The sequence below is a fragment of the Myiozetetes cayanensis genome, unplaced genomic scaffold (genome assembly GCF_022539395.1).
Source record: "Myiozetetes cayanensis isolate MyiCay16 unplaced genomic scaffold, myiCay2020 scf1, whole genome shotgun sequence".
Taxonomy (NCBI): domain Eukaryota; kingdom Metazoa; phylum Chordata; class Aves; order Passeriformes; family Tyrannidae; genus Myiozetetes; species Myiozetetes cayanensis.
Window position 1 is genome coordinate 44,568,459 of NW_026086604.1, and position 144,179 is coordinate 44,712,637.

General features: G+C 42.9%; 1 protein-coding gene across 6 annotated transcripts; it reads left to right on the forward strand.

The window, feature by feature from the left end:
- Positions 1-14,545: 14,545 nt before the first annotated feature.
- Positions 14,546-119,031, forward strand: KCTD1 (potassium channel tetramerization domain containing 1). 6 transcript variants are annotated; one of them, XM_050323023.1, is made up of 6 exons: positions 78,330-78,497; positions 79,284-79,446; positions 84,912-85,090; positions 112,435-112,579; positions 114,882-115,187; positions 118,041-119,031. In XM_050323023.1, exons 2-6 carry the CDS (start codon positions 79,441-79,443, stop codon positions 118,197-118,199), a joined length of 795 nt encoding a protein of 264 aa, XP_050178980.1. In that variant the 5' UTR covers positions 78,330-78,497; positions 79,284-79,440; the 3' UTR covers positions 118,200-119,031. The 6 variants fall into 6 exon arrangements, with proteins under 6 accessions (XP_050179067.1, XP_050178809.1, XP_050179162.1 ...); XM_050323110.1 differs by lacking the exons at positions 78,330-78,497; positions 79,284-79,446 and adding an exon at positions 14,546-14,577; XM_050322852.1 differs by lacking the exons at positions 78,330-78,497; positions 79,284-79,446 and adding an exon at positions 50,256-50,414.
- The last annotated feature ends 25,148 nt before the right edge of the window (positions 119,032-144,179 follow it).

Below are 144,179 nucleotides of genomic sequence, written 5' to 3' on the forward strand. Positions count from 1 at the left end.
GCGAATGTTAAACTTCCTGACACTGTGAGGGAGCAGCTAAACCCTGATGTCTTTTCATTGGGGAAAAAAACCAGCTTCATTGCCACAAAAGCAGTGCTTTCCCATGATATGAAATTGAGGAAGGTCCATTATTGTTTGTTTAAACCCAACAGTATGATTTGTCAGGCTCTAGCCAGACATCGAAGTGATTGCAGTTTATTTAAGTGCAAGCAGTCTGCTCAGTGCTGAATAAGATGTACAAGGAGTCAGGAGCCTTGCCTTAGGGTGACTGCAACCCAAGGGCAGTCGTGCAAAGCACTGCTGGTGCCAAGGGTCTAGCACAGCTCCCCTTCACGGCAACATTGTGAGGTGGCAAGCAATCCAGGCTTAGCCCTATGAACCTAAAGTTTTTGTCTATTGCAAGTTCATATCTTACACTTACGGACTAAATCCTGCATATTGTCTCTGTTTTCTTTTTTCTTTTTTCTTTTTTTTTTTTTTTTAAATCCCTCCCAACCTTCAAGAACAATCAGATTTACAAATGGTTGTCCTGTACATTTTTTTAAAGACACCTACATCCTTTCCAGCTTGTGCCGCACCAGGACACCTCCATCCTAGTGACATAGGTGTCTGACAATTTGTCAGGGAGATAGCCATAAGTTAGGCAGAAAACTGGACTCCATTAAAAAAACATAAAAGCTGGGAGGAGGCAACTTGATGTGGCATGGCTCCTGGCAATGAGGAAGCATGAGTGCATACTGAAGCTTAGAAATAGAAAGTGATGTCCTCATAAAAATATGGCTTTAGGCTGGTGTGCCACTAGAAATTCTTCTGTCAGTTTAGAATATTTAGCTCTAAGGGATCTCTACTTTCAAATGGATCTTTTGATGCAAAATAGGCTGCACAGACGGAGATAGTGTTGAAGAAGCAAGAGTTGCATTTGCTCGCAGTTATGCTTCGTAAAGTGAAGATTTTCAGATAGGTTTTTTGATCCCAAAGTACGGAGAGGGCAGGTGGGTTACCTTACCAGTGTGTTAGGTCTCCGGATTCTTCTAACTGAAAACTATTACTGATGCCCGGGCAGCTAAATAATACGGAAAGTTTCAACACTGCTGGTTATCAGGGGAACCTCTTTAGCCTAATTTGAAAGCTCAAAGCTCCAGGCGACTGATTTTTTTTTGCATTACAGGCTCTTTTGTGTGATGTTCCAATGCAGTATATCCAATCGATGCAGCCATATCACGCATGGTACCATCATGTGGATGTTTATTCCCCCTGTGTTTTGTATTTGACTTGTTAAACTGCAAGAAGAGTTCAGGGAACAAACAGGGGAAAAAAATAAAAAGCAAACTCCTCAGTTCCCTTCCTGCAGAAATTTAAAACTAGTGAATACACAAGCCTCAGCGCTGCAAGAGAAATGAAAAGGAGCAGAAAGTGAAAATATATACATATGTATACACATGAACAAAACATGAGCTATAGTCATGGCAATCTGGGCTCCAATGTGCCAAACAAAAGGGGTTATTCCTCCAAGCAATCTTCGTGTTGTAAAATTTAGGACATAGCAAGGCTGGTTTATGATCACACTGTAGATTCCACTATAAAACTATATCGTTTCAGTACAGTAAATTTCACTGGACAATTAGGGCAGTCTGGTTTGGAGGATTTTAAAATTGCATCTTCTAAAAAAAGTAATGTTAAGGATAGTCTGGTTGGAGAGAAGGGGACCAGACTAATTATCAAAATACTCATTCTTCCTTTCTTCTGCAATTCCTTTCACACACACCCTTCATAATTTAAGTTCATTTGGGGAAATTACAAGAATTGTGAGGATTCTTTCCACACAGATTTTTTTAACATAACTCAGAATCAGCAGATCTTCAGATGAAATAAATCACTCTAGACCATTTAATTTACAGTTGCCTGTGTAAACAATGTTAAATTGATTTTATTAGGATGCCAAAAAATAAAAGTAAAAGCAAGGCCCATGATGAAAATTCATTTACAGAGGGTGCTGATGCCTTCTGAGGTTTTGGCCCAGAAGAGCAGAAGCAGCTTATAAAAACTCCATCATTTTATAACACTTTTGATTTAATTTCTTGTGAGCTACTTCACTTTGGAAAAAAGAGCTCAGCTCAACTCAAACCACTGTTTACATTTACTGCATTTTTTTCTGTGTTTACAAGATTTTACTTGCAATCTGGTTTCTCTTGCCACTCTGTTCTGAAGCAAGCCATAAACCTGCACTTCAGATGCTGCAGTCCCTGGTCAGTGAGATAACTGTGACACAGTCATTTTCTCCTTGTCTTTTCACACAATCTCTCTCAATTAAGAACTCATGTTTGTATCTTAATATCTGTGACAATGGGGCATCCTAAAAAATAAAATTGTCTTACCACTATTTATACATTTCCACAGAAGCAAAGTGTCTCTGGATACACAACTGGCCTCAACTGATGTCCCTTTCTTGCATTAGCGTCCTGCAATGTGAAACTTCACACACGATAATTTTCTTGATTCCTGGAAGATGTCATCAGTGCAGCTGTGACAGTGAGGGATGAAGCAACACTTAGACATTCACATTGGGTGTATTAATCTCATTTACAAGGGAAGTGTTATCCAAAATTAAAGGTATTGTCAACTTAGTATATAAATCACTGCTGGAGTCATCTGGGTGTAATCAGATGAGACCTCTTTTCTCTCTTAAAGGCTTTGGTGTCAGAGCAACAAATCAAAAGGCACACCAAGAGGTGTTGATTAAATTCATTCAAGACAAGCAAAATTTTCCTTCTTACATCTAGACTTCTTACTCTCTGTATCTGCATGGTTCAGATCTATTTGTCCACATTTCAGCTATTTTCAACTCATGTCATTTGTAAGCAGGAGGTAAGAAGGTAAACCTAAGGAGACAACGACTGCCATTCAGGATACTCAGTTAAATAGCGAAAAAGCAGCACTCTCCAGATAGCAAGACAGCAGAAAAGCAAAGAAATGCATGATTAGGAAACAAGGTGAGCCAGCTAACCTCCCATCCCAGTGAAGCAGAAACAATGGAAAGGCCTGCCCAGGTCTGCAGGGAAACTGCAGTCCCCAGGAGTCCTGGAAATTGTGCCAACATCTGACAAAATGTGCCAGGGGCAGCAGAGCATCGCTCACCTTTTGGAGTCCTCTCAAATCTGAAATGAAGCTCAGCACAATCATAACTAAATAAAACTGCAAGATTTAGGCATTCACCCCATGAATGCACAGGGCATAACCAGGCACTAAGAAACTGGAAAAATAATAATACTTTTAAAAAAACAACCAAAAAAACTATGTAGGGACTGTGTTTATATAAGCATCATAGCTAAGAGATTTATGAATCTAGGTGTGTTAAAAACCCTATGCTCAAATACTGTAGCAACTCACATTAGGAAGAATGTTTTCCATACAGGCAAAGGTAAACTGGCATAGAATTACTTACAGAATTCAGTATGGCAATGACAGCAAATATTTTACCTACTCCCAGTTTATTTAGCATGTTCTTTCATGACCAGTTGGAAGCCTATTTTTCTGAAATATCATGCTCCAGACATTCTGGAAGCCCAAGCATTCCCACAAGCAAGGGTTTTCCCTTTTGCTGCTGTTTATTTGTGCTGGGGGAACATAACATGCATTTCTGTCAAGTCATTATGTAGCAAGTATGCTCAAATGAATGGCCATACTAACAATAATGTCAGAAATAACTGATTTTTCCAAACAGCAAATTTTACTTGCCACCTTAATCTGTGTCATAACAATATGGAGGCTTTAGGCTTCGGTTTCAAGCATTTAAATGTGTGCCAAGTATCATTGCACTTCATGAGAGTTTAGTCTCCACCTAAGTGTTTAGCTAGTTCAGTGATGATACAGTAACTGAGACGTAAATGCACACTGATTAAGTTAGGCCACTGATAACAAGATTTCAGAAAATAGTGACTGAGTAAAAACTTCTGAGTGTAAAGTTTACAAGTGCAAAGAGTGCAAAGGAATAAGCGGGCTGAAGGGCAGAATAAAACTCTTAAAACCAGTGAATGACCTTGTTGCTATTATAGAATCATGGAATAGAATCATTTCAGTTGGAAAAGACCTTTAAGATCATCGAGTACAACCAATAATCCAACACTAAACCGTGTCCAGAAGTGCCACAGCTATACGTCCCTTAAATATCTCCAAGGATGGTGGCCCAACTACTTCCCTGGACAACCTGTTACAATGCTTGGCATTATCCTTTCAGTGAAGAAATTTTTCCTAATGTCAAATCTAAACCTCCTCTGGCACAACTTGAGGCCATTTCCTCTCATCCTGTCCCTGTTACTGGGAGTGCAGACTGACCCCCACCTCACTACAACTTCCTTTCAGGAAGAGAGCAATTGCAGAGAGCAATAAGGTCTCCCTTGAGCTTTCTTTTCTCCAGACACTCTCAGTTCCCTCAGCAATTCCACATCAGACTGGTGCTCTAAATCAGATTTGTTGCCCTTCTCTGGACATGCTCCAGCACCTCAAAGTCTTTCTTGTAGGGAGGGGCCCAAAACTGAGCACAATACTCAAGTATTGTGAGCTGTCTCTCAAAGGAGGAGCTGATTGGCATCTCTAGGCAAAAAAAGAAACAGTAGAAAGTCATCAAATACCATTGCACTGCAGAATCCAGCAGATCAAATTAAGAAAACACCCTTTGAAAAGATGAGATCATCTCCAGGTAGTTATCAGGAAACAGGTCACATCCCACACTGGAGATCCCACTGCATACAGGGATGGCTGCCATCTGTAGTCACCCAGAAACATCCAGTGGCTGAGCAGCGTGATGGGCACCTGGACCTCAAGGGAGCCTTCAGGCAGACTGTGATCCAACTCAGAAATTCAATATTATGGTGTTTACATATCTTCCTGCAATTCTCTCCACAGTCTGCCCAGCAGTCTTCCTGATTTTCTCAGTTTTCTTTAAAAAATAAATTATTTTTGGAAACTCAGTGTTGGAGAAAGCCATTTGGAATAGAGTATTGATTGTATAGTTCATAATTTTAAAATTAGGAAATGCAGAAGCAAGGGGTTCATGCATACCTTTGACTCTGCTGCTCACAGGTAGATATGTGTTTAAATAGGCATACAGATATATACAGAAGAGTATTCAGCACTACTGCTCCTGTAAAGGAGTTCTTGTAAAGCCAAGTAATATTTAAAACCTCAGAAAAAAAGGTAACATAACATATTTTTTTCCAGTATTAAAAGTAATATGAGATTTCAGTATGTTTGTTTCCACAAGCTTACACTTTGGATCTGTGATATGATCCCCCCAGTAAAATTAATTTAGAGATCAAAATAGAAAGGAGAAGTACAAACCCGGGGTATTTAAATCTATAGGAGCATTGTTATTGACTTCAGTTTGACAAGCAGTACAATTGTCCAGATAATTATTTTTCTTGGGATATACAAATCACTGAAGTACAACAAATAACTCTGAAAAATCCAGAAGGGTGGTGCGTGGTACACATCTATTTTTAAGTTCCTCATTCCCTGAAGTGCTATGATACAAAAAAGCCAAGAATTTATTACAAGGAAGTTTGCAACTTAAATCTTTCAGTTAGTAAAGTTTTGCAACAAAGTTAGTCAAGAATAGAAGATTTAAAACACATACATAAAAAGAAATCCTGCAGCTGTATAGCTAAGACTATAGAGGGAAGTTATTGTATCAACTTTATTTCAGAAAGAGATTGTGCCTTTGTGATCTTACAACATAATTTCTCCCTGCAATCTGGCAAGCATGCAAGTTCCTTTCACAAACCTAAGTCATCTGCACCAATATTGTATAGTTAAGATGATTTATTTGGATTTCCTTCAAGCTTTTGACAAGATCCCTTACTAAAAAGTCCTGTAAATGCTATACAGTAGAAAAGTAGTGTTGTTCTCTGTTGTAAAAAGCAGACTGGGAGACAGGAACTCCTGAGTTCTCATTGTATTTCCTTTGATCTATATGCCCTGTTCATAATATGCCTGACACTTATTCCTTCTGTGGCTTTGGGCAAGTCATATAATCTCTCTGCCTCGTTTTCCTATCTTGAGGGGTACTGCATGGATTAACTAGTCAATGTTTGTAAAGCAGGTGAAAGAGTATTGACCCAATTCTCCCAGGGAAGCAGGGATACTCAGCTTCTTGGGAAATCATGACCAATAAATTCTAAGGCGTGCTACAGAAAATAAATACCAGAAGAAAAATCAACCCAGGCTTGACACAGGCTCCATCGAGTTTAATTCAGCTTGTTTCTGAAAAAGGCTGAACACACCAACTCTCCTCCCACAATTATTAAAGGATCCCAGGATATGCCCGGGGGTGTTTGACATCCTTCAGGTTTTAGGCATGGCTGCTGCTGAGAAAGAAGGAGAATGGGGTGCTCCTGAAGGGGACACTGAAACCTCTCTCCACAAGTGTTTGCACTAGTGAGCTGCCAGAGGAAAATAAACAATGAGTGAGTGACACTTGCTGATGGTACTCATTGTCCCATGCAGTTGAAGAGGACTATGAGAAGCCTGAGATTAATTGAAAAGCACTGGTGTATCCTGAATTTGGGGATGACTGATGATCAAATGAAATTTATCTTGGACGAATATAAGGGAATAAACATTGGCAGGGTTTCTCTCTGACCTCATTGCTTTTCCTTTGAATTAAGTTTGGCTTGAATTTGCTGCACAGTCACAACCAGTATGCTTTCATGTCTATCTGTATTATAGCATAGGGAAATAACTGAGGATCACTTCGAAGCATCAGTGTGGGTGGTTTAGCTGACCACTGAGTTAAAAAGGCAAATTGAGAACAAGATTCTTTAAAACTAGGAGAGAAATAAAACCAGACAATATCACGGCCAAGTCACTCATAAGTGGCAGAAAATCGGTAGGCAAAGGAATATTTTCTCAGCATCTGTGACCTTTCCCAATCACACTTTTCTCTGTTGAACAATGTCATAAGAGTCAAGGTGGCTGCTGCTGCATTACCAGCGTTTTCTCCCAGGGAAGAGAAGGGCAGGATACAGAGGGATATGCCAGCTTTGCCAGTGTGAATGAATCTGCAGTAGTTGTTTTTCAATTTGGAGTAATTATTTGTGCACACAAGTATTGTAGTTGTAGAGGGAGGAGAAGGCTGTCAACTGCATCAGCAACTATGCCAGTGACATCAAGCTACTAACTCTCTGCCAGTACTGTTTGCTGTTTGTATCTGTCAGGGGTTTCTAGCACAGACGTGGCCTTGGCAGCAATGCTTCCTTGCTGATGTGTGCTTACTTGTGAGTTTCCTCTTTTATGCTACTTTCTTGGATTAATATTTGGTGATCATCATGTCCTTTCTTTTCTAGGAGCTCCCCATCACTATGTGTACTCCATGGGTTTGTTGCCCACGAGAAGACTGAAGACAGGGAGAAATATCACAACAAAACTCACAACAGTCTAGCAGGAGGGACTTCTCTCAACATCTGTCTTCACTGGTCAGGATGGAGAAAGGTTGCCTGGAGGTATGTATAGCACTATTGCCTTTGCATGAACTAGCACAGCAATTTTCAGTGACTGTGGCATGAGAGGGAGAGTTTTGCCAGATGAGTGTTTTTCCCTGGCAGACATTTTCAGCCTCTGCCTTAGGAGATGACTGTGTTTACTTTCACAGGCAGTCAACTAAAATCCTCTTTAACTTGTAGGTCTCTTCATGTCCCCCTAGCAGCTGTGACAGGACCAGCAGGGCATGGATTAAAATATCAACGAGCTTCTGGTAAGCCACCATTTTTGACCAAGAAATTAATAAATAAGGATTGTGATGAGGCCACAAGGTTCATACCCCCAACTGCCATCATTACCCAAAAAACTACTGTTGTCTATCACTATCCTGTGTCTACAGGTTTCTTACATGAAAAAGGGTACTGGGACCTTACTAAAACATTACTAAAAAATTACCCTTATAACTGCAGCTGGGATATACATGCTATATATGGAACCAAGAAGGAAACACATAGTACTTTAACATTTATGCACCTTTCCTCCCTTGCATGAACTCATCCATCAAGTATGACCACAGTAGCCCAGCTCCTATAACTCCCTGCAAACCCAGGAAATGACAATGATGTAAAATCGGTATGAGGTGAAAAACTGCTGCTTTTCAGGAAGTGGCTGGGAGAAAAATATTATTGATTTAAAAGTGGATTTCTCCAAATTATTCTAAACAGAAAAGTACCACTGCTTTCCATGTATTCCAGTTTCTACAAAGAAAGAACAAGGAGATGCTAGCAACACCAGTTTTTCAAAGCTCACGTATAGTGTTGAAAGCATAAGGTAATTTCTGTCAGACAGACATATAGTATATATATTTAATAATAATAATAATTTAATAATAATAATATAACATGCTTTTTTTTGGAAAGGGGTTGTTTCAGATAGTTGCTGCTTCTTTAGAAGGTATCTCCTTCAAATATCCTTTTGACAAGATAAACTTGCTCTACAATGAGTCTAGAAAATTAGTCTGGTTCTAAACTCTGCAGATCACTCATTACAATCAGTATTTGTAAGTCTAAAATCTTGGAACATACTGTTTCTGAAGGGTGGAGGAACTAACAGCATTGTTCAAATTCTGTGATCTGCCCCTCTCTTTATCCAGATCAGCTACAGACCAATATATGCACTCCCAGACTCTGGGCTATTCAAAACATAGACACAAATCCAGATTTCACAGCCCGAGTTTCTCCTGAAGCTGTATTATTTATCCCTCTGAAATATTTCCTCAGTTCAAAAGGATGGTTTATTGGGTAGAAATTCATACTTCAAATAATGATCTCATATGTATGTCATATGATCACACATTTTCTGGAGAAGTGTTTAGAAATACATCTCTATTGAAAGAGAGTGTTGTAACATCAGTGTCAATTTTCTTTCTAAAATCTCATGGTACAGCTGAGTAACACTTCTGAGAATGGTAGTTTTAATGTTAAAAATCCAGGAGGGAAGGTTGTTGGTGTGTTTTATTATTTAACAACACCAAATACCTCTGCTCATTGTCTCTGTGTATATAGGTGTGCTCGGGGAATCATTTTTATAGGTAGGAATGCGGAGAGATTCTGACACCCAAAGGATGCACAAAGAGATACACTAACATAAATTTCTATGGTGCCCTGAAGGTACTTCTCTTGTATTATAGGGCTTCTCATGAGAAGCTTTGGCTCTGGCAGCAGGACCATGAAGCAAAACTGAGTGTTTCTGGACTAGATGAAGTGAGAATGAGGCAGATTATACTACCTCTAGAAACCCTGCTTTCTGTTATAGGCTACTGAAATATAAAATGTCAAAACTAAGTTAATCAAACACTTATTTTTTTTTCACACTGATCTCCCTTCTCCCCCAACACACACACACATGCACACACAAGCACACTTTGCCCGCTTTTCCTCAGTGTAGTCTTTGATTAGAATGAGTTGAGCAGTTAAATTGGAACCATCTTAGAGCAATTTGTACAATCTCATGAGATACATTATCAGTTATGCCCTGAATTCTGCATGCTCTGTGAGAACGCTTAGACCAGCTGAAGTTCCTTCCATATTCAGCTCTGCCGGTATTTCACGTGATCCAGCCCAGAAGAGCTTACTGTGACCATAAGAGTGCATTAATCCTTTTGTATTGACTAATCTGAATAAAACATCTGGCTTGGAGTGAGGAGAGAGGTTTCTAATGTGCGTTGGGGGAATCCAGTCAAAATAAAAGGTAGTAGGAGCAGAGATTAACTCTGACTTGCCTCTGCCCTCACTGATTGTACAGAAGGGGTCCTTTCTCACCTATTTTGCAGCAAAGGCAGGTTTTCTGTACAGAAATGTCTGAAGGCAGGAAACAAAGCCAGTTTGGCACTATCCTGCTGTGCCCCCGGGAGGCGTCTGCAATCACCAAGCAAGCAGAAGAGCTGCTTCTCAGGGGAAAGAGTAACTGTGGAGGGAAGAGAAAAGCAGAGAACATCAGAAAAATGCAGAGAATTTCCCAAAGTTCATTATAAATGCATATGCACATAGGAGGCAATGACACCAGGGTTCACATTTTCAATCCTACACGCTCAAAGGCAATATTCTAACCTTTTTAACCTATCCACAAGTGTCATGATTTGTTAGAGATCTTAGCATCTCTAGCTCCCATCGCTGGCAGAGGAATTTAGGAGTGCTGAAGGCTTCTGAAAGACACCCCAGAAGAGCCCTAAAAACCAGAAGAGGCTTTCTGTGAGACTACTCTGTGATCCCTTGACTACCCATACAGCCTGTAAGACTATCCACAGCTTCACAAGGGAGCAAGAAACTCCTGGGAGATTTCTGCACACTAAAAATTTATGTGTCTGGAGAAGGGAGTTCACTCTGGGAGTTTTCATACCAATGATAAAATTACATAAATGAGCTGTTTCTCCTTAAAATAGCTACTCAGACTCTGGTGTTACTCTCTGAAGCAGGCAACTGAATGAGCTTGGAGTACAAGAGATTTTGGTGTTGTGATGCAGATAGAGACATCACTTCTTCTTACAGTGACTGGTAGGCACAACTGTCATATCTGGGCATCTGAGGCCAGAGCTAAGGGATGCGCATTGAAATCCATCACTCCTGTTTCTGTATGCATTTGCACTGCCTAACACAGGGATAACCACACAACCAGGAATTATAGTAGGATGTGGAAATAGTTTTGTTCTGCTTCTTTTTGTTTGTTTGTTTGTTTGTTTAAGTAACAGTAAAAGGACATAAGTCCAAACAGTACACAAAGACTACTTAGAAACAGGGTAGAAGCACTTGCTGCTGCCTAGTTTGCCTTCCTATGGCAGACCTGATTCCCTGTTATTCTCATAAATGCAGAAGAGATGCTGTTGCTTAGGCTACTTCACTGTTTGGTATGGTTCACACTGTTCAATCCATTTCACAGCTAAATAACAAAATCTATTTCTTCAAATACTGCATCAAAATGTTACTGGTAATAAAGAAAAAATACATTCTTTTTAACACTCCTTGGGGAAAACAAATCTGGAGAAACTGTGCTCATAAATCTCTCCCTTCAAATGCAATGTAAAATCCTTTCTATTTTTCTAGAAGAAAAAAGAGCCACTGACAAAATATAGGCAACTGTTGCTAGCTTTTTATTTCCACGCTGAGCTGCTCTTCTTCATATTTTTGAAAAAAGACTGGTGTACATATGAATTCCATGGACTGCAGAAGGGAACTTTTAAAAGAAGGTTAAGCTGACACAGGGGCCTTCCTGAGAAGAGCCCCTGTGCTTGTTTCCAGACAGGATTACAGCTAAATCAGAAATAATGCCCTTTAGCAAGTGAACACATATGATCTGCAGCCGTTGCAAAACCTACCTCTTCAAAAGCTGCAGTTTTCCAAATTGTTAACATTGACAATAATATGTAAAAGCTACTATAGTTTTCTGGAGGATAATTATGAACAGGTGATGATTTGAGGAAAAATTCAAAAGTCAAATATTGAGCTCAGTTTGAGCTCATTAAGGTTGCTATTCAGCATCAGTAAAATATTCATAATGTACAAACACGGTGTAGTTTATATAAAACTGTTTAAAAAAAGATAACTCCAAGAAAAATGGAACAGATTTTGATTTAATGTGTTCTTTGTATGCAAATTACCTCCAAGCTGTTAATAAAGGTAAATGCTACTAACTTATTTAGATATATGTGGTAGCCTGTATGGGTTGTATTTATATCTTGTGAACTCCACCAATATCAAAAATACATCCATAGATCAGAGCTTGACCACATCAGCAGTAAATTCAGGCCTGAGTTTAGGCAGGAAAGGCTGAGGATACTGCAGACTTTGAGAAGAAAGAATAAGCAAAGCCAGGGTCTCTCTCCTCTTCTGGGGAAGTACTATGGAAATGTTTACTTTACATGTGAAAAGAGATGCAGATAGCACTTCAGTTTCTTTAAGAAAATCTCCATTTTATTCATGTGCCTGTGTATTTTGGACCCCCTTGTAGAGGAAAGAACCAGGCTGCAGTACTATCTTGATATAACAGTGGACAAGAGGAGACAAAAATATATACCCAAAAGATCTTGCAACTGCCCAGTGGGCACTTACCTGTCACACGAATGTGATGCAAGATTTCAGCCATGACTTTCTGACTTGGTGATGAAAGTTTTACCAAATGAGCATTCTCGAGATAACATTTAGTTTTTTCACTTTGTCAGAAAATACATCTTTTCTTATCTAGTGCTGACATAATTTGATAAACTCTTTGCTACAGGTAAAAATAACAGCACAAGGATGGTTTTCACATTTTTCAAGGGTACTACATTGCTATTTTTCTCCACCATTCAGCATAATAGCCATTTGCTAGTTTGAAAGTAAAATTTGTTCATTTACTGATTATTTTTCTCTGTATTATGCAGCTTGCTAATGAGTGCCAGGCTGCTGGCATGACTTTATTTATTTATTAGAAAGAGAAGAGCAATGAAGCATTTAAAAATCACACACACAGAGCCATAAAATTATTTTTTTTTTTTTTGTGGTGACACACTGTAAGACAGAAATAAAGTTAGGTCAAGGTACAGGTATACTGAACTTTGCAAACTGTTTATTTCATCTGAGTGGAAAACCGAGAATTTTCTTTACTGTGTTGGAACCGACAAACCATGAGAATCTTTAAGTTGTTAAACCAGCTCTAAGTAGTTTTAAATGACTGTGCTAAAGCTGCATAACATTAGTAAGGGTTGCAATGATCCTGTTTCACACAAACCCAGTTGGGGAAGGCACATATGGTTTTCCTGTTGTGTGCTACTAGTTTTTGGAAGAATATTAAAAACAAAATTTGAAGACCAAACCACGTTGACTGTTTCTTCGGGCATGTAAGTGTGTGATTAGTTAGTTTTTCCTTTTAATTTCTGTCAGCCATTCCTGGTTAATTAACCTATTTGTGCTCGTATAACAGAATGACAAAGCATTTGCGAATGGTGCGATTCCTACGTGAGAAGTCCTACCACGTTATTAGGCTTACCACTTAAATAGAAAAGACAAAAAGAATGTATTAGGTTGGATGTGTTTTAAGCAAGAGAATTAGTCATTCCTTAGGCTGCAGCAGCTGCCTTAGGAGAAAAAGGCGATTGTTATATTTTGCATTACTTTCTTTAAAATACCAAAAACATACCATAAAAAGCTAATTGCAGATATTCTCTGGACACATCTGGTTCTATTCAGGGGCTTTATTGGGCAGTTTTGGCCTCACTGCCTGGTCTTTCTCCTAAGAAATGTCAGTAAAGTCCCTGAATTAATGGACTGTGAAGTGCTTAGAAACATACCGTTTCACAAAAGTATACAGGCGGGGATGTGACACTAATGGGAGGTGACCCGTGGGTTTATGACAAAATAGTCCACTCTAACAACAACAATAACAAATTAATACGGCTCCTACGCACAGTAGCTTTGAACAAAGCAATATACAGTGGAGTGGGAGGTGAAGTAGAATAAGGAAAAACTGATCAAGAATAAGATTTGTAAATTATCTGGTTATCCCCGGGTTTGTTATCTTCAGGATAAGGAAGCTGCAAACTCTTAGGGTTAAGAAAATTAAAAGGACAAGGCTCCATTGTAATTGGGTAATTGGAGAAGGAAAGTTAGTAGCATTTGGAGCGATGTTACATGAACCTAAGTGGTAAATTCTCGGATTTGGTTACACAGATTTATTTTCTTTTAATTTTGCTGCTTAAAAAAAATAATACGTATAGAAAAAATTTTAAAAATGCAGTGCAACTCCTTCAATCTTTTTGCAATTCTGCATGGTTGAACATTTGAAATGAGTTTGTGTATCACCCCCAGGCATTGATTCAGACTTGATTGGGGCAAAGCAGACTCCATGTGCTTATTTTTATACACGTCATTTGGGAAGTTATATAGCCAAGGGAACAGAAAATGTGTTGCTCCACTGCCAAATTATCCCATATCCCTCGATCAAAACGGGAGGTGATCCTAATCAACAAGTTGTGCGACCTTAGTGCAATGGCAATGTCAGGTCAGCTCGGGAAAGTGAAGAGACAGATCTAAATACAAATAAAAAGAAAGAGAGAGACAGAAAGAAAGAAAGAAACAACCAACAATCCTTATAATTATCATCATCTGCTGCTTTTCCCTCTTCTGGCAAAGAAACACTCCATCCATTTGCAGAAATCGCCCGCGGAAACGTTACATCAAAACTAATCACAACGATTAAAATCAGCTTTTCTGTGCAAGAGGAGAGTAAAAAGCAAGTTGGAGGCTGGAATGAGACTGTTTTTTCCACCAAAAAATCCGAAAAAAAAAATACACGCGATATATATATATATCTTTCTATATGCACGTTTCGAAGGAGATCAATTTTATGCCCGTGTGATCAGTTAATTTAATTTAACTTTTATTTCGGAGATTGATTCAGACTGGAGGTAGAGACATGAGCTAATTGTATCCTGATCCTTGCCTTGAGGGGTTTCAAAGCCCTGGAGCAACTATTCTCTGTATTTTGCTCTGTCTACCTTAGCCAAGCTATTGCATTTCTCTCTGGTGTAGCGAGGAGAGCAGACCGCTGCCGGGAGAGAGAAATATCGGAAGTGTGAGTTGGTGGGGTGGGGGGGAGTTGAAGGGGAGAACGAAAAGGGGGGTTTAAAAAAAAAAAAAAAAAAAAAAAAAAAAGGAGGGGGGTAAGGAAAAAAAAAAAAGAGAGAGAGAGAGAGAGAGGGACACTGTCGGCTGCGATGTTCCAGGTAAGGGCTGCTCCCCGGGATCGTTGTTGTTGGCAGCGGAGGGTGCGGAGGGGCTCGGGCGCCGCTCTCGCTTTCCACGCATGTGCCGGGCGCTCGCTCCCCGCGCGGGGACGCGGCGCGGCCGCCTCGCCCGCCGCGCTCCCCCGCGCAACCCCCGCGCGGCGCCGCGGGGAGGCGGGCGGGAGCGGGCGGGGAGGGACGGGGGAGACAGGGAAGGAGGGAGCGAGCGAGCGACGGAGGGAGGAGGGAGGGGGCTGCGCGGCGGGCGGGGGGCGCCTACTTTCCAAGCCGCCGCTGCGAGGGGGACTGAGGCGGCGGTGTGTGCGGGGCGGGGGGTACGCTCCATTCGAAGGCGTGTGTTTGCGCGCGGGGGTGCGCGGCGGGCATTGTTCTGCGCCGGGCGGCAGGAGGGGGCCGCCATTGTGTCTGTGTGTGTGAGGGCGAGAGCGGGAGGCACCTTCCCCCCGTCGCCGCGGCTCCCCCGGAGCGCCCCGCGGCGCCCTTTGCTGCCGGGGCGGCGGAGGGAAAAGGGAAGGGCGGCCCCGCGGTCCTTCCCTCCGCACACGGCCCGCGGGGGCACCCCCCGGGACCGGCCGCGCCGCCCCCCGGCCTCGCTGTCCGACGCCGGCCTGCAAGAGGGAGCCGGGTCCGCTGGCTGGAAAACCTTAAAAAGAAAAAAAAAAAAGGGGGGGGGGTGAAAGCCGCCCGTCGCCTGTTCCAATCAGCGCGGTACAAGTTTATGTGAGCGTGCCCCGCGGGCACCGAGCGTGCTCGGACTGCTCGGGAGAATTAAAGATGGGCGAAACGCTCCTCTCTCTCTGCTGAGCGGCAGGGGCTGCCCAGGGACCGCGGCTCCTCCCGGCGCGGGAGGGGACGGAAGGGACGGGAAGAGGCAGCACTGCCCGGGGCGCCGCGGGCATCACCGGCTGTGCGGGGAGGGGGCGGCACCGGGCGGGCTCTGGGGCTGGCGGCTCCAGTTATTGTTGTTCCCAGCCACGAGCCCGGAGGAAAGGCAACGTTCCAGCTCCATCTTCCCCCGAGCGGCCGGGGCCGGGAGCCGTGGGCCGTGGGAGGGGGCTGGGCGCTGCGGGCCTGCGGAGTGGGGAAAACTCCGGGATGACCCGAGAAGTTGGTGCGCACGCCGAGGCCGCGGGAAAAAAAAAAAAAAAGAAAGAAAAAAAAGGAGAGAAGGAAAAAAAGAAAAGAAAAGAAAAGTGTCAGTTTAGTAGTTGAGGGTTGGGTTCGGCAGCGCCCGCGGAAGGATGCAGGCCCCGCGGGTCGGAGGCGCTTGGCGAAATTTACCCTCGCCTATTCAAAATGACTGCGGTGATTTTGGTGTATTAATTGCGCCCGAAGCACAACACAAAATGTTCTAGCACACACTAGAGGTCCCTCTCAGAGCTGTCAGACGTTAGGGTGTTTTCAGGTTGGGCTGTTCTTTATTATTTATTTTTCCCCAGTTGACCTGTTTGAACAAAATCGACTGTTCCTCCAAATGCCAGCACAGCGTACATTATTCAAATAAGGGTGAAGAAAGATTTGAGCCTTTTTTATCTGTGCCCTTGTTTTTTGCACATCAGTGGGTCAATTGATAAGCTGTGCTCTTAAAAAAATTAATGTAAACGGGATTAATTTCATGCAGTAATTTATGAGTTTTGTTTGAAATATCCTCACAGTTTGTTGTTGTTGGGGCCAAGTTCCAAATCTCATACTCGGTTTTCTCATATGAATCCTGCCACAGAAGTAAACAGCATAAAACTTAAATAAGGATTCCAGGCTATGGCTTGTGGTTTTTAAAAGAGAAACATGCAAGCAAGCAAAAACTAAGTATTAAGATTATAAAGAGTCAATAAAGGTCATGGAGGCAACTAAAATTGATCGATCCCCAGGAATTTCCATATCCAGACTATGTTAGGGAGCTAAATAGTCCCCCCAGTCTTCATGTATTACAAGCAATATTATCACCATTTTACGGATGGAGAAACTGAGAAATAAAAAGAAGGTCACTGACTTGCCTGAAGCCATATAGCAAATAAAAGATAGATCTGGAATCAGCTAGGACAGATTTAGATCTCTTGCTGATTTGCACTGCTGTAACCATTGATTTCAGTGGAATTCTTCTGGATTTAAGTCAGGTTTGGACCTTATGTGTTGCTCTGTCTCTTAGAAACACTGACTTAACGTAAATTTGGTGTACATTTAATTTTTAAAAGACAAATTACTGTGAAACTTTAGGACTCTGTTGGCTTTTGATTATTCTTTTTTTTTCCCCATAACAATTTCATTTGTCACAGCAGCATTGTTCCCTGGTTGGGTTTTGGAATTTCTTTTTAATTAACAATTTTCTCATGTCTAGTGCCTTGTTACTGGTTTCTGAGAAATGTATCTTACTAGATGTCTCTGAATGAAACCTTGGGTTTGGAACACCCTGAGAACAAATGATTTTGCACGAGGAAGACTTCCATTCATTGCAGATCTCACTCAGGCAGAAATGAAAAATTGCATGAACATTGTTTAGAAAAAAAGAGCCAGGCTTTCCCCCATGTAGAGAAAAGGTTGCATGGAGAAGTCTTGCTCACATAGGCTCTTTATTGGATTATGATAAGTTTACGTATGGAGAAAATGCGATGTGAAAGGAAATATTCACTGATCATAACAAATGTTTGTACATTATTCAAAGTAGGGTCTCTCACAATTAACAAAATACCAAATCTGCCAGTCACAGTCAGATAGCATTTCACATGAGACCAGCTGGAAAGGAATAATAATTTCTGCTTTCTGTATTCCAACTACTTTAGAAACATTTTCAGGATACCATAAAACAGACACAGATGCACAGATTGTGATTATGGTGCTTTACTCTTCATTTATTAATGTGTGCTGGTATATACAAACTGCCACCACTACAGCTTAATATAAAGTTCCTGCTTTTGTGTAACTAGTCATCAGCTGGATTTAGTAAGGTAGTGGTACTTCAGGGAGCTGATGGCTCCTCAGTGTTGCTAACATCCCTGCAGTGAAGGTCTGACCTCACATCTTAATGTGTGGGGAAGCAGACACAGAACATGGGTGTAATTAAGACTATTCCACCCCCTCCAGTCTGAGTTTATATGCCTGAAATAGAAAGTATTTAGGTGGCAATTAGACCCAGAGAGTGCATGTGGTTTGTTTAAGACTATGTACTGACTCCCTGGCTGAGCCGAGTTTTAACTGCCAGAGCTTTAGCCCTCTTTCACATGTTCCATGCAATAAAGTACTGTACCTCACTTCCAATACGTGTTCAACTCTTCTCTGGTACCAGAGAAAAAATAATGTTGATCAGAAGCAAATTTTAGCAGAGATGCCTGCTGTTACTTATTTTGGATCCTTTTACACTGTTGCAGCAGAGCCAAGTTGGATCTCCTTCCAGGAAATAAATTTAGTTAGTTGTTTTTTTCTGACAGAAACATAATTCTTGCTCTAAATGGGATCTTTTCTGTTGGTCTGTGTTGCACTTATGTTTTCTTTTTACAGCCTGGGTATGTCTGGTATAGTGCCACTGACTTCTGTGTTGCTTCACAAAGAATTAATTTGCCTTTCTGTATTAAAATACAGATTTCTGTTGTCCCACTTTCCACAGAATACAATTTCTTTTTTTTCTTTTTTTTTAAGAAAAAAGTTTGATGCTAGGAGAAAAATATATAATGCACATCTTTGTTTTTATTTTGTCCACCTTTTCTACTTGTGCAGGCAGAGGTATCTCTTCTTTCTCTACTTCTCTGGTAAATTAAATTGAATATATATGTTTAGAGAATGTCTATAGGTGGGAGAAGGGAGTAGCTACTATCTTCCTAGCTGATAACACCTTAAAAAAAAATCTTAACGTATGTGCAAGCCATTAGCACATTCCACATTGATGAAGTATGTTGTAGCTTTAATAATCCTGGGTTCTCTAATGTGTATTTTTAATCACGCTTTTAATCCAGAAATCAAATAAACAACATACCATATCCAGCTGAACCAAAGCTGATGCTGTAGAACGTTCAGTAGTTGTGAGCCCATGTTTATGAAATGAATGGCTCACCTGATAACCTTTTCCTGATAGCTCCTCTTCTCGCTGCCTACCCCCACTGGCGATGGAAGTTACGGTTTGATGTGGTTGGCAGGTTAGCTAACAAATGCGGCTTTGTAGGTGGTTTGTATGTAGCCGAACTCTACAGGTGAGGGATACAAAGCTTAGGAGTGCTTATTGGGGCAAAGGACAACTCATCCCGACAAATTATTTAGTGGCTTTTACTCAACTGGTCTTCCTTGCCCAGTTCTCTCATGAATAAAGAACAGTCTGAAGAAAAACAAAACACAAAGTAACACTCCACAGCAGGGTTATTCCAAGATGATAGGGAAATGAGTTCTGTCTCACTCAGATTGATGGCTCTTTCTGCTTCTGGTTCTCAAACACGGCCTTTACAGCTGTGGCTGTTCCCCCTCAGCCAGCATTTCTGACTCAGTTCTGCCTCCGACCTCAGGTTCAGTATAGGCATGCATAGGTTTTCCCTTATTTTCACTGGTGTAATTCAGGATGATTTGCAGGACAGCTAACGTGCAGGGCTGTAACTGGCAGTACGCAGGCTTAAGCGTGTGCACCCCATTTCTTGACTCTGTGACTGTGGTTGCATCTATCAAGCGGGCAGCTGGTACGGGAACAAAACTCTCTCCTACTGCTGTAGTAGGTTTTGCCAGACCTCACCTGTCAATTTTTAGTTCTCACGGAAGAACTGTGAGGCCACATTGTGTTTTGGTGAGATAGAAATGATGGGAGGTTGTCTCAGGCAAGGTATCTCCATCAGAGATGAGGAAATGTTAACACTTCTGCATAATGCACAAGTGAAACTTAATCTGAAGGACAGTGTGCATCTCCGAGCATTCATCTTTGAGAAAGGTGAGGTTAAGCTGGAGCTGCAGCTAGAAGGATGACTGGGGAGTGGAGGATGTGTCTTTTGAAAGGAGGTTAGAAGAGGCTTGAATGTTGGCATTAGCAGTGTGTAGTCTGGAAAGTGATATGACTACTCCCTGTGAAGACACACAGGTAGTGAATCCCAGAGAGAAGAGAAGTAGCTGTTCAAGCTAAATGGCAATAAGCATGGATATAAACTGGGCCTGCTTAGCCAACAGTTTCTAAGAACATTTTTCTGATACATTATCTAGAAGATTCAGCATTAAAAGTGAGACCTTAAATTTGGTAATACTCTGCTTCACACATCTTTAAAACCTGGCCTACTTGGAGACTATTTACAAGAAGAGCACTGCCAGTACCTCAGTGACATTAGTTGCAACCAATAGGCTACAGCTGACCAAGTTTTTTCATCAGCATTTTTGTCAGTGGAGAAAAAGATTAGCTATTTAAAAAAAACCCCACTTTTTAATATATATATATAAATAAATTGGTCAAGAAGCAATTTCCATACCTGAAAACCACTATTTATTTTGCATGTTCATTAGATAGAAATTTGACAAAGACCATCTGATAGAAAATTTTTTTAAAAAACTGAATTTTTCACAGAAAGAAATCCTCAGTCGTTGTTTGCTTCTATGATCAATGAAAATTTTGTATAAGCTTTGTCAGTCAGAGGAATTTCTGATTTGCTCTTTAGATAGGATCCTTAATTTCTTCTCAATTCCAGCTGCAAAACTCTTTTTCTTAATTTTTTCCAAGTTAGACCTTTAATGCTCCAGGTTTCCTATGATTCCATCTAGTGGCACTCACTTTATTTTCAACACACTCTATAAGGAGAGGAGGGATTTAGTAAAGAAACATGAGCAAAGAGCCCTTTTCTCTTTTCCTTACCTTCTTACAAACATTAACTTAAAAACATCCTCTCCATCATCCAGTCACCCAGCCAGCTTTCTGCACGCTAGTTTGCTTGTATGCCCAGTTTATAAATCCTGGTGGGGCAGGACCATCTCTCTTGCTGCAGCAGAGCACTGCAGGTATTCAACAAGTAATTAATAATGACTCCTGCTACCAGTGTTGCCAGGGGAGCAAGGGAAAGAGAGGAGAGGAACGGCAGACATTGTGAATAACTCCAAATAACTGCTGGAAACCAAAGTATCCAGCAGCTGCTAAGGTAGAGCACTTTGCCTTAAAACATCTTTATTTCCCTCTGTGAACTGAAGTTGGCTGTGGCATTAGGTGGAAGAGGTGCACATCACAGTTAACAAAGGGAGTACAAGCCCATCAGCATGATCACAAAGCTGTCAAAGGAAGGACAGAAGAGTGCCCTGATTGCCAGGAGCTGGGGAAAGGATTGAAGTGGGGGTCTCTAGCTAAAATACCGATGCCGGTCTCCCCAAAGTGTCCTGCTTTCTAAATAAGGCAAGACTCACCTTGAGGTTTAGTTAAGTTGCCCTAGGAGAGATTGATGGTCCATCCAGTTCAGCACAAGGGACCAGCGCCGTATAATTCAGAGATCGTTATCATTTCTGTAGCCCATTATGTACCCATTACACCAAAGCTTCTCTAAACACTGAAGAGAGATAATCCATCCGATAAGGACCACTCACTCAAGGTAAACAGACATTCCTGGCTTGTCAGCAACAGGCAAATTTGACACCATTTGTCTATAGCAGCCTGTTCTTCTCTAAGTGGTATGGCAGGAAAGAGGTTAGAAAGGCTTAACGACTGTATGGGAGGCGGCCTATGGTGATGTCAAGGCAGCTGTCCCAGCTGGTGGCTGGGGGGAAGGCATGAAGACCATTACAGGAGAAAATGAGGAAAGGGCTGACTAGATTAGCAGAGGACAATTTAAACCCTGATTATCAAAGGGAACTCAGAGATGCAAGGAAATTTCAGAAAGCCTTGAAGGCTGATGAAAGTCCAATGGAGTGACTCTAAGAGAGTCAAAAGGGAGAGCTGGGCAATTAGGGCTCCAGTCGGTGTAGACAAACAAAAGGCCAATGGATTTGCCCTAGACATCCAAGAGATGGTCATTGACCAGATCAAGGTGGAATCTTTCGTGGATCTGCAGCTTGGCTCTGGAGAAAGAGGGAAAGGGAGGGAAAGGTGGCTGCAAATGTGAGCTCAGGGACAGAAGGAGACAGTGCAACCCTCCTTATCCTCCAGAGTTTCCCGACAGTGGCTTCTGGTACAAAGACAGTTTGGGATTCCTGGAGGCAAAATGAGGACACGATTTTTGCCACTAACAGAAAACTGAATTTCTAAGGCTGTTAATGCTGTTCCAAGGAAAAAACTTCCTGAAAAATGTGTAGGCAGGAGTATTCCTGTTTTGGGGACATATGAGAAAGCAGTTGCAGGGTTTGCTGGGCCTTCTGCACAGGAGCAGGTGAGACTCAATTAGGAATAAAAAAGATAGCTCCTTGTCAGGGAGAGAGGTGGTTCTTTCAGGGGAAAATTGTAGCTTTGAAGAAGTAGTTTCTTTAGCTCAAAATTCTGTATATGTTACTGGCTACGTACAATCTTTCCTTTCTTCCTTAATGTTCTTGAAGTATTTACATCAGTGTCCTGCAATTGAGAGTTCCACAGAGAAAGCTGAGAGATAAGCTGGAGAGTGATATCCTTATCCATTTATAAGCTAATGCTTTTTTAAATTCCATTAGGTGCCCTCTTGTTTCATGAAGGGCATCTGATTTCTCCTTCACACCATTCATTATTTTATACACCTCAATTCTAACATTTTTACTTGTTTTCTTTCTAAATGAAATAGTTCTGGTCTTAATCTTTTTGTTTAGAAATACCCCCACATGCCTCTAATCATTTTTGTTGCCTCTGGCTATCTAGTGTAGCTATCTATCACTTCCATCATTGCGTCTCACTGGATCTTTTAAAGCTAGTTCTAAAGTCATCAGCATGAAAGAGACTGAAGGGCGGTCTTGTGGTTAGAGTACATCACTGAGACTCCCAAATTCTGCTTCCAGATCTCTTGCCCTATGACCTTGGGCTAATCACTTGGCTGCAGAGATCCACAGTTTCCCTTTTAGTCCCAGAAAATAGTATGGGAAGTCTCAAGCAAAATATGAAGTGCTTCTACACGTCTGGATGGAAATTATTATGTATGCATAGCCATATTAAATGTAGTAGTTTTGATTGTTTTCCACAAGGCAGCTGCATGTGTGTTGAAATTTGTAACTTCTCCTGAACTGATTGTATGGGTGCTTGACTGTTTTCTATTTGTTACAATCCTCTGATACTAGGTTCCAAACAAATTCAATTAAGTAATTTCTCTTTGTTATTTTATAGTGAACTTCATATGGAAAGTATGAGTTACAAACAATTTGGGCCAAACAGACACGACTTTCATGCATCCCTGGGGACTTGGAAAGTCAGCACAGTCCCGATGAAAGTGAAAAATATGATCACAGTCTGACTTTTTACACGTAGGACACAGCCTGTTCCTGGGAGGTGCTGGGAACCCCTTACTCCCGCTCATACTTCCCACATGTGGGATCAAGACTAAGGTATTGCTGGCTTGTCTCCAGTCTAAACGTACTAATTATCCACAACCTGTCAAAACTCTTACAAGGAACATAAGACTCACCCATCTGGTTCCCTCCTCTGACGTTTGCAGCGAGGCCTGGCTGTTACATATTTCTAGCACCTCTATCACTCTCCAAAAGCCTGCATCGAGTCTGGGGCACCCTAGTGCCTGTATGTGTCATTTGGTGCCACGTTGTTTCTGGCACACGGGAGTCTGCAGCGCTCAGGCTGGATGTACGTGCTGTCATGGCCCCACGCTCCAAGGGATCGCACAAGCAAACGCCTTCCCAAATGTCATCGCTTGCTGCAAAACAGTCGTGTGTCAAGCACGGGGAGGAGAGACCTCTGAGGTGTCTGAACTATAAAACCTTCTCTTTTAAAACTCCTTGTGCCACAAAAGATGCTGGAAGAATACACTTTGGTAGGATGCTACTCCAGCAGAACAGCAAAAGCAAGCTGCTTAGATATTTGTAGCATAAAACTAAGAAAACTACATTCTTGTTGAAACTGCCTTTTTTTTTTTGTTGTTTGCTTATTATTTCCCTAGCCTTTAGCTCCTTTTTTTGCCTTGATGTCCCTCTTTCCTTTTGTAAGCAGATAGTCAGCTACTGCTCTCACAAATCCTCCAGACAACACTGCCTGCTCCTTTTGCTGGTGAGCTCAAGCCTCTGCACATATTCCTGCCTCGGGAAGTTTGGTGTTCTTCTGGTCTCTTTGAAAAGGGGCCAGTCCTGGAAGACTGTCTTGATAACCCCAGTCAGGTCAATAGGCTTGTTTGTGTGGTTAAGGATAACGTATAAGGATGCTCAGGGGTGTTGGGACATCAAGAATCTTTGCAGCTTTAAAAAAGGAAAAGGGTGGTTTGGCCTTTGGTGGAGCTTGGAGTGGTTTTTTTCCCTTATGCCTCATAGCTGGCATTTTGTCAGAGCCTTCTGCTCACTAGCATTCCCATGACACATGAACACACTGAAAGAAAAATTTTCTGCGAGAAATCAGTTGGCTTCATTAACTTTTCAAAGTTTAGAGCTGTGGTCCTCTTTGCCCTTCTCCACGGGTGGCTGGCCCTGCCAGATTCTAATTGCCTATGTGAACATTTGATAAATCTCGCTGTGGACTACATTTACTCTTTCACCCAAGCAGTCATCACACACATTTCCCTAACACTTTGAAATTATGCCTGCCAAACATTTTCTGATGTAAAGTTAAAAGTCATCTATTACTGAAGTGATTTTTCAGCCCTTGTGGGCATGTTTTTCTTTCTTTTTTTTTTTTTTCCTTATGTAATTCAGATAGTTTCAAGCTCTTTTAAGCAGGCTGCCAAGGGTCAGTTTCAAATAAAAATTTTTTTTTTCATTTTTTGTGCCCTAAAAAGTACGTTGGTGCTATTATTCTCTTCTACAGACCTCCTTTTAAAGCTGAAGTCTATTGAATGTAATGTTGCCTTACTGCTACAGCCACAGAGAGCTTAATGTGAAACTGGAGATTGCTTCTTCTTCTTCTCCTGTAGAGGTGTCAGCCCTGCACTTACATCAGGAGGGACACTTCTCCCATAGCCACAGCCAAATAGGACCCATACTAACATGCTGAAGTCGATGATACTCTTTCTGAAGTGACATCCACTATGTGTGGTGGCACTCGTGCCTACTCTGCTTCTCAAACATCCTAACTTGAAGGGTACACATCTCCCACCTGGCTGCTGCACCAGCTTGCAGGGAAGGGAAGCAGATTCTTAGCCAAAGCAGAACTGGAGTGGGACTGGATCAGGCATCCAGATTTGAACACTCCCAGATCCCCCACTCTAAGCTGGACCTGTATGGATTTGGCTGCATCTTTGTGGTCCAGTGATTTGGTGTCATTCATGGCCAGCCTCTTCATGCAAACCGTTTGTTCATATTCAGAGCATTGCCTGACCCTTTCCTAATTCTTACTTTCTGTATGGATCATACTCCTCCTCTCTGTGTGTGAGCAGAAGGCAAGATGTCACTCCTTTCCTCCCTGATCCTCTGGCTTCCCCTCTTCTCAGTGCTCTGGGCATTTTCCTTTAAATGCCTCAAATTTTCCTCTAGGTTCCAGAGCTTTGCATGGTTTTTGAAACTGATTAAAGCAATTTGTCCTACCATGGCAAGGAGATGCTAAAACAAAGCATGTGTGTCTCTTGGTCTTAAACCAGAATTTTTCTTTCTCTTTTCTCAGTTTCTTGTTTAGCAAACATGGTTAAACAGGATCATGGTGTAAAAAAAGCAAAGCAACTCCTCCCTTTCTAGAGAGCACCAGCCTGTCAACACATCCAGCTTTTTTCCAAAACCCTACTAGTGCTCTTGAACTTACTGAAGCATGCTCCAGCATCAAATGGTCTGACCGATCTGAATTTGTCATTTCCCTTCAAAACGCCTTGGCAGGACCTTTGTTTGAAATTGCATTTGCCACTTGTTTCTGTCACAACTGCATTTCATGCAGCTTCTAGAAGTGTAGAGACTTGGGTGTGGGCCAGTCCTAAATAAAGAAGCTAATACAAATACTCCCCCACCCTGGTGAAACACAAGAAACACAAAACATCACATAAAGCCTTCTAGGGTAGAGATAGAAATCTAATAACAAGATAACACTTAAACTGCACTCCAATTAAAATATGATCCTTTAAATTTCTTGGATTTGGAGGGAGGAGAGGGTAGGAAAGAGGTACAGAGAATGAAAGGAGTCAGAAGTGAAGGCATTACAATCTTTGCCCTCAACATGGAACTACTTAAGCATACCATAATTGCATCACAGAAGGTATGCATACCCTGAAACCAAATAGGAAGCAGGAAGGCAAGGAAAAACAAACACGGTAGATGAACCAAACAGGTAACCTCCAGGAAAAGGAAATCTAGCCCTGACTAACCCAAAAGAAAGGAACACAAACTGACAAGGGAAAATGAAAGATGGAAAAGAGGAGAACTGAGAGGAAATTTCAGATGCAAAGAGACACATCTCTACAAACAAATGAGAAATTTAAATATCTGAAAGAGAATTAGTGGATTTGCTGGATCAAAGGGGCAGTTAAAAATGACAAGATACAATTATAGAGAGTACATTATATCCTCCCATCAGTCTTTACTGATTGAAAATACATTCACCCTCTACATATTTTATTTCATTACTATAGATGGGTGCCTGTCAAACATTGAGGTATCAGAAGAGAAACTGCATGATTGACATGCTAAAATAACAAACATCCCAGAGCAGATGGCATCAATCAAGGCTGATAGCTGTTAACAAAATCATGCAAGTTTACCTTAAAAATAGACTATTCTGCTGTACCAAATCACTGGAACACAGCATGTATTTTACTTTAAAATCAAGATCATCTCAGCCAAATGAAAAAGAAAGAAGGATTGAAATATAAGTTAGCAAGTTATAAAATCTGCTTAATGCTAAGCAAGACTGATCCAGTGACAGTGAAGCCTATTTTAACTTCCTAAAAAAAGATCTTGAAGATCTCAGTGAAGCTGTGGGTTATGCAGAACTATTTAATATAAATTTTAAGGGAAATCTCAGAAAGTCATTGATAAGTTTTCTCAGAAGATGTTGTTAAGAAAATCTAGTAGCCATGAGGTGAGATGCAAAATTCTGCCCTAGCATCTGTTTTACAAAAGAAAGCAAGTGCTGCAGAGGAAAGAAGAGTGAAGGGTTGGCAATGAAGGCAGTAAAATGCCTTGATGAATTGTCAGAACAATAGGTTGGGACATATAGAGGTAAAAACATTGTGAAAATTATCTGGCCCCTTAGTAACCCAGGGCAAGACAAGACTCTGAAATACTTGGGAACCCAAATACACTTATGTAAAGAGGAAGATGGCATTAATTTTGCTGCTTTGCCAACATAAAAAGTGCCAAATATTAGTAGAAATATTTTGTGCTCTCTGAAAACACTCTCAGGTTATGAAAAAACCTCTTGAAACCTCTTGTTTTCTGTGTCATATAAGAGCAGAGCTGCAGCAGAAGGGTCACACTGTGGTGCTCGGTTGCTGCAGGGGCTCCAGGCAGCACCAGGACCTGGAGGGCAGTGAGAGGAGCCTCCCATAATGCAGTCAGGCTCCTCACCCTCTGCTGGAGTGCTTCCCAGTACCAGGGAGGGGTACAAAGCCTGACCTGCAAGCAGACAGCTTCTGACATGCGTGAACTCTTCTGGCCACGCTGTCGAACAAAAGTTAGAGTAAACACAGAAGGGACTCAAAATGCACCAAAGGAGCTGGTTTGTTTAGAGATAAGACTGAGAATATGATAAAGGTAGATGGTATAACAAATACAGTTGAGAAAAGAAATTATATCTTTCATTTTACTCTTCTATAATACTAGGAAAGTCTTTCTGTAGCAGTGTTAGTTTGTAAAAAAGAAACTGGTCTTGTTCCTGGAAGACTCGGCTTTTCTCACCTTTTGCCTAGAAGTGGCTGCAGCATTACTCCTGCCTATTTCCATGTGTGTTTCCCTGCCTTTGCAAACTGAACCAGCCAGGACAATTATCTCACAAAGATCAGAAATAGAAAAAGTAACACAAAGCCAGAAAGTCTAAAGCTGATAAGAGGAATTATATTTTGATACTAAATGGAAACTCCCTGATGTAGGATGAACCATATGACCTTTAATGGTCCCTTCCAACCCAAACCAGTCTGTGATTTGATGGTTCTTTAACTGACAGCAAATATCATTCAGCTCAGCATGGGCTGGCACAGTAAGGTTCATCTGGGCTGGTCCCTGGGAGAGAGACAGGAGAGAAGATTTTGTAAAGACAGGACTTAATACCTTAAAACAAATCTGTGATCCCTTTTTAAGGAGAACTGTACTGGACTCTTCGTATTATTTTTCTATAAAAGTTACTGAATTTTGTAATCCAGAGGTTCCTTTCACTGCTCTTGTGTATTTTCCTTCCCTTACTCCTGTAAGTGATCATGTTCTGCTGCAAAAAGTGTGCAGTTTGGTATGAGTCATTTGAAATCTGCCAGTCCTGGAGTGGGCAAGAAAGAAATGTAAAGGTACTTGAATAAGGAAAAATTTTAGTTTATAGAAATGAATAGAACATAATTAAAGCAGAGAATAAGTTCCTTTCATCTCACAGCAAATACAATATTTGTGGGATGTCAGGATTATGAATTTCTTGTGAATGACTGGAGTTCAAAATACTCCTATCTGTAATTTTGCAGCTAGTGGCACTTCAGGGTCTAACAGTCACCAGAGGAAATTACAGAGAGGGAAATAATTTAGAGAAGAAGTTAAAGTTTATTATGAGACAAATCATAGTGGAGAAATGGAAGATGAATTTTGTTCCAACTTGCAGTACATGCTTTAGTCTGCAAGCTAAGAAATAATAATATGAAACCTCTCTGCCTAGCCCAATCTACAAATAAAATCAACTTAATTCCTCCACCTTTCCCTGGCAGTAAAGAGTGACAATGTTGGTAAAATGGTAGGTGAATTTTAGGCGATTTTGTCTGTCGCAGCCCGGGTGAGGGAATGAGATACGGACAGCACAAGGAGTTCATCTCTCTGTTGCAGGCTTTATTGATGGTCTGAGGAGTGACGGGTGCTATCGCTTAGCCGAGGGGAAGACAGGCCTTTTATAGGGTCTGGGGTAGAAGGGACTAGAACTTGGGAGGAGTTTTAAGATTGACATGGGGGTACAACCAATAGGGGAGTCACAAACTGTATGACGTAACCATAAACCAATCACATTAACTGACAGCATTAACCGTACCGCCCACACTGCGGCAAATACTAACCTATCAGGGAACGGGAAATTTCAACCAATCAGGAGAGAGCAAATTCATGAGGGGAATAACACATTCTAATGTAATATAATTAATATAACCAAAATACAACATTAAACATCACTTTAAACTGTTCAAAACACGTAGAGTCCATGAGTCTATATCAAGTCCTTTTAGTATTTAGTATAAACAGCTCTCCATCTCTCGTATTTTTCTCTCTCTTTCTTCTGTATCTCGTCATCTCCCCCTTTTTTATTTTTAAAATCGTAGTTTTCATTGTAGTCCGGTGGCTGAACTTGAAGGATGACTGGGTTGGCTCGAGGAAGGCAATATCTCTTAAAAAGAGCAACTAAACATGACATTAAACAAAGTACAAATATAATTGAAAATAAAATCGAAAAGCCAATCAGAATTAGTTGTCGGGTCCAATTTGGTAATGAAGCCCAACCAAAGCCTTCAAACAAATCTTGGGTGTGCCACTTAGGGTCTTGCTTTATCTTTGAGACTAATTGTTGTATGGTGTCAATATTTGTCTGAATTGATTTGGAATGGTCTGAGAAGTTTAAGCAACATAGGTCACTAAACTCCTGGCAACCATGGTTATGTAATACCAGAAGGAAGTCTATTGCCGCTCTATTATGTAGTGAGACTCCTTTTAAGGTCATGGTGTCCTCTAATAATTCTTTTAAAGTAAGTGATGTAGCATTTGCTTCCTTAGCCATCCAGCATGCCATGTGACTTAAAACTCCTAATGCGTGATCCGTGGCTATGCCTGCAGCAAAGAAAGAGACCCAATAATCTTTACTACTAGACCATAGCCATATTGAAGGATCACAGTCTGAAGATAGAGGAGGTAAATAATTTTTCTGCGGGAATTGTGTTGGTTCAGGTGTATTTTCCAAATTGCTAGACTTCAATAATGGATTGTCAGATTTTAACAATGGAGAATTTGTGTTGTCAAATTTAATTTGAAAATTAGAGAGGTGAAGACATGCTGGAGAGCTAGGAAATGGTGGAAAATTACTCTTTCGATTTGGATCAGGGCTTGGTAGATTTACTTCTGGGTTACATGAAGGAGGGGTATTGAACCTGGGAGGACGGGAGTTCCTATTGAAACTAGGAGGACGAGAGTCCCAGGCTTCCTCATATTTTTTTCTGTTCCTTCTAAGAATTTTTGCTGTAGAAGAGGTCATTATTTGTCTCTTTTGTCTATTGCGGGAAACAGGTCTGATAACTGTTGAATTTATTTCACCTGGTAAACTGAATTTGAAAGGATGGAATAATGTAATTTTGCCAATCGTGCAAGGACCTCCTTTTGGGTTTGCAGGAATACCGTTCCAAGCCCTCTCTCCGCAAATTAAAAATCTCCTGGATGTAACTCACGAGGTCGGTACATCGGACCCACTCTGACTACTTTTGAGTCCGTCCCATTACACCATAAGGACACGTTCCTGTAGATTCCTTTTTGGACGTCACATCCAACAATTTATCCTGAAAGGCATTAGGTTTTGGTACAAATTGTATGCAAGTGTTAGTAATAGCTGTACCTAGCAATTCGAATTCAATTACCGATTTATTTGTAGGTGGTGGGTTAGTGTAAGTGTCTAGCATTGTCTTATTCAACGGGATGCCAATTAAACATGTGGAAAAGGGATTTGCAATGTTATTTGTAGCTAAACAAATGGTATCTGTATTTGCCTCCTTTGCTAACTTGACCCAGATATTATCTCCTTGGCCCATTGTCCAAGGTGGCATCCTTATCGGAGCTGACTTGGTTACCGGACTCACGATCACAAGAGTTATGAAGATGACGATGACATGTCTTGTTGTTGCGGGGGTTTGAGAGATATGCATTTCAGCTTTTCTTGATGGATTCGCACTCTTCTTATCGGTACCCATTCCATTCCAGTATCTGTCAAAATACAAGCGTGACCCTTTCCCCAAGTTATAAGACGGAAAGGTCCAGACCACTTTTCGGTTAAAACATCTTTATACATCACTTTTGCTCTGATTGCAGATGGATCAGATTTTGTCTGAAAATGTTTTTCAGCTGGGGTTCTGCAAAGGGAGTGTCATTATCTTCCAATCTATTTAAAAAATTTAAGACATACATTGCCTTGTCTAATCTTTCCTGGGGGGACAATCCCAATGTTCCTCCTTTTTGTTTTTTAATTAGATTTTTTAAAGTTTGATGTGCTCTTTCTACTATCCCTTGACCAGTGGGGTTATGGGGGATACCTGTAATGTGAGTAATTCCCCAATCAGAGAAGAACCTGGCAGTGTCTTTGGCAACATATGAGGGTCCATTATCTGTCTTGATGGTATGAGGAACTCCCATACGTGCAAAGGCTGCAAGAAAATGTTTTTTAACATCACGAGCTTTTTCACCGGAATGAGCAGTAGCTACGATGTATTTTGAGAAAGTATCAATAGAAACATGAATAAATTTTAACTTTCCAAATTCATTATAATGAGTAACATCAGACTGCCAAATTTGAAGAGGCTCAAGACCTCTGGGATTTACGCCCTCTAATTTCAAAGGAACTACTGCTTGGCAATCAGGGCAACCTTTTAGAATCTCTTTGGACTGCATTAGTGTAATACCGAATTGTTTCTGAAGGGCTTTTGCATTCTGATGGAAAAAGCTGTGAGAAAGTCGCGCTTGTTGTAATAAATTTGGGATAATGGAAATACCTGCCAATTGATCTGCACATTTCCTCACACGGGGCACCATATGTCGCAGCCCGGGTGAGGGAATGAGATACGGACAGCACAAGGAGTTCGTCTCTCTGTTGCAGGCTTTATTGATGGTCTGAGGAGTGACGGGTGCTATTGCTTAGCCGAGGGGAGGACAGGCCTTTTATAGGGTCTGGGGTAGAAGGGACTAGAACTTGGGAGGAGTTTTAAGATTGACATGGGGGTACAACCAATAGGGGAGTCACAAACTGTATGACGTAACCATAAACCAATCACATTAACTGACAGCATTAACCGTACCGCCCACACTGCGGCAAATACTAACCTATCAGGGAACGGGAAATTTCAACCAATCAGGAGAGAGCAAATTCATGAGGGGAATAACACATTCTAATGTAATATAATTAATATAACCAAAATACAACATTAAACATCACTTTAAACTGTTCAAAACACATAGAGTCCATGAGTCTATATCAAGTCCTTTTAGTATTTAGTATAAACAGCTCTCCATCTCTCGTATTTTTCTCTCTCTTTCTTCTGTATCTCGTCATCTGTCAACACTGAATTTTTTTGTTACCCATCTAAAACAAAATAAAACAAAAAGGTCACATTTTGTCCTTTTTAATCAGTGTCCTCAGTGGATGCTTCTGTTCTTGCTCTTACAGAGTATTTTATAAGAAACTGTATTTGAAAGCCCAGGATTTGACTTCTGTTTTTGTCTAATGGGACTGATAATATTAGATGTAAAATTGCTAACCTGTGAGAGTTTGTAGATGCCAGGCATTACAGAGGCCACCAGAAAAATATGTAGCATTCAGTACCTGATGAACTATCCACAAGCACTTTTTCAGAGACTCCTAGGGTAACACCTCTTGCTGTGTGTACATGAGAAGGGGAAGTGAGGAAAGAGAAAAGCCACATTAGTTTTCCATTCACAAGGGCAGACTGTGTAATCACTATAGCTCGGTGCACATCTTTAAATATATTCTGGGTATTAATGAGTTTGGCAGTCATGTCTGCCAGTCACAAAACAGCAATCTGCAATCTGCTCCAAGAATCCCTCCCTGTGCCAGGGTTTTGTGGAGGAACCTCACAGGATTAGACACACTGGACAAAACCAACTAGATTTAGTGCTGCATCGTGAGTTCCCTGTTTCCTAGACTGTCCAGTACATTTGTAAATAGATGTTCTGCTGAAGGCATTAATAAGTGCTATCAATAAATACTTCAGTCTATAAACTGATCACAGAGTAGGATAAAACTGATTCCTAAATGGAAAGCACAACTACATCCCAGTAGGCTGGTGAGGAGAACAGCAGGAGTCACTGTCCTAAGGCAAAGAAATGAATAGCAGGGTCTGTCCAGAAGTTAAAACTGAGCAGGTGGAACATTCCCTAGTCACTCACAGGGAAGGAAATGGTTGCTTGATACACCATGCATTTGTGAATGGTGGGAAGGTTATGGCTAGGCAGATAAGCAGGGAGAAGCATGGTGCTTCTGTGCTCCATTGTGAGTGAAATGAGAGAAACAAGTTCCCAAAACACACAGATTTAGTTGGACAGTCAGCCATGGAAGCTGTGGACATGTTTCCACTGTGCTCAGAACCTCTCTTTCACTATGATCAGATGACATCAAGTGTTACTTTAAAACCATGATTATTTGAATAGAATAACCACAAATGAATATAACGATGGTAATGATAATGACCACCTCTCCCATTGCATTTTTTATGAGCAGATTTCAAAGTTTATTAAAAAAAAAAAAAGAAGTATTTTACTTTGGATACATTTCAGAGAGGGAAACTGCTGCACAAAAGATGGAGTGACCTATCCAAATTCATCCAGGAGGCAATTGGCTGAGTCCAGAATAGAAACCAGAGTGCCAGCCCAATGAGGAAGGCATCCTAAAACAAATGGAACCAAGCAGAAATGGGAACAAAGTCTCCACATTTCAGCAGTAAGAAGCACTAGCTGCCTTATTCACCACTTCTTTAGAATATTAGCACACACATTTTTTTAAAAGATGAGTATTTAATTAATTACTAAGCTGGCTCTGCCGTTCCTCTACAGGATGAAAACAAACACTTAAACAAGCCTCTCCTGCCAACCCCACCCAACACCTACTCAGTTACAACAGATGGATGAGTGCCACAGACCAGATGTCAAAATGATACCAAATTTGACACTGCACAAGAAACTGTAGCATGCTGCAGAAAAGAACCGCTCCCACGGTAACATTATTTAAATGCCAGATTGCACTGATCCCTGTTAGGAGTGATGTGCACAAGACCACACAGCAAAGCCTATAGTTGCTGCCACAACCTCCTGAAATTTTTCCATCTCTTTTAATAGTCTTGCCTAAATTTTGTTGTCTTCCAAGGGTGGGAAGATTTGCAGAAAAAGGATATAGAAATACCTGGCTGGAGTCCAAGAGGGATGAGATGAGTGTCTCCTCTTCTTGGAACAGTTTGACTACACCTGCTTTTGTAGTGCCTAGTAAACAGGGCTGCTGAAGGTGCTCCTTGATGGCCTTAGACATTGGCCTTGAAGGACAGGTGATCTCTCTTCTGAGAGACTGCCTGTTCCTGAAACATGGAGAGATTCAGATGTAGCATGGACAGGGGTGTATGTACGTGAAGAAGGTGTAAAGCTTTGACATTTACAAAGGTGGTAGCTTCACTCAAATGCTTTATATGTTGTATCCATCAGCTGCTGTGGGTCTGAAGCAGTGTGCCCTTCTGGGCAAACCTGAGGGCCTTGCGTGCTGGATGGATGGCTCAGACCTGCTGCACTTACCAAGGAAATTGGTCACCCTCTGTATCTGTAGCGTGGCACAATGATCTGAGCCAGGCGAGTTCCCCTGGAACTGTGGAGCATCCATAGTTGGTATAGAAGAGTTCAGATGAACTTCAGATGGGCCTTTGCAAGCCTAGTTTGACTTCACCCAGAGCAACAACCTTTGGAAACAGAAACTTGCTCAGTGTCTCTGGCACAGTCATGCCAGAGACGTCTGCCATAGTCTGAGCAGTTCAGACAGGAAGTGTGTACAAAACAGTTTTCTGATAAGAAAGGTTGAGTCAAAAGTGAAGCTTTCTGCTGGAATTCACAAAGGAGAAAGGTTTCTTGGTTAAATGGAATGTACAAATGACCTAGAAATAACAAAAGTCTGCTGATTAGAGCAATTACTTAGGAAAGCCTGAACACCTGGAAGCTGTATGAGAGGTCCTCCCCTCCAAACTGAAAAAGGTTTTCCTTTTGTCCTATTGGGGATTTGAAACCTCAAAAATACCTTTTCCCAGACTTGTACTTAACTGGCACATTGTCCCTGTGCTGGAAGAAGTATTTTGCATATAGGAAAGGAAGTCCAGGGAGATCATGGACAAAATTGTTTTACTCATTTTAAGTTTGAATTGCTGAGTGTCTGTCTTTTCCAGAATATTTAGCATTTTTTGAGCATTCTGCCCCAGTTGCATGCAATGAGCTCTTACCTCTTTCACAAATGAGGTCTCAAATGATTATAGTCGGGTGCCCACAGCATAAAAAAGAGGGTCTTGGTGCCCCCTTTGTTTAGTTTAAGTGACTAGTCCAGTATTCTAACATAGAAACTTTGTGGCAGAGCCAGGAATATAATGAAAGGATGTATCTTCAGCTCCAGGCAAATCTGCAGACAAACTGTCAGACTATAGATGCCTATTCAATGAGTCGCATCCATCCTGGGCACTGAATGAGGCAAAGGCCCTGTAGAAAAAGGAGAATGTGATTAGATCATTAAGTGCTAAATAAAATGTTGCAGTAGAAGCAGCAGCATACCCATGCTGGCTTTAATCTAATTAGTGGGGAAATGGTTTTTTTGTAGATGGGCTGGATGGAAGGCTCCAGTGTTGGGTGACTTGTATTAATGTCAAACCTTTGATTTGCTGAGCAAACTTACCATGTTCTCTTTGGTGCCCACAAACTCAGCAGCATAAGAGAGTCAGAATTTATCTTCGGATCAAAGCTTAACCATGTTCCTGCTGCCTTATCACGTTCCCTTTATTTTCAACACGTGTGGGATCACACAAGGCAGGCATGGCCTGAAATACCAAGGCACAACATGTAATATGATAGCTGGTTCTTGGCAGAAAAGTCAGAAATTATATACAATATTCTGTAAGATCTTTGCTTTTTACCACTATGTAATCTTAAAGAATATAATCTGTCTCAAAATCCCTACAGTACATCTATGTATCCCTGCATTTTTGAGAAATCCTGATACGATATCCATAAGGCAGAAGGAGTTAATCCACGTTAATCTCTAACTGACTCCAGAACAATAACATGTTAATGCAAGTTCTTTGTGGATATTGGACCTCATTACTATGTTCCTGTTAGAGCAGTGACCTCACTGTTTTGGCTTGTATTGCATCAACACTGTCTAACATCTACAAACGGAGGTAACAGAGATTTTTATGCATGGGTACTGAATTCTGTGTGCTTTAGTAAAGGTTTTTTTATGACACACAATTTTGTAAGACAAAAGTTGGCAGCATGTTGGTCTTATTCCTAAGATGGAAGGCAGTTTCCATGATCTGACCAAGATCAAAGTGGTGATGCCCACTTGTAGCTGCACAGCAGTTGGGTGGTGGGGTTTGCATCAGAGAGGTGGCTCATGTAGGTCATCTTCACAGCAATGCAACTGTGCTAAACAGTGATGAGACTCTATCAGTACAATTATTGATCAAAATAAAATGAAAACTTTTCCATTAATCAGTCACATTAGTAAAACTGTCAAGGGTAGACAAGCCCTGATATAGAAAACGAAGCCTAGTAACAGAGGACAGGAAGGGACATGGGAGGTCTTTTAGAGTTCTGTTGTTGATCATTTTGTCCTAGTTGATTAGCAGATCACTGTAACTTCTTGTAGTAAATATTTGCTTTTTGGCAATTCTGTTTGATAAAGTGTTGGAGAAAACAAGGGAAAGTAAAGAAGAGCACCAGGCAACAAATATCAGTTCTCCAGGTAGGGCTGATACAAGTTGGGAGAGGGGTCAGAGGAGAAGTTCTGAAAATATATTGGAGGAAGAAAAGGTAATGGAAGTGTAAGGCAGAAAATAGCAAATCGGGGAGTTACTTGGCAGCTGAGGTAGCTGAGAAGTGCCAAGTATGTGTCTCTGGACTGCTCTGAGTTCCCAGTGGAGCCCCCAAGGAAGGGTGCAAATCAGAGTTTGAAATGTTTTCTATCAATGCACTTTCCATTCCATAGTCTGTCCCCAGAGCCAGTTATCTACTCCCCATCATCCAACAGCCCTTCAGGAGCCCTAGTAGATGGCAAGGGGAAGGAGCATCTGAGGCCATGTTTTCTGTGGCTCAGAAGACCAATTTCCCTTCATTTAAGGATTTATATTTTTCACAGTTCTAAGGATGACTGCTCAAATGTTCTTAATCGTGTGTGTGCTTGCCTGATGGGAAACGTGCAAGAGCATTTGGGGACTGTGGCTTTGGTACATGGCAAATGGCAATTAACAGAACAAACTCTGCCTCTAGCAAATTAATCTTGCCCAGAATTCTAGAGGGTTTGGGGGGTTTTGTTTGTTTGTTTGGGGTTTTTGTTGGTTTTATTTTGAAGCAGCTTCATTTGCTGAAATGGAGGAAATTGAGGTTATAATTTCAAAACATTTGCAAGGATAGAGTCCTTCTTCCCTGCCACATGCAGTTATTTTTCAGCCCTCCTTTCCCACTTCTGTTTGCCTAGGCATTGCCCTGCATCCTTTCATGTGTATTGCCTCTGATGTCTGGCTCATTATGGCAACAGAAATGTTGATGCCAGACCCAGAAGCAGTACTTAAAAACCTGCTATTCGTTCCCCTTCAAGCTCAAAGCTAACCCAGTTTGTGGCAAATGAATGAAATGCAATCATTTGGCACCTTGTCCATGCATCAGTTTGGAAACATAGGACCTTTCTCCCCTTCTTTTCTGTGTATTTTTCTGTTTGACCAGGCTGTCATAAAGACCACTAACTCTAGGGTGTGAAGGTTAATGCTTGGAAAGGAAATGACTAGTTTACTTCATTCTTTCTTGGATTGCCAAGCCTCTTCCTTTACCTTCCAGTATATTTCCCAGTGCCTCATATCCAGGAATGAAGAGATTCCTGGATTTCAAAGGGGAAAAACAATCAGTCTTTATGTTTGTGGTGGAGGGTAAATGGATAGAGCAGTAGTAAAGGGAAAGGTAGAACAGGACTTGAAAATTATTGCAATCTGAAAACTCAAAACCAGAATTTAAATGAATACACTGTTTAAAAAATAATCCAGGCTTTTCTCTTTATTCTTGCCATCTCTATACTTGAGATTGGCAAGGACTGGGCAATGTTCTACCCAAACAGCAGCAAGAACACGTGGCTGAAATCACAGAGGTTCACCCCACACATGGCTGGTGAAATCAGGGCTGGCAGGACTGCAGCGCTTGGTGCTACCTTGAGTAGAGCATCACAGTTGTTTGCCACCATGTGCCCAAGGTGAGGAGCTGGAACCTCCTGAAGAGGCAGGCAGGGTTATACAAAAATGGAGGAACTCCAAGAAAGAGGGGGAGGATCATCCTGTCTTTCCCATAGATATTACCGCTGCTTGTTCAGCTGTTTGTGTGGCCCCATAGGAGCAATGGAGCAACCGGGGATTCTCCCAGAGAAGTGTGGGAAGTCATCCATCCTTAGATATAATCACATTTCAGAGAGGAAGGGGTTTTTCTTTTCTACTTTGAAGCTGACAGCCATGCAGGTTTTTTTCCTGCTGGTTTCTAAGGGATTGCAAATGAGAAGAGATAAAGCAGAAGGAGGAGATTGTAGAAGAGATGTTCAGGGTAGCTTCACTTATCAACTTAGTGTATTTTCTCCACTACTTTTTCGTGTCTGTCATCTTCCCAATCCCTACTAACAGAAACCTAGGAAACAGTTAAGTCAGCTGGGCATGTAGCTCTGCTAATTTGCAAAGGAAGGGCAGGTGGTGAAGGAGAGGGCATGAAAGACAGCATGACGTGATTTGGAGAGAGTGGAGGATGGATGAGGAGAGAAACATTGTCCAAGCTGGGACTGATGTGCAGCATTTCCATTACCTGGGTGTAAGGGGAAAAACTAGGGAGTTTCTCATAGAAGAGTAACAGCAGAAATAAAAGTACCAGGTCCAGGACATTTATCAGCCAGTTCTACCAGCTCAAGTATGCACTGTCAAGAGTGACATCAAAGATAAATTTCTCCACAGTTTCTTTTGATTGGAGTGAACAAAGAAAAACTAGTATATTTTGTACCTCTTTAGGAGTTGTGAAAATGGCAAATGCAAGAACCCTTGCTCTGTCTCAGAACTCAACATTTTGTTCACTTTTGTTCACCTTTGGGGTGAAGTGACCCTGTCTGCTGAAGGTAACTGCAAGATTTATGTTGCCTCGAGTCCTTTTCAGTATCCCAGGAGAAATCCTCTCTTGTCTCTGCAGGCACAGCAAATTTACTTACCTTTGTCTGTGACTCCAGGAGTTTGACTTGAGGGAAGGTTGCTGGAGGTTTTGAACAGAGCTGACCCGAGGCTCTAGCAACACAGAGGCTGCTGAGAGCAGCAGATTGCCTTGAACAAATCAGCTCTGGCCCCGGTTCTATGTCACCTGTGCCAGAGCTCTAGAAATAAACTTTACTCCTGCTGCTGCCTTAACCAAGGGAGAGTCAGGGGCGAAAAAGAGTCAGATCCACCTCTTGCCAGCTGTGGGATGAAGGAAATCTGGTTTTACAGCATCCTTTTTGTGTCTCTGTCCCCTCCCTTTTCTGTGTCAAATGTGCTCTTGCCCTGAACCTTGTCCACCACTGCCCTTCACTAGGACAGCAGAGTTCAAATTTAGTTGTGCTAATGAGAATCATTCACCTGTTTTGGGTATGGAGCTTCTGAATATGCCTGTATGTGCTGAAGGATCATAGATGGATCAGGGCTATAGGAATGCTCCCACAGTGACTCTTTCTATCCACTGGGTCTGCTGATGGGAGGAAACTGCAGGCAGCCAGACCACATCTTCCTCTGTTAAATGCTCCTCTCAGCGAAGTTTAGGATGAATTGCACACAGTTTGACGACAGGATGGCTTTAGGGCTCTAAGGGTTTGGCTAATTGCCAACAAACCTAGAGGGCACACAGGGATTGTTGGAGGAAAATATTCTTTTGCAGTCCAACTCCAGCCCCTCATCTTTTCATGTCATTCACCATTGTTCCATCTTATTTAGCTTAGTTAACCCAGCCCAGCTCTGACATCCTGGTATCAAATCTTCTCTAATACACCTGTGGCAGTAGTTCAAAAGAAGCAAGACAGGATGCTAATGGAGGAAACAGCCATCTGTTTGGTCGGGATTTCTGTTTTCTTTTATTTTTCTTTTTTTTGGGAGGGGGTGGGGTCTTTAATCAAGAGGAATGTCAATGGTGAAATTTTATTTCTATCTGTTATGACTTTGCAAGTTATCATGTGTCATATTAGTTGTCATGAGTCCAAGATGAGTTCCCCTCGATATTGCTGGTTTTGCTAATGTAGTGGGAGATTTTCTGGAGTTCCTGCTCTCTCCTAGAAAAATCTTCATGACCCTGAGCTCTGTATTAACAAGGGAACATTGAGGTCTCACGTGTATCATTGGGGCATAGCAGCAGGCTTGGCATTCTTACTGTTTACTGAGAATGTCCTTTAAAAATGTAATACTAAGTTGAATGATGGTTGACTATGGAGAGCAAAGTGGCTTCCTATTTCTTCCATGAGGAAACTAAGCCAAATATGTGATGCAGATTATTCTACCGGAATGTTTTTAGCTCTTGTGCCCAGATTACTAATATTTTCCCCCAAGGTGTATACATTTTGCAGTGAGCACAAACGGAGTGGCATGGATCACCAGAAGCTCTCAGATGACTGCAAACAGCTGAGGCTGAATTCTCCTTTTCCCAGTCTATTTGCTAAGCCTTACTCTGTTGGCAGATTCAACAGAGTCAACCCAGGCAATGTCAGCCCAGAACAGAAGGGTGTTCTTCATGCTTGGTTGCAAAAAGAACAGGTGCAACCAGTGGTCTTAGATTCAGGGGTTTCTCTTTTCTTGCTTTTGGAGTGCTTCTTAAAGTACTTTGCAGGATTAGGTAAAAGGTGCTTCGTAATAATAGGGAATTTCCATATGACAAATGCTTCCTCTTCATTATCCAGCCAAGTGTCTTCAAACTGGTTATGCCAACACAATTGCTGCCCATTTCTGCCTACTGTTTTTGTGGCATTTTACACACACTTGAGATATACTCTTTTAGCACTGTGTAAAACTCCTGTGTCATCCAAGCCAGAAGTTTTATTAACTGCTTTTGTTTGTTTGCTTATTTACATTAGTCTGTTTTCAGCTTAAGTGATTTTTTTTTTTGCTTTCATTTGTTTTTTTTTTATTCTGGTTGAAAACTCACGTGAAGTTGTAGAACATTCACAACATTTTCTGTTTGTTTCATGTCCTTTCTGCAACGCAGAACAAATTGAGAGGAATGATCCTCTCCCTGAGGTTAAAATGAAGGGTAAGCCTTTCATATAGGCAAGAAATTGCTCGCCTACTACCTATTACAATAATCATTTATGTATAGGACTTTGAGAAACTACTACTCTAGGGCCAATATTTACCACCTTTCATTAAAAAATGGTATATTTGTTGTTTTAACAACAGTCACACAGCTCTAGATAAAAGAGGTCCTTCTCTATAAAGATGGTCTTTCAGAGAGCATGCACAAAACCAGAATGCAGCATCCTGTCCCTCTGAGCAGGACAGAGAAGTGGAGTAGTGGCATTTGTCCATAGGATTAGATAGAACCTTCATGCAAATTCAGAGTCTGTGGCCAGAAAATATGAAGAAATTAAGACCTGACAGAATTCCCCAAAATGGAGGTAGTTTGTAGCTTCTGTGTGTTACTGGTACTACTGCTGAGGGCTGGAACTCTCAGCATGACATTCCAAAATAGTACCAGGCTTCTTGGACCTCACATAGCTTAAGAGCCAGGCACACAGCTACTCCTGCAAGGGTCAAACTTGTTCTGTCGAGCGGACAAAAAGCCTCTGGGCTTGTATTCTCCATACAACAATATTTCAGCAGCCCCAGTGAGAATGACTCACCAAGTGAGAATGACTATAAAAGTCCTGGGTGGACAGGCTAGCCCATGAGCATCCCACTATGTGTTTCTGTCATGATATAGCACCAGAATAATTTTCCCACATGATTTTAGATATGTACAGGAAGCACACCAGGTAGGTTCCTGTCTGTGAATGCTAATTAGTGCTGCAGATCTCAGTAGGACATCAGAATTTTTCTAGTTTATTCAGCAGCATGTGGGGTTTTCTCTAGTTGGCCCCAGTTAGCCCAGGCACTAGTGGCCAAACTGGAATTTAGAAGCCAAAATCCTGTCTATCTCTGTTTGGGATCTGACAGACTCATTTGAGGAAATGAGTTAACAAAATGAATCTATAGCTTCCTTTCAGAAAGAGTACCCCCCAAAAAACACTACTAATTGTTCCAGGTACTTTGATCCCTTTAGCTTCACCAACAGAGCTCCTGCAATTCTGCCTCTCCACTTTATATATGACTGAGATTCCTAATTACTTAAACACCGCTACTTTCTCATGAATAAAACTAGTTCTTGGGGAATATTACTAAACATTTTAGTGTAAGCCAAACCCAGTATGTTTTGCTGAGCAAAAGAAAGGATTTAAAATTTGGGAACTCCAGTGAAATTAGAAGAACTAAGCTGATTAAATGCCCTGCCTAAAGTTCTGCAGAACAATCCAAGTGTAACTGCTCAAAAATTGTGGGAGATTTTGGTAAAGTATCCAGAAGGTCACCTCTAGCTAGTTTTAGAGGAGAAAAAAAAAAAAAAAAAAAGTGGTACAGAAAATGTAAAGCACAGAAAGAATGCATTTCCCTTCACTCGTGTACCATGTGCAAGAAACACTGAAGGTCAGCCGTTCAGAAGAACACTGTGTTCACTAACTCTAATTTAATTATCTACATAAGCAGCCATGTTTGCAAATGCCTAAGCACCAAGCAACTCCCATGGAAACCATATCAGGTGCAAGCCTGTTTAAAAGTACAGCTGGCTTAAAATACCTGTACAACAATTTTTGAATGCAGAGACCTTCTGATAATTAGAACAAAGCTTTTGGTTCTGAGAATTCACAGAAATCTGGATATGCATTTCTTGAAATAGTTCTTGGTGATTCTTTGACTCTTCTAAACATATTGCCAAGGAGGTAGCAAAAATGGCTTGTGTAGGATTTGGATGGTGATTTTTTGATAAAGAAATTAGGTGAGGTAAAGAAGTCAGTAGAGACTTGTTCCAGAAAACCAATTCAAGTTACCAGCTCAGTTCTCAGAGGCGAGTTTATCTGGGAAATCCCAGGAGCTCCAACCACCCGTCTTCAGAATAAAATTGTAATAATATCTTAAAAATCACAGGGATTTTGTCTTCCTAAAACTACAAAACTGTGGTTCTACATCTGATTTCCAAGTTTTTACAGAGCAGTAATTCAACATTTCAAAGTTGTCTTCCAAAGACTAATTTTCAACCCCTCTGTTCCAGCATATGGAGGAGGAAACTCCAAACCCGCAAAATATCACAAGGCTGTGAGATTTGGCAACCCTGCTATCAAGAGGCTACTGTCAAGGCCAAATCCATAGAAATGATCTTGAAAGAAAGGCCCTGGTATCTCTCACTCACCAGCTCTTCAAACTATCCAACCCCCAAGAAACTCGTAATTGGAATACGATGCTGGGCTGTTTGGAAAGAGATTAAATTGTTCACAGCTGCCTGGGAATTAACAAACTTCCTCCTCTTTACGGTGGAATGCAGCATATTTCTGAGCCAGGTGGAGGATACCATGTGAGGTTCTTGTAGGACCTGGGGTTGGCACAAAGAACAACATTTTCAAGTCTGCACATATATCTGAGTTACCAGGGCTCAATAATAATTTTCTGGCAGATTAGTCCTGCCCTACAGCAGGTTTCTGTGATCACTAAAGCCAGAATGAAAGCAATGGGTCTGGATTTCACACTTTATATCCTTCCACACTGAAGCTTTGATTTTAAAAGCTGCCTTTTTCTTTTTTTTTTTTTTTTTTGCTTTGACACCAATAAGCAAGAATGAGTCTGACAATTCACAGGTAAACAGCAGAGTAAACTGTAGGGACAGGTCCATAACAGGCCAAGTGACACACTCCTGACTTGGAGGAAATTATTCAGAATAACTTGATAAACCTTTGCCAAGATTGCTAATGGAGAGATCATGCACTGCAAATTGCAAATGTGACCTTGTTTTGTCCAAAGCAAAAGAAGAGCTTATAATTTGTTTCTTCCTTATTTTAACAATGTTCATTGCTCCTAAAAGCAGGGTCTTTACTAATAAATAACTACCTGCTTTTATTTAAATAATTCAGTTCATGAACGCGCAAAGTGTTGGCTCTGGGATTTTTAAATTATTTTTATTTATTTGATGACACTTTTAGTTCTGTGAAATGAAACTGAATTTTAGCCTTGATCTTCAAATAAGAAAACTTTTCATGGATAAAAAGAAAAAGCTCAACTTTTCATGGATAGAAAAAGCAAAACTAATCAAAGCACAGTACAACTCAGGGATGGAAAAAAAGCTTTATACTTAAATATTCTCAACAGTTGCAGAAGTGGTTTGTTGGGGGTTTTTTTATGCCAAACTCTAACAAAATACTGATGCTTACCATCTGTGAGAAGATATTTTTAATGTTTTATTATCTGATGTTGAAAAAACAAGAGAAGTACATCCAATACATCTAGCCTTTTTCACTAAACTTTGTAAGTTTTCTTTATATTTTCTCCAAATTGTTTCAGTTTTTCAACTTTTCCAGGCGTTACCCTCTATAACTTAATATACTGCAAAACACAGGTGCAAACTGCAAAGAGACCTGAAAGGTCCTCTATGGCCTCTGGCTTTAAACCTTAAATGAAAGCCCTGACAATATCCTGGAGCTTTTTCCACAGTTTTCACCTGAAATCAGATACAGTGGCAACATTTACTTCATGCAAATGCTTTTGCATAAAGCAAAATATTTTTTAATATTCTGCTGTATGTTTTACCACTTTTTTCTTGGTATGAATCAAATCATGCTGATAAAAGATGCAGTGGGGGCTGGTAGTAAACATTATATCCTTTTTTTATCCCTGTAGTCTTCTTTCCTAAGACCTACGAATTTATTCCCTTTTACTCAAGCACTGCTTTACAAGTTAGTGTTACAATTCAACAGCAGTGGAAAGGTGGGTCTGGGTGACAGCCTGAGTGGGGCTCTGATGCTGCTTACCAGTACGGTTACACCCTCTGTGGGCTTCCTTTGAACTCACACAATTTTAAAGTTGCTTTAACTGGGTTTACGTCAACCCGGCTGAGATAACTCAATTGAGAAAAGAAAATCCAAGAAGACAGACCATTGGTGCTGGGGTTTTTGCTACATAAATACCTGAAAGGGAATTTCCAAATTCATGATGACACAGACATAATACTGGTGGAAAAGGGGAATAATCAGTTTATTTCAGTCACTAAGTCAAAACAAAAGTATATTGACAGTGAATTCATGGTATAAAGAGGCTTTAAAGCCACTAGTCAAGGGCCAGAGGAAGATTTCCTTTTCCAGGCTGGGCTGAAGGCCAGCTATTGCCCTGTGCCTTGAGGACCCCGAGCTCTGAAAAAAGCCTGGTATGAATAAATTGTGTGGGGTGTAAAGCCCTACCTCTGGCCCTGCATAGGAATGAGTGCAAAACACACCTCATGGCAACACAGAAACTTCAGGTCATGCAATGGGACTGGTGAAAGGAACCAAAATAAAATCCATACAGTACAAAAAAAAGTTGGAAAGAGCACTTCTTCAGAGTCTCATGACATTACATTTTTGTTTGGATTCAGCTTTTTCCTTCCTTTTTTCTTAAAGGAATGTTTAAGGAGTTTTCTTAGCCAGATCTTGTTGTCATATAACCAGTCATCCCTCCCTGCATTTCTAGACCTCATCCAGCCCAGTGTAACTTCCAGCCTGAACTTTTAGCTCAAAATAAACCTTTACTGGAAGATTATGATCAGGAAATAGGATTTCAAGAACTCTGTATCCCATACAGCATTAAGTTATGCTCTATTACATAGTACTAAAAACACTGTGTGAAGTGAAGCTTAGACCTACAGCACCTATAAACAAGGCTTTGTGGTTTCATGGAGATCTCTCACTTTGGAGCTCCCTTTTTTTGAGTTTCTGGCTTGGTCTTTCTAAATTTCCCTCACCTCCATGTGGAATTTATGGACTCAGTTGAGAAGGAATAAAAACTAACAATTTATCAGCCTGGACGGAAAGAGCTCTTTCCCTCCATGGAGAATAAACATTGTGCCACTAACACACTGGGTTGCTTGGTGTCAGCAGTTCATAGAAATGATCAGACAACTGCTAGAGCAACTACAACCAGCTACCACTGTGCCACACAGACCAGCTGATTTGTTTCAAGTGCCCTCATCACCACAGAAGCAAAGATAAACATAAACTGAAATACAGCTAAATAAAAGAATTAATATATCTCCTGGCAACTTACCTCCAGCACGGTTTAAAAGACCCTTGAAACCTTTATGCAGCACAATGCAATTTATTACCTGCGTCTCTCCAAGCTGTGTGACAGCGTAGCTTTCTACGTTTTTGGAAGCAAAAAATGCTCCAGCTGCTTGACACTGAAAATAACGGTGATTCGCAAAGTCTTGCCTTTTAATCTGCCAAGCACTGAACATGTGCTTTCTTACAAAGATGATGACTCAGGTGTTTTCTGGTTTATTTTGAAAACGGAGCAATCAGGAAACAAAGCGTGGCCTCAAAAGCAAAAATACTGCGTTTGCAGAAGGAAAAAAAAAAAAAAAAAAGAAAAAATAGCAGCAGTCGAGTGAGTAACGGCAAATACCTGCGGGAAAAGAAAACAGGAGCATACTTGGGAAATGTGCTTTCGATTGGCAACACAGAGCTTTGCAAGGGGGCTGGCTCGATGCTGCTTTCACATTTCACAACGTTTTGGTAGTAGTTGGTGCTTTGATATGCGCAACTACCACTAACATTTCATAATATGACAATCTAAGAGGTGAAGTAGCTTTTGTATTTTAAAATTCATCAAGAACAGCTGCAGCTTAGCGCTGATGGATACATCCTCACTTTACTAAATCAATGTCTCCTTTGTTGAGTTATATGAAGCCATTTGCCATGCAGAGATGCTAAAAAAAAAAAAAAAACAAAAAAGGATAAAATAAAGGCGATTTAAAATCTGTTGTAGCACATTATATGTCAACATTAGCTGTCCCTCATATGAAGAAGTAATGAAACAACTAGAAATATCACATGCACAAGTAAAAGAGTAAAATAAAAATAGAATTAGCATATGAAGTGACAGTTCTGAAATGCTAGAAAAGCTTATCTCAAAACTGCATGTTTCTGGGTGGGAGAAGGATTTCTAGGACATGCTTTTTCCCTAAGTGAATTTTCCAAGAGTCCCAAGTGTTATTTGCCTTCTAGTTCTGTAGTGTCAATATGGATTTCTCATACTAATTTCCACATAGCCTGCCTCTACAGTGAAAACATCTTGTGTTTAGAAAACATATTAAAACATTTTAAGAACATGTTATTTGCATTCAAACGAAAAGTAAAAGTATACATGGAGAAAAAGTTATTTTCTTAAAAAGATGTCCCCTGGTCAGCTTTAGGGTTAATCCACAAGCTTGTTTTAAGCAAAGTTTTTTAAAAAATGTTTTCTAGATGCCTACACTGAGCCCTGAGAAGCAACATACCCAGTGGATTTTCTTTCTTGGTTTTTGGGGAGTATTTAAGCTTATTCCTAGTGAAGCCTCATGATGAAACACCTACCAAGACACACAACGCCATGAAGGTTTAGGTGGCTGTAAGTGAAATAACCACTTAGAGAGGCTACAGGAGGACTAGACTGTGTTAGTCTGAAGGAGAATTGGGCTGTGGAAAGCTTTAGTACAATAGCCGGATTGTCAAAGAACACAATTCTAGCAAGCTCTCTACATGCCAGGAGCAAGGCCAGGGGGAAGAGTACCTTAAAAAAGAAGTAAGAAAAGACCTGAAACTATTTGCTAATGTGGTAACGAGAACTACCTTTATTATAAACCAACTGATTCCTGGAGAAGATTTTTTTGTTTCGTTTTTCAACCTGGCATGCTAATTTTGTGGCATATGAACTGATCTTCAAGTATACACAAGGAAGGATAATCCTTAGTGAGGCCAGTCCATTATTAGTGTTCTGTGGGTGTTACATCTTCTTTACTGACAGCAGTAATAAAATATTCTCCAAATGCATACAGGACCTATATGAGAATCAGCCTCAAACCTTGAGTCCTAGGGGAGAATGCAGAATGCTGTCTATGCCTGCACAGAGCTCTCAGCAGAATAAACCTCTGATTAGTGATGTGGAGGATGGAGTGGATGTAAATTTAATGTTATATGCCAACTCACATTAGACAACCGTGTGTGACTCTGGCAGTTATGGAATGCAGTTCGATTACCTTATCTAACTTGAGAGCTTGAACAATAGGATTTAAACTTCTGGAATACAACTGACTAGGCTAAATGTTATTTTTAGGAATGAAGACAGGTAAGTTAACATGTATGTGATTAACTTATATATATATATATATATAGGTTATACATGCATATACCTTCTGCGTGTGTCTTCCCAATTATGGGCACCTGCAGCACTCTAAACACCTCACTTGCTACTCTCTGAATTCCCTCTGGCTGCTGAGGTGCTTCCAGCTGATGTGTGTAATATGGATGCTGCATATACATTTTTCCCCTCCAACCTAACTGTGAGTTCTTTATGTCCTTTATACTTACTATTAGTATACTGGGCAGCATATTCATCTCCAAGTCTGTCAACATAGTTCACCTCCTGTAATCAGAAAATGGTGATTAAATGAACATCCAAGTACAGAAGCTGTCAACCTGGTGTTCATCTTTTTTAAAGTTAAAAAATATTCAACTACCATTTGCACTCATGTGGCTCTGAAAAGGTCTTAAAAAAAGGGGCTTCATCTCTTCTACAATTTTCAGACAGAATCAAGATCAAAGGTAAATGTCAATCATGTGACTTTTGGCATTTACAGGAACAATAAAGGGGGAAAAAAATCTCTCTAGAAAAGGTGTATGCTGCAAGCCCTGCAGTTCTCTGTCTTCTAGTGTGGATTGTAGTAGCCCCTAAAAGGACCCTGTCATTTAGATCTTAACTGCAAGGTCTTGTTTCTTTTAGCTATCTGTTTCAGCATCTGGTCCATCTCATGGGAAGGTCTTAGAGACTCTGTTTCAGGATTGGGTTGCAGATAGAGTATGGGAGGGGAAGAAAACGACCTTATTTATATCCTCTTTATGTGCATAGGAAAACAAAATCTCCAGAATTTTACATGTCTGCCATCGATCTAAGAGGGAACATAATCCGCTCCCAAACTACAGAGTGAGCACAACTTCTGTAGCGTGTGCAACAACTTTGACCTCCATGTAATTACTCGAGGCTTACATCAATGTAACTGTGCCGGGTTTCTCTTCAATTATTTCCCGGGAGTGGCAGGCTCTGTTTCCCGCAGTGCTTATTTATTTCAAATTGGCCTAATTTGCTCAACAATTCGGGCATCCCTTCTTTGGGATCCCACGTTTCTCCGGACGGAGAGAGCTGAGGCTGCCCGGGCGCCCCGTCCGTGGCCGTCGGTCTTGGCCACGGGGGAGCGGCCACGGGGTTCGGCGCTGCCCAGCACCAGCAGATACCGAACCCCCCGCCCCAAAGGTAACCACCACGGCGCTGAGCAATTGCCTACGGATGAGTAAGCAGCAAATGTGGTAACTCAGGCCAGCAGCTCTACAATTAGGGCTATAATTTCAGGTGTAGCCAGCAGTCGTAATGAATATTTATTTCAACGTACCAAATAAAAGAAATCGCCCGGCTAAGTGGCACGGGAACTCGGGGTGGGGGGGCGGGGGGTAGTTTGGTTTGGGTAGTGCGGGTGCTACCGGCAGGGAGCCGCCTCGTCCCGTCCCGTCCCGTCCCGTCCCGAGTGGGACAGGTTCCCTCTCCCCGCGGTGCGTGGCTGTAGGCTTATGCCCTCGCTCCTGCCCTCGCCTAGCCCGGCCAAGGACCCTTCCCGGGAAGGAAGGGTAAGGTGGTGTGCAGCCAGCCGAGTTCCCCGAGGCAGAGCCGGGCGGCGGAACAGAGCGCCCCGGCGGCGCGCACGGGGCGGGGGGCGCGGAGCCGGCGGGGGCAGGGCTGAGCCAGAGTTCCGCGCCCCCCGCCTTCGCTGGGCTGCTTCGGGGCTTCCCTCTGCCAAAGCCCCCGCAAAGTGGCCCTGTTGGGTCAGGCAGCTCCGCACCCCGGCGTGGTTGCGGGAGCCCCCTCGGGTTTTGCCCCGTCGCTGAGGAGGGCAGCTGAGCAGAGCCTAGGCGCGTTGGGAGGCAGCGGCGGCACGGGGGGAGGGCGCAGGCCCTCCGGCTGCCCTTAGGTCTGCAGCCCCAGCGAGCGAGAGGGCGGCCCGGAGCGCCCGTCAGCCCCCGAGTCCTTATTTCTCCCTCTCCGCAGCCAACCTCGCCGGCGCTCCCGCAAGCCAAGCGAGCGCCGCGGCTACCAACTGTCTCTTCTTCCCGGGCGGACTCCAAGCCGCACGGATGCAAAGTCCCGAGCGTCCGCCTCCTCCCGAGCCCCTCGACCGAAATCCAGGCGCCCGACTAAAGGTGCGAGGTCGGCGGCAGGCGATGCCGCGGCGGTACGACAGGCGGGGAACGGGGCCGGGTCCTCCGCCCGCTCCCCGGTAGCATCCTACCGAGGTCTGAGCCGTGCCGCGGACAAGCACAGCCTGAGTCTTTTGGGTGTTTGGGGTTTTTTGTTTGTTTCTCCGTTTTGGTTTTTTTTTTGTTTGGGTGGCTTTTTTTTTTTTTTTTTGGTCTATGTCTGTTTTTAAGTTACTGTGGACTGAGGAGGTGCGACGCGTCGCAGCTGCTCGGTGGCTGTCCATCCCTACCGAAAGAGCCGCTCCACACACGGAGCGCTTTCTATTTCGGGAATGGGGAGGTGGGACGGGCTCCGGGGGTGGCGGAGGGACCTCCGGCCAGGGGCGCACCTGCCCGGAGGTTCTCCCGCCGCGCCCGGCGCCCGTGAGCGCTGCTCGACGGGACGGACCCGAGGTGAGCGGCGGGCGCGGTAAGTACCGCTCCCTTCCCCGCGGTACCCCCGCAGCGCGTCTCAGCCTCCTCCCCATCCATGCCAACCCCTCCCGCCCCTTCCCCGCCGCCGCCACTGGGAGCGCGGCCCCTTTAAGAGCCCGGCTTTGCCTCCCGGTAGCTGAAGGTCATTAAAACACAAAAGCGCTCCAGCGCTGCGGTCCAATATAGCGCATGCGCCCTGCCCGAGGACTGGCAGGGAGACGGCAATATGGCGAGAATGCCTGGCAGCGGCGGCGGCGGCGGAGAGTGGAGCGGCGGCGGCGGAGGGGGCGGCGGACGCGGCGGAGGCGGCGGGAACAATGCGGGGGACCGGCCGTCCGGCCGCGGCGTCGCCCCCCGCCCGCACCGCTACTGCAGCGCCGGCGAGGAGGAGGAGGGCGAGGAGGAGGATGAGATCCAGGAGGTGCAGATAACGGGGGACGAGGAGGAGGAGGACGGAGCCGATGGGGGGCTGCTGCTGGACGAGGAGGAGGAGGAAGAGGAGATGGGTCTGGAGTGGGACGGCGAGGAGGAGACGGAGCCGCTGCCGCCCGCCCCGGGCCGTACGCCGAGCGGCGGCAGCAGCGGCGTCGGGGCTGCCCCGGGGGGCGCCGCGGCGGCTGCCCCGGGGGGCGGCGGCGGCGGTGGCCCCGGGGGGGCGGCGGAGGACGCGGAGCTGGAGGCGGCTCTGCTGCTGCAGCGGCCGGAGCGGGCGCGGCTGAGCGAGAACACGCGGCTGGCCACCCGCTACGCCGTGCGCATCTTCCGCGAGTACCTGAGCGAGAAGGCGCAAAGCCCCGACTTCGAGACGATGGACAAGGGGGCGCTCTGCCGGGTCCTGCGCTCCTTCTACGCCGAGGCGCGCTCCAAGAGCGGGCAGCTCTACTCCAAGTCCTCCCTCATCAGCATCCGCAGCTCCCTCAACCGCTACCTCAACGAGCCGCCCTACTGCCGCACCCTCGACCTCACCAAGGACCCCGAGCTCCGTGCCGCCAACCTCACCCTGGCTGCTGTCATCCGCAAGCTGGAGGAGCAGGGCGCCGGGCCGGTGGTGCAGAAGCAGGCCATCACCCGCGCCGACCTCCGCAAGCTCTACACGTGCAGCGTCTTCAGCACCCAGAGCCCCTTTGGGCTCCTCAACAAGGTCTGGTTTGAGACCTGCATGTACTTCTGCACCCGCGGCCGGGAGAACCAGCGGGAGCTGGAGGAGGACTCCTTTGGGCTGGCTGTGGATGAGGACGGACGCAAGTTCGTCTACTTCAAGGCGCTGGGGCCCTACCACAAGTCGCGCTCATCCTCCTGGAGCAAGAAGCGGGCGGAGAGCAGCGATGAGGAGAACCTGCCCCGCATGTATGAGACTGGCACAGAGTTCTGCCCCTACGCCAGCTTTGTCAAGTACCTCTCCAAACGCAACCCCCTCTGCAAGGCCTTCTTCCAGCGCCCGCGGGACCACTGCAGTGAGGGTGACATCACCTGGTACGAGAACAAGGCCATTGGGAAGAACCTCCTGGGTACCCGCATGCAGATGCTCTCCAAGGCGGCCAAGCTCTCCAAGACCTACACCAACCACTGCATTGGTGCCGTCTCCATTGCCACCCTCAACAGTATCGCTGGCATTGGCACCAAGCTGGGAGGACTGCAGCCACCCCACCACCACCCCCCTCCCCACCACCACCACCTCCTCCACCACCCCGCTGGCGGGGGCTGCTACACCCCTTCTGCCCTCAATGGTGGACCACGGCCCCGGCCGCCCGCTGCCAACCCTTACGTGCTGCCCAAAGATGGTGACGCTGCGCCAGTGAAAGCAGAAGCGGCCGCCGTGGCCCCGGCCAAGCGGGCGCTCTACGAGGCGGTGTTCCCAGCGGGGGCTGCGGCCGGCGGTGACGCATGTGGGCCCTCCGCCTCCCCCAAAAGACTCTGCCGCCGCCCCGCTGAGCCCCTGGATGCCACTGCGCCCGCCGTGGTGGTGGTCTCAGTGAAACATGACCCCTTGCCTCACCTCCTCCCCGAAGCAAATGGGCACAGAAGCACCACCTCACCCACAGTAGTTTCACCTGCTATTGTTTCCCCCACACAGGTAATCGGAAAAAGAAAAAAGAAAGGAGAAAAAAAAAAGTGGCAACCCCTCACCCTGTCCCACGTAGTTTGCACTGCCCCCCTCCTTTCTTCCCCAAGGCTGGGCACCGATGCACACTGCCAGCCCTGGGGTGGCTCCTGGGGCCACACTCACTCGTCAGGCACCCCCAAAGAGCCCAGACGTGAGTTACCCGCTTTATTTGCCCCTCAGTTTCCTCACCCCCTGCCACTGGTCTGGTGGCCACTCACTGTGTGCCTGGGGGTCGGGCTTGAGTGGTGCCTGGATGCTGCCATACTCTCCCTCAGTGGCAGCACCGACAGCTCAGCCCTGCGGGCTCCCTCTTTCCCTCCTTTTTCTTTCTTTTCCCCCCTTTTTTATTTCTCTTTTTGCGGGAGATGTGAGTTATGAAAGTCGGGCCAGAATAGTAGGTAGGGGCATCAGGTATCATTAGTGTGTGTGGTGTTCTTGATGTGCTAATGAACTATTTGAATAACCTCAAATGCAGGAAACAGCCGGGAGAATACTCAATTACACACTAGTAATGAGGGTGTAATTTTAAACTTCAGAAGTTAACAAGAGGGTTAATATGGCAATTGCATTCATCTTGTATTTGTTTATTTAAAATAGCTCTGTTTCCTGGCAGTGATCCTCTTCCTTTTTTTTTTTTCTTCTTTTTTTTTTTTTTTTTAAAGGCAAATTGGCTTTAGTTGCATTCGTTACCATAGTGGCAAAATATACAGTAAGAGCACAATTAAACAGGTTTAGGTGCAGCTTGACTGTGGAACGCACCCAAATTCATTAGTTGTGTGTCGCTGAGGTGAAACGGTGTTGTCAAAAACGCTGTTCTGCTGTGCCGTAATGCGTGCCTTGCGGACCCCCCTCTGCTGTGTGCCGGCACGTGCTCGTGCCTGCCCCCCATCCCCTCCAAAAGCACTTTCCTCTCGGGTGTTTGAGTGCTGGAGCTAAATTACTTCAATTAAAGACTCGCTGCACCTCTGCAGTTGGCTTGAAGTTGGGAAGTCGTTCTCACTAAATCTGTAAAGCGTATGCAGTTACGTTGTGCCCCATAAAATACCGTGTTTCAGGCAAGAACTTTACTGCCGGCTGCCCTACATGATTACAAAAACCCTCTGACATTCTTGTGTCAAGTAATAACAGGGATCGCAGCCGTCAGCCGGAGAGCACGGCGCTGGGCAAGCACAGGTATATGACATGCCTGAGCTGTTTCCCAAGTGGAAATACCAGTTCTGGACAGACTGACCCTTTCAAAGAGTTTGCCAGCTAATCAACCAGCCTGAAGGCTAATCGGGGATGGGGGGAGGGAGGGGAGAGCAGGGCTTCCAGCAAATGCCTGCATAAGCGTCTGTGTTCTTTAAGATACCTGTGACCTCTCCTTTCTAGCAGGGAGGCTTTTTTTGGACCACTTCAGTGGAGTACTGTAGCTTGATCTCCTGCTGTGTGTATCTGGTGTCTGTGGATGGCTTAGAGGCTTGATAATGTGAAGATAATGTTTTTGTTCTAGCTCATTATTTCAGGTAAAAGCTAACGCTCTTTGCTGTATTTAACCCTAGACTCCTCTTTCCCTTGCTTTTAATGACCTTGAAAGTAATTTTGAAACTTGAGGCGTAGTTTAGCTCTTCAGGAGCAGCAGCACATGTGCGTGTGGGAAAGGGGAGAGGGAACTGGACAGAGCAGTTGTGATGCACTCCAGGGTTACGGAGTATGCGTGTCTTTAACCTGTTAAATGAGGTGTCTTGGTGCTTTCAGACTGGGCAACTCGATCTCTACCCTGGTCCACAAATCTCTTCACACTTGCATAAAATTTAGGCGAGGAGAAATCCAGCTGTTGTACTGTGTGTTGCAAAGGTGTGCTTCCTTCGTGAAGCATTTGGAGCTGTAATTCCCATTAGCAGCGGGCTATGGGGAGAAAGGGAGAAATAACTAAAATAGACTACACAGGCATCTGCTGTTTTCTTAAGTGTATCAAGAAAGAAAATGAGCAATCAGCAAGGATACTAGACAGTGTGAGGTTTTTTCAGTAAATATATAGAAATGTTTACCTTCCTTCAAAATTTCATGAGCTAAACAAGATGCCCAGTCATTTTGGTAGCTGAATCTTGCGTTTGCTACAAAACATTCATTTAAATCTCCAGGAGAAAGAAAAGCCTTTTTTTTTTTTTTTAATCACCAATTCTTCTTGTGTCAATTTTAATTTATGCACTTCTGGGATGTGACAAAATGAAAAAATACTGGCTGTGGAATGGATTTCCTTGGGAGAATGTTAATGCTAAACTTCTTCTCTCTAGCTACCTTTTATAATAGTTACACTAATCGAGGTCCAGGGCATTTCCTGGGGGAATTAATGACTGGTTGGGGTTAATGGCCCAAGGCATTGCCTCAAGCCATCGACTCTCAAAACCGGTCATTAATCCCCAGGAAATGCCCTGGCCTTCAATCGTTACTGCTTAATTATAAACACAGAGTTTCCAGGCCTTTTTTACTGAATGCATCTCATCAAGTGCTATGACACTAAATTCCAGTGTTAACAAATATTACTGATTCCTTGAAAACATGAAGGTCATAAGCTTGTGGTTTATTGGTTGTCTTTCTAATTAGTCTTCCAGGGAACAGATTCTGCTGCACTCATAGACTTGTGCAACAGACTTGCCAGTGAAAAAGTGGTGGTGTGATGTGTGGGTTTCGTAGCATCTTTATACTGAGCGCTTGTTTTTTGCGTTTTTTTTTAATAGCATTGATAGCATTAAGCAAGGTATGGAAAAGGTTAAACAAAAGCACTAAATGGGATGTCTTCAATTTGCACTGACTATCTGAGCAAGACTGTTAATTTTATGTTTTTCTGTTGTAGTTGCTCCCATCTTTTGTTTTAGCCCCAAGATGTCTTTTCAACACTGGGTTTGTAGGAGCCTCTTCCAGAGCTCGAGAAGAGTACATTAAATGTTCATCTTAATGCAACTGTTGCTTTAGGTTGCAGCCTTGAGAGCAGCATTTATAGTGTATTTTCAGCATGCAGCACTGTGCCATCGTGGCACAACGTTCTTTTCAGTCCTTATTTGCTCTGAAGTGTAGCAATTTTCCTGCCACTGACAGCAGTACTTCAGTTCAAGCTGATGACAGAGGGATGTAATTTGGCTGTTGTTCATCTCTCATGTTGCTGAAAGACGAACAATAGCTAAAGCTTTAACTTTTGATGCCACAATATGGTGGTAGCTTTGGGGGTTTGTAGATCTGGTACATGCTGAACTTACTACAGTCATAATACCCAAAAGTAGGTCTAGGGAAATAGTTTGGCCTCTGCCATGAGGGAGGAGAGTTGCCTGTCATTTTCAAATGCTTTGGTTATGTTTGTTCTCTAAACTTGGTTGACTTCCTCTGGGGTGCTTGTGAAGAGTTTATCAGTTATTAAGATATCTACCAAACGCTTGGTCATTAAAACCTGAGCTATGTGGGTTTGTCTTGGCTGCTTTGGGAAATCCTTAAATGCTTTTTTTCCCTCCTGCTTTAAATTCAGAGCTGCCCTTTTTGCTTTCCTTTGATCTGGCACATGTCTTTTTGTTGCCTTACACTCTCTTTGAAGAGCTTACTTTGACCCAAACCAGAAACCTAGTTCTGACTTCTTTGCAAAGGAGGCCGAACAGTAGCACATGATGAATATAAAGTAGGCAGCAGGCACAACTGGGAACAAATCAAAAGTAGCTGGTAAGTCCTGCTCTTTTTAGTCTTGGTTTTTGGAGGTGGATCAGAATCTTTCTGCTTGATCTTTGATCTGGGAACAGCCTGCACTTCTGTGAAATGGCCACAAAAAAAGACTTATGTTCTGTACAAATATTTGTAGTACTCTAACCAGTATACTGGGCAGGAGAACTCATCAGGCATCTTCAGGGAAGGATGCTTAGGATAGTGGTGTTAGGATGCTAGGCTTTATTTCTAGAAGGGTAATAGATGGAGCAATATCCCTATCTTAAGGGCTTAAAGTACAGTGGCTGTTAAGACTGATGACTGCTAAATACCTTGTAAGTTCTTGTGGCAGTACTGCTGTTGATCAGGTTTCAGAAGTTAGTACTGGATGCCCTACTGCCTACTTAGTGCCCTTCTCTTTGATTAATGGATTATCCCAGGTTGCAAGAAAATCCAGGATTTTCTTGGTGTCTTTTTTTAAGAGGAGCACTGAGCTTAAAATCTGAAAAACATGGGGGTTAAGGGACCTTTAACCTACAATTTAAGAAACTGTAACTACTTTAGAGGGTACTCTTTGTTATTTGTGAGTTTTAAGTAGGGAGATTTGCATCTGCTACTAAGTTACAGATATGGAAAGTGATTGACTGTAGAAGGGACCTGTAATACCCAATAATCATCAAAATTGTTCTGAAATCCTTGTGAGGAAGGGGGTGGGGTAGCAGTGGTGTTAAGTATGGTCCCCAAAGATAGCTTTCTTATCAATCTGCATAGTTAAACTTATGAATTATGAATCATGGCTATTGCTCTATTTGGTGGAAGTCAGTGTTGTTTGTAGCTGAGTGATTCTAAAGACGGTTGAAGAGAGATAGGGTTTTTCTTTTTAAGAGTATATTTTTAAGAATATCCCAGACTGTGTTCCTCATAACAAACGTGAGGCTTGATAGGCATGTGAATGTTTCCAAAGATGAGTACAAGAAAAGCAGAATAGAGATTATGCTTAATGATCTCATTTACAGCTTTGGAGGCAGTACCTACACTGAAAGGAGTGAAGGGAACTGGTTTTTCTTTCCTAGACTGAAGTTGGTCCATTTTGAATCAGCTGTTAGGGAGGGAGTTGATTTAAGGTGACTTGGGAGAGTATTTCAGAGAAGATCCAAGAATGATGTTTTGATACACACACTTAGAATTGTGACTGGGAAGTTTAAAGTCCACTACTATCTTTGTAGGTCCTCTTGGTTGCACTAACATGGTATGTTTGAGGTAATAAATTGTGTAACTATTTCAGATGGTGATTTCTTCTACTATCACTTCAACTTTCAAAATATTTTTTCTTTTCAGAAATTAGACAGCTTTTATTTAGTTGCACATTTGAACTAGTTGGAGAACTTGATGGTCCTGCCTTCAGGGATGGTAAAAATGCAAGAGGTGATCAGCTTTGTGTAGCTCAAATAAAGATGACCTTCTTTGTACAATTAGGAACAAAACCAGCATCACTGAAGTGCTGCTATATTTTGACACTCTTTTACATTCTATAGAATTTGATATTGCTACCCTGTGCCCATGAAAGATAAAGTGCACAAGCTTAAAGGCAGCAGAGAGGTTGTTTTGTTGTTGTGGTTTTTTTTTAATAAGAAGTCTTCTGTGATTATTCTGTAAGAGATCTCCCATTGCCCACTGCTCTGCTTCTAGAGAGCAAGAGATCAGAAACTGTTCAGTCTAATTGGTGAGTCTGTATGACACAGAGCTGCCTTATTTCATGTATGGTGTAGAAATAAATGAGTGCTTAAACCCTTTGAAACACACCAGTACTGCAAAAGCCATAGGCTGTAATTAAATTGAATGTGGGGTTGTATTGTCTTGTGCCTTTGGCTATAAACTTGATAACAGACCATGGTACCCCCACTATTGTGTTCGAAGCTGGAACCTAATTAGAGATGTTGTAGATTTTCAGTCACTTTCGAAGCCCTTCTGTTCATCTTTTCCCCTGTGTCCTTTCTTTTTTATTATTTTGCTTTTCTGTTTCTGAAGCAATAAATGCACCCTTCTTTTCAGAAGGAAATCGTTAAGGGCATGTAGCCAAATATGTATGTGCAAGATAATTTTTTATCGTATTTTGGATTCAAGGGACAAGTGTTGGTAACTGCATTTTATCTGATGTAGAAGAGATTTATTAGTGTTGTGATAGTAAAAATATATAATCATGTTTCCAGGGAGTGCTTTCTAAGTCTCTTCCAGGCATTTGAAGGGGGTAATAAGGAAGGGATTGGAATTTCTCATAATACCTTGATCTAAAAGTAACATTGGAAGACATATGATTGAATTCTGTTCTGCTTGTTTTTTGGGGATTATCAACAAGGAAAAGTGGCTCTTCTGGGCTTTTAGATATTCATATGCTTTTACACTGAGCCAGTTTTAGCTGGTTGATCTGGAAACCTTCAGACTTGCTAAGGACTTAATCCCCAATAAGGACAAGTGCCTTTGTGTTCTTAATGCAATTCTCAGTATTGGAAATAGTCAAAGTTGTAGTGCACAGATGCAGCATATACATTTCTAATAAATCCTTAGTTAATGGATATGTGACCAGTTGTATACATCTGTATACTTCTGTAGCTAGGACAGATCATTTTAACAGAATGGAAACAGAGTGAAAGTTTAAAGCCTTATTCACTTTACCCATGTATGAAGACATTTTTTTTTTTCACTGTATGTTTAGGACACATCTGCTCTGTATAACACAGTCCTGAGTTAGTACCTTCTTAGGACTTCTGATTTACTTCAAGTCCTAGCCTGAGTGTTCTGAGGTGATTTGCAGTGTTTCTGATGCTTAAAATGGGTCATGCAGTCTGGATAATGCATTATTGTGCGGCTTTTGGCAAGAGGTAATCAGTTCTCTTTGAACAGTGGCACTGGTTGTATGGTTGATCTTTCCCCAAGGTGGGGTAGGAGATGGTGTTTGAGTGTAGCTTTTTTGGTAGTGGGGGTAGCTTACAGTGGGAGGGAGGTTGTTTTGTAGGTGCTGTTTGGGTAACATAGGCTCGAGCACTTTTCTGTGAAAAGGGGGGAGGGCAGAAATCTCTTCACGGGAAGCAAGGTGTGAAGCTGAATTTTGGCTTGCTTTCTGTTTTTATATCCCAGAAGTCTTATTGAGGTGCTGGGGTAATTTCTGAGCTGAACTTACTTCTAGCACAGCACTTCATTTCCCACTCTCCTCCCTAAAGTGCCCAGGGACCAGATCTGATAATGCTATCATTTGTTTTAGTTTGTTTTTTGATATGGGGAGGACAGGGAGGAGGATGAGTAGTTGAGACTCTTATGCCCGGTAGCTCTAACAGAGCCACAGCTCTCAGGCTTCCCTGCAAATTGGCACCTGTGTATGCATGCTGTTACTACTTCTGTGTCTGTCAGAAATGTAATGCATAAGTGAATGAGTGGCCTAAAACACTGCTTTATTTTATGCCTTCTTTATTTTTTTTTTTGGGTATGTGTCCATTTATATATATTTTTAAATTAAACATTTCTGGAAAAATTTCAAGACCGATTTCTCAACACCCTTCAGCTGAATCCTGAGCTTTTACTCACCACAGTGAAATAGATAGATAGATAGATATATAGCTGCTTCTTTTGCTGTGTTGTTTTTTTTCTCGTGTTTCTAGTAGGCTTCAAAAGTGGCAGAGGGAGATTGGTCTGCAGTAAGGGCAGCATAACTGTGCCTGATGCTTTGACTCTGAGTCATTAAGGCCCAGTATAATCATACTGAGCTCTTAACGCTGATCCAGGGTGGCCAGATGGGAAGCTGGTCCTCGCCTTGCTGGTGTGAGCTCTGGTTTCATGGATGAGGTGTCTGCAGTGCACCTGAAGGAACAGCACCGAAACTCTTGGGCTCAATAGGAAAGCATCAGTGGTTAATTACCGAGCATCCTCTGGCTTAAAGCTCCCCTGGAGAAGCAGCAGCGGAAGCATGCGGTGTGTCTGGCCAGCGCGGGGGAGGGAGCACGGCTGTGTGGGTTTAGCACAAAAGAGAAGGGGAAATCCGCTCACATTGCCCTCCTCACCTTATTTCTACTTGGGGCGTGTTGAAACTACTTTCTTCTCCTCCCTGAAATGTGGGGAAGAGGAGAAGCAAGGAAGGTGAATTGGACTTAAATAGCTTCCTTTCTTCCTCCCTTCTTACAAGGGCTGGCTGGTACCTGTGACATGCCTGATAAATTCCTTCCCTTATATTGAAATCGCCTGGTTCAGAAGTATGTGAACCATCTGAAGTTCTGTAATTAACCCACCTAGTTTTGATGCCAAATTAGGGGGACCTAACTGAGAGCTGGGTCGACAAGTTGGAAAGTGTAAATGGGAGCACAGATGTCCTAACAGAATCCTGTGTCTGTTGTACGAATGGTGTGTGGAATTCAGATAAAGAGGAAACATGCTTAAATTGGTTGCCTTTTTGAGGGTTTCCCAGTGTTTCTAACGATTTTATAACTAGCAGCATTGGCTAGTCATAAAGGATGCTTGTGACTCCTCATCTCAGCTCTTCCTCCTCACCTCAGCTATGACAGCAATAGTGGCTGTTTGTGATGATCAGGAGATGATGCTTTTTATAAGCTGCTATCAAGTTGATCAGTACTAGTTTCCATCTTGGGTTTAGAAAACATGCTGTGTCTTTCTTGTCATGATACATTAGTTTCTGGAAGCTCTCTGTAGACTGTTGCAAGAGCAGGTTCACACTTCTGCTCAATTCTTTAAAATGCTTTTAGGGGATTGGGGGAAGTAGGAAAATGCTCTAAGCTTGTGGGGTTTAGCTACTCAGCAGTTCAGAAAGAATTGTTTAGCTTTTCAGTCTATTTTACACTTTTTCATATCTCTTAATTCAGTAATCCTGAAGTAGATATCTTACTGATTATCTCTTTGAAAATACAGTTTCTCTGAAAAAAATCACCACGTCCTCTGAAATCACACACTGATTGTGTGACTGGCAAACTTGGGAGTGGAAAAGGAACTGTTCTTTGAGGTAAAATGGATAATGCAAAGCTATGTTGTCCATGAAACCAGGGGAGGAGAACTAGGTTCTCTAGAACTGACTGTTGTGAGTAGGAATATGATTTCTTTTTTCCAGCACAAACACTTCAAAAAGTGGTATTCCTTAGCAGGGATGGCAATGCAAAATCCCTCAGCCTTTGAATCTGGCTCTTTTGCCCAAGTACCATTTGAAAATAAAATAGGCAGAGTGGGAATAATGTGGTTTGTGTCAGACTCAAACTGCTGCAAAATCAGTTTTCTGAAGCTGCTGCCAATCCAAAGCAGTATGTGTAACACAGTTACAGTTTGATTTTTGAAAAGCAGAAACAACTTTAATGTTCTTTCAGAACTTTGTAGTTTTTCCTTCTTTTTGGGGCATTTGACGCACTTCCAAAGCAACCCTATTACTGGTTTTATCTCTTTGCAAGTTACCTTTTTTGGGGAACTTTTAGTGTGTTATTTTTGAGATGCACCTGCATTTGTCAGTTGGTTTCAAGTAAAATACTGAGTCTTTTTGGTGTCTTTTAAGTAGGACTTGAATGTAAATGTTTCCACTGAAAGTACTTTTAGATACAAGCTGTTCCCTTCAGTTTTAGACATTGAAAAGTATCAAAAGCAAGGAATTAAAAAGAAAAAAAAAGCAAAGGAAAACCAAGTTTATTGTAACTAGAAAGTATAAATGCGTCAAAATAGGTATTGCATGTAAAATGTACAATGACTCAATACTAAATATAGTGTTAGTTGAGTTGCTAATATGTTGTACTGTATATGGAAGCAGCACTAGACTACTGTATAACTGGTAAAATTATCCCCATGGTACAGAGGAGGATAATTCAACATTTCAAAGTTTACTCTTTTAAGCCATTAAGAAAAGATTTCTTATGCCTATGCTAAAGAAGAAATTTAACCAGTCAGTTTCTTTCAGTATGGCATGTTAGCTTCCAAAGTGATAATGGACATGTTCAGGATATATAGTAGGCTATATTTGCAGTACAGGATAATGGCACTGTACTAACTGTTGCTGTCATGTAAAACATGCAGGAGATACTTTCAGAAGTTCACGTAGGTTGTTCTGATTGTTGAGAGGTACCAAAGCATCAGGTCAAATCTGTATCTTTGCAGGAAAAAAATATAATAGCTGATAAATAATTTTTTTTCTTTTCTGATTTCACAAGGCCCATGTCCAAATTTTTGCTAAAACAGCAAAACACACTTCTCCTCCTTCTGTACTTGGCAGCTTAGCTGACCACTCTAACTTATTAAGGCATTTCTATTTCTGTAAAGTGCTGCACTGCTTCCACTGGACACTTTTTTTGCTACAGGTTTATGATCTTACCAATGTTAGTTGCTGTAAAATGCTCTGGTGTGGTGGTGTTCTGGCATTGTTCTGTAAAGATTTCCAGCAACAGAGCTGCAACAGCTACCCAGCTACCCTAACCCTCACAGCAGCAGCCCCTTGCCTGGCATGGGGAGGTGACAGAGTCTTCTGTGGCCCCATCCCTCCTGCAGGGAGTTGGTTCAGGCTCCAGCCAAAGGAATGCTGCCAGTTGAGCAGTGACCACACAGCCCTGCCACGGGGATGATGGGCATTGCTGCTGCCAGCCTGCGGCTCAGGACTCTGCAGGTCTTCTCAGGCTTTCCTCACAAAAAAGGAACCAATGCTATAAGGAAAAACTAAAATGCCTTTTTTCTTTTTTTTTTTGTCCCTCCTTTATAAATCTTTATAAAATCAGAAAGCTCCTGAAAAGCCCCAGTCTGAAAATGTTTTATTCTCTTTACCATTAATGACAGTGGTCTGAAATAGCAGTTACCTATTCATCTGAAGGGACTAGATTTTTAGAAGGGGAGGAGAGCAGATATGAGCTTTGCAACCTATCTGGAGGCCAGAAAGCAAGGGTTGAATAGCTGTGCTTGCAGGATTTTGATGCAGACCATGCAAATTCTGTGAGAGGAAAAAGATGGAAGTAATAAGTTGAAATTGTAAATGAGGAGAGGAAAGGCAGGATGAGAAGACCTTATCAACTATCTTGTTGCAGCATATCTGTTTGGGAACCAGATTAATTTCTGTATACCAGTGTGCTTCTGCTGGATTAGTTTAATGGGTTCAAGGAGTAAGAAATAATGTCTCTGTTTGGAGAAGGGTTGAAATTGGAGGAAGAAATTAGCAGGGGGGAAATTCTTCTCTCCTAATACTAAATAAAAAATGTAGTAGTTGCACTGAAGCAAAATTTGATCAAGGAAAAGATAGACCCAGACAGATGGCAAAGAAGAACTGTGCATTTTTTTTTCTCTAAATTAGAAATGCTAGAGGAGGAAAATAAAAAAAGAACAGTGAAGGGTCAGGGAGGGAAGTCTTGGTTTTCTTCAGCTTTACAGTCAGTTAGAAAAATGAGTAGTACTTAAATTAAGTACATAGTATTATTACCTCTTATGGGAACTAAAATCTAAAGTTTTTTTCCTTAACCTTGAAAAAATATAACATTCAAGCCAGTGATTTCTTGTAGAGTTTTGTGTCAGAGTAAGCATTGGTTCTTGGGTATGTATTCTGAAAGAAATCCCCTGTCAGCACAGTGGTAAAATGGCCTGTAACATTGTGTTTGGTTTTATGCCTAATGGACAATAAAGTAGTTTCCTGAAGCTACTTGAAACACTCCTTGTAAACTAAAGTGTCCGGATCAATTTCTCATTCATATAATATTAAAACTCACCGAGGAAGTTGCGAAAACATGTTTTTGATCAAAGCACTGCAGAAGCCTGTCATATACTCTATTAATCTTTAAGATACTTCATAAAATTCCTGAGAAGAACCCCAGTGGGTTCCTGCTTTCAAAGACAGCTTCATCCCACCTGGATGCCAAACAGAGAGAGCAGCTCCACTCTGTGGTGGGAGGGCATGTAGGAGGTGTACAGGGTCGAGAGAAAACAGTTGGAGAGTCTTGTTTTTCCCATGTTTATCTGGCTCTGCTTCCTAGTGGAATACTAGGGTTGTAGAATTATTTGCATGAATAGCTGTCTGCATCCAAAATGACTTTTGCATGCTAGTCTATTCTGTGTATGTTAATGCCTGTATTTCTGTTGTGTAGTCAGTTCACGTTACATGACAACCTTAAATGCCTCGGTGGTGTGCTTCATCAAAACACATTTTTTTTCCCTAAGGAAAAAAATGTAGTGTCATAGCTGTGAGCAGTCAGGAATTTCTCGTTGGTTCTGGTGGTAAATGGCTGGGTGCTAGCTTTCAGCAAGCCATTCTTGAGAAGAAGTTAAGCTGCTATCTTACTGTACTTCACTTTTTTTTTTTCATAAATATACTTTAAACTTCTGTGTGGACTTTCTTCACATCTTTCTTCTGTCAAGGTTCTTCCTATGCATCTTCATGAGTAGGAGACTCAAATCAATATTTACGGGGTCTACTTCCATGCTTTGTATGTGCAGCTACATCAAATTGCATGGCTATGCACTTTATAAGAAACTTATTCAAGGGGAAGTGTTCATCTGATCAGCAATATCTGCTTTTTGGCAATGATAGGGGGATGCTTTGAGCACTGTTGTAGAAACAGTAGGATTGTGCTTTGGAGAAACTGTCAAATATGTTGTGAGTTGAAAATTGTGTGTCTTACTGTGGAAAAAAAGTACATGAGAAGTGTCCACCACAACATAGAACCTCCCTGGAGCAACAGGTGTGTTGCCTGTATGCCAGTGAGACAGTACAATGAAAGGAAGAAGTTGTGCTTCAAGAGATAGGAGATGACAGTGTTGGACAGTGCACCAGCTGATGAAAGGCAGTAAAGAGGATACAGGCTACATGACTGTGATGTTACTCTGGTTGCACTAGTGATCTAGTCCAGGAAGGGGCTGGGGGGAAAAAAGAGCTCACCTGTAAAAAGGGAAAGTTGTTAATTGTTCTTAAGGTATGTTTTTTGGTGGCTTGTGAGAAAATTAGCAGTCTCAGTCTGGATCCTAGTGGACAAGTACAGTCCACTAGAACTCAGGCTAATTGTCCCTCCCGTTGGCAGCCTGGGTGGGGAAGAGCTGCTCTGGCCCCAGAGGTGAGCTCTTGACAGGCAGGACAGGCTGACAACCACAAGAGAAAGCTTGCTCTGCCAGTGATGCACTTGCTGTCTGGATGGTCTGCTGGGCTGTGAATGTGATGTTATCTAAAAGCAGCAGAGTTCTGTATCAATTTAAGTGGAAAACCAAGACTAATGGCCAAATTTGTACTCTCTGTGTCTTTTACTAATTGTGAAAAATAGCAGTTTGCTTCTCCATCCTCCTGGCTCTACCATCTTCTTCGTATCACTCCACTGACTTTTACTTACGGCTTCTTGGCTCTAATAATTTCTTAATGAAGCAGACAATTATATTTTATTTTATCCTGTATGAGCTGCTTCTCGTCATTCATTCTTGTTTCCCTCAACTCAATTTCCACTCCAGGCACAATTTATTTACAGTGGAGATGGGCTGGATGTGCGTCGTTCCAGAGCTATTGTAAATGACCCTACAGATTCACCTGCACATCCCCTCTGGTAACCTAGAATGCATGCAAGGAGGGTCATATGGGGCTGTCCCCATACCCCATCCCCATGTTAGTGGCCAAGAGCAGATATCTGTAGAAGAGAACAGGAAATGGACAGATAGGTGATGCTTTTCATGTGGGTGTTATAAAGACGTTTGCCACTTCCCCTCTGAGGTGGAATTGACATGGCAGAAGCGCATTAATCATTAAAAAGCAGATATTAACAGAGTCACATCAGGTCCATGGGATGAATGGACCCCTTTACATTTTCCTCTCAAACTGTTTTGATGGGAATGTTGATTACAGACAAGGTAAACTTGTTTGTACTTCATTCATTAATAACCAACTATAAACTGCCCTGCCTCCCCTCCCCACAGGCAAGGCACTTGAGGAGATGCCAGGCAATTAAAGTACTTAAGACAGTAATTACAGTCAAATATACAACAAAAATAAAATCACTGCACATGATTTTTTTTGTGCTTGGTTTTGTTCTATGCTTTTATTAAACCGCAATTCTTGCCTCACGATTGAACAGGAATTTCTCAACTGGTAACACCAAATTGTTTGACAAGCTTGCTTTGGTTCATCTGTGTATTTAGTAACCTCTTTGATGGTCTTGCTGCTGAATTCGTCCCAGCTCAGGCTCCTGCTTTTTAGATGTATCTTGCTATATAAAGCTGGCATACCTCTGAGTCTTAGCACCAATCAGTAGGGAGGTGATACCAATGCCCTCTTGCAACTTTTCCTTTCTTATTATTTTTTGCTGGTTTTCTTAATATATAAGCAGTAGTGTCTCTGATTATTGTGATGCTTAGAAGGGGAAGACTGAATTAAGCTGAGGTGTTCTGTTGGCTTCAGATATTTAAATTGGAGCTGGTGCATTTTAAACTTCAGAAGTTAGCGTCCACAAACTTGACTTGTGAACCTATTTAATGAGTTAGCGTCCTGCAGTAGAAACTTGTGTGTATGCCAGCTCAACATATTTTTAAGTGAAATTCTTAGTAATTCCAATATTCCAGATAAAGTACACTTTAAAAAGACAGAAAGTTAGCTGTAATGAGATCCAGCTGGTGTGCATAAACCTTTCACATTGCGTTACATAGTTAAGTTGGTAAGTAATGTATGGGGAAAAGTTCTTGTTGCTTATTCTTTTGTACTGCAGTTTTACAAGGCTATATAAATACTGTAAGAATTTAAATGGAGGAAACTCAGGATTAGAAGCAAACAACAGATGATATATTGTACAAAAATGTCATAAAGCAAACCTGTAATATTATCCTTTTGGTACTTAATTTTAAATAACTGAAACTTGAGAGCGTTCTGAATGTCACCTATGTTAAAGTAGTTCTTATAAGAACAATTTCCAGTTGATTGGTTTGATTAACGTGAGTAGTTTAAAAGTAGGTCGTTTTATGCTGGATGGTATCAGAGTGTGGATTCCCTCTGAGTAATGTTTTGACCGGTCTTTTTATTCAGTAAAATCTGCATCACCGTGGTAGCATTCAAAGCAGAGGACAGGCTCACGGGCTCCTTACCATAACTTAGCAACCTGTTCTCCTTTTAACAAACTGTAATTACAGAAACATAAACTACATTTTCATTTATTTCAATGGTAAGAGCATGGGAGAGGAATGTGGGAAGGAATTCTTTGTGCCACCATCAATTTAGTTGCCTACCTTGCAGTTGTTTCATAAACATCCTAGAAAGCTCCTGAAAACACTGAATGTGGAATGTGCCAAAAGTGGTTAAAATGCAAAACTTTGTCCTCTGACAGACAAGCCCTGGCAAATCTTAGCTTGATGTTACTGCCCTCGGCTGCCCTACTCCTTTGTGGAAGGCTTTTGCTCCCTTGTGGAGTGAGAAAAAGGAACTGTGTGCCTGCGCTTCAGCAGCTACAGCAAACCTTGGTCAAGGGATTATTTTTTGGGTGCTGTCATTGTCACCAGCAAATTGAGTTGCCATACTTAGTCTGTGAACTGGAACAGAGGAGGCAGGAGCATGTAGTCTGGTTTGCCAGTTTTGCTATGGGGGTGGTAGCCCTGGGGAGAGGAGTGGTTAAAAAACAGTAGTCCGAAATTGCACAGCTATTTGCTGCATGATGATGTCTAAGCCCTCAGCTATCCTCATTTAAAGGGAATGGTCAGGGAGGTATCATAACATATTTAAAGCTTAGGTAGTTGCTCTTATGAAGAGTGTAATTTACAGTAATTGCCACTTTTAATAATGAACTGATCTATTTGAGATGGCTCAATGCCCACTAAACAGTTAAAATGACAACTTAATATTAAGATGCTGTTACCAATGTAGGTATATTGAACTTGAGCTGTTCAGAGGGATATTGTGGGGTGATTTCCATAGCAAAGGTATATCTAGGCTTAGGCACCCTTCTACAGAAGGAAAACTGAATTTTGAACTAGAAATAAACTTTCATTAGCTCAAGATTTACTCAATGAAATGTGAAAGGAACATTCAGAATGTAAGTGAATAATAAAAATTTTCTGGTTTTGTGGGCTTGTAAGTTCTCATAAATCAGTCAGCAAGTTCCCAGTCATGACAACCACATGTCCCATACTCTGACATTGCAGCCACTGCGAAACTCAAGAGAAAGATGTAATCAACCCTTAATAAGAGTGGCAAGCCAAATGAGTAGCACTAAAAAAACAAGGCGATGTCTTGCAGATTTCTGACTTAATTTTTTGCAGGCTGTCAATACACTGACAGACTCTTTAAATCTCTCTCCCTTTCCTCTGTGGCTCCCCTCTTTGCCCCTTGGTAAAGCAGCAATCAAAAATCCCTTATGGGGCTTTGTGCAGGAAAAATGGGCTGAAGACCTTTAGTAGCTTATAAACAAGGATTTGACATGGCTAAATATTTTGTGGTCCTTGTTTTTAAGGAAATGCTCATGTAAAATACGGAAAAGAGGTGGGTTAAAAGTCAAAGCAGTGATGATGAATGATCCTCTGTTTTTCTTGCTGCTCTGGGGACTGAGGTCCTGGTGATGCCAGCACGAGGGGTAGGGCTGCACCTCTCGGAGTCAGCCCTGACTCAAGATCTCCAGCATGGGAGAGCTCTGGGCAGGTAACACCACATCACCCAACTATCCTGGATAAAAAAATGAGGATAGGAAGCATTGCTGCTCAGTAGCCTCAGATCACTTGGCAGCGCTCTGCTTCTCGCCAACTTCTCGCTGTGTACAGGACCTGTGAATAGCCAGCGGACCTGCCAGAGCATTAGGAGCAGTGACTGAAGGTGCTGATGGGGATAACTGAGTGCCCAACACCTTGTGTGCTTCTCCTGTGTGATGTGGCCTCACTAGAAGTGAGGTGAGAGCTTGCTTCAACCTTGGAGCGGCTGATTCCAGTGCTCTGCCGGCCTCTAGTCAAATGCTGGCCTGAACCGACCCTGCTTGGCTTGAGATCTGGAGGGATCACAGTGCAGCGGGAATAAGAGGCACTTTGTTCTCCGTTGTAGATACACCGTGATTAAATTTGATAGTCATGAGGCTAGATTTACTGCTGTGCTCTTGCTGTTTTGCATTGCACAACAGCACAAACACCCAGAGAGCGAGCAAATTTGATCCGTGTTTCCTAAGGATTGTGAAATTCTCCTTCTGTACAGATTTGCAGGCTGAATTTAAAGCATGATTTATAAAAGGGGCCTTTTCTCTTAGAGTAAATGTGATTGCCCTTTCTGTAAGGATGCAAGACAAATGTTCTTAGTCTGCAAGGGAACTTTTTCAGTGTGCTATCCTTAGCGTGGTTTTGGCTCATCTTCCCTGCTGTACACTTCTCTAACTTAAAACTATTTAACTGAGATGCAAAAGAAAAATACTGTTTTTTCAGCATTTGGGCCTGGTGATGGCATACAAAAAGTGTAGAGCAAGGCAGGCATTTGTTTTGTGCTGTTCAGAAGCTTTCTAACATCCTCCAAACTGTGCTGTGGTTCTTGGTTTTGGTCGGTTTCCTCCATCTGCCATTGCAAGTAGACTTTCTCTTGCTAATCTGTTGCCTGAAATACTCTTTGTTCAGGAAAGCAAGTCTCTTTCTGTTGTAATCAGGGCTAGGAATTCAGCTGCAGGGTCACTCTTGGTGCTGTAGAGTTCACTGACCATGTTTTGCTTCTGGCAGTCCTAGCTTTGGCCCCTTTACACAGATCAATGCCAGGCTAACCCCATTTATTGCTACTACTGAATCAAAACTCTGCTTCTCCTATTTAATTTAGCTCAAAATAGATGTAATGCAAACAAGCGTCAGCATGGCAAAAGAGCCAGAAGAAGAAGAGGAAGAAAAAAAATGCACTCGGGTTTTTTTGAATTAAATTTACTAAATGGTGCCAGGCTTCAGAAGGGAAGAATTAGTTGGCATTGTATCATTAGACCCTTTATAAAAATCAATTGTCATCATTTATTCTAATTTGCATGTGAGTATTAGAGTTTATCTGCTTGTCTTCTATTCCCTCTTTGTGTTTAAAACCATTTCTGATGTAACTGCTGCTACTGCTTAAGCTCAGCTATGCATTCAGATTTCTGCTGAGTTTCTTAATCCCAGATGAACCTCCTGGCTTGCTTCATTGTGCCCTCACTAGGTGAACCTCCATCCTTATTCCAAGATACCACAGTATCAGTGTCCTAGAAACTTCCAGACTTGCTTCTGGTCAAGTGAAGTTGCTGTGGGCAGGAGTGTATTCTTCTTGGTGAAGCTACTTGATGCTGAACACTTTGTAAGGCTCATCACTGCAAGATGGGTTAAGAGGTTTTGTTGAAGCAAGTGTGTGGCAGGCAAGACTCCTGTGGCTATCAAACCCTGTGACTGTAATATAAATGTTTTCTGTATCTGTGGCACACCTCAGTATGAGAAAGTGTTGGGCTCCTCAGTACCTTACTCAAATTTTAGATGACAAGACCTTCATGGTGTGGTTGGTATCCAGCCATCTTTCTTGGCCAGGGCTGGAGTTGGGAATTCCACTTCTTGCCACACCTCATTCCACACTGCTTGTCAAATATGTGGAATAAGGTGCACACATACCCTCACCCGTTGTTGCTTTCTGGATTGAAGTTCTGTTCATTGTGCAAGGCAGAGCAGGTGGAAATGATGAGGGTTAGTGTTTTTGCTGAAAAACAAAACAATCTTGTGTCGCATCCTTCCACTCCAACCCCTCTCCACATGGCTAAATCTCTCCTCAAGCTATTCTCCTTCAGTTCTTCAACTCTGGGCTGGTGTTCATCAGAAGTCAAGCGTTCAGTTGAGTGTGTTTGTAATGGGATGGAAGATAGCTGAGACAATCTGGAATTCAGGAATTGTTGCTGAAGTCAAGTTCTGTTACATTCTACTAGATGATTACCAGAAACCCCTGAAACCTTTCCTGTTTGTTTCAAATGCTCTTTTATTTCTTACATTACAGTTCTTCTCTTTTGGTGTTTTTTTGACCACCCCCCCTTTTCTCCTCTCTATCCAATTTAATGCTGCCTCCTTCTTCTGTTTGCTCTTTTCTTTTTCTTGCAGGGCTTTGTTATTCCAAAAGGGGAGGCTTTGGTTTTCCCACTACCAGCATGTGCTTGCTGTCTCTGTCCCTTTTCCTTGCCCTTTGCAGGAATGCTAGTGCCTTGGTCTCTGCTTTCCTCCCCTTGCACACCAGGGAGGGAGCTGATGGTTTCCTGCATTGCTCCTGGATGGGAGACAAGCATCAGGTAAAATAGCAGGAGGACAAGCATGAAATGAGACACAAGCTCTAAGGCCTTCCTGATGTTTCCCTCAAACTTACTGCTTCCAGACAAAAAATCCTTTGCAATTATCTCCCAGACTTTATCTGGAATTGCTCTTTAAAGACTCCAGATGTGTCACTGTTTACCATTGTCCCTTTTTCCGTTCCTTTACCTGTCAGCTCCTCTTCTTGTGATGGTTTCTTCCAATTTTCATGTCTCTGCTGGAATGTGGTGGGTTTTTTGCATATGATTTTAAAAATGTATTTCATCAGTCTTGGTGTCTGTCTATACCTGATGCCTTCTGATACTTTTGATACTCAAAACTGCTCTTTAAATGATTCATTGCTTTTTTAGATCTTTTTTCCCCAGTCTTGCAATCTCGATCCTTCTTTTCGTTTTTTTCTCTATTGAAGAAAACAGGTGTAGTCCAAAACTGTCAGTTTGGGCCTGTAGAAGATGTTTCCCCTTAGCAGCATGGTCTTACTGGTTATTACCACTCAAGACATTCAGTGAGTTTGTTTTCTCCAGCTTTGGGCAATGAAGTCTTCCCCTGCTTCCACACAAACCCAACAAAAGATTTCAAGTATTATTTTGAATGAGGATAAGTTCATATAAAGCTTAGTGCCTCGTCAGCAGTTTGAATTACCTGACCTGAGCCTTCTGGTAAGGGCTAGCTTCTCTGAGAGCCCCGTTACAGAACAGCCTAACAGAAGAGACATTTACTTCATACCTACATGCTTATGGTGGTTGTCACAGCTGTGGCAAGTGACAGTCTGTGTCCAGAGTCATCTCACTTAACTCCTCTATGCTTTGGAGATAACTGTGTTATGTTTATCTTTCATTTTCTTGTTGAAGCAGCTGTTTGTTGTTTGAATTTTGAGCTGTCCCTTGGAATCATCTAATGATGTGATTCTTCTCTGTGCCATAACACAGCTATAACTACTATCAGTTTATGCTAATGGGCTTTTATTTTCAGTTTTATTGAAATGTGTTGTACATTGGAGGCAATAAAAGCCAATAGATAAAGTGAGACACGCATTTCTCACTGATTGACAGGCATAGACTTTTCTGCTTCTTTAAATATTTTCAGGTCCTTTTGTTGCCCCACCACTGGTGCTTTGTGTTTTAGTAATAACCAGGGAAGTATAAGTGCAGATTTAAAAGCAGGCCACGCAGTCCAAAAAAGTGCATATTGCGTATAATGTAGATTTCATCCACTCTTCTAAGGTTATATGTATGATCTGTTTTGGAGTTGGATCAAGTAAAAACCTTCTAATATGAAATAAAAAGTTTGCTGAGCTAGTTAGCAGAGATTGTTCATCTACAGTTAAAAAGTGGATTGCTGCTTCATGAGGTTGGCGGGGGCAATTATGGCTTCTGTTAGCACATGGTTATATAGATTCAGAGTTAATCACCCTTGTGAGCAAAAAATGCTAAAATTAGCTGCCAAATGGATGTGTTTATCATATGAGCTACAATGACTACTTGGAGAAATCCCTACAGGTTTGAAAACAATAATAATCAAAATTGTATTTCTTTGCCATGGATCTTAGAGTATCTTTTACATATAATGGAATCAAACGAACCAAATCTAAAATATGCTTTGTTCATGTGCCATATGGTCGTTGTCTTGCCAGGCACTCTTTTTGCCTGCCAGAGCAGACTCCTGTGTTCTCCTTTCCTTGAATCCTGCCCTTCACACTAACAAAAAAAAAAATGCTGCTTGACCCCCATAGTCATATGCTCATCATTCTCTTTTCCTCTTCATCCCTAAATACTTTTCCAGCATTTAAGAAAATTTCAAACACCTGAGAAAAATGTAAAATGAAGTAAAAACCTTTATGCACTACTGCATTGAAGGAGCCTTTTGAATTTAGCCACAGCTGTATTTAGCTTAATTCAGGACTTCAGCCCTTTCCTACCAGCCACGCAAAAACATACCAGCTTCTCTAAGGGATTTAAAATCCAAAGATGGGCAGATTTTATTATGGGGCAGGGGTAGGGCAGTATCTGGGTCACTGGTGGTTTTGGGTTCAGGTCCCATGCACCACATGGACAGCCCATTTCCAGAGCTCTGGGGAGAGGTGCTGTGTGTTGCCTCATATGTGTATTTTTAGCAGAAGGCTGTTTCCCGATCCCATACAGTGAGCACCTTGTGGTGTTATGCTGCCTGTCCCAAGGTATTAAGTAACCCACAGGCATTTCGAAATAGGTAATGATAACACGATTTCTCTCGTGATAGTGCTTGGGTTCTTTCATTCTCCTGCTTGTTATGAAATCTGTAGGCTGGTAATTTCAATGGGAGTTATGAGAGGAGAGGAAAAACTCCCAGCTAGCCCTGGAAATGCATGGGATCATAATGGAGACAGGTAAACACTCCCTATTGCAGTCCGTCTTAACAAGGACCTCCAAAAAGCCTGTCATCTCAGTAAGTTCAACTTTTACCCTTTCCTTGCACTGTTCTCCCTCTCAGCAGTCTCTATCCCTCTGCTGGGATTTTGATAGATTATCGTTTTTGAGATACAGGGATGTTGCTTTGCCAAGTTCAGCTTCAGAGACTTGCTGGGAGAGGAAGTAGATGAGACAGGAAGAAAACAGAGCAGTGACACAGAGCTCCTAAATGTCAGTTCTTTTTGCTCATGGTGTTTCACTGATACTGGAGCGAGGGATGTATAATATGAGATTACAGTTTCACACTCTGTTTCCAGTTCTCTACCAGACTGGGCTGTAACTGTCCAAATTGTGGGTTTGTTTTCATCTTCATCATAAATTAGATAATTAAAAGTGTATGGCTTTAAAGCACTTCTGTGCCTTTTTTCTGCAGTCAGGTTATAGATGAAGCTGTCTGTTTTATTAGCTAGTCTCATAATTAGCAAGTGGATGCAATGTCTTCAAAACTGCGATTCCATCTGAGAATATTTTATTATTGGTTGCTGCAAGAAACATCTGGAGAGTGCTTAAAGCTCTTGTGTGTTACAGCATTTCAAAGACATGGTTTTATCAGATCCTTGTATTTTGTCCCTTTCCTCTTTCCTCTTCATATGGCCAGAAGAGCTAACAGAAACTTTCTTAAGCCTGGTAAGGTGATTCTAGATACAAAATTCTTTGGATACTGTAAAGGTGGGGTTTTGTTGTCTGAGTGTTCAGCCTGAAATAGACAATGTTCTTTGATACATTTTTGGACGTATCTTCTTTAGATGGGTCAGTGTTATTTCTTTCTGCTCCTAGGCAAATTAATAAACCAAATTTAAAAGTGCAGAGGGAAGCAGGCAGCTGGCTGATTCAAAGGGAGAGGCTATGTTTTTCATCACCACCCTTTCAAAGCCTCTCTGAATCAAAAGAACCATTGGATTGCGAAGGCAAGACCTATGCCACACCAGAAGCTCCCAGTTCAGCAATTTTCCCAGGGTAAAATTATAACTCATGTTTCCTCAGCACAGGCTGTAACTGGCAGCGTTCCTTCTACTTCTAAGGGTGAAATTGCTGGGGGGAGAACAGACAGCTAATGTGCCTCTGGAAGTTTTACAATGGGTGTTAGCCTCCTTTTGTGGAAAGGTAGATGTTCTTCTGGAACATACCCAAGGGCAGGTGCTATTCAAACTGGAGTATAAACTGACTTCAAATAAGGCAGTACAGACTTATTTTTGTTCAGTTTGTGAGTCAAATCTAAAGAAGAAAAAGCCGTTTCTCAAATTCTGACAGTTCATGACAATCTTCCAGTTATCCCACTGAAGTCTACCCTTTTTATGGGTCTTTAAAATCTTCAGATATGACTGCAATTCAAGACGTTAATCTTTATTCAGGTACTGCTGATAGGATCTTACCTTGCAAACAAAACAGTCAGATTTTAGCAATGCTTGTTTTCTAGTGTTTCTTCTCACCAGGAGATTATTGGACAAATTGCAAACTTGGTCCAAGAAGAATGTAACCAGTTGGTTTCTTTCCCACTTAAATCTTGACAGCGTTTGTAAGGATTTGTTTAACTATACATTCAAATAAACCAGCATGGTTCTGGCAAAGAGAAATCCTTTCCTTCTAAACCCAGGAGGGAGTGTTTTTTTCTTTTTCCTTGTCCTTTTCTTATGTAAAAACCCTTACAAAATATGTGTAGAGTGCCTGCTAGAAGTGGATAAAAGGCAACAGCACTTGAGTGAAGAAAAGTCTGACTAAAAATTAGATTATTAATATATCTCAACCTACAAGTAGTCTACCTGAGAGCAGTTGGAAGATGGATTCCAGTGTTCCCCTCTTCCTTCACATGTCTGTTCCTGGTCCAAACCCCATGTACATGCATGGAGTGGAGATGTCTGCCACACTCCTGGCTTCACTGGTGCAGGAGATGAGCTGGGAGATTCTCCATCCCTCACAGAGGCAATGGGAGCTGTTGACTGCTCTGTGCTGGGCTGTTCACAAGGACTGGGGAGAGCTGACTGAGTGGCTGCTTCATTCAGGGAGGAGGTGTAGACTCTGAATGGAGCCCCTGAGTATGTAACTGTGTTATCTGCAAAGGTGCTGGCAGGCCACATCTCTTGCAGCAGGGCTGAAATAGTCCAAAGGTATTTGGATCGATGCTGCTTGCTGGAATGAACGAAGCCTTGTATGGAGGGGAGCTAGTCTGTCATCTCTGCCCTTTTTGTGCTTGTTTTCATATGAAGTGCAGGTGAATTCACGTTTTCTCTGCTACCCGAGGTTTGATAGAAGTACAAGAAGAAAAGCAACCTATTTTTCAGGTTTAAAGGAAAGTAAATGAAACTGTCCTCAGGGCAGCAGAAGCAAAGACTTTTGTATCAAGCTGTAGTGTTGTGGGCAGGACTGCCAGGCTGCTAAAGGCTCTTCAGATCTGGCAACCTTTCCCAGGGCCTGCTTATCTTTTAATAGCATTTTTGGTTTGGTGTGTTGTTTCTTTCTTTTTTTTTGGGGGGGGGGAGGGGGTTGTTTGGGTTTTTTTTTTAAGTGTCCACAATGATTGCAGTCTTTCTCTGCTCAGACCGAGGGATCTCTTGGAACTTACTGGTTTGTTTCTGCAGTACTTGACAAGGTCCCCTTTTGCAGGTGAGGATAAAGAAGTCTGAGTGAAGGTCACTGAGGCACTTCTGCTACACACCTCATGAAATGCTTTGAACTGGGCATGTCCGATTAGCAAAGGCTCAGGCTGGGGAGTTATGCTTTTGTTTGGTCACTCCTAACTCACTAATTTGAGTAGAAGCGGGTGCAGATCACACAAGCCGTTGATGGAGTGAGTGTCCTGAAATGCTGGCTATCCATTCTGCTCCTGTCATAGGACACCACTAGAAGCATCGCAGCAGGTCTGTTGACCTTTGGGTCGATGTCCTCCTGCATCTAAACACCATGTCCTCCAGCATGGTTAGGAGATCTTTTTGCCTACTGCATCCTGGGGTAAACACCCTGTGATTATACAGTGTTAGGTGGGCAATGGTGTGCTGTGCAGTAATTGAGAGCAGCTTTCAAATCCGGTTTTGCCTGTGAATTAAATGGGTGCTTTCACTGAGTGAGAATCGAATCGGCACATCTGAAAGCTGTAGAAAATTGTCTCCTTCCATTGAGAAAGCAGAAGTAGCCTGTGGAAGCGTGTGTATTTGGGGATAGTGAATCTGGGCTGGACCCCCAAGTTACATGTGTGGTTTTTTGGTTTTTTAATAGTACACTGTGTTGGATGTATTCCAAAGATCCTGCCTGTGTTATGGGCTTAAGTTAAGATTTGCTTGACCCAAGAATAGAAGGGATGCTCAGCAAGAAATAAGTAGGCAGTGCAGAAGAACAGAGCTTTAGTTGCAGGGCCTGAATATAATAAATGAAAACATTTGGACTGTCCTCAGCACTGCTTACCCAAACAAACAAGGGGCTGAGTTAATCTTCCAGTAAGAATACAAACTTCTAATATATCTCAAGGGAGGTATTAAACTTTTGTCTGCAGTTTTGGTGCTTAGGGAGATCTTCAGAGAAGTTTATAAGCACTTGAGAAGGTACATCCTGTCTTTGTAAACTTGACTTTTTCCAGGTTTTTGCACTCACCTTTACTGTTGCACTGATATAAGTACAGGTCTTCATTTGACTCCTGCCATCATCCATTAATTCTTTTTCTCCAGTTAGAGGTTGTTCTTAAGGTCCCAGTGAGTGGTTTCTGTTGGTTTGGTTAGAGCTGTTCTGCTGTAGTTAGCTGTGTGCTGTAGACCTGGCTACTGAACACTGGAATTAGAGTGTCTCTAAGCTCTTGTCCAAGGGTGGTTTTTTACTGTCCTGCATCTCCAGGCAGGCAGCTTTCTCCATCCAGCACAAATACCTCGCTTCCTTCAGCCCCTTGCCTTGCATTTGGTTCTCTGCACCTGTGTCATTTATTCTAGGTCCCGATCCGCTCTGAAATCCCATCAAGGCTCATTTTACCAAGGAAATGCAACCAGAGTCTCTCCAGCACTTGCAGCACCTAGCGAGTGTGTGTGCTCAGCAGTGCCAGCATCTCAAGGAGGAGAAGGTTGTGAGCAGCCAGCACTTGGGATGTGCAGCAAGGGACCCCCGTCTTGAGGGGCCAGATCAGCACTCCACCCCAGAGCCAGTGCTTCAGGGACAAGGAGAATGTACTGGTTAAAATTGTCCCATCAGGTAAGTGCTTCAGTCACCACTGCTGTAGGCACTCTGGTGTGACAAGAGGTGCATTTATCAACTTTGTAGGCTTGATCTGCGTTTGGACTATTGCAGGATACAGAGAACAGCCTAACACTGTTACTGGCACCTCCAGGAAAGGGTTTCAGCCAAGGTTTTGTTTCATGCTAACCTATACCTTATACGTCACCTATGATGGACCCTCTGGGTATCTCTGTCCCCTCACTCAAGAAGCCTTGTGGCATCCACCTTTCTAAAATGCATTGTTGTATGTATTTCTGCATGCATGGCACTTGGGGGAGGAGCGAGCAGCTGCACGGCATAGTTGCAGGTCTTCTTCTGCCCTTAGGTGCCTCAGCATATCCAAAAAACCTTCCAACTTCTCAATCTCCCCATTGTATTTGACTGTCTTGTATAGGATAATTTGACCTTCTGTCATATGTTGAAAGACATTCAGGGTTTAAAATGAGGCTTTTCTTTCAGAGATCTAAAATATTAATTCTAGTACTATTGTTGAGTCTCAGGGGACCTGGTATCTCGGCTTGCTGTGCCACTTCAATTGCAGCTGATTGTGTTTTGGGCCCATTTTCCCTGTGACACTCAAACACAATTGTTCTGGAGTTTTTGCCTTATAAACGTAATTCCTAATGTTCAGACTCAGCAATTCTAAACCTTGCAGCTGCAAGAGAAAGGGCAGTCGGATTATACTGATGAAAGGCAAAACATGACAGTGCAATCGGCATATTTTCGCTAGGGAAAACAATGTGCTATTTCTTTGTTTTGCAGACCCAGTGGCAGCTGTAAAGCCCAGCCATGTCCTCAGGGAGCTACCAGCCATTGGTATAATGGTGAAGAAACAGAGGAAAAGGCGTGAATGTGCTCACATGTAAAGGCTTTCTGACAAAGATCTGGGCAACTTCTTTGTGCTTCTGGGCTCTTCAGAATGAAGGTGAAGAGAAAGCACCGTGATGGCATGCACACCTTGAGACCAAAATGCAGTTTGTATGCTCTGTGTTGTGCATGGGGTCATCTCTGACCATCTTGCAGGGCTCTGTCTGAGGGGCCAGCACAACCTGGTGTCATCTGTGGATGCAGAGTACCAGGGCCATAGCCAGACAATATGATGTGAGGACATCACCAAGAAGTGCCCAGGGTGGCAGTTTCCCCTTCCAGCAGGACAAGCACCTGGGCTTCTTGGACACCTAGTCTCTGTATATCTGTCTGCTTGCTACACCTTCCAGAAGTGCTGTTTGTACTGTACTGATATTGAATTTTTATGTTGAATAAATGCTTTCTCCAGCCTCTTTGTTGTGGCAACTGTTTTTGCTGAATTGAAAAAAGTGGGGGGTACTTGTTTAAGCATTGTGGTGAGACGTGATCATGATTATATTTTTAATCTTTAATGAAATGTTTGTTTTGAAAAAGTGCATCTTCAAAATGGGGACACTTGTGCAGGAGCCAAATCTGACAGTAGTCCTAATGTTCCTGGTTTGGAGGAGGGTCTTGAGCTGGGCTTTCCCCATCTGACAAGCACCCACAAGCATCAGCCTGGTGTTTATTTCAGAGTGCAGGTGCAAAGGTGTTCATGATACTTGAGTGATTTCTGCTTTGTACTGGAGGAAAAGGGATTTGTCACCAACTTCTAAAGTTTTTTTGCTGTTTGGATTCATTCCCCATACTGTGGGATGTGTGTGTTCAGAGTTGACTCTTCTCCTGGAGGTGGCTGATGTGGATGTGCTAATGGCTTTTTCCAGCTGTTCTGGGCACCAAGCTTTTGTAAGGAGAAACATCTCTCTTATGGCTTTCTGTTGTGAAAAAAGGATAATGAACACAGGCTGATTTGATGCTTTAGAATAAACTGCTATTGTTTCTAATGTCTTGAAACTATAAGACAAGCTTGTCCTCACCTCCCCTCAGAAAAATCCAAGAGAGTTTGAAATATGTGTATTTGAGTTTCTCAGCAGAAATAATTGCTTGGGCTGTGACGGGGAATACCCAATAATTAATACTGAGTAGCATATATACTCTTGCCTGAGCTGGGCTGGCTCACAGCAGGGAAGATGTTGGCTATAATAACCCCAACCAACAGTGTCTTGACCTGCAACCTGAAATGATCCTTGCTTCCAGTGACTCAAGTAGATGGTTTGTACTTGAATGTCAGTCCTTCTGTGTGTGAGCTCTGGTTGTCTTGTAGTGGCATGGTTTTTGTCAAGGTTTCAGACTTAAGAGCGGAACTGGGATGACTTTACTCAAAACCACAGAGTGTAAATAACACTTCTGACAACAGTGCTAATATTCTGAGGGGAAGAGGAAGCCTCCTGTCTCTTAAATTTTTGTACACTAAGAACACTGTGATGACTCACATTCTTTGGATATCTCTTATTTCTTCCACTTGCTACCAGAAGACTGACGTGGTTCCTATGTTATTGTTGCTTGGTAGAGCAATTGCATGAGTGCCCATCTCAGCCTTGCAACTACTGTGTTTTTTCAACCCCAATAAAGGATTATTCTTTAACAATATTCTTGAACGGAGTTGGGGAGAAGATGGTATAGAAGAAACAGACAGGGAGAAGAGCTCTGAGAGCTCTCCTCCATGATCCTCAGTCCCCTTTGGTAGGAAAACATCTAAATCATACAGATTTTAGTAAATACTAGGAGGAGTAGTTCAGAGATGGCTGTTTTTGCTTCTGTTGAGGTGGTAAGAGGGCTTGCCTGGAGCAGAAAATGCGAAGCAGGTTCAGATATACTCAAAAGACCTGTGCCTGTGAACTACTTCTTGTGGAAAGACTCCTTCAAATATCATCAAGAAAGTGGACAAGCCCCAAACTGCACTAATAGAGCAGAGCTTCTGATTGCTGAACCAAAACTGAAAAGTTTTATACAACCTAAATGCCTTTAACTTGCCTAGCACACAGATTTTGGCCCTTTTGAGTACATAGTTTTAGTAATACATTAATTCTGAGTGGAAATGGGAAGTAATTTTTATGAGAAGCTGTTGGGGGGGGAAATCATCTTTCAATACGAATAATGATAAATGTTTTACAGGGTATTTGAAGTATTTTGGTTCATAGGAACTGCTGTAAAACTGACAATTTCCTGTTCCTACCTGATTTTTTTTTCTTGTAGGATAAATACTAAAATATTTGAGAAAAAAAGCTATCAAGTGACAAGCAGACTGTTGACAGGTCAGGAAGGTCACTGCCCATCCAGCCACTGCAGGTGCTAGCTCTGCTTTGTGTCCCACTCATGAACAAAGCTGATGCAGTTCCTGAGGCAGACAACAGCCTCTGGGATCTCCCATGTGGGAACAGCTGTGGCTGAGCTCTGAACCCATTTCTGGGTGCATGTCTCACCTGCTTGATATCAGTAAAGGGTTCTGAAGAGCTTTTTGAATCTTTTTTTTTTGTCAGCTGTTCTAGATAGTTTACTAGATCCTCCTGAGTTTAGTTTCTATGACTTCCTTCTCTCCTCCTGTAGTTCTTTCTAAGGAATTATATTTGTAGTCACATTAGGTGGTAGAAGATTAATAATTTACCAGCAGTGCCTTGTTATTATCATTTTTTACCAAAGCTTGTTCACTTCCATGTTTGCAGTAATCCCATGCAAGGCATGTGTTTCTTCAGAGAGGCTGTTTGGCCCTGTGTTATCCTTTCCATAGCTGAACTAATACAGTGATTTTAACTAATGTAATGATATAATTCTGGTCTGTTAAATGCCATACACATTGGATGGTTACCTTCTGTGCTGTGACTGTGATATTGCACATTAAAAAAAATGGGTTTTTTTAAAGTTCTTCGAATCCCGTTTCTGGTTTAATTTCTCTGGGGCAACTGCAGTAGAAATACCATTGCCTAATTTCAAAGTGGTCTTCAAAACAGTAGTGAACTGGTTTTATCCGGGGAAATATGCTTTGTGAGTAAAGATTGGAGCAATCTTAACGTTATGGTGCTTAATAACTAAACATTGAGAAGATGGGCGTTGTTTCATGAGATTCAATAAATGCAGGTAAATTGAAGAGGAAATGTTGAAAAGGAGGAGGCTGAAGACAGCAAAAGGTTTTATTACAAAGCATTTTTATTTCTTGGGAATCTTAGTAGGCAAACTGTGTAAATGGCAGATTGGTTCCAACTTGGGTTTGGAAACTGGTTCCCTTTTCTTATGTCTTGTGGAGTTTTTTGCCTTGTAAAATGCCCCCAGTCCTCCGACCTATCTCCCATCCTGGCAGTGGTGTTCATACTACACATTCTTCTACTGCTTTGTACAGCCAGTGCTATCGCAGCTATGCTGAATGAGGTCCCAGCCTAACTACAATATTAACCCTGCAAATCTGTTCATTTTCTCTTGAGCAGCCCCAGGCAGGGTATACAGGAGAATGTGTCCAATTGAAAAACTATTACAGACTCGGTGGTGCTGCAGTGTGTTAAATTGCAAGAGAGCTGTGTTTTTTCTGCCAGAGAGGATCCTGCTAAGGGAGATGGTGGTGTCTGTCTCATACAAGTTACAGAATTTGTTTTTCATTTTAGTCTCAGCTTTCGTTGGTGATTTTATCTTTATCTTTGCCAAACAGTTTGTCTGCTTTTAAACACTGAAATGTGTTCCTGAGACCTGCTGCTTTCCTCCCACTAATTGTCCAACACATGCTTTTCCCCCCCCACCCCTAGTTTGTATCAGTCCCTGCCTTCTTACTTTCACCTTTCCAGTTGTTGTTTTTAATTTTTTCTTCATTATTTTATTAAATACTGTACTGCAGATCAGTAGCATCTTGGGTGGTGGTTGTACCACATAGCATTTGTAGCAGACATTAGTTTTGCATAGCGTGTGTACCTTATTTTGTCTGGACTTGTCTTCTTTGCGCTGCAGGCACCTCCTCAAGCAATTGTAGTGATTAAGCCTGGTATTTCTGCAGATTTATATTAACTTCTGCTTATAAAGAAACAGAAGAAACCCAACCCTTCCCCCCACACACCATCTAAACTAGATATTTTTCTTCATTCCCTTCGTTTTTATCAGTGTTAGACCTTAGCTTGCTTTTGTGTATGAGAGAAAATTAGTTAAATACCTTGTGGTTTATAGGTGCCTTTTGTTACATATTACTTGGATTTATTGTGCAACGTTGGCCTGTAAATCATATCAGTCAGACATTTACCTGGCTCATTTTGCCTTTATGGTTTGGAGTCTTTTAGCAGCCACGAAAAATGGAGAAATGATGTTTTTGGCGGTGGCGGGCTTTGCTAGTCCGAGTGCCCTGTACCTCTCTCTGTCTCTCTCACGGCAGCGCTCCGCTCTGGCGAGGTTTGCTGCTTGGCTCTGAGGAGGTGTTTACAAGGAACCCATTACTTTGTGCAGCTGAAAGACAGTGCTGAAAAGAACAAAGGGAGTTTTGTGATGAAGTGTATCTGACTTCTCGCTGCTTTGCTTACCTTTTAAATGTAAAACTTAGTCATTTGCAAGGGCTTCTAGTTCTCAGGGCATCCCTATAAGATCCCGTGTGGGGCTTTCCTTCAGTCGAAAGCGGTGTTGTCTCAAAACCGCTCGGGAGCGCATTTCTATTTTAATCCCCGACTTTGCCTGCCGCCTGCCTTCCTGGCTCCAGCTCACCGCCCTGCCCTGCCCTGCCCCACCCGCCGCGCAGGCGGCCGCTGCTCCGCGCTGCCGGTGCGGCGCTCCTGCCTTTGGGACTAAAAGTTGGTCTCGCCAGCAGAGCATCGGCTCCCGCTCCGCGCTCGGAGCTCGCCGGCCTCGGGGAAGCCGCACAAGACCTGCAGCCTATGCGGGGCACGCGGGGGCAGCTGTGGCCATACGTATAACTTTTAAATGGAAAATGTCTTTCTCAAAGGCTGTCGATGTCCAGTGGTCTGCAGTCCATGAGCAGTTGACTAGTCCAGGTGTTTCTGCTTCTGTTCCCGTGCTATGTGAATTGGGAATTCGCGAGAAGAGTGTGCAGGATGGAGGAGTTGAGGGTTTGTATTTCTGTTCTGGTGGTATGAGAGTGACGGAGGGCTTGGGAAGGAACAGAAAGCCTACCTGGGGTTGTCTTAATTAAGGAAAATACTGTTCTTGGTCTTTTTGTCTGCAGCTCTTTCTGTCGGTGTCTTTATCAACTCTTAAAAAAGAGAATGACCTTTTTTGATGGTATGGATTGACTGTCACAAATAGTATTCAGGAAAAACTTATTTACTGAATGTGATTTCTGGTTTGTGGGTTTTATCAGTGCGTTTTGCCCCACTTATTTAAAAGTGTAGCCAGTTAAAACTCTTAAAACTAGATTAATTTTAAAAACTACCAAGTACTTCTCTGTGCTTTACTAAGGAGAAAGTCTTAATCTAAGACTATGAAACAGTGCTATTAATTCGAGACTGTGGGGTTCTGTGAGGTTCTTAAGGAGATCATTAACCCAGGTCTATCTCTTCACAGGACAGTCGGCCCAATATGTCAAGACCTCTGATCACTAGATCCCCTGCATCTCCATTGAACAATCAAGGCATCCCCACTCCAGCACAGCTCACAAAATCCAACGCACCAGTTCACATTGATGTGGGTGGGCACATGTATACCAGCAGCTTGGCCACGCTTACAAAATATCCCGATTCCAGGTAACTTTAAAAAGCTTGTTCTGCATGTCTTTGGCAACTCCTTTTCTTCCATTTCATGCTTGGATGTCCTGGGATTGTCTCAGAATGATGAATTTAGTTCCCTTTGTTTCAAAATTAAATTAGCTTTCTTTGTTCGTAGGCAGTTAAGAGACTGACTTTTCTTTCCCTGCTCCGCTGTGTTTCCAGCAAATGGCACTTCTGCAAATCCCTATGTGTATGTACTAAAACAAAGCTGATAGTAAAGAGCACTTACTTTCTACTACCTAGGATTCTGGTTTTATGCCAGGACACCCATTCTGTGGTTTGTTGCATTCAAAAACTGTAGCGATAATGCATTTAAGCCCAAAGGTGGGGGTGTTGGGGTATTTGCTTTGTTTCTTTTGGAGCAGTAACCGCTCTCCTGTACTGTCAACGTGTAATGTCTGATATGTCACTTGAGGTGAAGGCAAGGTTGAATGTGATAAAATACAGCACGGTATTAACTGAATACCTTTTATATAATCTTGGGACTTTTCAAACAGTTAGGCTCTTACCTCTCATGTACCTTTCGAATTAAGTATTTGTGACTCTGGTAGCTTGCTGGTATTAAGCAGTTAGAAAGCTGTTGCATGTGTAAGCAAATGGTGTATGTACAGTAAAGGTGCATCTTTAAGGAAACAGCAGTGGATTGAACAGTGTGTGTGGGTATTAGATGGGGGGGTGGCAGACAAACACTAAAGTGGTGCTGTAATTCTAAGAGTTGGTTATCAGATAGCAGGTGTTGATTGTGTCCACTGTGTTAGTCTACACCTTGCCCTTCACCACCCAATCCTGCTCTAGAGGGAAGGCAGTGTTACATTTGTACTCTTTCCAGCATTTCAGGGGGGAGGTTTTGAGTTTCTTGATTCCGCGGCTCTGACTTGCCTCTCCAAAGGGTACAAAGCAAGCTTCATGGGATGTGATCTTGTTCAAAGCCTGGGTTTCAGTGGTATTACTGCCTCTGCAGCCTCAGCTCATAATACTAGGTGGACTGAAGTAGTGCTCCTAGTAGACACTGGGAGCTGACAGGACTAGAGGAAAAGAACAGTAAATGCAGGTATATGGAAGAGAAACAGCTGAGCACATGGCCTTGCTTATGACAACCTCCTCAAGGAAGGCCAGGCAGAGGGAAGAGTAGCCATGCCAAAGCCCAGATTTACCAGGAGAGATTGAAGCAGTGTGTGGAAAAACTTGAACTGTTCTTCGAAAACCAAATAGGTCATTTTTGCGGAATTTTTTTAGGAGCTCCTTGTGCTCAGCTACTAGTAGTTGTGATTACTTAGTGGATTTTTGGTAATTGCAGCAGTGATGGTGTCTGACAGTGTTGTCTGTGCAGTATGAGAGGCTGCTGCTTCTGTTTGCATGTCAAATTCACAAAGACAGTATATTACTTCAAGTGAAGAAACGCTGAAATATCTTTTATAAGTGTTTATGGTGGCAGTGGAATTTAAGCTTAATGTATTCTGTGTTCCACTGAGCCATTGTAGCACTTGAAAGTGAAAGCTATGCCTATAGTATCAAAGCCAGTTTAATAAATTAAACATTTTAAAGCTCTTCAAACGTAATTTAAAGAAAACCCAAACTCTGAGTTACAGTCATTCTGTTTCAAGTCGTTCTGACATGTGTTTGTGTTTCAGTTCTGACAGTGTCTTTTGAACCTCTTGATGAGTGAATATTTCCAGTGTAGCTGTTAGAACCTGGAATTCCCAGCCAATTCCAGAACTTGAGAGGTGTTTTTTTTAACATTAGCAGCTTCAAAAGAGCAATTATTAAACTTGTTTGAATGTCAAGACAATGGCATGAAGCAATATGCCAGAAATTATGATATAGTTGCTTGGAGTTTGTCTGTGAGATTTTACCATAAAGTTTTTTTCCAGTGGAGGATTGGGATGAGGGGTGTATATGTGTGTGTATATATATATATATTACCAAGCGCTCACTATATATAAAATATTTATATTTATATATAGTGAGCGCTAGGTAAAAATTATCCAGTAATTGGACATGAATACAAATTGTTTCTTGAAGCCTGACCTGGTCACTTTATATCCGGAGTCTAACTCTGTTATGCAAAGTTAACACAAGGTTTTGGTCAACATGGTTTATATGTTTCTTTTTCTGCCAATATCACATGTGTGAATGATACCTAAACTAAGGCAAGGCCTCGTAGATATTTTTGGACTAGTTGAAACCTCCTGAGACTTACTGCCACATGAAGTATTTTCTGTGAAAAATAAGGTCTTGATTATCTTACCTGAAAGAGCTCTGCTCCAGGGATGAGTCAAGGCATAGGTTGCAGGCTCCAGCATCTAACAGGTTGAGACATGAAAGTCATTAGGGTTCTGACTCGTATTACATGTAGTCTAAGGGGCCAGAAGCCTAAAGTGAACCTTTCATCTGTGGGCCAGGTACCAGTCATCTTTCTTTGTGAGATTGAAAGGGGTGATATCCAAAACAGCAGCTTTGGAGTCACTGTGACTTGCTAGTGTGAAAACCTTTTCTGATAGAGCAGTCTCTGCTTTGGAGCAAGTATACTCTTCTTTCTCCTTTGGGCTCACATCTTGTACCTCTCTATTTTCTCCTTCCTGGGTAGTAGAGTGGAAATTGGAAATATTACTTTAAAAAAGAGTTCCTTAAATGAGGAACTTTACCTTACCAAAGGAACTCTTTATCTTACCAAAGGTAAAGACTTGTAGCTTGCAGGGCTCACTTTCCATAATTTTTCTGTTAGATCCCTCAACCTAGTTTGTGCCTTGATATGCAAAATACCTACTGACAGGTATCCATTCATTACTCCAAAGAAACCCTGGTGTGACTGTAAGAGTGTCTTGCCACTGCTGCTGCATCCCTGCCCTTTGCTATGATTCCATTGTGGGCTTCTCTCAAATGCTTTTGTGATTGAAGAACCCAGGCTATCTGTGCTTTAGCCAAAGGCTGACACAGTGAAGCAATCCAACAGACAAGCAGCTTATCTTGTTTTGAGTAATGCTAGAATTTTAAATTCTGAACCTGGAGTAATGCTTAAAAAAACCCTCAAAATAGTTTAAAAGTCCGGTAGCATGTCATTTGAAAGAGACCAGTTACATTCTGTACCGAGGAGAACCTACTGTTTTCACAAGGAAAATCCCATATGAATACTTTATCTCATCAACAGGCTTCAGGTTCTCCCAAGACTCCAGTGAGACCATGCCTCAGACATTATATCTCTTGCAGCTGCATAATACAATTTACCAGACTTAGGCTTCAAGAAGAGGCAGTTTGAATCAATATATCTACCAGGAAGACCTAATGCAAGGTCAATCTGCTGAAATAAATAGCAATTTTCTTTGAATGCCTGAGGAGGGGGCAGGTGTCCTTTTATGCAGCTCTCTCCACCAAGATTATAGACCTTGGTATATTTACCCATATACAGATTGTTCCTTCTGTTGTGAGCTACTGACTGATGGTTGTTCATATATTGTGTCAGTGTGAACAGACCAAACAAATTGTTTGTATTCTATGAGGAATCTTACAGTTCTGGAACTTGTTCTGGTTTATTCTGGGTCACGCCTTCTTCTTCTCAACAGCCTTTGGTTTACTTTAAGTTACCAGATCTTCAGGTTGATATTTGGCAACACACAGAGTTACCTGTTAAAGATTTGGGTGCACTAATTCTTTTTTTTTTTTTTATTACTTGGTTTTTGCAAGTGAAAGGTTTTTTTTTTAAAAAGTTTATTTTCTGCTGCCCAGAAAAAAAAAATTATTCCAGGGAAGATGGATCCAAGATGAGGGTCTGCTAAAGGAGCCTTTCTCCCCTGAGAGCTGAGGCACATGCATGCCATCCCATTGTTCCCTATCGTCACCAGAGAGTCTGATGAAAACAGGTTGAGGTGTTAGGATTTATGATTATGAAGAGAGGAAGCACTGGCCTGTTAGTTTTGATACTTAAACCTGAGCAGCCTACTTTCCTTCCAGTGCATTATCATCTTGCAGTAGGATTGAACCCTTTGCTTGGAGTTGGCATTCTTACATCTTGCAGCCTTAATGCTGTCTGCATGGCATCTACCAGAAGTTGTTGTGTATCTGGCTGTGACAACCTCAACTGACTATCAGAACTAAATGGGAAGATGTTTAACTTTGATCATATGAGCATCAGCTGTCTGATATCTCTGATATCAGCAATATCAGCAGTGTTGTCTATCTCATGTGTTCAAAGCATCTGAACTTTTAATTAGTTCTGTTCAAGTCATCTGGTACAAATATTTGCACAACACCACGGCGTTGGATTGCCACATCCTATATTCTCATTTAAAACATCGTATATATTTCTTTGTGGAACTTTTTGGGGTATCTGCTTGTGTTACTACAGCTCCCATCTAGAGTTACTCCCTGCATATGAAGATGGATTCTTCTTATACAGTATTTCACAATACTTCCAAATTTCTGCCCAGGGCTATTTCAGGTTTTCATATGAACCAATCCATTCGTGTCCCAGTTTTCTTACCCAATCTTTACTCTCAGCCCTCAGGGAAATTAAATTTCACACACTTGGATCTAGTTAGGACACTGGCATTTTTTTTTATTGGGAAGAGTTTCTTTTGCATCAAGAGCACAGAATTACTTAGGAGAATGCCCAGGCTGTCCTTGGCCTTTTTTGACAGTTTGCAAGCAAGACTTACCCTTCATAGGCTGTGTAGGTAGACTTTCAAGGACATGCCATAGAGCTCATTTCTATTGTCTGTAGACTGTCCCCAGTTCCAAAACAAGACACTGGCATGGCCCTTAATTCAAACTTCTGGAGATTGCAACACCATGCTGGACACTTCTGCCTCTGTAGGAGATGTGCTTCTGTAAAGGTGGTCTGCACGTTGTATAGGGCTCCTTCTGTAATGCCTCCATGAAATCAGCCCTGTCACAACTTTCCTACTCACCTTGGATAGTACCTCTCACATTGCTGTAAGTTATGCTAATGACTGGAAGAAATAAATCCAAAATTTTTTAACTTAATGAACATTTGAGGATTTTTTTTTTTTAGGGAAATATCGATAGAGTAAGTGTTGCTACATCTTTATTTCCGCTCTCCTTATTTGGATTCATCTTCCTGAGAGGTACATCTCTATCTGTGAAGGTATTTGGTGACCTTTCTAGAGTAGCAACATCAAAGTCTGATGAGGTGGTAATATGTAAATCAACATGATACTGCAGGAACTAGACTACAATAGGCTTGCACTTTTTGACAACAAATACTGTGTTGCAAGTTGTAAACAGAAAGCTTCCATGAGAGTTTTCAGTATTGCTGTACACCAGCTCTGTCTGCTGTATTAGCATGAATGTTCCAGGTCGCAGCTTTTTAATATTTTGTAACGTTCCTGGCATGTGGGAAATAGGCAGAAGAAGTTGGCAGAGGCTCATTTCAGTCTTCATTACCTATCCTGTCTTACTCATCTTATTATTCACCTTTTGTGTTTCATCATTTGATCACTGCTGGTCTTGTGGCAAGGGAAAGGGAGGACTTGGGATAGGGAAACACACTGACTCTTGCTGACCTGTTCTGTGACCCAAGATAACTGATTCAACTTTGAGCTTCAGCTGCTTCCTACCAAGGTTAACATAAAAGCAATTTGTAAAGTGCTTTGGGATGATGACTGAAAGTGTAAAAGATTACTATCTCTAAACATAAATAATTATAGATGCCAGTAACTGAGATAGAATGGTTTATGATGTTGGTATCATCAGTAACATGTATTAGTAAAAAATGAAATGTTGATTCATGAGGACCCAACTCAATACACTTAGGCAGTACAGTTTTTTTGGTTGGTGTGACCATGTATAGAGACTTGAGAAGAAGATAGAAACAGAACTGTGAATGATAACTATAATTCATGCCTATTTCCAGAAATTCAGAGAATTTACGCAACTGATACTGTAAAGAGACATTTTTTTGTAACATACATCTGTCAATAAAGAGCTCAGAGCGGTATTTTCTGGTCCTGGCTGAACCGAGATTAATTGTAGCTCTAGGTATATGTATTGAACTTTGGGTATATATTGACCTAATTTTGCCTCAATTAATGATCACCACAGGTCAGTCATCACTGTCACCTCAGTAGAAGTAAATGTTTTCCAAATTGTAGTCCTGTAATATGTCTAACTTGCAAGGTCAGCAAGTTGCTGCTTTTGCTCGTGGCTGGTGACTAGTGAAAGAAATAGCACCATCAGATTAGCAGGTCCTCACATCTCGTGATCAGTAACTAGTGGTGACTCATCACTGAAAGGAACCATGGAGTTGATGTCTGTCTTCCTGCTCTAAATGCCAGTAAAAGTAGGTTTATGTATTATTTATTTGGAGGATAAAAAGTAGTGGTTTGTACTTGTCTGAATGCTTTTGCACTCAAATGTGTAAAATTACAGCAAAATGAAGATAGTGAATTGTTAGGGCATTCTTTGCATGGAAGAAGACCCAGAGAAACTAGATTTGCAGACTTAATATCACAGGAGTTCATACCATGCTTATCTATGGCTAACTGGCTACAAAAGTGTACATGGAAATGTTCAGAGGCATACGTGTCTACATTCAGGAGTGCTGGAAAGTTAAAGGCTTCCTCTCCTTATTTCTGAGGCTAGTAATCCTCAGAAATAACAAAGATTTTTCTTGAGGGGAAAGAAGAAGATCCATATCCGTATCACCAGTATATACATTCATTTGTGAGTCGGCTAATGTGAGTTTGTATGGGTTGGATCAACCTGTGACTCAGGCAGAGGGGAGGGGAGGTTGTCAATAACTAGTTTAAAGGCCTGTGTTTTGAGAAATCCTTTCATTGCAAAGGCTGCTTGATGCCAGCTTGGTGGATAGAAATTTGTGGATGAGAAGCAGTTTGTTACAATGCCTGCACATTTCTAGACAGTAGCGTGGCTTCATGAACTAGACTGAAGGCCCCCAAGCAGTATTTCTCACTCTGCCTGACCAAGAAAATAGTTGGGAAGATAAAACAAAGTGCTGAGGCTGTGGGTCTGTGGGCAAAAGCCTATTAGAAACTGAGGTGGCACTGAAGTATTCTGCTTATTGGTCATTTCTGGTAGGGCCTGTGTTTAACCATAGTTATGAGGTTCAGTGTTTTGCTTTGCCTTTTACTTTACTTACTCCTTGCACTCGGGAACCTCTGTGTGTCAGCACAAGGTTCTCATTCTGCTCCCACATAAACTGTTTGTACTCCACTGGTCTTTCATAAATTGCAATGTAGTTGCTAAGCAAGTTGGCATCTAGTACATACGTAATTGCAGAAGCAAACATTTGGCTTCCAGTTTTACCGTCAACACCCGTCCACTTCTTGGGTGTGTTTGGAGCTTTAGGATATAGATTCCAACTTCTGGCTTACTTCTTTCTGGTAATGATCAGCCTCCTGCCTGGGTGTCATGTATACAAGTGTGCTTGCAATTTGGGGATGTATTTGCAAAGGTTGCATACGAAATGGTGAAAACTGGTTAGGACCCAACGGTTATCTGCAGTCATTTTAATGCAAATAAGACACAAATGCTGTGTTGGCCAGAGGAGTGTCATCGGTTCCTGTTATGTGAACTTTTCCTCAAACTTCACCAGTCTGCAGTTTATTCAAATGTCATAACCAGACAAGTGTCATCTGGCAAGATTTATTTCTCCTTTTGTCTTCTGTGCTCAATTTTTCTTTCCCTTTAGTCTACAATTCTCAAGATGTCACTGTCTCTTTGACTGTTGCCTTTCAGTATCTTTTTTTCTGTCCCTGTTCTGCTCTGAGCATCGACCCTACTTCTGTCATCTAAATTCCCTCACTGCTTTGTCTTCATTTCTTTTTCACCTAGATTCTTTTATCTCGGTTGAAAAGGGCCAGAGCTCACAAAGGTCACAAGTGATCTTTACCTGACCAAATCAAAGCGTATTGCTTGCTTGCCTGTCCTTTTCTCCATGCACGTGCTTGGTTTTCTGGCTCCTGTTAATGATGAGCTTTCTTTGAGTAGGTGAGCACCCAGCATATTTTATAGCTGTCTCAGGTGATGCTTTCGCTCTTGGTGACATCAGTTGAAAGGATTCTCTGAGACTCACTGATATTGATCTGTTCTTTCACCGAGTCTTTGAATCAGTAATCAAATAAATTGTTTCTAGCCCTGATGTGTACATTAGCTTGGGTCTGTAGGTCTCTTCGAGCACAGCTGTCTCTGCACCTCATCTGGACAATTTTCTAGGCACTTTCAGGGCACTTTCTGCCTGCTTGAGAGAACCAATGGGCTTTTGCAACAGTTTGAAAGCATTTAAGCTGAGCTTGTAGTTGCTACTCGTAGACTCTTTGAAGGGGAAAACTGCCTTTAGGAAAGGAATGGGCTCGCAGTCACTTTCCTACCCGGTCCTTCCACCGTGCAGCCCCATGTGTGCAGACACTTGGGCCAGCTCAGGTGCTCAGAGCAATATAGTGCGTCTGTCCACCTGGACTCGTTTATCCTGCTTCCAGCAAACTCAGCTGTGCTGCTGCGTCTGGTACCCAAGCTAATTACTGGAGACCTATCTTTTATGTTTTTACACACTGCTGCGGTTTGCAGAACAGGCACTGGGTGAAGGAGAGCAACACTGGCAATTCAGTTTCTGTGAATCAAAAACTTTCTGTTTGCAAAAGATTGAGAGAGGTAAAAGGGGAGAGTAATACAAAGATGCAAGGGTTTTGCTCATAAGATGAGATGGTTGAGCAACGCAGTGTTAAATGCAAGGGGGCATACTTCAGTAGTTCAACAATTTGTAAAGAGAAAGATTAATTCTACCTCCTAGACCCCAATGGGGTTTTCATGGTAAAATGTGACATGCCTGTCAATCAAATGGTAGACATAATTGTTCTTTAAGTGACCTATTAAAATCCCATTCCTTTTAATTAAAAATTGTGTCTGTGTTCTCACACAGACCATATTTGAATGGTAAAAGCTCTTTTCATATGAGGCACGTTGCAGGTAGAGAGCTGTCACAAGCTGTGTGACACACATGTGAAACAGGAGGAGTGATTGAAGTCCCAGTGCAGCAACATGTGGCTTGCCTTTGGCTCCCGCTGACACAGAGGGAGATGGAAGGATAAGCAGCATCTTCCAGGTCCACACCCAAACCCTTTGCATTCCTTGCCTAAGAAATTGCTTCGTAGTTGCTTATTGTGGCATAGAAAGTTATAATATACAGCATTTGCCATAAGTGTGTCACTTCAGAGCAAATGATGGATTACGTCCTTCCACACCCCAAAAGTTGTTCTTTGTGCTGTAATTAAAAAATAAATGTTGCAATGTTGAATTGGAAATATTTTGTGCCGTACAATGAATTTGTTTTGTTAGGTTGCCTGGATGTAATTGCAGCAATGTCAGTGCATTAAACTCGTGTCACGGGGTAATGGTTTCCTGCCACTACACCAGTGCCAAGGACTGCTTTGCTTAGCAGCTCTATTGCTGTTTATCTCCATCAGCCGTAGTGATTATTTTGTTTCTGCAAAACTTTTCTTTCTTAATTTGCTCCCTGTATGAATACTATAAATCATGGTTCTGTTCGAATGCTAACCACAAATCCTGAACAGTAGGAAGTGCTGCCATGCCAGGGAGAGGCTCAGCTGGGAGCTGGTTTTAGGTTCACCCAAACTTGTCAGTGATGCGAGGGGAAGAAGGCGTTCCAAACCGTGACAGTCTGCCGGGCCCCTTCTACCCATCTGAAAATTGATCCCTTTTAAACAGTTTAGAGGGCCCTGGGGGTCTTGCAGCTTACATAAAAAATGAAAGCCCTTCCTGTCTTAGAGCAGTGCAAGCAGTCAATACAAAAGAGAAAAATGATCTTTTAAGTGTATCCCATTGAATCCATTATCTCGAGGGCCCGTGCATGATACTTCATCAAAACATCATCGTCTTGGTGATACATGGGGGAGAGGGTGAGGTGGCGTTCGGGGGCATTTCAGAGAAAATGCTGCAGTGCTCTCAGTGCCACAGGACAGGCTAAATATGATACAAGCCAGAAAATGAGAGCTGCAGAAAAACTGATATGTTCCTCCTTATAACATATTGAATTTTGCATGTTGGAAACAAGATATCATTCAGGAAAAGTTTTGAATGTTTCATTTGTAGGTATGTAAGTCCTGTTGGGCATCTCGTAGAATAATTGCTTTGCTTCCCATCAGAATATTGCAGATTTTTTTCTTTTCCTTACAATGATAATAAAAGAGGAAATAAAAATCGGTGTTTGTACCATCGGTTCACTCTGCCCTTATTGTGGGAGGTAATGAAAGGGTTGAACTGCTCTGTTATGAGCTGAATTGGTGTTGAATTTCTAGTTCATGTGAGCAAGTGTCAGAATTACTGGTTTTTAAATGCTTTTTAAATCTTTTGTATGCCTGTACTAATGATTCATATGTTTTTCTTAGACTAGCATGAAAGAAAAATCATTGATTTCTCCTGTTCTGAGTTAGAAGTATTTATTTAATGGCACAGTGGAGTGTTTTACCAGAGTTAGGAGCTAATCTTTTGCTGTTGGTGTTTCCTTACTACAAATAGTAAGGGTGTTGCTCCGTGTCGATTGTAGGCAGTAAAACAGAAGAAGTTGGATTTGTTTTCATTAACCAGCACCATCAGTAATTCAGAAGGACTATTGAAAAATATGCATTTTTGGAAGAGAAAGGGAACAATGAAGAAGCAATACTTCTGAATGTAACTGAGCTGTCAAATGCACATCCTTTGGTGTGTCCTCCATTTCCTTTGGTGAAAGCCTTGCTTAAATAAACTGAGCAGTAGGCAGTGGGTGTGTGCCTTTGCACAACAACATACACCCAGGTGCTTTGTTGGCCAGGATGATCCTAAAGGCAGAGTGCTGTCAACATTCCTAATTGGTTATTACCCAATAACACACACCCTCCAGTGTCTTGGGACTACAAAACACTTTTTAACTAGCCTTCCTACATGAATAATGAAGCACTTCAAATATTCATCCAATTATAGTCAGCCTCTCTCTTGGCTCAGGATTGCCAAATGCAATTGGTCATACTTCTGACATAGAATTTCAGGCTATATCTGTGTTGGAAGGGTTTAGTCACAATTCTTGACTTCTGGGGAGAGATTAGATAACACCATGATGGTAATTTCTCCAGCCTCAAAAGCTATTGTTTATTCACTTTTGCTATGAAATTCTAGTTTACTAGCAATATGATGTGGGAGTTTTAAGAATTTTTTTTTATATACTTAGAGCTTGTCACATGAAACTGTTCATGTTCTGTTTGGAACAATGAGATGATTTGGTTTTTTCCCAAGTGCTGTGGCTACAGCTGCATAGGACTGAAGTTGTCATCAGGCATATGAAAAGCTGACAGCTATCATGTGTACTTTTCAAACATGTAGGCTGTATTTATGTTCATCTTATGTTTTTTCCGAGTATTTTGCTGCCCATCGTGATTGGCTCCTGATGTGCCAGTTAACTGACTTTTAGATATGCTTTTCTCATGTCTAGCTAATGTCCTGAAAAACAATGTCCTTATCCTTTGTAGAGTATTAAGATTTACTTTGCTAGCTTCTCCTGTGAATAAGCTCCTCCGAATGTTAATGTTCCCCCTGGCCTTCCAAAACCTGATGGAAGTGGTGTGCCATACCCCTGCTTACAGCAGCTTCCAGCTCCACTGCAGTAACACTATAGGGAGTCATGCTGACTGCATCATGCTGCCACAGAGAAAAGCTCTGTGACAATGTCCAACTTCGTGGTGCAAAGGAGATGCACGGCTAGGGAAGCGATGGCAAATGTTATTCTAGGAAGATCTAAGCTGGTGGAACGGTGGCAGGAAGGATACCTTCCTGCTTTTCTTATTTCCCCCTTGGAAGACCTTATGGGAAAGGATAAAAACTACTGTTTTTCTGTAGCTAAAGCATAGTTGGAGGCTCCACTTTTCATCAGGCATTCTCATTTTCCCGGTTTCTAATATTGCTGTCTCGTAAAGCTGGGCCTTGGGCCATGCCTCTCATACCGGCCTTCTCTTGCTTAGTAGCTAACCCTGAAAAACTCATCAGCAGAGCTACAATTGCACTTTCTTGCTTCCACTTTGGATTAATGGTTTAGCTCTCTGAAACTGAATGGATGCTGCTCTCTAGACCACAGAGGTCTGGTTACAGGTGAGCGTTTAATTCCCCTCTTGGGAAGTAGAAATAAAAGCCCTAATCAGGAATGTTTCATGCTTCTCTCTGGGTAGGCTCAACAAAAGAAAGGATTGAAAAGGATGCTATTGAAAGTCTCTGCTGTCTGGTATCATTACAAGGCATAAAGCATTGGTTTGAAAATAGAAACAGCTGGTATGGGTGTGACTTTTGATTGTGTTTAGCTTCCATGTGGGTCAGTTTATTATTTCCTGTTAAAATGTGAAGTAGTTAAATCAGAGGTGTAAGTCCTTCTTCCTTCTCTTTATTAATGAAATCCTGGAAACACGATAAACATGAAGGGCCTTGGGAGTGATGACAAACATAGAACAGGTTTAGTACTATGTTAAAACTGTAAAGCTTGTAGTGTAGTTCTTATTCAAAGAAGAAGGATTAGTCGTGTTGTTCTGCAGACCTGACCCTGATCCTGCAGAAGGTCTGCAGGGCTGTGCTAGGCTGATTGACATTGGGATAGCTTGTCTGCAGCTCCTCTGGAAGTATTTCTTCCAAGAGCCCTTTCTGTTGCTATGAAGGACCACAGAGAGGGCTCTGTCCCTTGACCTTGCATGCCAGAATATTTTTCTTTGCAGTGTGCTTCCACTGGGAAAGGTGAGCAGTGATGAAAGCTTTATCAGACGGAAATTGCAGAAGCTGTAGACAGAACAAAATAAATGGGGTGAAGTCCCCAAAAAACCAGTGAAGTCTCGTTCTGATAAAGGTCGAGTTTGTTGTACCACATTCTGACTAAACGTACGTCTGAAAAGAAGGCACATCCATCATAACAGAGACTGTATTTTTCTCATTTCTGTCCTAATATTATTCTGCTGAAGTAACAGAACACTTGGGGTGGTAGGGCAGGTAGTGTGGGGGTAGCCGATGTCCCTGGTCAGAAGTGACTCCACATGGTTCAGCCTGCAGGAATGTGTTCCTGTCAGCTTTCTCTGCTTCAGAGTTGAGGTGGAACTCCTTCTTTGTCTTGCCTGAGTATCTAGTTATAATAAATAATAAACCAGTGATGTGCTCCCAAAATTAGATGTGGAATTTATTTTGCCTGTGTTTGCAAACTGAGTAGCTAACTTGTCTTTTCTGACCTTGATCCTGCAAAGTAGCCTGAGCTGCTGTCCTCAGTCGTATGCTGGATGTTTCTGTGCCCCTCAGTATTGTTTAGCAGAGGACTTTCCTCGAAGATCAACCAAGCCTTGAAGCACAGTGGAGAAATACCCCTTCCTCGTGTCATCTGTTGTGAGGCTCACGTCTTGGTAAACCCTTCTCACCAATCCCTGCAAAGCTGTCTCTGCCTGCCTGTGTGTTACCAGTGTGAATACGGCAGACTCGTTCTTTACAGCAGTGTAACTCCCCGGGGTGTATCTCTGCCAGAGGTCTTTTAACATCAAAGCAATGTAGATAGCGGCTGGTGGCAGTTAAAGGCAGCAAAGATGACTCATGTGCTTGCACCACTGCTGCCCACTGCAGCTGGAGCTCTGGGTGGGCTGCAGGGTGCAAGGATGGAGTGGGGCTTATGGGCACGGCTGATGAGTAGTAGGGCTTTGGGGCAAGCATCTGATCTGAGAGGGCCAGCTGCAAGCAGATACCTGTTGTCTTGCTGCTTTTGTTGACTGCGTTGCTGCAGTATCAGTGGTAGTATCACAGAGCCCAATCTGACCTCAGGGGCCTTCTCTCTCCTGATAAAACCCATCATGAAGCTGGTGCTCAGCAGAAGGTGCCTTCTGCTGCACAGCGGAGGAACCTAGGTCCATTTTGTCTCCTGTGATTATTTTTTTGGCAGTCATCTTGTGGTTTACACTCAAGGAAAAAAAAGTGAGTGGCCAAGGACTGCACCACAAGGTTTCCATCACGGGACTGCAAGGTAAATTCAAATAAATATGGACTTTTGAACATGAGATGGTTAGCAATATATGATTTGTGGTGGTCTGACTTCCTAGTCAGAGTTGGTTGTTTTAAGACATTGTCTTTCTCCAAACTTCTTCCCTTCATTGTGCTAATTGGCTTCTGCCTGCCTCTAAAAAAGTAGGTTTTTAGGAAGGTAGTGGAAAATAATCAAAATCATACTATAGCCCCAAACTGTTTGTTGTAACACCAGTAGCTTCTGGAGAGATGGGGCTTTGATAAAACAGTGCAGCTCTTGATTACCCTAAACTATTTTCAGTCTTCTGCACCTTTTGATAACGTGGTTCCGTAGATCTCCTGCGAAGATAGTAGAAAACAATTTATATCTACGCCTTGGGGTGATGAAATGGAAAAAAAAAACAATCCAGAAGTCTACCAAGACACCTGGATTTCTGCTAAATTAAAATTTTATTATGTTCATATATAGAGCAAAAAAGCACTGGTATTAAGTAGCGACACAGGTGGAGGGGTTAATGCAAGGTGGTTGTAATGTGCTGTATTTTCAGCAAGCATAGAGAGGAGGAGGACTTTTTGAAACAGTTTCCTGTCCCCGAAAATGCCTGTATTGGAACTTGAAGTGTTCTAAAAAAATACAGGTTTGAAATTCACTGTTGTTAGCTCTTTTTTCTTCTAGTTTTTAAGGGAGTCCTAGCCTTTTGGCATTCGTACCCGCTTCGGTTGTTGATCAGGGTTTTTTTCAGTATTAGGGCAAGCTGCAGCCTAATCTATTGATATGAGAATTGTGCAGTGTTACCAGTGTCTGGGGGAAAGGGCAGATGCAGTTGGAAAGACTCTTTTTATCCCCTTCTTTTAATCCAAGGTACATTTTGCACTTTTTAGGGAAAAGCTTCACAATTAAGTGAATGAAATAATGAAAACCTACAAACTCCAGCAGTAGGCTGCTCCATCATCAGCATCTTTCTGCTAGTTTAAAAGCAGTGCTCAGCTTGGTAGGCATCTTCTTGTTTATTAGCAGCCTGGAATTGCCCCAGGGAAATTCTGACTGTTGGGCTGTGCTGGTTTCTACCAGAAAGATCACAACAGATGTAATATATATATATATATATATCCTAAGTATTGTAAATCCTCCAGACTGATGGAGTTACGCTTATTTGACTGTTTCTCCACAGATCGTTTCCCGCTTGTTTGCCTGCACTCAGAATTTATTAGTTGCTATGTGACAGAGCTGTTGTAATCTTTCAGCTGTGTGATCAGTGGTGTACAAGGTATATGTGGAATGAGATCCAGCCCTATGTGGACTGCCCTCCATGGGAGTCTGTGTCTGTCCATAGGCTGTAGCTCAGTCCTAGAGTCAGCTCACTTAACACCCTGCTAAAATACTCAAGGCTGACTGCCTGCATTTAGGAAATGGGGATCCTAACACACTTGCAGTGTAATATGACTTTGGATGACACTCAGCTGTAGTGAAGCTGCAGCTCAGGAAGCTAAGAGCAGTCAGCTTCTCTGTGTGAGGGTAACCTGAGTTGCAGGGTAAAATAGTGCTTAATTAAAAATGTTACACGTTCCTACACAATTTAGGAGCACTACAAACTATTGCTCTGAACTTAATATTATGTAAATTTGTGATTTTTTTTTTTTTTAATTAAATAGAACTTGATTTTTTTTTTTTCCCAACTGAAATGAGTATCTAGGAAGAACAGTGTTAGATTTTGTTTAATATATAAATTTTTGGGACAGTTAGTTTCTGGTCACTTTGTGAGTGGGAAATGCTTACTTTGACATGGGCAGCTACTGCTTGTGCACAGTTCCTGACTGGATTCCTGTGGCTGCTCCAACAGAGCACAAGCCTGCAGTAGTGTCCCTGTGCCATTCCCCCAGCCCTTTGGGATGCAACAGGCAGCTGAGTCACATCCTGGATGTTGTGTATTAAAGGCACCATGAGGTAACATTTACTTTTGTCACGTGGTGTTTTTGCAGATTTCACTGTTTTAACATATGTGGATTAATTATTCCATGTGTCACTAGTTCATGGGGCTGTATTGCTTCTGTGCTGTATCTCAGTTCTCTTCCTTTCTCCTCTCTCTGCCTCCTCCACAGAATTGCATCTGACCTACGTTGGGTTTGGTATGGCTGCAGGGATGATTACACCATGGCAGCATCTAATTTAATAAACAATAAAGCCACTGTTTTGTATATGTAAAGTTTGTAAATGGAAATAATGTTATCTGTGTGTTTTTTTTATCACCCCTCCACCACCAAAATGTTCAGGTGTGGCTTTGGCATTTCCAACCTATGCAGTAAACATTATTTATTGCTCAGAGCCACTGCCTAGGATGTTTTAGGTGGACTTTCCTGTCCTCTTAACTGGTTAGTACAAAGGTTGTGTATGAGCTGATTTGTTTAATGGTGTGATTTTTCTAGTTACTGAAATGCTTAAATCATTTCAACCTCTAGCATGGAAGCGTTTAAACATGTAAATATACGGGGATGAGTTATACGGGTGTAAACACGCCTCTCCATGTAGACACATGCATGTGTCCACACTGGGAATCACAGCAATATAGTTGTGATGTCTGTAAGTTCAGCCACAGAATCACAGAATGTCAAGGGTTGGAAGAGATATCATCTCATCCCAACCCCCCTGCCATGGGGCAGAGACACCTTCCACTAGACCTGCTTGCTCAAGGCCTTATTCAACCTGGCCTTGAACACTGCCAGGCTTGGGGCATCCACAGCCTTTCTGGGCAACCTGTTCCAGTGCCTCACCACCCTCACAGTTAATCAAAAGAAGAGCAGCGTACCGTCCTGTGTTTCTCATGCTAAATTCTGTGCTCATCACACCTGTCGCTTCCTTGCCTCTATTTTGTATGCTCTCGTGCTTATCTGGATTGCCTTTCTCAAAGAATTTGTAATTTAGGATGTTAGCCTGAAAGTACCATTTTCATTCTAGGTAGAGGAATCTCTGAGTAGGTGGGCTAAGTAGTAAAGGAAAACACAAATATTTGAGAGAAGTGTAATAAATGTGCTATTTTGTAGCTGGCCTTGCAGCTTCTCTAGTAGCAAATAAAGTCAGTTTTACAGGAAAAGAATATTATTTGGGCAGCCAGGCTGACCTTTGTTTGTAGTTTTCATGGTATATGTGTAATAATACCATCTCTAATACATTTGCCTGCCACTGTGCAGAGAAATGTGTTGCTTATTTACTAAACATGTCATCAGCATCTCCTGTTCCTCTTCAGTTCAGCACGTATCCTTGGGCTGTATTTTCTGCGTGTTATTCGAGTCCTGTTCTGAAGAGTGATTCTCGCACACTTTCTTTACAATGTTCCTTATTCTAGTACCTTCTTGCTTCACTCAAAGGAGGAAAAAAAACGTAAGGCAGGTGTGCTTAGTGGTAGCATCACACCAGAAATCTGGCACATGCTTGAACTGAGTTCATTTCTCCAGGTCAGCCCTCATCTGCCTTACTTGTGTTCCCTTCCTGCAGCCCCTTCCTCATCCATTAGACCTCCTACTCCAGCAGATGAAGCAGGGGTCCCGTGGGCAGCAATCTGCTAGGTGTACAACCCTGGCTTATCTCCGGCTTGCATGCCAAGTGGAGGGTACTGTGAGAAAGCAGTAGGTCATTAAAGACATAGTCTAAAGTCTTTCATACAGAGGGAGGTTTGCAAATGCAAGTTGCAGGAGCATCATTAATATCTGACATATCTTAACTTGTGAAGCTGGTTTTGACTGCCTCAATAATGTTCTTTATATGTGTGTTTTTTTGTTTCCTTTGTCTATTCCTATAGGGCTTTAAAAAAACCAGGCTGAACACCCTTTCTACCTTCCCTGGCAAATTTTTCATTTGTCAGTCCAAGCCCAAGTTCAGCAGCAGGGTTAAGACCCGGTAATATGTTTTACAGTGCTTCTGCTGCACAAGCTAGCAGCAGCAAATTGTCCTCTCACTTGAGAAGGATGTTACAGAATTGGTATGTGACTTTCATGGGTATTTATTGAAAGCAGAAGAGCAAGGATGTTTGGGAAAACTGCATTCTGGGCTCTGGAGGATGGTGTTCTCTGGGGACACAGGCACAGAAGGAGAAATTTTAGAAGCATTTTCTCTCTCTGAATTTTGTTCATTAATGGGAATTTTTACTTAAGCTTCAACGTGACCTCTTTCTCTTGGGAAGCAGTCCCTGTAGGTTCTGCCATACAGCACACAGAGGTTGGTTGTGCAGTCTCCTGCCTTCACGGGCTGCAATGCAGGAGGAGCTTGTGCAACTCTCGCAAAGGGAAAGGCAAGTGTGTTCTTGTCCTGTCTATGAAAACGTGTTGTCCTTAGAGAAGCAGCAGTTAGCAAAACAACATAGATGTGATTTCTGGCTAAGTAGTCAGAGTTGTTGAAGGTCTTGGAAAGCTTCGTTCATTATGGTTTCATTGCAGTGTTTGTGATTTACGGGGAAACAAGTTCCAGGAATATGAAGTGTGATGCCTTGTTCCTGAAGTAATATCCTGGAAAGGGGCAGAGTTAGGGATACCGTAGAGCTTCTTACATAGCATATATGTGCTAAACTGGGGTCTCCGCTGGGCTTGGATCCAGAACTCATTTTGCTGCTGTTTTTCTAAGGCATTTCGTGGAGAATCTCAGTGTTACCTCTTTTCCTGTGATTTGTGTTTGGAATTTTGATACTGAGTCTTCTCAAGGGTACAGAGGAAATCCTGAGAGCTAATAGTGGTTTGAATGAAATTCATGAAAGCTGAGGGGCAAACTTGATGTACGAAGGAATACATCAAAGAATTTCACCCATTCTGGGGAGGGTTTTTTGTTGGTTGTTTGGGGCTTTTTTTTTAATATCATGAGTTTAGGAAGAGAAATGGCTCTGGTAGCTATTTCTGAGCTGCTTTAACAGTGTCTTCTCTTTGTGGAATCTGCATTTACAGGTTTATCAATAGGGATTTGAAGATGGATATTGTTGACAAGTCTTTTTTTTAATTTTATTTTTTAAGAAAAGTTGACAGGCTCAAAGGAGCCTGGGTTGAAGCTAATATATTTTTGCATTTTACTTAAATGTGATCTTAGGACACAAGCTCCACTTTTTTACATTGCTGCCTGCGAAGGAGTTCAGTGTTCTGAATATATAGATTATCATGGCCTTTGGGATGTTGTGCAGCCATCGTTTCACCTACTTTCTGGTTTTTGGTGTTGAAAGATAAACACTCCTGTTCTGCTCCTATCCTCCTCCATTATCTGTACTCACAGCAAACCTGACCATCTTAAACATGATTAAAATTTAATTCAAAAGTTATTAGCTAATTATGACGCAAAGTACTTAATTTGCCATTGCACCCTAATAACTTAAAGGTACTCCTGATAACTTGGTAATAACCGTATCACAAGCAAAAGGACACGGTTGCTACTAACTTAATAGGCAGCTTCCCTCAAGATAAAACAAATAACATACCTCAATGAAATCGGATTCAAGCTTAGTAAAATTATCTTGGCAAGCAAAGAGAGTATTTGTTAATTTTTCTGTGAAATGTTATCATTGCCAAGAAAACTTGGTTACAAAAAACAGAGATGGCAAAAGTATTTGCATGAATAATTGATTTAACATTTCATTGGTTTAAGTGATTTTAGGAAAAGTGGTTTTGATATGCTCTGGAAAACTAAAAAGTTTTTAAGGACTTATTTGCAAGATACCAAACACTGTAGGAGATGAGGGGCTTAAACGCTTGTAGTTGTTCTTCAGTATATCCAGTGCGTGAGCAAGCCTGAAAAAAAAAAAAGAGAAAGGAGAGATGGCATTGTAAAGAGTAAAAATGCAGTTGCTCAAGCTGTGGCTATGGATCAGCAGGCATGCAGGGGAGCCCATGTGTGTAGCTGCTTTATTGTCTGATGTCCTCACAGATATCCAGAGCAAATTGCCCCTTGTGATGAAAGGGATGATGGCAGGTGTCTGCAGCCTCCTCTCCGGCTGAGTCTCCGTGCTTGGTCATGTGGGGTGGGTCAGTCAGAGAGCTGGCCTGTCCTAGAGGTCTCTCAAAGTCCTAGAGGAAGAGAGGGGCTGTGGTATCAGTCTGCAGGTAGTGGTTTGGCTGAAGGAACAATCTACTACGGGATTGCAAGCCTTCAGTTCTTTGGAGACAGATCTGTATGATAGCAGAAGGGCTTGAGGGAGTGCTTGGTATCTGGAGACAAGCAAAATTTTGAGGTTCAGGGATATGTTCAATCACAGAATCACAGAATGTTCTGAGTTGGAAGAGACTCACAAGGATCATCAAGTCCAGCTCTTAAGCGAATGGTCCATATATGTCTTCAGGAGTGTCAGCAACTTCAGTGTCAGTCAGATGGAGGAACCTCACTTTCTGAAATGTAATGGGGATTGTGGGGATTAAGATTCTGGTTTGGAATGGGGGAACAGCTGGTGAGCAGAGGATAGACCCCTCTTAGCCACGTCTGAAGCCTGTAATGCAGTCTAGAGGTTCAGGAGGTTTGGCTGACACAGTATTGAAATTGCTTTTGAAGCACTTACCTTCCCAGCCTTGTGTGAAAAAAATGCAGATTAGTGTTTTAGCCTGTTCCTCTTATCAGTCTGCATCTCCCTGGTATACCAGAGCAGAGAGAGAAGGAATATGGTAAACAGAAACTCGCTGGCCCGTCCGTGGTCTGGGAGTAGTGCTCTCCTGGCCTCACCCTCGTTGCCATCATACAATGTGGGAGATGGTTTCCATCTGCCCTAGATATCGTTTTCTGGTCGTGAGTCACTAGCTCTTGACATCCCATCCCAACTAAAATTCTGAAACGTCAGCACTTCTACAAATGCCATTTGGGCCCGGGTGGATGGTGGTCCTAAGTTTGGGAATGGGGGTTTGATCATTCCAGGAGAAGGGCTGTGACAGAGCCTATGTTTTTTGACCTGCTTCTGTTGGAGCGTTCTGGCACCCTGCACTCACCAAGGTGACGGGCTGTCAAGCGGTATGTTATGTACATCAGGGAAGTTACTGTATCAGCTCAATGTCATAGTGTAATTATTAGTTCTGTTGTGAATCTCCTAGGTAGATTGGTCACCTGTTTAGTGGGAAAAATACAGGTTTTAATTTTTCTTGGAAAAACTTCCTGTTCAGTAAAAACAGAGATTAGGGTGCTTCTACTGACTTCTGGAGCCTTGGCCGTCAACTCTTAAATGCACCCCAGTGTTCCCTGTGACCCCATGTACCCACTTTTGGCCAGCTGTCCTTAAGTTCAATGTCTTGCATGCTCCATGATCATCTGTGGCGTAGAAAGACATAGTTTGCTCTCATGTAAGTAGCATTCCTGCAACGTGACTACACGATGTTGTGCAATTTGTCCTTTTCCAGTTAATGTGTCAGTTTGTCCATGTGGATTACATCCAGTGACTATTAGTTCATTTTGTAATATGTCTGATTTGCTTTCATCTCTGCTCCTGGTGCTGCCTCTGATCAGGCAGGTTATAGCAAATCCCATGTTTCTCTCTTTTTTCTTTTTTCTTATTTTTTGTGTCTCTGATGCATTCTCTGATGATACCACGTCACTCATCATTTCAGATCCTTCCCATCTGCTTCTCACATGCTTTGCTCCGTCTTTAAGATTATTCAATTTTTGTATAGACAATTTTTGTCTATCTCTATTTCTTCTAAAGGCTTTATTAACCCTCTGAGCTTGCCCCTACCTTTTCTTTTACTTTTGAGCTGAAATAACAGTCTTAAGATGTCTGAAATTTTCTCCATGTAAATTATTCAGTTCCTTAATCTTTAGGAAATATTTCCACAAAGGTTCGACATCTGTTTGACTCAGTATTGGGCATTTATCTGTTCTTCAAAATGCCATGTAACTTTTTTTTAAAATCTCTTAAGTACTGGTGTTTTAATACCGCTTCCTGTACATTCATCTTTCTCTGTCATTTTGGCTGCTATATAAGTACTTTTCAATAGAAGGTTTTAATGAGACTTTAGGTTTTAGTACATTTTTCCCCTGTTACCTGTGCTTTATAAGTAATTGTATTCATGCCTCTTCTCATAATGCAGGAACTGTCTGTGCCAAGGAATTCCTGAGACTCATGGACATGAAACCTTAAATTAAATGTAAGAAGGAAGAGATAAGAACGAATTATAATAGCGTTGAGAGCAAGAGATTACAACAGGGTATTTGGTTAAAATGCGGTTTTCGTAATATATATTCCTGAAAATTGCAAATGTATTCTGTTATGTTTATGAGCCAACTTTTGTCATGCAGAGTTATAAAGGTTGCTATGTATTCAGTCTCTGTGGATCCAAATGATGTGAGGTATTCAAAAAAGAAGAGCAGGTTGATACTGTCAAAGTGGTCCTCTGAAAAAAAAGAATAGAAGCTTCATCATTCTCTACTTGGATAACATTTCTCCCTGGCATGGATCCCTCTTCAACTGTACTGGCTTCTAGGGGACAGTGTAAAATTGTATAATTTAGACATACGAGGAAGTAAAATTAAATAGCCATGAGATGAGCATACCATTAAACAGATCTAATTTATAATGGGCTCTTATGCAAATTGCCTTTGAGCACTCAGTAAAAGAAAATGAAAAGAGATTAATAAGGACAGCTTGGACTAAAAAGTTGCAGAGAAAAAAAAAAAGTAAAAGCCTGTTCCAGCTCACTCTCCACTCACCCCAGAGTGTTAAATAAGCATTCCCATTAGCCACGTAAATATAATGGTGTGATAATAAAACTTGCACTTAACTTTCAAGGGCCAAACCCCTAATCACTTTGCCACAGTGGCTCCAACCGAGTAAGATTTCAAATAAAATACCTGTTCTTTGCTATGTGATTCATTGCTGGGAGGGAGAGAGATCTGTTTTCATGCATGTTTTGCTCTTTGCCAGCTGCTGAATGTACAACCTCGGTGAAGTCTGAGGCAGTTGCTTGCCTTGCCAGTGGCATGGAATTGCAGGTGCCAGGGCATTGCAGATGCTGTCCTGCTGCACGGTTCCCTCCGATGGGTTAATGAAAGGACTTTGCACCAGTTGTCATGCCTTTTTGTTGTTCTGTGGAAGACATGGGGAGCAGGGAAATCTAACAGCTGAGGAACTGTTGGAAGTAGTTTATTGCAAAAATTTTCAGTTAGTTTTGAGTTCATAGTGTCCTCTGATAAAGAAGTTACTATAGTTTATAAGAAATAATATACTGAATATATTCAATTGTAAGAAACGTTTATTTTCTCACGGAAAAAAAGAGGTTTATTTCTGCCTTAGTGTGCAAGTGATGAAATATTCTGCATGCTTATTCCTTTGATTATGAAAGGGAAGAATTTTAGCTTTGTCCAGTGAAGCCATTAAAACAGACTGCAGAACTATGTCATTTTTCTTGTCACTGAGTTTTACCATAGTTGACTTGTTTACTTCGTATTGAGTATCTTGTTCCTAATTGTTACTGCTTTCCCACATTCTCAGCTGAGGCAGAATATACTAAAGTGAAGCCTTTTCCCTTTATGTGTATAATAATATATATAAATATTTATACACCGAGAGAGCAAAGTTATAAACACTTACACTATGTATACAGTTTTGCTGCAGACTGACTATATTCATATACTTGAGAAGCAGGACTTGTGTCTGAAGAATTTGAGAAATCCTGTGAGCAATGTCATCTTCCCGTGCTAGCTTCTTGGTCTAGAAATGCTGTTACAGGAGTGCTGGTGTGTGGGAAGAAAGATCCATCTCTGTAGTATTTTATGGAAATAAACCCATGATCTTTTACATGCCCTGTTGTTTTTCCTCCACTAAAACCAGGCTTGTGGATATACCTGGTTTGTGTCCTTAAAGTAAAACCAAATTCTCGACAGAAGCAGGATTTTCCACTGGTTATATTTTCAACCCTATTCTGACAGTGGAATATGATACTTAAAGCCACAGACATTAATTATTACCCATTGGAGGTCGCACTTTCAACCCATGGGACATTAATTTTCCTGATATATAGAAAATTCCAGCCTGTTAGTTTTAATTAAATATTTCAGAAGCACGTTTTCTTGTAAATGGACTGCAGTTTCTTATCCTTTACCCTTGGTATTTGGCTAATTCTGCATATAATTATCAGCTTATTTTGCAAGCCTCCTTCAGAGCATTTTCCCGTTTCAAAAATCCATTTAGCTGTTACATATTTGTCATTTAAAAAAAAAAAAAAAAAAGGTGTCTTCGCTAATCATCAGCCAACATTGTCAAGAAGGAGATGGGGAAAAACATCTTTCAGGTTTTCGTGGGAAGTGAAATTATGATAAGAATGATTTACCAGTCCTTTCCTGTGCCAGCAAACTGGTGTCTCTTAAGCATTTATAATTGCAGTGTGAGACCAAGCAGAGGTACCGGCAGAGCTGGGGGGGACAGGGAGGGTGTTTACTCAGATTGTGTTGTATAGAAGAGGTGCCAACTGAGGCACGGGCGGGAGCTTGCCACTGCCTCTAGGAACCAGGGAATACATGGTGAGGCTGGAGGGGGAAGATGTTGGTTGTTCCCTGGATCCTGGCAAAGCCCAGTCTCCTCTTCTGATGGGTGTGGCGAATGCAGCTTAGGAGCAGGACCATGTCACCAGATTTGGATCCCATATCATCTAAAGTTTTTCCCTGAAGGCCATCTGAAGGAAGCTGGAATCTATGTCTTTTCATCTGAAAATGAAAAGAAAGCTTTAATTTTGTTTACAGAAGCCTCTCTGCTGGGGGTCTACCCTTCCAAAGCTGTTTTAATATGTGAAAGTGCAGTTGTGTATTGCAAAGTGATCCTGGGAGGGGAGCCAGAAGGGAATTGGGACTTTGCAGTTCCTGGGGTTTTGCTGCTGCTGCAAAGCAGCAGAGCACTAAGGCAGTGTTTTCAGTTAATGCTTCCAGCCCATACCCAAAGCCTTTGAGGTCCCAGGTAGCATTCCCAATGGCTGTGTGCTCTCCTCAGCATTCTGGTTTTGTCAGAAGGCTCCATCCTCTGATAGTATCTTGCTCTTCTCTAAACAATTAATAAAATGGAGACAAAAAGCCTAGAGGTTTAAAATATGTAATTATATAAGTAATTTAGAACTAGGAAAATGCTGCAGAAACCAATTACAATTATGCATTTCAGTAATGACTGACTTGGCCAAATACATGTTTTGTGTGTGAATTCCATGATAGATTTCAAGATGACTTGCTTGAGTATAGGGGAAAATTAATTCTAAATGCCGAGTACTTCCATTTTAGACATAAAATGTGGTTCATCTACCTAATGAACAGGAGCCTGTATTATATGGGCTGTCACAGCTTAAATTTTGAGCAGCAGGGCAGGCAGTAACAAGTCTTTGAGGAAGAAAGCTTGAATAGTTCCAAGGGATGGCTTTGAAAAGAAATGTTTTGTACCTGATTATGCTGCAAAATATATTTAATTCTTTATATGCTGTGGATTTCATGTGACTTGATTTGATTCAGGCATTTATTATAGAGATTGCAAGTGGCTGGTCTCCTCTCAGCCGGTGAGAAACTATAGATGAGACTTGTATTCTGTTCAAAACTTGTATATGTACCTGCTCAGGGCACAGACATCACTCCAAACTCAACTTGGTTTGTCTGTGCCATTTTCAAAGGGAAGGTTTGTGACTGTGGGTGCAACACCATGCAGGGTCACCTGGAACCCTGACCCTGTACAGTTCCCTGAGACCCTGCTGCAAGCCCTGCTGCCTCTCCCTCTTTGGAAACCACTTCTGTCTTTTGCCTCTTGAACCCCTCCTGTAGATTGCCTTCTGCTGGCCAAGGGATGGGGCATCTCTCAGCATGGGATGCTTCATCCAGCCAGCAGGGCTCATCACCTCTGAGTTTCTGGTGGCTTTTTTTTTTCCGACTGGGCTTGGGGAATGGTTGTTTATTCACTCTTTTAAAACAAAAAGAGTGTGCCATGACTATTTATTGTGCTTGCTCTATCATTTTCATGAGAAAATAGACTTGTACCTTAGCTATACCACAAACTGAGTGTGATCAGGGAATAGAAGTGCCTATTGGTCCCCTACCTCCATGCTGATGTCTGGTGATACTGTTGTATGCTCTCTAGTAAACTGTGGACGTTTTGCTGTGCTGATTCCCGAAAAAGATTGGTTATGTTGGGGAAAAAAACCTAAATACGAACAAGACTTTCCTTTAAAATATTGAAAATGCGGTATCTGCAGAATATTACAGAATGTCGCAGGTTGTGACAAAGCTCTGAAATTGTGGCCCAAATCGTTGGCAGTGTTTCACACGGCGTGTCTGTGTGACGTATCGCAAGTGAGCTATTTCGAGACCATTTTGTTTACAGTTCTGGTGTTGGAAAGATTCAAAAAGTACTTCCACATTGCATGTACAGGCATATGAGCAGGCACACAAATTTAGACCTACCAGTCACTCCTGCTCATTTCATTGGGAAACCACCAGTGACTCAGGAGTGTTTTGCAAATGCCCCAGTGTAGAATCGAAACATTTATTTCATGAGGGTTTTGTTTGGATTTTCAGCCCTTCCTATTGCTCTAACTGAAGCTGGTTTGAGAGACTCACATCCAGAAGTGTATGTGCACGTAGCAGTTGATGCTGCAAGACCTGCTGGCAAGTGGAGGCTCTCTAGGTAGCTGTGTGGTTCTGGTGGTCAATCGGTGGTCTCTAAAAATTGAGGCATTTCTCTAGATTATTATAGAGAGTTCTGATTGGTACCTGCTGCAAGCAATTAACTTTTACATTGGATCATTACCTCACATTGAAATGCTATCTCTTCTGTACCCCCATCTTCATATTCCCACAGTGTGCTGCCCCGCAGCTGTGCCTGCCGTAGTGTTGGTTGCAGTAATGGTATCCAAAAGGTGATCTGGGTTTAAAAAACAAACAAAAACCAAGCAAGCAACCAAAACCAACTATTTCCCAGGTTCAGTTTCCAAACTAGATCAGGTTCACTGTGCAGTGCTCTGGAAAGCAGAATGAGTCAATCAGTGGCGTTGGAGCATCTAGAGTGGATGGGGTGTGCTGAAGGGAGCAATCAAAAGAGGTGCCCAAAATAATTGAGGGAGTGTCATCTCATGAGACACATATTTGGGCAGTGAGATGGGTCCAAGAGGCTGCTGCCCTGACTTCTTTCCCTCCACCTCCCATCCACTTCCTGTGCTGTGCTGCTTGGAAGTTCCTGAGGCCATGCTGGAAAACATATGTGGCTTAAACCATGGTTTGAAAACAGCCCTTTTCTTATGGAGCAGAGCCACAGAGCTTCGGTGAAATATATGTGAGAGGGCTTTGTAGCGTTGGGCCATTTGAGCAACTCTTGAGCTGAGTTTAGTCTGACTCTGCTACTCTTCTCTTGTTTCCTCTCCAGAATCGGCCGGCTTTTTGATGGCACAGAGCCCATTGTCCTCGACAGTCTCAAGCAGCATTATTTCATCGACAGAGATGGGCAGATGTTCAGATATATTTTGAATTTCTTAAGGACATCAAAACTCCTCATTCCTGATGATTTCAAGGTGAGATTTCAAAGGACTTGGGTGTTTTGCCTGTACCTTGGTAAAGCAAGTATCTGGTGTGCAGTCAAAAGAGAGCAGTAGACAGGGAAAAGGGACTTGCAGGGTATGGTGTTTGATTTCAGGTACATGGCAAAAGTTAGCATGGGGTTGCTAAAGTGGTGTCTGCCTTTCCTAGAGTGGCATCAATATTAAATTTTCCCCTCCTGGCTCTAGTTTAATAAAGCAACCTTGCCAGGTTTGGCCTAGGGAAATTAAATATTGTAGGATACTGATGGAAACAGAAAGGATGTTACGATCTGCAACTGACTGCTCATGAGCTTGGCTGATTACTTGTCCTCTCATCCATTTTTATGCTTCCCCTCTGATTGCAGCAGCTCCAGTTTCCACTCCCACACAGAAATTAAGAAAATGGTGTGAGAATCACAGTATTGACAAAATAAACTGCATACATGGTAATATTTGAGCATTAAGTCTTAGAATATTTTTTCCCTCAGACTCTTGAATGCATACTGCAAGTCTAATTTTGGAATTTGAGAGAAGTCAGGGATGAATAGTTCCATGTTCATTATTTAAACTTTATTAAAGAGCCTGCTTTTTTTTTCTTTTCAATAACAAATTCGTGGTAGTTCACCATGTTAGACATTAGCCTGCAGAGGCAGAGCTTCAGACTGCATGTGATGTTTATCTACTGGTAGGTATGTGGGTGTATATGTGGTGTCAGAGAGCTGGGGACCATGGTTGCAATCAGAACAGATCTTTATCGGTACTTAATGAACACGTATCAGTGCAGCTGGCTGTACCCCTAGTTCACTGTGGGAAATAAAGCAACTGGGATTGAGCGGGAGAAGTGATGGGGAAGGGTTAGAGCTGTTCACACTGGTATGCTGCCTTTTGTCCCATGTGTCTGAGACATGGGTGTTTGGGGCATAATAGGTGTGAGGTTGAGTTCAAGAGCCATATTTCAGCAACCTCTGAGTCATCTGCTGTAGGCACATCCTTGTTACTCCCATGGGTGACAAGGGTGGATCTCCCTGAATAATGTGGGAGTTTGGAACCAGCTGATAAGCATCATTTCCCTCTTTTGAAGCCTTAGTGCAGCTTTGTGCTGCCCTTGGCACTTGTCCTGGAGGTAATCAGAAATACAGAAAAAGGAAAAGCCACCTTTCATGCAGTATTAAGAAATTACATTTGTAGAGACTTTTAAACACGTAAATATACTGTAGCTGTGGTGATATTAAAAATGCAACTCCTGGCAAGTTCACCTAACAATGATGTTCAAAGGGGTGTCTTCCCCAGTGGTGCTCAGAGGTGTACAAAAAAATCACAATTACAGTGAACAGCACTTCATGTTTCTTAGAAATATATAGAGTAGGTGATGTTTTTTGTTACACATTAAATATAAGCAGTATTTTAAGCTTGATTTAGGTGTCCCGTTCACATCAAATACGTGGTTTCTAGCTTAAATTCAGGACCATATTGATTGTTTGCAGTCTTCTCTTTTTCTTTGTTTCTCTGTTTTCCCTAATTCTCATGTGTCACTTTTCTCTGTATAAATATTTTCCAAATAGCATTATGCTCTTAAACCTAGAAAAACAAGATTTTTTTTGTTAATGTTTTTTAAATTTAAAAAATGACAGTAGGCAGACTCCACATCATCAGTTCTAAATTACTTCTGCACTGGCTATGCCTAGAAATGCATTCTCTCTGCTCTGGCATTGAGACAATGTAGTAAACAATACTAGTGGCAAAATGGGGAGGTATTAAAAAATACTTAATTTTTAAAATGCAGTAATATGTGCAAACATTATGCAAATATCAGAATCATTTTACACTAACAATCATTGCAGGCTTCCTCATTTACATTCTTATACCTGTTACAATGCCTGCTAGTGTTGCTGTAAGACGCAATGGATCCTAGTGATGAATTTTCTGAATCCTGATTGAATTCTGTTCCATCTGTTCAATGAGGTCATTATTCTATGACATCACTATAGGGGTAAAATACAGGGAAAAGTATGGGGGTTATTTTTTTTTTGCCTGGATTTTTTTTGCAGAAGGATGTTGAGCAAGCATAGCCTTTCCGTCCCCACACAAGTGCTGCTACACTCAGCCTGTTTCAAGTGGCTAATGGTTATTTTTTCCTTGTTCTGTTATTTTATTACCCTTCCTACACAGTAATTAGTACCTATGTCTGAAGGGTTCCGGACCTAGAGCAGCGTTGGCCTGAATAACCACGTACATTAAGTGCCACATTAGCAATGCCTCTTTCTTAATTGTGCACAGTAATGCATGTGTCTTTCAGGACTACAGCTTGTTATATGAAGAAGCAAAGTATTTCCAGCTTCAGCCCATGCTAGGAGAGATGGAAAGGTGGAAACAGGACCGGGAGAGTGGCCGCTTCACAAAGTCTTGTGAGTGCCTGGTGGTGCGAGTTGCCCCAGATCTTGGAGAGAGGATTACACTGAGTGGCGATAAGTCATTGATAGAAGAAGTGTTCCCAGAAATCGGTGATGTGATGTGTAATTCTGTCAACGCCGGCTGGAACCACGACTCGACGCACGTCATCCGATTTCCACTGAACGGATACTGTCACCTCAACTCAGTTCAGGTGGGAACTCACATATGCATTTTTTGAAAGGGAGTCTGCTGGCCAAGTATCAGTGGGCTGACTCTCTTCTGTATCACTGGAGTGTTTTGGTGAACAAAATCAGCTGGAGGCTTTAAGCTAGTTATTTACTTCTGTGGGTCAGGATGTCTTTCTTGATTTAATTACATATATTCCCCAAATCTCTTTGCAAGCAAACTGCAGTAGTGTTAAAATTTTCTATGGTCTCAGGGAAGACCCTTCGCTTTCACAATGATTTTAAACTACAGTAGGGTAGATTGAGACTAGATGAAAAAGGAGGAAAATTTTTACAGTGAGGGTGGTGAAACACTAGAACAGGTTGCCCTGAGAGGTGGTGGATGCCCCATCCCTGGAAACACTCAACGTGAGGCTGGAGAGGGCTCTGAGCAACCTGATCTAGCTGAAGATATCTATCCCTCCTTATTTGCAGAGGGATTGGACTAAATGACCTTTAAAGGTCCCTTTCAACTGTGATTGAATATAGCAATGTCTAAAATCAGTAGCTATTTCAAAATGGGTAAGAAAAAATCTGGGAGATAAATGTAGGTAATTTCTGGAATAATTATAACAGGGTCATGTGTTTTGTCTTTTATTGCTTAAAAATAACCAACCTCACACACCTGCCTGCATCTAGTTAGACATCCTGCATAGCCGACACTTTGGAGTGTGACCACTTCACGTCTGGAATCGTCACTAGCACAGTCAATGCTGTTTGGTTTGGACACGCCTCCTAAACGCTGTAGACTCACGAGAGAATTCTTATAGAGAACAGGCTTGCAAGCTAAACTTGGGGTCTTTTCATCTGCCAGGTCCTGCTGTCTAGGTAGTTGTAGAGTGATAAGGTCACCCCTGAGTCTCCTTTTCTCTAGATGAAGCAAGCTGAGCACTGGAGCATGGACTGAAGGCTGGCAAGGCACTGCACTTGTGCTAGCCCTAAACATGAGTGTCAGGATAGACCTGTCTAAAACTATCGAGATAGGTCTAGATAACTCATGTTATGCTTGGACAGTTGTCTCTTACTGGTCTTTACTGTCATACTGAAACATCAAAATGTTTTTTGTCATAGTCATTAATGGAAATTTAGAACAGCCTTGGATATAGGATTACAGCTGAAAAGGGATAGGACTTTCAAGGAGGGTCATTTAGCCACATGTCATATGATAGTTCTGAAAGGAATTGCATCCTTCAGCATTTTGTCACTTATTCTGATGCTTACATTTTTGTTTCACAAATAAGAATTGCCAAGCATATTTACTGATGTGAAAAACCTGAATCAGAGTGGCAAAATAGGCACAGGCTTCAAGAGGGATGGTGATCCCACACTGATAATGCAACATCTTCCGTTTTGGAGAGACATAAGCATCTCCCAGTCCTAATAACAATGTGAGACAGGACAGGGACTACCAATACACAGTCTAAATAGAGAGTGAGGTACAGACCAAATGTTTTGTCCAGGGCTGTGCTAGTTTACTTCCCCCACATTTTTTCTCAGGACCCAAGCTCTCCTGTTCTATCTTGGTGACTTACACTGAGATATTTGGGGAGGCAGGGGCTGGGATTTTTGGCTTATGTTGTTAAAAGCTAAAGATCAGGGTAAACAAAAATTGCACAGGTGTTTTGATTGGTGTTTCTGAGCCTCTTCTTCCAACCCTTCCTTTTTCATATGTCTGCTGTGCAATTAGCCATGCTCAGGTAATTTCAAAAAACATTTGCCGACCTGAAGCATTTGATGTAAAGACGTGGCATGTCTTTGAAGCATTTTTAAACCACAGCTTCCTTCTGCACCCACCATAATCCTTTGCAGCCTTCTGCTGTTCTGCTTGCCAGTGCTTCCCAGCACCCATGCAAGCCAATTTGACAACTGGTGAAATAGCTGGGAAAGCCTTGGGAGGCACCTGCTTGCAGCACCACCCTGGTGAGGTCCTATTCCACTGAACAGAGTCCCATGTGCTGTGGGATCCAGGAACATTAGCCTTCTCCTTGGGGATTGGTGGCTGTCACAGCTGACCCTTGTGAATCCCTGGAAGAGTCCCCTTCATAGATGAGGCAAAGCAAGCCCAGGCAGCAGAACAGATGAAGACCATGATAAAACTAACAAAGAGTGTAAACAAAGGAAAGAATGTCTCAGACCTGCAGTTACAGTAAACCAGTGTGAACATGGGTCATTAAAAGAAAGTGGAATAGTGGTGTGGAAGGAGACCAATGCTCTAAGCAGCCTCCTGAGCACTGGATCCGGGGCTGGGAGCTGAGGTCTTTGCACTATCTTTGCGCCACCATGAGCAGCTGGGAGAGCTGTGTTGGGTGCATCCCCCTGTCACTCCAAGAGCCCTGCCTGACTCTTCTTTTTAACTTGTGGGTTTTGGTTTTCTTTTTTTTAATTTTTTTATTTTTGCCATTGTATTTCCCACTGGAAGCAACACTCTGGCTGTGAAAAAGGAGGAAAGAAAGTCAATGAGCAGAACTCATTAGTTTCATATTTAAAGTTAGAAGGTCCCAGATTTTACCACAGGTAACTGTAACCACAAACCTTCAGAATCGCAGTTGGTTTTTAAGTCTCTGGTAAATATTATGATATCTTTTCTGAAATTATGACCATGGTATCTACATTGTCCCCAGAAAAGTTGAGATGTTTGCTCACATTGGCTGTGCAGTCCTTCATTTTCCTTTTTAATTGCTCAGTGGCCATAGTTGGCAGAAATCAGTCTAAACAATTAAGCTGTGTAACCCCTTTTATTTCCTGTTTGAATTCATTTGAAGACACCAGTTATTATCATTGGACAGCAAATAATCTGTTCATTTACCTATACCTTGGTGTTTGTTTTCTCTTTTTTGCAGGTACTTGAGAGGTTACAGCAAAGAGGGTTTGAGATTGTTGGCTCGTGTGGAGGTGGGGTGGACTCTTCCCAATTCAGTGAATACGTACTGAGACGAGAACTCAGAAGGACATCTCGTGCACCCTCTGTCATTCGAATAAAGCAAGAGCCTCTGGACTAAAATGGACATGTTTCTTTATGCAAAAAAAAAAAAAAAAAAAAAAAAAAAGAAAACAAAGAGGAAAAAAAAAGGGGACATTTCATGTGCAGTTTGGACTCCAAACAAGTCCTGGAACTAAAATTGAATAAAAGACACATTTATATCAAATATAGAGACCACACCTGAATTCATACGGGAACACTTGGAATAGTAGTGATAATAATAATAATAACCTCAAGATATAAAAGAAAACACACACATATAAAAAATATGTATGTATATGTATGTCTGTACATATATATATGTATGTATATGTCAAGGGGTAGGAAATGCAATGACAAAAAAGTGGTAGATGAGGTTGGTGCTGTGATGGCCATTAAGTGTCCTAGGCCCTACCCGGGCCCACTTAACGGTGTACAAGCCATTGCCATGGGGGGGTTCATAGACTACTCTTCACCCATTTTCCATTGCCAAGCAGCCATCCACTTTTTAACGTGTACACACCTTGACTCAACTTTATTTGCATATGGAGGTTTATGTCTGTCTTTTTTAGAGGTGGATGGGCAGGTGTTCAGGAGATGACCATCCATGGCATTGGAAAGCTAGTTGACTGAATTTTAAATGTAGTTTGTACAGAAGTCGCACACTTTTTGTCTGCCCTCACAGATGTGAAAGGTTAACTTTTCTTTTGAATTAGTTTTTTTTTGTTGTTGTTTTTGTTTTGTGTTTTTCAAAGGGGGCCAGAATAATTAATATTTGGTAGAGATGCTCTGGTTTGAATCTGCTGCTTTCCTACAATTTTTTCAAATTTTATAATGTATTAAATACAATAAACTCCTGTTTAAAAGAACAAGGGTCTGGTTTAAGCCAACAGAAGCAGAGAGGTGGGACTGCACTGCACTCCAGCATGTGGAGGGGTGGCCACTCTGGCAAGGCAGTGGGTAGGCAGTGGTGCCTGCACATGGTGGAGTGAGTTAAAGGCAGCAGAGACTGTTGAGGAATCTGTCTGGTGTGGCACACATGGCTGGTATTTCTTCAGCACTGTCCTTTTTGTCTCAGTTGGAAGAGAAGCTGTTCCCAGCTCAGCCCAGGGAAACCCATCAGAAAAGGACACCTGGTTCTGTAACCGTCAGTGTAACAGTGACTCCTTGCATCATTCCCTCGTGAAGGAGCTGGCAGCTTCAACTCTCCAAGCCCTTGCCTTGCTGAGTGTTAGTCATCCTGTTTGGTTTTGATGTTGTCAATTTCCCTCGTTTCAAGCCATTGTTCTCCTGCCTAGAGAGTGACAGCCCCTTCCTTGTGTCACACTGCTCTGGGTAGCAGGCAGGAGGTAAGTCCATGTCCTGCGTTGGATGTCCTGCGAGTTGCTCTCTTGCAGCGTCTCACTGAGGCCACCTCTGCAGCCACCTGGTTCAGGCCTGTGAGGTTTTGCAAAGGCAACATTATCACGATACTACTGCGCAGACCCTTCACAGGTTGATGCTTTCACCACCTGAGATACACCAGCAATTGCCACCTTTCCTCCAAAGTATCTTTTTATGCAATATTACTGAATATGAGTGTGTATTCATCCTGGTATGGAAATTTCTATCAATGCAATGGTGCTCGCGTTCCATTAATTTTGGTGACACTTTGCTATTTATTTAAGAAAAGAAAAAAAAAAAGAAATTGTTAAATACATGTAACAAGGTTTTTAATATAGTCTGATAACTAAGAAAAAAGTTACAATTTTTCTGGTTTTCATTAAAAGACGTTAGGGGACATCCTTAAATAACTCTCTGGCAGCACATATCATTGGTTTTGAAGTTACTGAAATGTGCAAATGGGTGAGGGAGGGGGCTTTAAAAATTAAGGTTCATTAGCGGGTTATTAGATCTTCAGTGTCATGCTGGTCTGTCTATTCACAGTACTGAATCAGCTGCCTTACTGAAAATGCTTGTTTTCAATTAGCAGCAAGAAGTCCTCTTACAAAATAAACAAATGCTTGCTCTTACTGCCCAGAATTTGGTTGTTAGCTTGCATAGAAGTCAGAAAGCTAAAACCCTGGGAAATAAATATTTTTTAACAGATACTCAAGCCATCTCAAGTGGTATGAAATTTGTCACGTCCCCGGGGTTTTGAGAGTACGTGGGTACCAGTGCAAGGCGACGTGATTCTTCAGAGACTGCTGCAGAAACCCTCCCTGCCTTTCCAGGTGGAGCCACGCTTTCTGGGGCCTCCACAGTGTACCTGGGGGATGTGTTTATACTGTTCAGCCCAAAGGTACTCTCACATCCAGGCCTGCCCTGCTAGCCACCATCTTTACGTGCGGGCACATGCTCCACTGCAGGCTGGAGCTGGGGGGGACGTACAGCCCCCAAAGCCAGCAGGTTGTGCTCAGCCACTGGCTTTGCTTGCTGAGCATGTACCTGTCCAAATCAACAACACTGAGGATACATCCGTGCTCCTGCCAAATCCTCGGCTGGCTGGTCGTCCTCCCACTGAGCCTACGTTTTGTTGCTGATGGGACTCAAAAATCACTCTGAGTCCCTGAATGTAAATGTCTCTGCAGTTTACCGTGCGGTCAAGAAGTCATGAATATTCGAAGTGATGGCTGATGAAAAATGTATGCAAGAATAAGCTAGCTGTAGATATTTAGAGAGCAAATGAGATTAGTCCTGTTTGCAACTGAGGTTTGGAACCATGTGTTTATAAAATGTTCTTTAGAAAAGCTGCTCAACAAAGAAATGAGCAATATATCCAGGAAGGCAGGGTGAGTGGGGAGAACCAAGAAGGACCACATTATGCTCAGCTTGTCTCTGGAGGTCAGTAATTTTGACATGTACAATAGTTTAAATTTGTCTAATTTTTTATTAAAAAGTATGACTCCATTTTATGCAATTAGTGGTGCTGTATTTAATAACAGAGGAAGAACTGCAGTGAGCAGTAGCTGCAAATGTTGTACTTCAGCAAGCTGGTTAAGCAGTTGCCAGGAGCACTGCTGTGGACATGCAGAGATTGCAGATGGCATCAGCGCCCTATCCCACAGTGAGACAGACACAGGCAAAGGAACTGGGTCTTCACCTTTTCTTTTGGTACTCTGAATATTGAATTTCTGCAGTAATCATCGACCCAGGGTTTAGTTCTTCCCCTATTGCCTCCTTAATGTACCAAACAGCTGCTTAATGTAAGTATGGATCCTGACGTGCTCAGATAAACCTTAAAACTGTGAGTGTCCCATTGAAGGCTAAGTTCCTCTCCTCTGCTCCAGAGAAAGTGAAGTCCTGCTTAGTCACGAGGTTAATCTCTCTTTGCAGAAGCAGTACTTGTAAATAGGTGCTGATAATTTGTTCTGTCTCCAGGTACTTACTGGCCAGGTAGTCCGGCCCAACTAATGTTTTTCCTCTCTGTTGGTACAAATCTACAGAAGAAAGCTGATAATCTCAGTGCTTGACTGGCACAGCTGAGACATTGTTTTATGATGCCTGAGAGAATCCGTAATGAAAACCAATGAGGACAACTTACCTCTGAAAGCACAAAAGTTGAGCCACCCATTCAGCTATTTTTCTTTATGCTGAGCAGGTGCTGATTTCAATTTGAAGAGAAGCATTTTGTTCATGAGCATAATTTTTTGCAGCAACCTTTAAAAACTGACTGCTTTACTAGTTACAGGGTTTTTACTGCCACCCAAAATGACTTGTCAAGTGAATTCTTTAATGTTCACATTGCATGACTTGGGTAAGGAAAGGTTGGATTTTGGGGTCTGAGAAAGGACTTTTTGTTGATGGATGGTCCATTTTTCAGAGAAATAAAAGCATTTATTTCCATCTGTCATTTCTTCACTGTGGAATTCTGTATTATGAATTATTTCTAGGGACAACTGCTATTTGTATGTTGGCATTCATGCTGCCTGAGGTTTATTTACAGTGGAAATGAAACCAAGACATCCTTAGGGCCTGTAGACCAGTTGCTTGTTCTCAGACTTCAGTCTGAGTGGTTTATTATTTCTTGAGGGTCTGGAGGGATCACCACCACCAAAAATCAATATGTTGCATCAGGTCCCTGTGTTGGCTTTGGCTGCTACTCCATTGATCTGGTTTTTGAAGACCCCAAAACAGAGTGAGCATATGGGATCCTTTATTTGAGACTGAAACTGCTAAAATCATATCCTTACTACCCTTACCAAAAAAAAAAAAAAGAGGTGCATAATACACAAGTTCATCTTCTTGTAAGCTGAGATAGCTCTGCTAGCTGGTAACCAGGATGCTAACATCGATGCTGGAGGGAAACCCTAGTGCCAACCTGCTGAAGTATCTTCTGTTTGCCCAAGGAGGGGCTCCAGAAATGGAGGTGTCCTCTGACAGATGGGAGAAATTCCACATTTTCTTGAATCTGTGATTTTTTTACGTTTGTTGAAAGGATTTAATGTGAGTCCTGTGCCTCTAAAATAATGAAGAGTGTATTATTTTCAGGTGATGTCAGAGATTGTGGGTCAGATCCCATCTTCTGCACTCGTGGTGAGCTTACCCCACACCCAAGTTAGGAGTCAAAGAGGTACAGTGTGGTCATGGGCTGTCAGTATCATTGCATCAAAAGCAATAGTATGTCATCTCTGTTTCCTGTCACTTCTAAAATTACAGATTTTTTTCCACTGCAGGTCAGAGGAATCATGGGTTGATCAGACTCTTCTCTCTCAGGCTCATTGCAGGCTCCTGTACATGAGTTCTGTCTGGAGAGGCTGTTGCTGTTGCGAACAGGCTGGGGTTTTGCTTCTTGGGGAGCATGGGGTGTTGGTGACCTTACCCAGCCCATCAAGCCGTGACCCGTCATCCTCAGAGCACAGCTCTGGTTTGATGGTTTGGGAAGAGATTGAGGGAGAGAAATTTGTCTCTGTGCTCTGGAGTTTGGACTGATAAATGATCTCATCTACAACCCTAAATGGTCTTCTGGCTTCTGTTATGTAGCTTGTCAGTGTTGTTATTAATTTTCCTGCGGAAAGTGCGTAACGTGGGATGGCTGGCCTTGCTTCCTCACCATTAGGATGTAGTCTAAAAGGCAGGAAGACATTGACTTAAAACAAAAACTGCATGTGCTGAAGTCCCCTAAACTCATGGACTGCACTCATTTTGACTTCAGTTCAAACCAGAGGGCTTAGCTAGGATCACCAGTGGATGTTTTATACTTTGTTTGATTAACCTCCAAGAAATTGCAAAAACAAAAGGCAAAACAAACAGAGCATGGATGCTAGTTTGGAAGATCTGGAGCTGTGAATTCACTAATCCCTCCTGCTTCTGAATAAATACTTCAGTTCTGAATAAATACTTCAGTTCTGTGTGCCTCACATTAAAACCAAAAGCAGCTGTGCATTTCTTTCCCTTGCTTTCTCCAGTTCAGGAGGCTTGTTTTTCTTCTCCCAGGGGCTGTGCCTGGGCATCTCAAGAGTAATAATTTTGGCCCTAAATGCAGTACTTGGTCTCTTCAAAGCATTGTACAAACCTTCAGTTAAGCATCTCTCTACCTCTAAGGGAAGAAGGTAGCAATAAACTTACCTTGCAGCTGGGGACTCTGAAGAGGCTCGACTGTCACCCACCTGGGTGGCAAAGTGCACACCTGGAGTCCCACTTAGCTGCCTTGCTCGCCAAAAGCTCTTCTTGAAGTGTAGAAAGAGGCTGGAATTGATGAGGCACTGTGAAGTATGGTGGTTTTTTTTAAAGCTGAGAGTTGCAAGCTGCTCAAGCAAAGAGAAGGCTGGGATGTCTGAATAAGCTTAAAAAGTAGCACTACAACCATGTTAGGCTTAATGTACCTTTTGATTTTTTTCCTAATTCCTTCCAAAGTGGGAGAAAAATAAATAAAATAAATTTTCCCTTACCTTTAATGTTTTAAGTAAAGTCTATTGATGGTCTACATCACCTTCTTCCTCTGGCTCAGCTCTTCAGTAGGGACTATCATTTTCTGTTTGATTTGATTCCTTATTACAGAGCTCAGGCAATAAAATGGGAGGAGGTGAAAGCTTCAGTGCAGTTTGTGAAAGAGCTTTGTTTATTCACGCAGCGGTCACAACAAAATCCTGACACACGCCAGGATGGCAGGAATGTTTCTCAGGTGTGGTTGCTGAAGTGGGGCAAGGCATGGCTGGCTCCCAGCTTCAAATACTCCACAATAAAAATGACAACAGCAAGAATCTAGGGCTCAAACCCTCACGGATTATCTTCCTCCTTAAGCATCTGCCCCTCTTCCTCAGAGTTGTAGCCTTTAGATGAGTGGTTTAAAAGCTGTGCTATCATCTCCACTGTAGCCAGTGCAGCTATTCCAGAAGAAAGCTCCTTGGCTCAGGGACAGCTGTTCTGCAGAAAAATTCTCTTCTGATGCATTATTGATAGATGTAAGTTAAAGCCATAAAGCTCGCAGCTTTATCGGGCAATATCTACTAAATCCTGGAAGCATGTAAGATAACCTAAATGTAATCTACTGCATACCAGCTCCTTCAGTGATGGATAGCACAACAAAAGCAGGACTAATGAAAAATTAATGAAAACAGTTACTTCCATAAGAAAAATGATCTGTTTTCTCCCACCTTTGTATTGATTTTAACTGGCCCTGTAATTGGAAGTGTATAATTTTTTCCTAAGGTAAAGAGGATTGAGGGTGAGGGAGAGCGAGTGTATAATTCTATTCATGTTTGTGACATGCTTTCAGGCTACAAAAACAAAGCATTTTCCTTAGGATGTTGAAGCCGCCTGTGAATGCAGACTTCAAGCATATTTTCTAAGCTCAGGCAAACTGCCATGCCGGTTTGCCTGAAACCAGATATTGCATGAGCAGAGTACTTGGCGTACTTTGAAGGCTAGCAAGGAAGTACAAAGAAACAATGTTTAAGAAAAACCAAATACAGCACATGTAACTTCGTGGTTTTCACATGTTTCATGCGTTCAAGTTCATTCCTGATTGATCTGCCACTTTCTGAAAGGGGAAGATCCTCCATTGCACTTTGGAGAGTGAAGGAATGTCAGGTTCTGAGGACGGACCGTCTCTGTGAGACCAAGCCTATTGCACCACGTCGTTCATGTGCCAGCTTGGCAGAGAATTCTCGGCCACATGTAGCCTCAGCCTCTTCTCACTAACACATTTAAACACAACTGTCTTTTTCACTAAATTTAATGGAGCATTTCTCTTTTTTTCACCATACCACAGCAGTAATCAGTCAGATCTGTGGCTGCTGTAAATTCTATTTTAAATTATTCTTAGGTCTTTACCTGCTTACTGCTAATATATCCACTAAGCCTGAAGGGCAAAGCTGAGATAATAAAACAATCAGAATAGCATATAGTTTGTTTTGCTAGGGAAAAAAACGTGCATTTTTTTAAAGTGTTTAGGAAATGCTGCTTTCCTGATCCCTGTTGTGTATACTATGGGTCTTTCTCTAATCTCCTCCATCAAAGACATGATACAGAGCCATAGCCTGATGGGGAGCAGGATGTTTCTAAACATGTTAGTTGTAAATGCTACTCTTAATCTTTTTTTTTTTTTTTCCTAGTCTCTTTTAGCTGATATGCCTTCATTTAAAAAGCACATCTACTTTTTAACTTGAGAGATTTGGCCACATCTTTGGTTGTTGCTTATTTTCTTGCCTCTCTCATTGGCCTGATAGCAGCTGCAGTGCAAGATGAACCACTCCTTTCAATGCATGCCTTTAAAAATTAGGGCATTTGCTTGTCCTCGATGTTTGGATTGGCTTTATTTTTGTCTCAGCAGCCTCTGTGGTCCAGCCTCAGCTGGTGCTCTGACTGAATGGCATCGGTGGCCAAGGGCCCCTTTGTGATGGTGTCCTCGCTAGCTCAGGGGGTCTTTCTGTGTGAGTGAGAGCTGCAAGAGCAGCACCAGTCAGGAGAAACAACCCAGAAAATAACATGGCTGTAACCCTGCAGCTGCAAGAGGGGGCTGCAACCCAGGGCAGCACCTGTACTCACTGTAGGGAGCTGCCCACGCTGCAGGGCTGGGAGGGTGCTGCTGGCAGCAAGGGTCCCTGGATGCCCAGCTCCCTGCTCCACTGGCAAATCCTCTGGCTCCCCTGGAGATCTTCAATAGCTATCTGGACACAGTCCTGGGCAACTGGCTCAAGGTGGCTCTGCTTGCACAGGGGGGAGGGACAAGGTGATCTCTAGAAGTCCCTTCCAACCTCAGCCATTCTATGTTTTCTGTCATTTCCAAGAAGACTGGACTAACTGAGATGTGAAAGCTTCCTCAAGGAGAGTGAAATGTGGCCCTACCCCCTTACTTGGTGTCATTGTCATCTTATCTGGGGTTTTAATTCTGATGACTCTTTTTTTTTTTTTCAGTCAAGAGAAATCTTTTACACTTTTTTACAGTATGAGGATTCTGTCTTACTGTAAGTCGAAAGCCATCAGATGCCAGTGCTGGGCTTGATGTAATAAACTATATTTAAAGTATTACTCATGGAAATTCTGTGAACAGTGAAGCTGCAGCTCCTAATTACATGACACTGTTGTTGAAGAACAAACAAAGAAGAGCTTCAGAAAGGTAGATGCAGTGCTCCTTCACAGCTCCCTTGTGGGGCCCTGATTTGGGAAGACATTTCAGGGGGTCCTTAGCTGTTGTACAGTAGAAGTTTGGTCTTCATTTCAATGGGACACTGGCAGTACTGAAATTGTGTTTATATTTCCATACCTCACCAAGTTAAGACACAGATGCCTAAAGAGGGGCAAGAACACATCAGAGAAAGGCTCCCCAAATATTGTTCTTCCTGATTTCTTGTTTGTTTTACTGATTGCAGGGCTAAATATCGATTTTTCAGCTCTGAAAAACTGAAGGCATAGCATCCTCTTCTGCCATGTTCTCAGTATGCTTAAAAAGAAAAAAAATCACTCCATGACCACATTTTTCCCCTACAAAAATGTGAGCAATTGGCACAGCAGGTTCTTAGTTCAATATGTATAATTTATTGTAAAATGTATATAATTGGTTTGGCAGGCAGCAAATGCACCAACACAAGCATAAACCTTTTTATGAATCCATATGTAATACTGGATGTTGATGGATTATTACTACAGCAAGATATCACGTTAAATAACTGATGCAGATGTACAGTAGCAAATTAGTGGGTTTGCCATTTTCATTAAAAAAGGAGACAAACAGAAAAAACCCTTTTCACATCTCCATTATTTATTGGAGTTAGTTTTTTTTTTATACACTCACTGCTGGAGCATCTGGGTGTATTAAACAGCTGAATTCAATATCACATTAAGCTAAATTGCCCACAATGGGCAGCTGCCTCATTTCACTCTTCCTAAAAGTCCAAAATGTGTTTTCTGAACCTGAGGCATTTGTCTCCTTGCCGAAGTGGTGTGTTGATTAGTATTTCACCAAAGGGAGGGGAAAGCAGTGGGAGACATGTCCCTCTGCTGCTGAGACCCTGGCCAAAACCTTCTGAGTGCAGGAGAGAGGACAGGGACAGGAGGAGAGGTCAAAACTGTGCTCCCAGCTTTGTATGCATGGACCTGGTTTAAAACCTGGTGAGCAGGGAGCATTGTGCGTTGTCACTGAGCTGCCTCGTGGTTGTGGGGCTGAGTCCATGGGGAGAGCCACCCTTACAGGTTAGCTCAGAAACTGCTAAGTCCTCTGGCTCCCAAATATGTCATGTAGGGATGCACAGGCAGCATAGGCTGCAACTCTCTGGCTGCCTGGTCAGGCCAGTGCTGGATTGTGGGCTGGGAGCAGCAGAGTGGTGAGAGGGGTGTATCTGTGTGCGTTAGTGCAGGATGATGTGCTGGAGAAGCCACCTGGGTCTGCCTTGCTCACCATGCAGCATAACCCTCCCCTGGGCTCCTTAGTCCTGCAGGAAGCCCTAAAGCCCCTCAGGAGAAAACAAGGTCTCCTGCAGCACCTGTCCAGGCTTGGTCCCTGGGGCACATCCAGCAAGGTGGCCAAGACAAGAGGACCCCCCTCCATTCCTTCCCTGCCCCAGTACCCCTACATCTTTTTCCACAGAGACCACAAACAGCTCAGACATTTTCTGGCCTCTCTGGAGATGTCCATACTCCTCAGAGGTGTCTCTTCCTATTGTCTATGAGGCTCAGACCCTGGTGTCAAGGCTCCCCTCAATCTGTCCCACACCCAGCACCACCTGTGTTTCACACCAATGTTCCTTCATTTATGTCCTCCTTCTACACCTTTTTTGGTCTCTCTCATCCCCAAGTGGATTTTCCCATTCATTTCCCACCTTTTATATCTTCCTCCTCCCTTAGCCCATTTTTCATCATCTCTTTCTGGTTGTCTGTTTTCTTTCTTCTCCTATAATCCTGTACATTTGGATAATTTTCATTTGGACTGTTTAGCATAACCACTGGATTTGTGTTTTAGCCTTGTTTAGCAGGTTGAAAGCTCCCTTTTCTATCTTATGTTCTACATTTTCTTCTCCCTATTAATATGTCAGGATTTACAAACTTGGGATCCAGCTTGACTTCAGTGGGAAGTTTCACCAGTGATTTCCATAGGAGAATAAGAAAAAACATTCAAAATGTCCCAATGTGAGAGGCTAAACCCGAGTGTCTGGGTTTGTCTACGGCCAGATTTCCCAAGCCACTCCATGCTTTCAGCATCTCCCAGCTCCAAAGGAACCTGGGAACCTACGTAGAAAGAACTATGTTTCTGAAAAGCAGACCACACTTCCTTAGGTCACAGATAATGGAGGCTTCATCCTACCTGGTTTGAGCCAATGTGTCGGAGCAGGGACCATATCTCCAGCATGTCTCAGTTCTACATATCATGACCAGTCCTTCCGCTACATTTTTATGTACCAGTAGTATGTTTGGAAGGAAGGAGAAAATCTTTTTTGCCTTCCAACTTCTTTCCAGTGGCAACTTGTAAAGGTTCACATGTTCCAAACAAGCCAGAAATGTCTGTCCCATCACCCAGGTTACACATTCACACACTATCCATCCGTGGTGCTGCCCCATGGTAATGTTCTGAACATGTGTATCCAGCAGACATGCCGAGGCCATCCCTAACCAGCAGCTGTGATGGGTGAAGTCACTCATCCACAAAGATAATCTACCAAAACCACCAGTAAATGTACATTTAGTGATATGCTAGAAAATATACTTTTGCTGGCAGGATTTATTTCATGATCCTGCTCTCTTCAGTGAGCAAAGCAGGGAGAGATGTAAGGGATGCCTGCAGAAAGCCCACTCAGCTTCTGCATAACCCAGGATGGCTGTACTGGCAAAGCACTGCTAATGCATCCCTAAAAATAGGCAGCCCTGGCTGTTTCCAACCTCGGTGTGTAGAAACTGCTCTGATCACATTCAGATGGTTTTTATTCTTCAGTTGCACAACACCCCCAGAAAAGGATCCAAACAGATCTCAGGAGTGAAAGAAAAATGGAGGGGCAGCTGTTTTTGAGTGAGGCTCCTTTATCAGTGTCTGTTCAAACCCCTTCTGTTCCAGAGGAAACACCCCACTGGAGAAAGCCCCCTTTTCCAGCTTATCTTTTCTGCAGCTGTCACTGAGCTGCTTGTTGTGAAGTTACCGGCACCTGTGTCACACCACGGTGCAATCTAGAGGCTCCCACTCTTTATTTCAATGTAAATATTTTTTTTGTTGAGAAACAAAAGGGCTGGAAAAAGGGAGGTTATGGGAATATTCAGGATGAGATAAGGAATCTGAGGCAGAAAAGAACACACCAATTACCTCAGCTCACACGCTCATCTGCCAGATGAAACCAGTTTTACCGGCTGTTGCCCAAAGGCAAAACACCACAGGGCTTCTGATGTCATGTTGGCCTTTGGTTATGAGCCTGGGTAAATGGGTACCTGGCAGAGAGAGAAAAAGGGCTGTGCTGCTTAATGCCAGCTTCATCTATTTATGTTCGTCTAGCATCAATTAAAAATATCTGTCTCATTCTGCCTGCCTGCCTGCCTGCTAGTGTGGTATTTGTTTTCTTTCCCTAGCACTGCAGATTGCCTTGCCTTACAGCTTACAACAGTGCGAGCTGGCATTTGCCTCTGGCAGGGCAGAGGACGAGAAACCATTTCACTTTCATGCTACTTTTCCTCCGCTCTGTCTTCTTGCAGAGCCGCGAAGGTGTTTGATGTGCCGGTTGTCGTGGAAGGGTGATGTACAAGGCCAGAGCTATTATTAATTTGCAGGGCTTCAATAGCATTAGCTTTTTCCTTAGGATTTAAATGGAATCAGTTGCATTGCTGGGACAATACAGTACTTTAGATCTGAACTGTGTTCTGTGTACTCATCTGCCTTTTTTTCCTTTGTCATATTAACCTTCTTTTCTTCCTTTTTTTTTTTTTTCACCCTTTTTATATCAGCAAGACCCAATGAAGCAGATTTTATGTTGTAATAATTCTGCATGTTTTGGTTATAAATATCCTGAAGCAAAGTTCAGGTTTTTTTCATATAACTATCAAAGCAAGTGTCTGCTTCAGCTCAGAGTGAAAGGGGCGTTTTACACATAAAAGTTCATCAGTGGGTGGTAAACAGCTTCTGTCCTAATGCATATTGCAAATACTCTGCTGCAGCACAGACCAACAGCTTTAGTGGAATCGGTGGTATCTGACCGAGACACAACAGCTCCCTGTGCTGTCTTGGGAGCCTAACCAGGGTCTGAGAACTCAAGAAATCCCAGGGAAATCAAGTCTTTTGCCTTGTTGCATTACAAAAGACATTTCCAGTCTCCAGTTTCTCCTCATGTTCCCAGTTGTCTCTTTGAAAGCAAATAATGCTGCAAAGTAATTTAAAAACAGAGGAGGTAAAAATCAGTAACTTCAGCAGTAGCGGCACAGACAGTTTCCGCCATCTCAATCTCCCATCTAGCTTTTCCAAGAAGACTTGCAATTTCAGTGGTTGCCTTGGCAGGTGCCCAGTGTGATACACCTGAAAGCAGACAGGCTGTCTGAGAGCAGATGCACAATGATTTTGAAAAATCAGGCTTCTTCAAGAGTTCTTAAGCTGATCATCAAAAACTACCAAATATTTCACAGTTTTCTTCTTCCTCAGTGCTGCACACCCTCAGAATGGCGAATGTTTTGTGATCTGAAGCCAGCACAATAGCACTGGTGTATCACTGGCTTGCAACAACTTCTATTTGAAGGGATGTTTTTAAGCAGTCTGCAGTGCTGGAAGGCGGCTTTTTCTGTAGTGCTTCTAGCTAGGATGTGCTGATCTGAGCACTCAGTGGCATAATTTATTTATTAGGACTTCATACCATTTTTTTTTTCCCCATTGACACAGGATTAGAATTTAACACCCTTAACTGCACGAGATGAAAGTATAGCTTAGCCCATTCAGGTATGTCCGCATTAGATACGTGTGTGAGGGATTGCTCTCCGCTTGCTTGATCTTGCACTCGTGTACAAGCAAAACTCCCCGAGACGACTCCCTGAGTCGGATATTCAGATGAACTGTGACTATGTCTGGAGGTGGCAGCGATTGGAACAGACCAGGGCAAACCTCTGCAGCCTTTGATTCTCCAAAGACCCATCAATAGCTGCCATCAATGCTAAGGGGGGCAGTCATTAAGGCTGAGATCCTTAGGAATGCATGGGTCTCCTGGCCCCATCACTTCACCTGCTGAGCACAGTGCTGCGCCAACAAGCCTTGAAGCTCGATAACTCATCTCTTCACGAGCTAGTGAAGAGGAGATGCGTTCCCAAATCATGCATCTGCCTGGTCACTAAGCACTGTCTTTCCCTCCCAGAGAGGACAGCAGTACTGAAAGATTCTGGCCAGGCAAGAGGCACCTCCACAAACGGCTGTGGCACAATGGGAGCCTGGAAATTGAAGAAGCACTGAAGCAAAACTCAGTGCATTGGCAGCAAGTGGGGTTTGCATTCAAAGACCCATTGGAGGTGTGCTGAGCTGGAGATGGTGCTTTAGCACATGAAGATTTTGCATGCCCCCTGCCCCCAACCCAGGGAAGCAAGGGAATGCAAGGAAAGACTGTGCTGGAGGCACAAGACTGCCGCTGGCAGCATGCCTATGGTCATTTGGGCTGACTCCACTTTAAGACTTTGATCATACCAGTTACCAAGCCTCAGGCTAAGGGGAAATGTTGGTACCTTTCAGAGATGCTGCCTCTTGCAGAGACAGCCCAGGCAGACAGAAAATGTCTAGCTGTGTGTCCTGCTGCTGGTGCACAGAAACATCTCACAAGGTGGCATTGTGGGGAGCCACAGTGCTGAGAGCAGCCCTCAAAACCCACAGGACCTGGGAAAGGAAAGGGAAAGGATCCCCTAGCAAAGGTTCATTGTCAGGGAGGGAGTGCTGGCTGTTTTAGGTGCTGGGAAAAGAGAAGGTGCATGTGGAAGGTGCAGCGGGCAGCGAAGGCATCAGAGGCAGAGTGAAAGGTTTCTCTGTATCCAGCCACTGCTGTGGGGACCCAATTGATCCAGCCCTGAAAAATCCCACTGGGCCAGACCCTGATGCTGAAGGCAGGTTGCATTCTGACACTCCATCACTACACTTTCTCCTTGTCCATCAAGCCCTTTCATCCCAGTGTCTGGGCTGACAGGCCTGAGGTTGAATTTGGGGTTCCAAGAGGATAGATGAGAGAAAAAGGCTCCAGAAGATACCACCACCTTTTCAGGGAGGGAGTTTTCCTGCACCTCTGCTTCCCTTGGGGTCTCTGCTGCCCTTGCAGCTGGGGGTAGAGCAGTGGGAAGTGGTCACCCATCCTGGCCATGGGTCAAGGAGCATGCTGGTCTTTTGCTGTGAATGTAGAACAGAGAAGTCAGAGTCAGGAAATTGGCGTGGTGGTTTGTGGCATACTAGGAGCACGAGTGGCGCAGACTTGCTTGAACTGAATGGAGTCTAGAAAGGGTCTTGATGGGGATCCAAAGGGGTATTTTTTGGGGGAAAAGTGTTGCCTATGAGAGTCCTTAAGCTTTGTGAAGTGTGGAGGTGAGAGCACAGTGCTCTGAAAAGAGCAGGAGGGACTGTGGTGGGCTACATCCAGCAGGCCAGTGCAGGTATGGGTTTCCAGGGAAAGCAGCCCCTACTGTTATCTAAAAGGTGAATGTTTCCCCAGGAAGGATCAGAAAGGAGAGGTGAAACATGCATCTTGCTGGAAACGTCATTGCAGAACTTTTTGCCTTTTACACAACCTCATCCTGCTTTGTCCTTCAGATTGCCAAGTTGTCCCTCCTTTTGCGATAACTAACTTTTGTCCCACTAAATTCTGTCTAAACTAACTCCTTGTATTACCTTGTCTATTGTTCTCTGTGCATACATTACATGGTGACATATGATGTAGCGATGATACCGAAACCAGCTGTTGATTGCCCAAGGTTTGAAAAGGTGGCCTGGAATGAAAGCTATTGTCACAAAGACCTGCACACATGGGTTGTTGGTTGGTTGGTTGGTGATTACAGACTATGAAGGGATGAGCTAGCAGAGCTTGGGAAGTTTTATTGCAAACACTGGGGTCAAAAGTTATGCTGTAGATGTTGAGGTGTCCTCGTCAGGAAACTTAGAGCACATGACAGGAGAAGGCGCCATGTTACTAATGCTTGCAGAAGTGTAATGTATATGAAAAGTTCTTCCACTGCTTCCATCTCCCCAGAAGTAAACAGAAATTAAAATGTACTCTGCACACACAGAATCATTAACTTTGTATAGTTAGGGACTAGAGGGAGGGAGGGAAGGGGGATTTTTGGTAGGGTTTTTTTCTTCTTTTTTTTTTTTTTTTTTTGCCCCAGGCAAAATTTTCAACATTAACTAATTAATGTTTATAAAGCACTTTGCATATATAGTGCCTTTCATCAGGGGATCTCCGAGTATTAGATTATATTATCTTGAAGGCCCCAGGCCTGTGCATACTAGCCCTATAAAGTATTAGCCTTATAAACTTTAGTAATTCACTTTGGGTTTTTTCCTGGGGTTTTTTTGGTTGGGTTTTTAATCTTCCCTCTTCTGAAAATGTGCCGAGCATTTTGGCTGTGTATGTAAAAAGGCAGTAAAAAGAGTGGTGTCAGCCAGAATGACCATATGAAAAATTGGGCCCCATAATGAACTTCTCAAATCCTCTAATTGCCAGACTTGGGAAGTAGCAACTGTGCCAAACTAAAATTCAACTACAAACCCAACTTGTCAAGTGGGGATCAGGCAGAGGCATCATCACTGGTAGGGGAAGCAACTCTGACATTTGCTCTGGTGATGACAGTGGGGGTAGGGACAAAGGGGAAGAAAGAGAGACCTCTGATCCCTAGCAGCATCAGGAGGCAAACCCCTTGCTCCAGCATGGGGATGAGCTGGTGGCTCCTCTGCATCACATTAAGTTTCTGTTACTGGTGGCTGGGAACTGGGAAGGCAAGGATAGGCATGAAAATGTCCATGTTCAGCCCATTTGGAGCGTCTCCATTACTGTCATCCTTCTGGGCAGAGGCAAGAGGCAGAGTACCCCAAAGCCAGGCCAACAGCAGTGAATCTCCCATGTGTTAAATGTGAAAAGCCTGCTTGGGTGTGGGCTCACTAGATGACTCAAACAATTACTTAACAATAGCTGCTTGCGTGAGCTGGCAGGGATGAAGCCAGGTTCACAATGGAAAAAATGTGTGGGCATCTCGGCTCCAGTGAAACACATGGGGAGCAGACTTGCTGCTGCATGTAGGAACTACCAACAGAGAAAGCAAGGCCTTGGGGAGCAGAAACTTGACAGGGACAAGGCAAAGGATGTCTTTGCCCTTACTTGCACATCTTACAGGTGGAATTCCCCCAGCTGAATTTAGCTGGATAAGGGCTGCTACTCTGAGGGCAAAGGCTGAGCAGCAAATCCAGTCTTTGAAGAGTCAGCGGTATTCAGAACTCCAGAGTGGAGCCATCCCCTCCAAGGCCAGACCAAAGTACTCTTGAAGCAAAAAAAGTTCACAGTGAAGGATGAGAAATCCCTCCCCTTCAAAGGAGAGTTCAGCAGGGTGATGAAACATGTAGCTACAACCAGACAGTTACTTCTTCATAAAAACAACCTGATAGCTCTTCCAGAACTTGTACACGCTGAAGAACTTGATGGGGAGCTTGGAATAGGTAAAAGTGCTCACTTGCTGCTCATAGACTGAGGTTTCGAGTACCCAAATATCCACTGCATGCCACTCCCAAGTGAGAGACAGCTGAGAGAAGTGCTCAAGAGGACTATGGGGTTATGGGGCAGCTGGGGTATGGGCAGCATGTGAACATGGAAAATCATATCAGGAAACTGAGCAAGTAGGAATCACTGACCAGGCTTGCAATGTGGACAAGAGGCTTGGCATGCTAAGCCTTGCACCTGCACTGTGCACTCCTGGTCCTGAGGAAGAGTGGGAATGCCACAGAGAATTGGAGGGTGCTCACTGCGTTGACCTAGAGCAGCATTCAGATGGAGATGCAGCTGTAGCACAGCTCTTGCTGGCAGGGAGTGGGCAGAGATGTCTTTGTTGTGGACTCGCACACACTCTGTCCCTGGAACCAGCGCTGTGGGAGACCAGTAGGCCCACATCTTGTGTTAGTAGATGTCCTAGGAAGCACGGCCCACATGGGCTGCTCTGTTATTGCAAGCAAGAGAGGGTTGTGAGGGCCAGCTGTACAATGAAGAGTGTAGAGAGAGCTAATTTTCCACCTCTGGAGACATCACAGTGCAGAGAGTCGGCCTGGGAGCAGCCAAAGCGCTCATCACCTTGGTCCAGAACAGTGTAGGCTGATGTACCCTATGTGACCCCAGTGAGCATTGAGAGGAACTTCTGGCTTTTTCTCTCCCCCTCAGATAGCTGTGGTTGGAGAGAGAATGGGGAAGAGGAATCAAAGCAAGAGCTACACTGCAGTGTGGCTGTGTCTGTCCTCCTGGGCTCTGACGGTGCTCTTCTCCTGGGATCGCCACGTGCTCTTTCAGCTTCTCCTGTGCTACACACACTATCTCCTGTTGGTAAGTGTGTATTTATGTTGGCGAATGAGTCCATCTGCCAGATAAAGGGCCTCTAACAAGGCAAGCAGGCACAGTTATGATGTGCCGCTGCCGCGAGCCGTGCGTGTACACGTTACTCTCACCTCTTCTTTGATGTAGACACTTCGCTTACAGGTCAGGCTAACGCGCCTGGTCCTTCAGGCAGGATGCTCCCACACTTGCTTGTTATGTAGCAGCAGGGAGTGCTTGGTGCTATTGGTATCACCTTCAACCTAGGACAAGTGCAATTAATCCACGCTCATCAATAGGGAGCAGGGCACCTTTTCCCTTTCACTGAACTCAGGAAGCAGACATTGCTGCACCAGGCCCTGGGGAGCACAGAGCTGGGCACGACAACTCAGAGGTAATCACAGATGGTCTGTGAGTCATTCCTGCCCTGAAAACAGACCAGCTTTTGCTCATCAGCTACCGTTGCAGGAGCTGCAGCTGCTGTTCAATGTGAGTGGTTTCACTGCCCACTGGTTGCTGCCCAGCCAGTTGAAAGTCACCTGTACTCCTCTTCTACAGCTGGGTGGTACGAGTGCTTTGGAGCAAAATATGATGCTTGGCTTTGAAGAAGAAAGGCTGTGAGGTTTTACCCATTGCACAGCCACAGCTCCACCCCTCACCGAAGCAGGTGCACTGCCAACTGCAGTCTTCATCATCAGCAGGTCTGGGAGAACTGGGATTCTTTGGTTGCTCTTCCCATTTGCATGCAATTCCCTATAACTCCTGAATCCTCTCCCCACGACAGGTAATTTGCCTATCCGACAGGAGATCAGGAAGAGCCACGCAGCCTGGGATTTCCCCACATTGCACATCAGCGCTGCCGTATGCTGCTGTAACTGTGAGCCGAGATGTAAGAGGAACAAGGAGGCAACACACGAGAATGAGAGTGGCTTCTCCTGAAGCAGAAAAGATGTTTGTTCCAGTGCAGGGAGGCAACACTAATGTATGTAGGATTGGGTGGACCATCTCATGGTGCTGTGTAGGCAATCACCCAGGGAGTCCTCTCCCATCCTGCTGGTCCTTCAGTGGGGACAGCTGTAGCTGAGCAGCTGTAGTGTGACCAAATTGCTCACAAGGACCAACACCATGGCACTGGCAGTAGCTGAGGGACTCCAGAGGGAGACAAGAAAGGACTTGCAGCAAAGCTGACTCTGCAAGGCTGAGTTGGGCAACAGCAGTTTAGATCAGTTATAGATCTAGAGGCCCTCAAGTGAGGCAGGAGACAGAGGAAGCTTCCCTCTCCTGCCAGCACATCCATATTTGGAGGTGTGAGTGAAGGCTGCTCACTGCCTGGGGGCTCAGGCACCAACAGATTGGGCCACTTAGTCTAATACTGGTGAAGTTCGCCACAGCACTCTTTTTCTCAGGTTTTTAGGGGGTTTGGGTATCTTTGGGGCAGGAGATATTAATCTGTACCCCCAGATACCCCTAGATATCTTATAACAAGCTCTTGCATAGTACAGAAAACAATTCATGTCCATCCAAAACAGGTGTTGCAGGCGACTTTCCCTACCTCAGGCAGTGCCACGCTGGTTTTACAGACCAGGCTACACACATCTTTAGACTATTCAAAGCTGTGTCTCCTGCTTATCAAAGTCTGGGTGACTAAATAGAGATGCCTCTTCCTCACCACCTATCCACAGGCAGGAGACCGACCCTGGTGCAAGTGGCTGTTATTCCCCACTGTAGCAAGATGGGTATTCAGGCTTGGACACACTTCCAGGCACCTCATCAGGGATATGAGAGAGTGGCAGTGATGACCCACAATGGAGGACAGCACTGCAACAAGACTGGCTTAGGGGATTTGAAGGTTCAGATGACCATCTCAGGCTCTAGCATAGGGAGGATGGGTTCCTATAGGCATGTGCAAGCCTCAACTCCTGCCCATCAGCACTCTCTCCCCAGCGGAGGGCATGTAGCTTCCTCTAGGGCATTGAAAACATGGAGGGAAATACCCTTCAGAAACAGCCCAGATTTCATATTTGGAATCCAGACCACCAGTCTTGTGATTCCTGGAGATCTGATTCATGCTTTTTGAACGTGTGGGTTTGGCAATCCTGTGCTTGCACTTACAGTGATTTCCCAACCCCTTATTTTCCCCAGAGGTGTTCTTACTTTTCCCTATTTACTCTTGCATACATGAAATAAACTGCTCGGGGGTTAGGGGAGTTGTTACCGATAGCAAAACTCATCTATTAAATTCACAGTGAGTTGCTCACTCAATAACACCAAAAAAATCCCCCACAGCTTTATAGTCTAAACCAACCGCAGCAGGTTGGAGTGACTCCTCATGGCTTTTCCTCTGCCTTGGGGTGGGATACAGGGGGCAAGGTTGTTCTCCTCAGGGAGCAGGAGGATAATGCTGTCCCCACACTGCAGTCACACTGGGGGTGGCAGACAGGGGAAACAGATTATCTGACGGATGGGGAGGAGAATCAGAGCAGCCATGGAAGCTGAAGAGGAAGGCAAGCTTTTGGGAAGAGCAGAAGTGCCCAACAAGCTGTGCAAGACAAGGGTGGGAACATCTATTCTAGGTATTGCTGATCCATGAGCATTTCACTCAGGTTTCACCAGAGCACAGAAGTTAAAGCCAGCCTGGAGGGTTCCTGAAGGAAGCAGACAGTTCCCTTCATGTTCAAAAATCATAGATTCATAAAATCATAGAATGGTTTGGGTTGGAAGGGACCTGAAAGATCATCTGGTTCCAACCCCCCTGCCATGAACAGGGACACCTTCCACTTACACCAAGGTTGCTCAGAGTCCACCAAACTGCAAAACCAAGGCAGCTATGGGGGCAAAGGGGAGGTGGGAAAGAGATCCAACACTACAGAAAACAGGTGGAGGGGATGAAGGGCAAGAATTGGAAAGAGGAGCTGGGCCACTGCACCTGCATTTCAGCCAGACATGCCTGGGGTTATTTGTTCAAAAAGCCAGGGAGTGTTTTTGCCACATTCCAATGTCAGGAACTCAGAATCACCAAATCACAGAATCTGCTGAGTTGGAAGGGACCCACAAGGATCATCAAGTTCAACTCTTAGCCCTGCACAGGATGATCCCCGAGAATCACACCGCGTGCCTGGGAGTATGATCCAAACGTTTCTTGAACTCTGTCAGGCTTGGGGCCATGACCACTTCCCTGGGGAGCCTGTTCCAGTGCCCAGCCACCCTCTGGGTGAAGAACCTTTTGCTAATATCTGACCTAAACCTCCTCTGACACAACTTCAGGCCATTCCTTTGGGTTCTGTCACTTGCCACCACAGAGAAGAGATCAGTACCTGCCCCTCGTCTTCCCCTCATGAGGAAGTTGTAGACTGTGATGAGGTCTCCCCTCAGTCTCCTTTTCTCTGGGCTGAACAGTCGCTCCTCATATGGCTTCCCCTCAAGGCCCTTCACCATCCTTATTTCCCTCCTTTGGACACTCCCTAATAGCTTAATGTATTTCTTGTATTGTGGTGCCCAAAACTGTACCCAGTATTCAAGGTGAGGCCGCACCGGTGCAGAGCAGAGCAGGACATTCCCCTCCCTCGACTGTCTGGTGATGCTTTGCCTGATATCCCCCCCTGGGACACGATCAGCCCTCCTGGCTGCCGGGGCACTGCTGACTCACATTCAACTTGCCATCGACCAGGACCCCCAGGTCCCTTTCATGGCACTGCTTTCCAGCATCTCATGCCCCAGTCTGTACGAACATCCAGGGTTGCCCCATCCCAGACGCAGAACTCAAGCCCCTTACGTATGGCTCACTGCCCAGGATGGAAACTGGCTCCTCAAGGAGACCTCCCAGATGAGGGACATGCCTGAGGAAGTTCAAGGAGCACCCAGGGAATCGGCTGGCTCGGCGAGGGCTCCAAGCCCCCCCGCCCAGCCAGCCGAGAGCCCCCGGGCCGCAGCCGAGGGGCAGGGCAGTGCCGCGGCAGCCTCACGGGCTGGGCCGGGCCAGGCATGCCGGGCGGCCCCGGGGCAGCAGGGCGGTGCTGGCTTCTCTGGGCCCAGCGCCAAGCAGGAGGCTTTCTCAAGGGAGCCTCCGCCAGCACGGCCCCACCGCCCTTCCCGGGGCTGGGTCCCCGCGCAGGAGCCGCCGGCAAAGTCAGCGCCGGCTCCCGCCATCCACTGCCCCCTGTGCCGCCCACCCTGCCCCAAACCTGGGCTGCCTCCACTTCTCCCGTGTGTCAAGTGCCGCCCAAGGCAGGTGACAGCTAACAGGATTTTGTAAATCCCTTCTTGATCCCCGTTTTTAACTCATGCCTGTGTTTCTGAGCGGGAAAAAAAGAATCACCAAAAGAGGCAGCACCCTGCCCCTTCCACTTTGCAAGGGCTGGGTGGCACCTCTCTCCCTTGGGGGATGCTGCTCCTTGGGGTCAGCTCGGCTTCCCTGCTGCCAGCTGTGGCTCAGGACTGCAGAAACTTGAGCCTGTTATGGAGAAAAAGCCTGAAAAGGCAGATGTCTAGCTCAGGAGACGGAGGAGCCTCACCCAGGTACAGGGAGGTCTGGAAGAGTCTGATCCCTGCAAAGTTTTCTTCCCCACAAAGTTTTTACTTGATCATGACTACAGAGAAAAAAAAAAAAAAGAAAAAAAAGCTTCCTGACTCACTCTCTTCCCAAGACTGCCCTAGCCCAGGGCATTTTCCCTGCCTTGGGAAGTGTTGCAAAATTTGAGCTTGCCCTGGAGGTATCTCTCACTAATTACTGGATATCCTGGTTTTGTGTAAGGACACAGGCAGAACCTTCCCACAGGTTCTTCTTTACCACATGGGAAAAAAAAGACTCGAAACTGATTTCTGTTTCAGCATCCTCAGCAGACTGCTGTGAAGGGCTGATTGCACACTCGAGGGGATCTCTTTCTGGAGCCATCCTCCCCAGCTCTGGGGCATCACTCACCAACAGTCTCTAAGAAGTGTGGAATTTCAAAGGCAAAAACAACTTTAGTTTTAATATTTGCCCTCTGTACCTGAAGTTTGGGTCACTTTCAATTTTTTTCTCCCCTGTAATAAAGAAGGCTAAAGCTTTCAAATTAGAAGCAAAGACTGAGAGCTGTGTGAGATGAGGCCTCTTTGAGTTCGCACCACCCGCCAGCCAGCTGCAAAGGGCTAAGGAATCAGCTGGTGGAAGGCAGGGTGTAGAAAATTACAGACCTGGCCCTGAGAAGAGGTAGAGCAAACCTGATTACAAGCTCAGCTCGATGCAAGGCAGATGCTCACAAGGGCTGTAAGCCTCCAACCATGGTTTATTCACATCAGTAGAGGAAAACTGCTTCAGCTCTGACATGTTGAGTAGGCCAGACTGTATCTACCCATCTCCTGGTATATCTACTGTATCTACAGACCTTGTGCTCACACCAGCCTCTTCTTTCAGCGTCAGGCCACCCACTCCTGTGGCCCCCGTCCTGCATCCCACAGTGATTCAGGTCTGTGCCTGGACTGCAGCACTGGGCTGCAGCTGGCCATATGCCTTGCCACTCCTTCAAAGAGAGATGAGACAATTACAGAGGGGTTTCCCAAAGTTTAAGAGACATGAAGTTAAAAATGAAAACTGCATTGAGAAGGAAACAGCAATGTAAGGATTTCTTCCTCGGTAAGTCTGCTTCATTAAATACACAGCCTGCCTACACATACCCACCCTGTTTCTAGAAAGGCCCTTTTCTGTCATTTCTGCAAATGAAAGCTTCTGCCAGAACACATGTAGGGGTATCACTGAAGCTCCTGGAGAGAAGAGTGAGCTCTGGTTTTGATCCTCCGAATGCCTTCTCCTTTTCCTACCCTCCCTTCTTGAGACTTCCCACTGATCAGTTTTTCAAGGGAGTCTTTATTCTCTGCCCAATTTTGCACAAAGGTATCAAAGGATTTTAACATATTAAAACTTGAAACCTCTTAAAGAAAGAATTTATCTCCTTCCTCCCTCTCTGCTTGTTGCTGGAGTTTCACACCTGGGAGCTGCTCTAACTCAGTCTTTAAAAGAAGTAGAGTATTTCTTTTTAAAAGTTACTTAGCCATCTTATACACACAGAGTACATGTATATTCACACATAATTACTTGAAAAAAAAATACTTTCTTTCTCGCTTCCAGCTTCTAAGAGCAGAAATAAGAAACACCTTAAAATAACTGTAAATAATAAACCCTGTCACGCTAAATACTTCAAAGCGGAAGAGCAAATATCTTGAGCTTGGGGAACTACATGTAATTATGAATTAGCTCTCAAAAACAGATACAGATGATCTGTCAGATAGCTTTTCATTTCAGATAGATTTAAAAATAATATGCCTTGTGATCTGGTAGAGAGAGTGACTGCTTACCGATAACTGCATTTGTTCAAGCAAAGCCTGTGGAGTGGGAGCGTGCATACCGAGCTGCTGAGATGGACTTTTTTGCATTATCAGCACCTACACAGAAGACACCCCACCTTTGCTCCCTCTCACCAGGGCACAGCCCCAGGGGAGGCAGTCTTTCCGAGACACTACTAATGGGCAAAACTTGGGTGAAACATGTTATCAGCCACCCCCAGTGCACCACCCAGTGACTACCTGAATCACATAGGCCATGGCTCTATACGCTTTGCTAATTCTGGGAGTGACACAGGCTGAAAATGAGATACATGGAAGAGTTGTAGGACTATGAGATGGGGATTGGGGAAGAGAACAGACAGCCATCTCTGATAGGGTGTCCAGCAGGAACTTTAGGAGGCTCTGCCAGGGAAACATCCCTTGAAAGTTGGGAGGTGCCTAGTGATGCAAGGACCTTGTAGAAAACCCCTGACTGAATTAGAACTTCATGGTAGAAGTCTTGGCCACTATGAAACATCAATTTGCTGCAAAGATCTTCTCCCTGCACAGAAAGTTGCAGTCTCAGTGCTGTGAGCTGACCTGTGCCACCACCTCCTTCCACTCCAGAGTGACCATTCAAGTCCACGATGGAGATCCTTTTCCTCCCTTCTTCACGCAAAAAACCTTTCAAAAGCAAGCTGCCTCAAGGGAATCTGTGAACTGTGAAGAAGGGGATCCTGAGGAGAGACTAGGTAGCAAAATTAGCAGCTAACCTGGCAGAATAGCTACAGAGAGCAGGCAAAAAGTGACCAGCTCACACCTATAGTAGAAGAGGAAAGAAAAGGCAGTAGGAACAAGGATCAATGTATCTGAAAAGACAAAGTTTATTGCTTATTCCTTCCAAGCGTTACAAAGCCAAATGGGACACCTGTCTAGCTTACAAAAGACCTGCACCAAGTGAATAACTGGCATCGTGGCCTGCAGACAGGCAGCCTTAGTACACAATGAGAGTGGGACAAGCCACTGACACATGGTAATGAGCCCAGAAACAAAAGTGGCAAAACAGAGAGGTCTGGTGTTCTACGTTCTTCAGTCTTGGTACTCAGTTTTGCACCCCTCAAAGGAGTAAAGCCTTCACTGCAGATTGTAGTTATTTCCAGACCTGCAGGCTCCAGCCATGAGACTTGGGGTAACAATGGCTGGATTCAGCTTTCACAGTATGTGTAGACATCCTGTGTGCTACGTGCAGAGCAAAGAGTGTGCAGTGCTTGGCCTCAGAAACCCAGCAGCCCTCATTTGAAAACTTGCTGGGAGCAAGCCCGTTTCACCAAGTCCAATCACTTGGACTGTCTGCCCCTTCAGGAAATCCTCATTTGCTTTAGTCTTTCTCTCTTCACCCCAGTGATTACAAACGAAGAGGAAAGCAAAGAACAGAGTAAAGAGATGAACCTGGAGAACAGCTGACAGCACTTTTGCTCAGCACAGTGCACTCACATGGCAGGACACAGGTGCCTACAAAGGGAAGGGGCCTAGAACAACTCGATGCAAACAGTAGCCTTGAGCTACTCGTGTCAAAGTGTCCAAGAGAGTGCAATGGCTTTGAGGAATCATCTAGCAATGTCTCATGGTCCCCCGCTACCTTCCTCATTAAACCTCGAACGGAGCTGCAGGGTGTGTTAGTGCACTCCAGCTAGGCTTTCCCAGGGGGAGAAGGGAAAAGCTGGAGTCAAAGACAGTGCAAAGGGCTGGATTCAGTGCTACGACTTGAAAATGGCAATAAAAGGGAAAAGCAGCAGTTGGAGTTGAGAGCACAG

Bases quoted from the DNA above. Each gene is read 5' to 3' on its own strand.
- KCTD1 (XM_050322768.1), top strand. From the start codon at position 51,112: ATGGCGAGAATGCCTGGCAGCGGCGGCGGCGGCGGAGAGTGGAGCGGC. The intron at 52,960-84,911 runs GTAATCGGAAAA...ATCTCTTCACAG, and splicing joins CTATTGTTTCCCCCACACAG to GACAGTCGGCCCAATATGTC. The intron at 115,188-118,040 runs GTGGGAACTCAC...TCTTTTTTGCAG, and splicing joins GTCACCTCAACTCAGTTCAG to GTACTTGAGAGGTTACAGCA.